The sequence below is a fragment of the Pocillopora verrucosa genome, chromosome 3 (genome assembly GCF_036669915.1).
Source record: "Pocillopora verrucosa isolate sample1 chromosome 3, ASM3666991v2, whole genome shotgun sequence".
NCBI classification, from domain to species: Eukaryota; Metazoa; Cnidaria; class Anthozoa; order Scleractinia; family Pocilloporidae; genus Pocillopora; species Pocillopora verrucosa.
Genome location: NC_089314.1, coordinates 31,001,338 through 31,140,420, shown reverse-complemented (window position 1 = coordinate 31,140,420; position 139,083 = coordinate 31,001,338). Strand labels below are relative to the sequence as shown.

General features: G+C 38.1%; 16 protein-coding genes, 1 long non-coding RNA gene and 2 pseudogenes across 27 annotated transcripts; 6 read left to right on the top strand and 13 right to left on the bottom strand.

Annotated features, from left to right (window-relative positions):
• The first annotated feature begins 1,488 nt into the window (after positions 1-1,488).
• On the top strand, positions 1,489-14,984 carry LOC136279943 (ubiquitin carboxyl-terminal hydrolase 10-like). 3 transcript variants are annotated; one of them, XM_066164443.1, is made up of 11 exons: positions 7,063-7,280; positions 7,892-7,983; positions 8,674-8,777; positions 9,075-9,118; positions 9,544-9,650; positions 10,184-10,283; positions 10,616-10,752; positions 11,080-11,205; positions 11,859-11,945; positions 12,353-12,487; positions 14,304-14,984. In XM_066164443.1, exons 1-10 carry the CDS (start codon positions 7,190-7,192, stop codon positions 12,419-12,421), a joined length of 957 nt encoding a protein of 318 aa, XP_066020540.1. In that variant the 5' UTR covers positions 7,063-7,189; the 3' UTR covers positions 12,422-12,487; positions 14,304-14,984. The 3 variants fall into 3 exon arrangements, with proteins under 3 accessions (XP_066020538.1, XP_066020539.1, XP_066020540.1); XM_066164441.1 differs by lacking the exons at positions 9,544-9,650; positions 10,184-10,283; positions 10,616-10,752; ... (2 more) ...; positions 12,353-12,487; positions 14,304-14,984 and adding exons at positions 1,489-1,625; positions 1,736-1,825; positions 1,996-2,050; positions 5,251-5,545 and having other exon boundaries at positions 6,461-7,165; positions 9,075-9,111; XM_066164442.1 differs by lacking the exons at positions 8,674-8,777; positions 9,075-9,118; positions 9,544-9,650; ... (4 more) ...; positions 12,353-12,487; positions 14,304-14,984 and adding exons at positions 1,489-1,625; positions 1,736-1,825; positions 1,996-2,050; positions 5,251-5,545 and having other exon boundaries at positions 6,461-7,280.
• Positions 14,985-15,328: 344 nt separating this feature from the next.
• LOC131785596 (uncharacterized) lies at positions 15,329-19,429 on the bottom strand (annotated as a pseudogene).
• On the bottom strand, positions 19,402-20,839 carry LOC131785597 (uncharacterized). Its single transcript, XM_066163654.1, has 2 exons — positions 19,487-20,839; positions 19,402-19,437 (listed from the first exon to the last, which is right to left on the bottom strand). The coding sequence occupies exons 1-2, from the start codon at positions 20,837-20,839 to the stop codon at positions 19,402-19,404; spliced, it is 1,389 nt and encodes a 462-aa protein (XP_066019751.1).
• A 1,323-nt stretch (positions 20,840-22,162) lies between these two features.
• On the bottom strand, positions 22,163-26,987 carry LOC136279858 (NACHT, LRR and PYD domains-containing protein 3-like). Its single transcript, XM_066164229.1, has 2 exons — positions 23,972-26,987; positions 22,163-23,542 (listed from the first exon to the last, which is right to left on the bottom strand). Exons 1-2 carry the CDS (start codon positions 26,816-26,818, stop codon positions 22,862-22,864), a joined length of 3,528 nt encoding a protein of 1,175 aa, XP_066020326.1. The 5' UTR covers positions 26,819-26,987; the 3' UTR covers positions 22,163-22,861.
• A 1,887-nt stretch (positions 26,988-28,874) lies between these two features.
• On the top strand, positions 28,875-45,355 carry LOC131798078 (ubiquitin carboxyl-terminal hydrolase 10-like). 5 transcript variants are annotated; one of them, XR_010717072.1, is made up of 11 exons: positions 28,875-29,032; positions 29,143-29,232; positions 29,402-29,456; positions 32,797-33,091; positions 34,006-34,826; positions 35,450-35,541; positions 38,457-38,560; positions 38,861-38,904; positions 44,125-44,231; positions 44,794-44,893; positions 45,226-45,336. XR_010717072.1 is itself a non-coding variant. In XM_066164454.1 (9 exons), exons 1-9 carry the CDS (start codon positions 29,015-29,017, stop codon positions 39,606-39,608), a joined length of 1,662 nt encoding a protein of 553 aa, XP_066020551.1. In that variant the 5' UTR covers positions 28,875-29,014; the 3' UTR covers positions 39,609-39,801. The 5 variants fall into 5 exon arrangements, 1 of the variants encoding a protein (XP_066020551.1); XR_010717074.1 differs by lacking the exon at positions 44,125-44,231 and having other exon boundaries at positions 45,226-45,355; XR_010717073.1 differs by lacking the exons at positions 44,125-44,231; positions 44,794-44,893; positions 45,226-45,336 and adding exons at positions 39,161-39,297; positions 39,466-39,604.
• Positions 45,356-45,483: 128 nt separating this feature from the next.
• Positions 45,484-50,057, top strand: LOC136279945 (uncharacterized). Its single transcript, XR_010717076.1, has 3 exons — positions 45,484-45,864; positions 46,270-46,404; positions 49,355-50,057. It is a non-coding gene; the product is annotated as an uncharacterized lncRNA (long non-coding RNA).
• A 334-nt stretch (positions 50,058-50,391) lies between these two features.
• On the bottom strand, positions 50,392-54,966 carry LOC136279847 (nucleotide-binding oligomerization domain-containing protein 1-like). Its single transcript, XM_066164192.1, has 2 exons — positions 52,161-54,966; positions 50,392-51,815 (listed from the first exon to the last, which is right to left on the bottom strand). The coding sequence occupies exons 1-2, from the start codon at positions 54,957-54,959 to the stop codon at positions 51,219-51,221; spliced, it is 3,396 nt and encodes a 1,131-aa protein (XP_066020289.1). The 5' UTR covers positions 54,960-54,966; the 3' UTR covers positions 50,392-51,218.
• A 2,215-nt stretch (positions 54,967-57,181) lies between these two features.
• Positions 57,182-71,251, top strand: LOC131774518 (ubiquitin carboxyl-terminal hydrolase 10-like). The gene is made up of 16 exons (XM_059090567.2): positions 57,182-57,318; positions 57,429-57,518; positions 57,689-57,743; positions 60,944-61,238; positions 62,158-62,978; positions 63,606-63,697; positions 64,386-64,489; positions 64,791-64,834; positions 65,261-65,367; positions 65,901-66,000; positions 66,333-66,469; positions 66,776-66,901; positions 67,533-67,619; positions 67,792-67,933; positions 69,413-69,478; positions 69,943-71,251. Exons 1-16 carry the CDS (start codon positions 57,301-57,303, stop codon positions 70,128-70,130), a joined length of 2,472 nt encoding a protein of 823 aa, XP_058946550.2. The 5' UTR covers positions 57,182-57,300; the 3' UTR covers positions 70,131-71,251.
• Positions 71,252-72,764: 1,513 nt separating this feature from the next.
• Positions 72,765-89,351, bottom strand: LOC131774552 (mitochondrial inner membrane m-AAA protease component AFG3L2). 3 transcript variants are annotated; one of them, XM_066163261.1, is made up of 19 exons: positions 89,249-89,351; positions 88,668-88,769; positions 81,971-82,070; positions 81,446-81,493; positions 80,640-80,896; positions 80,016-80,081; positions 79,361-79,488; positions 78,548-78,641; positions 78,354-78,424; positions 77,772-77,874; positions 76,785-77,079; positions 76,231-76,360; positions 75,853-75,950; positions 75,626-75,736; positions 75,062-75,177; positions 74,610-74,690; positions 74,254-74,373; positions 73,657-73,851; positions 72,765-73,218 (listed from the first exon to the last, which is right to left on the bottom strand). In XM_066163261.1, exons 2-19 carry the CDS (start codon positions 88,674-88,676, stop codon positions 73,006-73,008), a joined length of 2,235 nt encoding a protein of 744 aa, XP_066019358.1. In that variant the 5' UTR covers positions 88,677-88,769; positions 89,249-89,351; the 3' UTR covers positions 72,765-73,005. The 3 variants fall into 3 exon arrangements, with proteins under 3 accessions (XP_066019358.1, XP_066019359.1, XP_058946585.2); XM_066163262.1 differs by having other exon boundaries at positions 88,668-88,766; positions 89,249-89,345; XM_059090602.2 differs by lacking the exons at positions 88,668-88,769; positions 89,249-89,351 and adding an exon at positions 82,254-82,491.
• On the bottom strand, positions 84,214-88,503 carry LOC136280025 (ATP-dependent DNA helicase PIF1-like). Its single transcript, XM_066164630.1, has 6 exons — positions 88,426-88,503; positions 87,642-87,791; positions 87,139-87,313; positions 85,176-86,978; positions 84,629-84,696; positions 84,214-84,273 (listed from the first exon to the last, which is right to left on the bottom strand). The coding sequence occupies exons 1-6, from the start codon at positions 88,501-88,503 to the stop codon at positions 84,214-84,216; spliced, it is 2,334 nt and encodes a 777-aa protein (XP_066020727.1).
• A 1,195-nt stretch (positions 89,352-90,546) lies between the features above and the next one.
• On the top strand, positions 90,547-97,814 carry LOC131774589 (tachykinin-like peptides receptor 99D). Of its 3 annotated transcripts, none has more exons than XM_059090639.2 (2): positions 90,547-90,716; positions 96,578-97,814. In XM_059090639.2, exon 2 carries the CDS (start codon positions 96,611-96,613, stop codon positions 97,676-97,678), a length of 1,068 nt encoding a protein of 355 aa, XP_058946622.2. In that variant the 5' UTR covers positions 90,547-90,716; positions 96,578-96,610; the 3' UTR covers positions 97,679-97,814. The 3 variants fall into 3 exon arrangements, with proteins under 3 accessions (XP_058946622.2, XP_066020207.1, XP_058946623.2); XM_066164110.1 differs by lacking the exon at positions 90,547-90,716 and adding an exon at positions 91,019-91,103; XM_059090640.2 differs by lacking the exon at positions 90,547-90,716 and adding an exon at positions 95,861-96,052.
• A 2,298-nt stretch (positions 97,815-100,112) lies between these two features.
• LOC131774638 (QRFP-like peptide receptor) lies at positions 100,113-101,493 on the bottom strand. Its single transcript, XM_059090690.2, has one exon. The coding sequence runs from the start codon at positions 101,278-101,280 to the stop codon at positions 100,129-100,131; it is 1,152 nt and encodes a 383-aa protein (XP_058946673.2). The 5' UTR covers positions 101,281-101,493; the 3' UTR covers positions 100,113-100,128.
• A 2,682-nt stretch (positions 101,494-104,175) lies between these two features.
• Positions 104,176-105,836, bottom strand: LOC131774621 (QRFP-like peptide receptor). The gene has a single exon (XM_059090675.2). It carries the CDS (start codon positions 105,567-105,569, stop codon positions 104,418-104,420), a length of 1,152 nt encoding a protein of 383 aa, XP_058946658.2. The 5' UTR covers positions 105,570-105,836; the 3' UTR covers positions 104,176-104,417.
• A 3,067-nt stretch (positions 105,837-108,903) lies between these two features.
• On the bottom strand, positions 108,904-110,400 carry LOC131774617 (QRFP-like peptide receptor). Its single transcript, XM_059090671.2, has one exon. The coding sequence runs from the start codon at positions 110,014-110,016 to the stop codon at positions 108,964-108,966; it is 1,053 nt and encodes a 350-aa protein (XP_058946654.2). The 5' UTR covers positions 110,017-110,400; the 3' UTR covers positions 108,904-108,963.
• Positions 110,401-113,417: 3,017 nt separating this feature from the next.
• LOC131774596 (QRFP-like peptide receptor) lies at positions 113,418-114,895 on the bottom strand. Its single transcript, XM_059090649.2, has one exon. The coding sequence runs from the start codon at positions 114,666-114,668 to the stop codon at positions 113,538-113,540; it is 1,131 nt and encodes a 376-aa protein (XP_058946632.2). The 5' UTR covers positions 114,669-114,895; the 3' UTR covers positions 113,418-113,537.
• Positions 114,896-117,285: 2,390 nt separating this feature from the next.
• On the bottom strand, positions 117,286-119,006 carry LOC131774635 (uncharacterized). Its single transcript, XM_059090688.2, has one exon. It carries the CDS (start codon positions 119,004-119,006, stop codon positions 117,357-117,359), a length of 1,650 nt encoding a protein of 549 aa, XP_058946671.2. The 3' UTR covers positions 117,286-117,356.
• A 55-nt stretch (positions 119,007-119,061) lies between these two features.
• Positions 119,062-122,255, bottom strand: LOC131774636 (uncharacterized protein KIAA1143 homolog). The gene is made up of 2 exons (XM_059090689.2): positions 122,005-122,255; positions 119,062-120,278 (listed from the first exon to the last, which is right to left on the bottom strand). Exons 1-2 carry the CDS (start codon positions 122,252-122,254, stop codon positions 120,067-120,069), a joined length of 462 nt encoding a protein of 153 aa, XP_058946672.1. The 5' UTR covers position 122,255; the 3' UTR covers positions 119,062-120,066.
• A 5,650-nt stretch (positions 122,256-127,905) lies between these two features.
• Positions 127,906-129,596, top strand: LOC131774545 (alpha-1A adrenergic receptor-like). The gene has a single exon (XM_059090594.2). It carries the CDS (start codon positions 128,021-128,023, stop codon positions 129,218-129,220), a length of 1,200 nt encoding a protein of 399 aa, XP_058946577.1. The 5' UTR covers positions 127,906-128,020; the 3' UTR covers positions 129,221-129,596.
• A 5,285-nt stretch (positions 129,597-134,881) lies between these two features.
• On the bottom strand, positions 134,882-136,366 carry LOC131774574 (protein phosphatase 1 regulatory subunit 3B-like; annotated as a pseudogene).
• Between the last annotated feature and the right edge of the window lie 2,717 nt (positions 136,367-139,083).

The window sequence follows — 139,083 nt, the reverse complement described above, 5'->3', positions numbered from 1 at the left end:
AAAGAATACTTGCTCTTCTGAAATAAAATAACTTTCGCCCCCGCATCATGACGGTCTCAATGTGGTAAATCGTCATAAATGTAACATTGTTACCGTTAACCGTGCTGCTGACCAATAGTTATGAAAAAAAAAGATAAAAAAAAGAAAAAAGGTTTTCAAGTTACCTCAAAAGCTTTATCCGGCAAATAGACACTTGAATACAACAAACAACAAATCTGAAGAAATCGAGGTCGGACTCGGATGTTCTTTTGAGCTGTTATCTTGTTATATTTTCTTCTGATTTGTCGGCGGGTAAAGGGTAATACACTTTTCTTCAGGAATTTTGCTGAAAACAAATTTTTGCCGAAAATTGGTTTACTCAAATTTTGTAAAGATATTTTAACGTTTTATGAAGAACGTTTATTCTTAAAAATTAACCGTCAACCGTGAGAGATACCCAAACACTTAACCGTCGATCATCAGAGATACCTACACACCAAAATAAGCTGCGCCGAGGGCTATGATGCGCCAACTGTAAGAAGGAAAAAGATATTTTGACTATTTAAATACATGATTTTTGTAATTTGAACGAAAAAGTGCTATTATTCCGTACCAGATCGGTGTCTTGTTTCTGTTTAGGTGCAAGAAATAAAAATTGTTGATAAATGTTATATTTAACCGCTTCAAGTGAAAGACTGAGTGAACCCTGGGCGCTTTCCTTGTTAACCAAATTGGATGTAGATCAACCATCAGCTAGCAGAAAACATGGAAGAGGAGAATTCTGATCGTCATGTTAATTTCTTTGCGAGTTTGACTAGCTCACAGCAAGCTTAGAACCTGCCAGAAGGCAAAATTAAATGAAGCTTTATTATTTTTGGAGCCCAGAGGATAGGGGAACCGTGAGGCTTTCGAGCTAACCCCTATATTCTTGAATCAATTTTCTCTCGTGGAACAGGGTACTCTTAAATGTGTGGGATGCGGTGGGTTTTCTGTTTTGCGTGTGATTACAAATTTTCTGCAACACTACCTTCTAGCGTCATCATACAACCTTTAGCTTGTTCTTTAAGAATTGTGCTGTACCAGTAGCCACATGTGCTGTCAGATTATTTTTATTTCATTCAATAGAATAGAAGGGCAAGAACGAAAACTACGTAGACTTCAAGGAATCGACCCCAAAAATACACCAATGACAAAGTAACACACTACCCAAGCAGGGAACATACTAAGCTAATTTGGTATTCCAGTCATTTTCTGCTCTGAATGCAACCATTTTTCCTCTGCAAATTCTGTAAATCAGCAGAGCTCTTTTTTTCATATTGACACTGACTTCCTACCAGCATACACCTGTACACGCAAAATTGGTCAGCTGTTTCGATGATAAAAAAAAGAAAAAGCAACGATGTTATGATCGTGCGCCCAATGATATCCCGGTTCATGTTATTTCGTGAGGTTTCGGGATTTCACGGGATAGGGACGATAACTGACGTCACACGTTCTCACAGCTCATGCGCCTGTCTTGCAAAATGGAAGAAGCAAGTTGATGTGTTTAGGTTGAGGGTTTTTAAGGGAAATTTTGTCCAATGGAGAATTTGAGTGCTAGTTAATTGAGCACTCTTGTGGCTCAAGAAATGCGTAATTCGGAAGAGGTAAGAAAAATGGCAGATTTGCCTTATATTCCTCGTTATCACTTGTTGTACAAACGGAATTGAATTCAACCAAGACGTGTCCTAAAATTTCTTGTTCTTGCGTGTCTCAGGGTTTTACGTTTGGCGATTTCACAGCTGAAGAATGGGAAAAATACTTCAGTAATTCATTAGCTCAAATTGGAAACATACCACCGGTTGAGGTAAAAATTAGCTTACTAGATCTTTTTATTATACCTACGTCTGGGAAATTGTTTTTATTTTTAGGTTTATGTTATACTTCACGTCGAGACAATATTTACTCACGCTTTAGTTTTCGATCGTTCCTCGCGTTGGTTTCTATTTTGTTTCACTGAGATTTTCTATTTTGCAGTTTCTCTTCAACTTTAATTACTCAGATGACGAGGAACGAGGCGATAATTTTTTAGGTATGTATCTAATACTTACAAATTTATCTTCTCGCGAGCATCCACACTCGGCAAACAACACTATTTTAAAAATTTACATCGACATTTAATTTATGAGGCGCTCCATGTTGTTCGTAAGAAATAATGAAAGTAGCGAATGGTTATGGTGATGGTTGTTTATTTTCAAATATGAGTAATATTCCGGTTCGTTTTTGTTATGACGGAACTTGAGTTCAAATTTTAAATTTGTGTGATATAGAGCTTGAATGTGTAATGTTCGGATCGAAGAGGAGTCAAGAGGGAGAGGCCGGGGAAAAATGTCGAAATACTATCAATGATTATGGTAGTAAACAATATCTAACACCCAGTCATGTGCAGACAGTGACAATACCCGTTTCCTTATTTTGTTGATGGTCAGCGTAATTTAAATATACATTGCTTTGATTTTTTCTTACTACTGGAAACTGATGAGTGAGACAAAGTGGATTACAACTTTTAAAATTATGCCCTGCAGCAAGTACAAATCCTAAATGTTACAACCTCTGATATTTTAATTGTTATTAGGAAGTTTCCTTGACAAGTTGTTATAGTGTTGTAGTATTGTCACCAGACCCTAACAGTGAATAACTTCAAAAATGCTGTTGTTTAATTTAAGTGAAGGAAGTTGTGCTCTAACAAGGGAATCTTATACAAACCTGTCCTTCCAATAAGCAACAGTTGGGGGATAGGATATATTTGCGCCAGGTTTTCATGGCCCAAAGTAAGGTGCTAGTGTTTCATAAGAATCTTTTTAAGATTCTTGTCAGCAGGGTTAAAAGTTTTAGTGAACAACAAAATCTTTTTTAGATGTTTTTGGTTTGCTTTTTAAAGGCTTGTTGCATGATAAGAATTGTACTTCTGCTAGGGTCTTTTCAACAAGGTCCTGAGCCTTGCCTTGTTCTATAAGAACATTCTATGAAGTTTTCTTCTTTTAGTCATAAGATTCTTTTACTGAGTTTGTTCTCAATAAGTGTAGTGCATATCCTTTACCATAACTCTTCTTAACATTGAAAGGGAGGGATCAAGTATATTGGCATGTTTCTTTCAGCTTGTAATGTGTTTGAACATCAAGAATTTTTCTTTTGGTAAATCTAGGTCCTTTAAAAACTTCAGTATCGAGGAAAACCATTTTTTCTGATGACAATTCATACATGAATTTAATAGTGGCGTGGAATGAGTTAGTGTTATCAATGAAATTGATGATTTCAATTTCAGGAATGGTCCACCTTAAAAAGTGTTATGAATATATCTTTTTAACCCTCTACAGCCAAACATCAGTATGCATATTCTCCCTACTATTCTCTATACATTTCCAAAGATGCTGATACGGAGAATTTGTTAAATGATCAAGAGCTTAATTAGTTGATGGTCAATTACTTTATTCTCCTGACCTTACTGTGTGATTCAGGGCTGATATTGTAGGGAGAAATTAGATGCTAGTCACTCCTAGGGGGTCAAAGGGTTAAAGAAATAGTTTAGGTGGGCTTGTATATACGTAGCTAGTACCTGTTTCTCAGTATGAGCCATGAACATGACCTCTATCTATTATCATTTTTTTGTTCCTAGAGCTATTCCGAGTGTTTCTAGATAGTGTTTGTCTTTGTCATTGAAAAAGTTTTCTTTAAGAAGCAGTCTCTTAAGGTCTCCCAAAATTTTGTTGTGATGAGAGATTTTAACTATAATGCTCTTCATAATATTGGCAGATGATATTAATTCCCTCCTCTTGGGGAATGTTAGTGTGGAGAGAACAAATGTCAAAAGTACCCAAATTGCTTCTTCTGGAAGTAGGATGTTTTTGTTGAAGTTTATAAAGTGAGTGGTGTCTTTGATATAAGACTGTTGTTTCTGCTCAATCGGTTATAAGTGTGAGTCAACAAAGATGGAAATGTGCTCTGTTGGGCCAGTGCTCCAAGATAAGATTGATTGTCAACAGGAATGATTTCATGTACTTTGGTCAGTGTGTGAAATTCTGGTATTCTAGGTGGTTTTGGCCTAAATTGAGCCACTTACAGGCCATGTCATCAATATGCCTTCTAGTGAACAAAGTGTTGACAAATTGTTTTGACTTTTGTGACTGTTTCAGATACTATTGCTTATATTAGGGGGTTATAGAATTTCTCATTAAGGACTTGTTTGTAACCTTCCTGAATTTTATGTTTAGTATCTTTTCTAACAATAGTGATTCCTTTGTCAGTGTTTTTAAGATTTATCTTGTTGTTGGTGCTAAAAGTTTTTTTAAGTGCTTGTGTTTGTTTTGCTGTTAGATTGTCTTTTATGTTGGAAAAGGTTATAAATGAATGCAATCTCTAGCTTTGTACATTCCAATTAATTTTCTAAAGCAACCAACAATTGAGGTGGCGGTTGTCATTTAGATTTTACTCAGAATGGATGAGGATTGCTTTTTGAGTTAACAAAGATATATTGTAAGCGCACAGAGTGAGTAACTGCACACCATTGGTTTCAGGGGATGTTTATCCAAGCTTCAGTTTCTAGTATAGTTAAGATTGTACGTATCCATTTGATACCTTTGAAAGCAAAAGTGATTTGAAATTTTGCATCCTTATTTTTCCATACAAACTATAAATTTATTGGAGCAGATCTCTTAATTTTCCCAAAAGCAACCATACAAGAAGCATCAATGCACAACACAGCATTAATTCTCCTATGAGGAGGGGAACATTGGAGTTTGTGATTTTGGGATTTTGGACAATTTTTCTCCTGGTATTTCAGTCATTTCATTAATCTGGAATTGCATTATTGCGGTATTCTCCTAACGTGCAGGATACAGGTTACACTCTCTTGTCCTCCACTGTTTCTCAAGCCTTTTCCAGACTCTGATTCTTTTGTAAACAGACTTAAATAAAAACTACCTGACTAAATATTCATTAACAAATTCTTAACTGTATTGCAGTGTTCAGAACCCCTGAATATCCCCCTCTATAAGTGACCAAGACAGAATTTTTCCGTATAATACAATATCAAGCAGACAAGTGATGAGATAAAAAGAAAAAGATAAGTTAAGAGTATTCTTACCCAATCCAATACCAAATTCTCCAAACTAATATCATGAGAATTGTAAGGCAGACGGTAAGGAGAATTACAAATCAGATTTGGAAGTGGTAGAGGTAATATTACTCTAATATCCACATTTAAGGTAACATGTTTGTTTCTTTGCCTTGTAGCTGGTGACTCCTCAACACATGTCTCATCAAATGACAGTTCTGTGGCAGCTAAAAATGTTACGGCAGGTCTTGAAGACTCAGGTGTTGAAGTGGGACAAGAAAGTGAACAGGAAACATCTCCAGGAAAATTGGTGAAAACAACAGCTGGTGCAGGTGATTGTTTACCAGAAGTAAAACAGAAACAAGTCAAACAATCATCAGAGAAAACCATACAAAGTAGCTCTGAACATATTGTTTTTGGTGGAAACAGCATCAAAGAGCATGAACAAGATGCGAGGCAAAGCAAACCTGAAAGGTAGAGGAGTAGCTTAAAAATCCTTTTTGACATGAAAATTTTTCATTTCTGGTTTATGGTTCTTTTTATGTAATTAATATCAGAAAAATTTTTACTGAATTCTTAAAATTGTTAGAAAAGTTTGTGCAACACCAACAGCTCAAAAAGCTTTAATTCAATAACAAAATAAAAAGTCGTCCTAAGTCCCTTGGCTGCTTCATAGAAGTTTCACTGGAAAGAGGGTGGTCAATTTTTGTGGCATCTTTCTTCAAGGGATGTTTCTTTACTGCAAAGTACTTTTTAAGTAATGAATTCTATACTTGACAAGTAACAAAGGTATAATAGGAGGTAAGTTTTTAAGAAACTGTGGTGCTGCATCAGAGGAATGGTATAACCAGGTGATTTGGCATCATCATCTGAGCTGATAACATAACTTGAATTGGCGAATGGCTATTTAAAGGGCTCTCACAAAGGGTTAACACTCAGAATGTCAGCTTTGAACTTCTTAACAGTGGCCAATTTACATTATCAATGTAGTTGATATTACAAAAATTACTGCGTTTCAAAAGGTGTTTGATTCTTGATCCTGGCCACCCAAGCATCAGAGGTGAGTTGAGGGTTTCACTGTTTATCCCAATTACATCAAGGACTCATCTTTGTGGTTTTCATCTTTTTACAGGATCCAGCAATGTGAATTCTGAGTTTTTCTCTGCAAACAGAACACATGAAAACTACCTTGTTTATGTTCACTGCTACATATAATATGTTATTTTATTTGATTATTTTGATTATGTTCCATTCTTATACAACATGTGAGGGGGGATTAGTTGTTACATAATTTTTAAGTATAGGGTAACTTTATAGATTACACTTCAAGTTGAGAAAATTCACAAATACATGTATTGTTAAATGAAGAATTGTTGTTTTATTTTGCAGTCCCTCAAGAACTTCAGCAGCTGATGTTGACCACTTCCCTCCCTTGTCATTAACAGTGAACACCCAGAGAGCAGTGGAGAAGACAGAGACTGAAAGATCACGTAAACAGCGCAAGCGAAGGAGGCAGAGAAAGAGGTCTGGATCTGTGTCCAGCTCTTCTAGTGAATGTAGTGAAAAGGAAAGGGCTTCAGTTAATTCCAATGGCTCTGGGCTAAAAGGAAAAGCTGTGGCATCTTTACCTACTACAGATAAAGTTGTTCTCAGTGATGATGTTAAAGACGCTTCAAAAGTACAGGTAAATGTTTTGAGCGTAAGGTTAAAGGAGCAAAAATCTGATGCTCTCTCTAACACAGACAAAAGAACAGCTGTACAGAGAAAAAGCACAAGTTCTTGCGATGGAGACACTGTGGAAGAAAGGAAGAGTTCTTTATCAACAGAAGGCACATCAAACAGCCCTGTTTACAGTGACACAGACATTAAAGTTACAGTTTCCATCAGCACTGCACAAGATCCCTTAAGCTCTAATCAAACCTATAAAAACCTGGAAAAAGAACATGAAGGTCCCATCCCAGTGGATCAGAGTGTAAAAACAAGTGGTGCACTAGAAGAAACACTGGCAGGAAAGATCAGCCTCCAAAGCCTTCATCATGGGCAGACTTGTTCAAAAACTCTGCAAAACCATTACCTGGTATTGTTGTTAAAACAGTAAGTCCTGTTGTGAGAAATGAAATGCAAACAACTTCAAATCCTAAAAAGACAGATGATAAATTACAGATACCAGTTACTGTGGAAGAGGACAAGTTTGCCAAGAAATTTGCAGGTAGATACCTCTAAAGATTCTCCCTCTGTCTCTCTAACTGTCCATCTGTGTGTCTGTCTATCTGTGTGTTTGTTTTTTGTCTATCTGTGTGTCTGTCTTTCTGTCTGTCTGCTTTGTAGTCAGTCATTGTCCAAGTAAACAGTCTTGAACTTGATCTGGTTGCACTAGCAGTCCAGATATTTCCACAAGGGGTCATCAAGTATGGACTATAAGTGTTCCACTCTTATTTTGTGTGTGCATGTGTGTGTGTAAATATTGCTGTTTGGAACAAAACATCAATTTTCTAATTGTTTTTTTTCAATTATTAAAGTTTGAACAGTATTCCAAGTTAAGCTGGAGTGAAATTAAGTAACATTTTCTGGTTTTTAAAAAAGAGAAGGGAAGTGAAGAAAATCATCTTGAGGTGTGGAATGTAACTAAGTTTAAATTACAAATCAGAACTTAAGAAGAAAAATATTTTCCAAAACTGCAATGGCTAAGGTTGTGAAGCACATTATTATTTTATTGGTGTATTGTTACTATAAGAACTGAAAATTCACTGTGATAGAAAAGTACCACTTGTAGACTGAATTCATACATTTCTTTGTGCTTCATTTTTTTATTATTTGCAGAAAGTATTCAAAGACAAGAGTTACAGTACATCCAAAAACCTTACATTCCAAGAGGACTGATCAACAGAGGGAACTGGTGTTACATTAATGCTGTATCCTTTAAGTTACATCAAGAAATGTTGGATCAATATCAGTATCTGGGCAACTGCCCACCTACCCCTCCCCTAACTCAACAACAGTCAATTGATAACAATTTAGGGTTAATGTTGGGTTAAGGGAGGGGTAGGTGGGCAGTTTCCCAGATACTGATATTGATCTGAAATGTTCATGTGAACCCTTCACACCTTGTGATTAGTGTCCATATTCTTCATACTCTTGTCCGTACACTTTCTTGGGTGCTGACAAGGAGAATTTGCTTATTGGTCCATAAAAATTCCAAAAAAGAACTTGGCCAACGTCCAGCCATCTTGACCTCATGTTTGGTCAATAATGCATGTTATATATCAAGCAGACAAGTGATGAGAGTAAAAAAAACATCAATTAGGGGAATATCAGTTGATCCAATACCAAATTCACCAAAGTAACATCATCAGAATTGTATGGCAGGCAGTGAAGAGAATTAGTAACAAGTGTCAATGAATGACTGAGCATTATTACTGTAAGGGGAAATGAAATGCTGATCACCCTTTGGGCTTAAAGGGTTAAGAGATCACCTTTTATCGATTAGGTGAAAGACAGAGTTCATATCTTTCTTGATTGCTTCTGCAATGTCTTTTTAACTCAAGAGTGAATTTCATATGTATTGGGAACAGTAACTGTTTTTTGTCCTTAACTGTGAACAGACTCTTCAAGCTCTGGTGGGGTGCCCACCATTTTTCAACCTACTGAGACAATTGCCTTTACTAAAGGAAAGAGGTCCAACATCAACACCTATTTTGGACAGTCTGTAAGTGAAAAAGTTTCGTCTTGCATGGGAGCACTCTGGTCAAAAGTTGTTAAATTGGCCACCTGTCTCGGTCTAGTTTTTCACCTTTGAAACAATTTTTTTCAATTTTGTAAGACTGGTATTGTGAGGTCTATGTATGAGGCAAAGCATTTCTAACGAACTTCAAGCATGGCGGCCTTGTTTGCAATATGTTCATGCAAGAAGAAAATGTACTTGCTATCAGTAAAACAAAGCAAAAGATAAAACCTTACTCTTTCAAGTTTGTTTTTTAAGATAACGATTTTTTCCCTTTTACAGAATAGTCTTTATGAATGAGTTTAAGGAGACAAAGATAAAACCAGGTATGTGTTTACAACAGTTGTGAGAATTAGAGAAAGATGTTGTTTTTTGTCTTGTCACGAGTTTGGGACAAAGAAAAAAATTCTGAGTCCCCATGAGGAATCAAACCTCAGACCCTCAGAATCCACACTTCACTGCTCTGAGAATTGTTTTTAGAGTAGTGCTATACCTGAATGGTCTGGGTAAACAAGCCCACTTTTCATATTACTTCAGTCACCTCAGATTTTTTATCTTTCAACCTACTGTCATTTTGTATATTATTACTCGAAGTTAGGATAACAATGTTTAGAGTTATTCTCCTCCACCTTATTTGCATGTTCCTGAATCAATCATAGCCATCCTTTAGAATCATACTCTACACAAAGAAAAATTTATTTTTTGAAATATCCTCTTCATTCTAAGTTGGCTATTTATGATTTTTTTATAGGTGGCAGTTCTCCTTCTTCAAAACCTGAGTTTAACACTGGAGAACAATTTGAACCTGTATATGTATACAAGATGTTAGCGATCATTCAGAGCTCACTCTCAGTTAAGGTGAGTTTTTTTCCTCCAGAAACACAGTGATACTTGCTGATTATTCTTATTTTCTGCTTCCTCTCTTACGGTCACATAAAAGTGAGGGGACAGCAAAATTGGATAAGAAATGTGTTAATGGAAGTATCAAAAGGTGGTTGAGACCTTATTGGGCAGGACACACCCTGTCACCTCTCAAATTCTCAATTGTCCAAGGTTCTTCTTGCTGTAAAATCTTGCCTGCTCCACATCAAGGGATAAACATGATCAAGAAGTCTAGTTGACTTGTTTTGTGGGGATTGAGAGCACAAATGTGTCATGAATCATAGTCTCACTCTCCTCAACGCTGGCCACAAATAAAGACAAATAAACAAACAAATAGTCATCACCACCACCCGCGAAAGATTAGCCAAAATCTCCGAGCTACTCAGACCTGTTGGAAAAAGGGTTCCCAAACTTGTTTTCTTCACAAAACTTACTCAGAAGAAACTGATCACAAGCTATCTACGGTTTTTAAATGAAATATTGGGGTAACTTGTTGAACTCTCTTATAGGGCCGACAGGAGGATGCTCAAGAGTTTCTTAGCTGCATTTTAAACGGATTACATGAAGAGATGCTGCAGCTTGCAAAGATAATATCAAAACCGCTGAAAGGTTAAGATTCTCTTAAACTCTCCTAGTACTGATCCTTACATCCTAAGGAATAGCCTTTGTAGTAGGAGCAGGTCTTCAGGGTTAGCACTGCAGCGCCAAAGAGAGTTTGAGGGAGGCGAAAGTTGTGGGAGAGGTCTGGGTCAAACCCGTTTACAGACCTCTGTCTCTTTCAAACTCTCTCGCTGACAAGGAAACGCTCGTGTTGCAGTGCGGATAAGAATGACCTGCTCGATGGTGATGGCCTTTGGTGAGCGAACGACAAAAAGTAGAACTCCGTGATAATGGATCATTTCAAAATGAGGTGTATAACCTTTGTTCATTTATTTTCTTAGCCCCAGAGAGAGATGTTGACTTGCCATTGAAGGATGAAGACTCGGCAGATGATGATGAACCTAAAGCTGAGGAGCAGGAAGATGAAGGGGACTGGGAACAAGTCGGACCCAAAAACAAATCCATGGTGACTAGAATGGTAAGTGCCCCCCATCCCCCTTTCCCCCCCCCCCAAAAAAAAAAAGAAAAGAAAGGAGGCTCTTTTTACTCTTTGTTGTTCCTTATATTTTCCAAAACATTAATTTTTAGTGCTCCTGGAACTCATCAATCCTACCAAAAGAAATTGAAAGATAAAAATTAGCAAAAACAAATCAGTCAACTCCTTTAAATATGTCATATGTCTTTCCTTTAGTAAAATATGTCAATTTTATGCTGTGGTTTTCCCAGTTGGGGGTTGTTGTTCTTGTTGTTATTGTTGTTGTTTCATTTTTATGTAGTATCTTTAACCTCACTATGCAAATTTCAGGCATCGTACCCGCAGTCACTGATATCGGAGATCTTTGGCGGTTTTCTGCGCTCGTCAGTTCACCAAGCTGGATTGAAGGACTCTGCTAATGTAGAACCTTTCTTCGAACTTCAGTTGGACGTGCAGGTTTGCAACTTACAGGTCTTGTCATAGGGTCTCAATGGGGTGCTGGATCTAACGGCTCACGGTTAAAATTTTGACCACTCTACAGCTAATTTTTAATTTCCTTCAGTTGCGATTGAAAGAAAAACTTTTTACGGTTAATTTTTTTTTTACAGTAAACTATTGAAATGTGTCGATTTTTAGGCCTAACAGCGTAATTTTTTGCCGTTTTATGGCAAACGGTTAACACCTCATCAAGACCCTTTTGCAAGAAATTGCGGGAAAAGAGCCGTCCCCGTCAGATTTTTAAGCATTTTAATGTGTTTCCTGCACGAAAAATACTCTCCAATGTACCTTACCAATTTTTATACACCTATTTTCAATTGAATTTCCAGAGCCAACCCATTTTTTTTCTTACTTCACAACGCTCCCTGATTGGTCAAGAAATTTCCCACCACTTCCTCAACCAATAAAACGCAGAGTGGAAAGGAATTGTCACTTGTTCACATGCACTTTCCCGCGCTTGAACATTGTCTGGTTACTTTGAGTTCTCATTGGCTTAGTGAAAAATTTTCTTTTTTTCCATTTAATTGACTGCTCTGTTGAGTTTGGTTTTTGGTGTCAATTTGTGTTTGTAGTGAGACTTCCTGATTTGTGACGATCCATATTTTTGATAGACTGTTACATCCGTTGAAGATGCCTTGAAGAGCCTGGCTTTGAAAGAAGAAGTACAAGGTTACACTTGTACTAAAACTAAAGTACAGGTAAGGGAGAGAAATAATTGAAAAGATCGTACCAGTCTCTCAATCTTTTTGAAGTGATTTAAAGTTTTTAAGAATGATAGACCTGTGTGGTTGTGAGGGTGAAGTGTGAGAGTGAGTGGAATGCCATCGGTATTTTCCCTCTGTGCCATTTGTAGTGCCGGACTGTCGATCAATTTGCCGGGCGCGTTGGTGGCCCGCTTCAAACGCGACAAAAACATAGACAGCTTTTCGGGCTTTTCGGGCTTGCAGATAAAACGTCAGATTTGAAACTCTTAATGGTGGCCAATTTACGTTATCAACGCAGTTGATGATACAAAATTGCCTTGTTATACTCTCCTACCGACTCAGCACGTCAGTTTCTCTGGGAACTTACCCCATTTTTAATTAGCAACCCTTTTCATCGACAGCGTTCTTCCCCCGAAGCCATGCGCGTTGATTATCAAGATGGCGGATTCTTGTGTAGTTCGATCTCGTAGACATCAATATCTATGGAAAAGTTTGGTCGATATTGAAGGACTTGAAGACGAAGTTAAACCGAACAGGTGAGTATACGAGGTCTTAACTCGCATAGAAACCGAAAATTAAGTAAAATGACGGTCTGTCGGTTAGATTTTACGCTAATTATAACTAGGGCCTTCGACAAGTTCTATTGAAAAAGACTCTGACCACTGCATCTCTTGAGTTTAGAAGGAACTGCTATCATTATCAGTGGACAATATTTTTGCGAAGGAATTTGTCCTTTTTCTGGAACGGCAAAAGAGACTTGTGTCGCTTTTTGACTTGATAACAGCGTGATTACAACATTTAAATAACAAAAACAATCTCTCTACCTTTTGCAAAGAACTTAAGTGAGTAATTTGATAACGAATGAACGATCTCATATCTGTACAAAACTGTACAGTGTGTCGTTGTAAATCAATTATGGTTCCGTAATCATGAATTAGGTGACGAGTAGAAGTTGACATGAAGTGTTATCAATCTTGCGTCCGCTGTTCTACTTTGAAAATACTCTTTGCTTTATATCTTGAAATAAAAAAGATACCAAAATAAAATTTCCGAAATTATTAGATCGTTATTGTCTCTACTAAATATGAAATTCCAGGAAATTGAAAAATATGACTTTTTTTCCTTCCATGATACCTTTGCAAACACAAGATAGAATTAACTACATGCAGAAAGTAAACTATTCTCCTGTGCTGGTTTTACTGTATAGATAAATTTGCAATAGAAACAGGATTTTTATAGTATCCCCACTAACTGCAAGGAGGGGGGCACTTATTTTACATTTTGGCCCAGGGTGTGTGTGCTTGGGGGGAGAATGCTTATTCAAGGAAATACATTCCTTTCATATGATTTTATGCTGCAAACTACATTGCAGATGTTAAACAGAGTTATACCATTTCACAAGTCAACTTTGAGCTCAAGTCAAGCTCCAGTCACGAGTCAAGTTCAAATGAACTTAAATTTTTCTCCTCTTTGAAAAATAACATTGTAAGGCAATATGCTATTATTTTTAAGCCATCAAAAAGTTAAAGCAAGAAATGGAAACCTGATCATTTAATGAAGTTTTTTACTTTTCACTTCAATTGACAGAGCTTGTTTCATCTGGTTTGATTTCACTGCATACAAAAATTCTTGCATTCTAGATTGTTGCTGAGGGCTCTTAGACCTTTCTCCACTTTACAGAATATTGTCACAAAGTTTACAAAATGTTTTAAAGGCTGTTATTGTCCATCTTATAGAATTGTTGCAGAGTTTTCAAAATGTTTCAAAAGCTGTTATTGTCCATTAAGACATATTAAAAACCTGGTGGAAACCATAACTAAAGCTCTGACAAGGAAGATATTTAACTTGCTAACTTTCAACTTCTTTTTCATGCATACTACTCAGTCCATATTATACATTTTGTATTCCACACATTATTATGTGGTCATTTTGAAACATGGCTCACTTTACAAGTTTTGAGTAAGTGAAACCCATATACCACAAGAAAATCAAATAAAATTAAACTTGATCATTCTGGTGAATCAAACGTTTTATAGAGGAATACATATGTTCTCCACAATTTTGGCTAATGAGAGAATGGGATCCCTGTGGATGCAACATGGCAGTCAAGTACTAGAAATTGGTTTTACACTGCAAGTCTAGGTGGTTTGCTGTAGCATAAGGACTTCTGCCTCAGTTTTGCGAAATAAAGGGAAAAAAGTTGGAATCTCTGGGGGAAACGGTAGATACTCTGGAATGTTAACTTTTATAAACTGAGCTGCTAAATAGAACTTGGACTAAGTACAAGTTCAAGTTCAAGACTTCTCACCAATCACATAATTGTAACTCGGGCAACTGATTTCTCTTTCACAGCTGATGTCACACTTGTGGATGGCTGTTAATTGTAACTTCTTGAAGACCAATCCCTGCAGAGCCATTCCTTTTATGCTCCATACAATGATCATTACCTCAAGAGGCCGACAATGAAGAACACTCTTCCACATTTAATGACTACAATAGAATAAAGATTGAGTGCATAACTTAACGTTACCCTAACTGTGCCTTGTCTGCTTGTTGTGGAGAGAAAATCAAGCCAATTGATACACAAAGTTATTTTTAACAGAGTGCCTCCGAAAACTGTGAAGTTCAGTTCATCGCAATATCCATGAGTAACTCATTGATTACTTTTTACTTTCCTACTTCTAGAGTGACAAATTGATTTTCTTGATTGGTGGCAGTAAAAAGGTTTTCAGATTGTTTTCAGCTAACTCTTTAACCGTTTTGACATAAACATTAATTATCCTCAGTCTCACATACATTTCTTCTAATTTTAGCTCAGAGAATTTGGCATTTAATCAAACAAGTATACTCAAGGTGTGTTGGATTGTGAGGAGAAATTACTTATTGATCATTTCATGGACTGAAAAGGTTAATATTTGTGGGGGTAAAGTGATGTCCTGAAGCAAAATTTTTAAGTACACAGTCCCACAGTCATTCTGTAACATTTATTTCAATTCAATTGATAGGTTTATTGAATAAAGTTGTTTTTTTGGACTCTGGAATTCTAATTACTTGGTTTTTCCGATGGGTTTCACTTTGTATCTAGAGTTGTGGTTTCTTCCATAATTGTGGAAATTTTCAAAATGATTTTTAAGTATAAAGAAATTGCAAAGGAATCAAAAGTGTTAAAAGAAATGGAAAGAAGTCTCAAGAGGTAAATTTCCCAGGCCACAATGATGACAGAAATGAAACCAAAATTTATTGCCTTGTAAGATTACATTGATTGCAATACAGCTTAAAACTGTGACTCATGCATGAGTCATTTTGTCTGAGACCTTTGGCACAGGTGTCGGAAATGAGACTAAAGAATCTGCTATGTTCCGAAACTTCACGTTTTATTTTATAAAATCAACTTAATCTCCCGCTCTCTCTCACCGTTCTCTGTCCCACGCTCTGGTCTCTCTCATTTTAAATATATAATATGATCCTATTGTTCAATCATCTGTCACTTATCGCAAAAAATCAACCGGAAATCAATTAACGCTGAATAATCTCTCACACACTCCCCTGTTTTTCTCAACGGAGAAAAACACTAGAATGGCGCGCTCGATAAAATTTGAAATTCAATGAACGAGACAGAAAGTTAGTCCAGTATATCAGTTCAGTGTTCCTAAATATCTCTAATCAGCATCAATGTTCGCGTCTTGAATGCGACAACGAGCGGCTACCGCTGCATCCCTCCTGGGCCTGAATGTCGGGGCTAAGGGGTTGAGCTGTAGAGGAGCCTGTACATTCTCCCGATCGCAGGACAGCTCCAGTGGGTAAAGGTGTTGTACCGCCCGTTCAAGTGTTCCTTTCCCCGCTCGAAGTTTGGCAGCTCGAACGATTCCGTCTCGTCCCGAAATCAGATCTTCCACGATTCCAATTTTCCATTTATTGCGATTTCGTTCCTCGTCCTTGATGATGACTACCTCTCCTTTGGCCAAGGGCGTGGTTTGATCCTTGTGTTTCATCCGGTGTCGTTCTCTCAACCCTCGTAAATATTCGGTAGTCCACCTGGTCCACAAAGCCTGCTTGCACCTTCACAAATATTTAGCTCTTCTACGCAGATCAAATTCTCTTAGATGGTGTGGTTCCAGTTCTGGTAGCTGGTTTGATCGAAGAAATAGCAGTGAGTTAGGGGTAAGCACGGGTAACTGTATGTCGTCTTCGACGTAACATAAAGGGCGATTATTCAAAGCAATCTCCACGTCCAGTACCACTTCACACAGCTCTGTCCAGGTCAACATTCCGCATCCGATAGTCTTGTTTAAAGCTGTTTTTACCAGTGCGATGAGGCGCTCGAACTGTCCTCCCCACCAAGCGGCGCGGCTGAGGTTGAATTGCCACTTGATGTTCTCATGTGCTAAGTAATCTTGTGTCTTCTCGTCACGCATAACTTGTTTGAGCCACTTCTCGGCGCCAACAAAGGTTTTGCCATTGTCGGAATATATCTTCTTCGGACGCCCACGGCGCGCGATGAGCCGTTTTAGACTTCTTAGGAATTCACTGGTTTCCAGGCTTGGTAGTACTTCCAGGAATAATCCTCGGGTAAGACTGCACGCGTACAATGCGAGATAGGCCTTTCCTTCTGTTTTGGCTCTGATACGGTACTTGACGGGCCCTGCAAAATCGACTCCGATAACCTCAAATGGGGTGCTCCCCTCTGTGCGGTCAGTGGGTAGGAGTCCGGGAGGCGGCGTTGCCAGTGCCATGGCCTGAAAACGCTTGCAGCCTGAACACGCTCTGAGAACTTGTTTTACGAGTGTCCTTAAACGCGGTACCCAGTATAGCTCTCGTACTTTGGTCATGGTAAGGGCCACTCCTCCGTGCAGTGTGTCGACATGTGATCGGTGAACTAACTTGCGAGTGAAGGGCGAGGAGTCTGGCAGAAAGATGGGGTAATGGCCTTGAATTCTTCCCCTACACTCTAATATTCCCTCTTGGTTTCCTTGCACATTCAACTGTAAACGGTCTTCTTCAAATTTCTGGCTCGACTTTGCTTGTTGTTGAGATCGCTTGATCCAGAACGTTGTCTGTTTCTGTATTTCTTCAGTGGTAAGGGGACCAACGATTCTCTGTTTACGGACGGTTCTTATGTTGTGGAGGAATCTCCAGATCCAAGCACCCACTCGCAACACACGCCACAGCTCGTACTTCTCCAGCAGCGCATCGAAGGCGTCGTTGTTCTCTGTTTTCTCTACTGCTAGAGCAAACAACTCGCGAGTTTGTTTCACTTCTTCCGCTTTTGATTCTTGAGTAGATGTCGTTACAAGGTCTGGCGGCCAGTCCTGCGGTTTTGCTAACCAGCTTGGTCCCTGCCACCAAAGAGCTGTCAATCTACTAACATCTCCTCCCCGACTCCCCACGTCCGCAGGATTCTCCTCTGTTGGTACATGCCTCCAGTTTATTTCTTTTTCCTGGATCTTCCTCACTCGATTTCCCACGAACTGTTTGTATTCGCCATTACCACGGATCCAATGCAGTGCGACTGTGCTATCCAGCCAACCATAGACACTTCTTACGGGAAAACCCTTCAGGACTTCTTTCACATTGTGTACTAGGTTCGCAGCCATATGTCCAGCCACTAGTTCTAATCGGGGAATCGTGAGTCCCTTCTTCGCGAGCCGCGACTTTGCCGTCACGAGGCCTCGATTCGTGCCTGATGGTTGCTCCACCACTGCATAAACCGCGGCTGCAACTCCTTTCCCGCTTGCGTCCCCGAATGTGTGTAAGTCGATTGATAATATCTTCCCTAAATGCTTGACGACATTTCTTGGCGCGTTCACGTGCTCTGGAAGTCCTTGCTCCCATTTCTTCCATTTGGCTTGTAAGTCACTTGGTAAGGGCCTATCCCACGCGATCTTCGTGTCGCAGGCGTCTCTGTAGAGCATTTTTCCGGAGAGGGTCACGGGTGAAGCCAGACCGAGTGGATCGTAGATTTTTGCGACTTTTCCAAGGATACCTCTTTTTGTCGGCTCAGCGGTTGAAATCGGGAAGCTGACTTGAATTTCGTCCTTTTCTTTGTCCCAGGGGACTCCTAGCAGTTTTGATTCGCCCTTTCTGGTTCCCAGTTGTTGTTTGGCGTAACTCTGATTTTCTTCATCTACAGTCGCAGTTTCAACTTCTAGTTCCCGATCGTTGGAATGCCACTTGTGCAGCTTGAAAGTCGCCTCACCAAAGATGGTCGTGGCTGTCATCTTGATTTCTAACGCTTGTTCTGTTGTCTCCCCACCACTGATTAAATCATCCACGTACATACTGCGCTCTATTTCCTCTACTAATTCCGGGTTCACCATTTTGTATCGCTGTAGATGTTCTTTGATAACTGCGGCCAAGAGGAATGGAGACGGTGCCAAACCAAAGAGTACTCGAGTGAATCGCAAGGTTTCTACTTGTTTGCTTGCCAGATCCTTTATCCAATGAAAGCGTAAGGCATCTCGGTCTTCTCTTCGGACGCGAATTTGCAAAAATGCTTGTTTTAAGTCGCCAGCTATTGCCACGGGATAGAACCTATTTCGTACCAGCACGTTCCAAAGCTGGTTCTGTAGTGGAGGGCCGATTTCGAGGCACTCGTTGAGTGAGGGGACACTTGCATTAGCTCTTGCAGAAGCATCATAAACAATGCGTATCTTTGTAGATTCTGCATTCTCGCGCACGACCGCTTTATGAGGAATGTAGAACTCTTTTCCGTCCTTGACCACCTCGTCAGCGTGTTCTACGATCCCTTGGCTCAGTTGAGTCTGGATAATGTCGTTGTACCTCTCCAGCTCGCCTTGTATCTCTAACTTCCGCACGAGATTTTTGAGACGTTTTAAACTTCCAGTGTGATTGTTCGGTAGGGGGGGGTGATTTCCTTTCCAGGGCAAGTTCGTCTCGTACCAGCCTTCTGAACTCCTAGTTAGTTGCTCTTTGAATTCTTCGTAAACGGTTTCCTGGTCTCCACTTGGATTGTCCTTCAACCCCAAGACGTCTAACTTGCACAATTCTTCGTAATCAATTGCGGAGGTTTGCGTTAACAACATGTTGCTGAGATCCAACTCTGTTCCAGGTGACAAGATCGTCCAGCCGAACTTCGTGTATTCTGCTACTGGTTCTCCCGAGCGCCCAACTCTTGGTCTTGCCCCTGTTTTGATCTTAGCGTACTCGTTTGTTCCAAGGATCAGATGAACAGGCAACATCGCTTTCTCGTCGTTATCATTTGTGGTTACGCCCTTCAAATGAGAAAACTGAGCCACGATTTCTGCGCATTTTGGGTTTTCCAATGTCAACAACTCTTTGCGGTCGACTTTGTTTACTTCGGCTTCCAAGGTGAATTTACCATCAACGCTTCGAATTTGTAGGCCATAGATGTCTATCGCTTTGTTTGAAGTACCAAACATCATTTCAATGCGCTTGAATTGTTGACGGATAGGGCGCAAATGTAAACAGTTCAGAAGCGTTGATGAAGCGTAGGAACTTCCGGCTCCTATATCCAACAATGCTCGGCATTTAACACCGTTCACTTCAACTGTTACCATAGGATACACCACTCCTTTCCTTTCTGCGCTCGTTGTGGTCATCAGCTGGTCTCGCGATGTATGTTTGTCACAGATCGATGTATGATGTCTTCGACTGCAGATCTGGCAGCCAGAACGGCTTTTGCACTCAGAAGCACGGTGTCGACTTCCTGTGCAGTTAAAACAAAGCTGTTTCAGTCCTAATTGTTTCCTGCGGTCTCCAACTGTCACAAACTTGTCGCAATTCACAGCTCTGTGGTCAGTTGCGTCACAGTAGACGCACCCTCTTTGTGTTGGCGTAGTTTCGTTTGCGTGAAATGTTTTCTCGCGATCGCGGAATTTAGCACCTTGCTTCCCCGCATTATCCGCGCCGCTCCCAATGGGGTTGATTTCCTTCCAACTTTTCAAAGCTTTTATCAACTGTGAGAAGTCCCAGTCCTGCCAGTCCATTTGTCCTCTCACTAGATCTGCTTTTACACCCTTTAGTTTGTCGAGCACACTCCTTACATTTCCAGTGACGTCTTTCAATTTGCCCAGTGTCTCCAAAGATTGCACATTGTACACGAGCTTCTTGTAAAATTCGTGGATAGGCGCAGGTTGTGTTCCTGTAATGACAGGCAAATTCGCGATGTTCTGGACGTACGCATTCACGATCTCGCTCGTTTTCCCATATTCGCCGATGAGGATATTCTTTGCCCTTTCGTAGCCCTCTGTTGTGAAAGGCAGTCCGTCTATCTCCGCTCGAACCTTTGGATCTACCAGCTCTTTTAGGTATGCAAACTTAGTCACAGATGCAAGGTTTGCTTTATCAATTTCAGCTTGAAATTTGTTCCAGAACGGCAGCCATGCTTCATACGTCCCATTAAACTTTGTGATCTGTAGTTTCGGTAGCTTTGTTGTCCTTTGTTCAGTCTGATTGGCCTTCTCAACAGGTTGCTGTTTTGCCTTGGTCTCTTCCAGTTGGCGTTCGAATTCTAGCTTCATCTCCATTTGCTCTCTTTCGAATTTAAGCTCCTCTTCACGAGCACGGGCTTTCCTTTCCTCTTCGTCCTTGTGCTTTCGATGTTCGATCTCTCCATTCGTCTCCACGAGCCATTTTTCTAGTCGCGAAACTTCTTCGTCAGCTTCGGCGATCGGTTCTTCAATGCTACTGCTCCAACTTCCAACGTCTTCTGCACTTTTCCCGGCCTTGAACATGGTCTGTTCAACCTTTAGTTTAAGCGCGTCTACTTCTTTTACTAATGCTCGTAGGTTGTCGCGATGTCGCGCGACCGCTCCTAGGTTTCCCTTTTCCACAATGCCACGTGTTTTTCCATTAGTGTACAGCAACATCTGCAATTTAGCCTCTGCTTCTTTGGTTAGTTCCTCCATGCTTCGCGCGTCCCGTCGGAGGTGCCACTGTGTCGGAAATGAGACTAAAGAATCTGCTATGTTCCGAAACTTCACGTTTTATTTTATAAAATCAACTTAATCTCCCGCTCTCTCTCACCGTTCTCTGTCCCACGCTCTGGTCTCTCTCATTTTAAATATATAATATGATCCTATTGTTCAATCATCTGTCACTTATCGCAAAAAATCAACCGGAAATCAATTAACGCTGAATAATCTCTCACACAGGTACTTCCTTGAGATTATCCAACATTTCAATACTGTTTGCATTTTCACTCTCGATTAGATAAAAATAGAGCTTTACATCTTAGTTTGTGGAATTCCAGTTACTCAATGTTTCAGACTTTGAATTTATTTGTGGCAAAACTAAAATTTCAACTCTAGGCAAACTTATGGCTGTCCATGTTTGCTTTTTACATGGCATGTACACAGGAAACTGATGTCAGAAACTGAAGCAGAAAAATTAAATGGACAGATGTGTCGTTTGTGTCAAAAAATTGAGATTAGAAGCATTAAAAAATTGGAAAGAAATCTCAAATGTTATGCTTTTTCTAAGCTGCAACAAGTACTTAATTGCAGCTGGAATTCTATGTGGGGTTTCCTTGCCTTCTCTTTTCATTCCTTTTACATGTGGAATTCATCTCTGTTCTCTGATTTGTTTTCTTTTGTCTTAGTCATATTTTATATGGCTTCCAAGTTCCACTGATTTTAAGAACATAGCAAAGCTGAACAGATCTCCTCCTATTTGGCCAAAAGTTTAAATAAATAGCCAGGCTGGAACTTATTCAAGCAAATGTGAGACATTCATTTTATGTCATTCACATTTCAAGCTGTTTTAGGTACTATAGCAGTGGTTTGAGAGGTGAAGAAGAATTTTGTCTTATTATTGGGAGGGAAATCATTTTATCTGGCATATGGTAAGGGTTTTAAGAGGGGTGCTGCATTTACTATGTTGTCATGATTATGTGGCAGTGAAGTGAGGTTTCAGAAGTGATTTTCAGAAGGCTACACCCTCCCCTTACTCCCTCCCCATTGCTTTCAAGTGGTGACTGATATAGAGGATAAATAGATCACAACACAAAGTATAAATCCATTTACAAAATTTATTCTACACAAAAAAAAATTTGGGAGTTCAGGCTCCATTTACAAATACTTGTAAGTAAAAATTTTAACTGTCTATAAGTCTGATCATAGTTAGTAGAGGGGACTACTAACTATGGTCTGATGCTTCATCCTCTGATTTTGCACAGCAACTTATTGACATATTACATTATTTGAGAAACAGGCCTTAAATATATACAAAAATATACTAATATTTACATCAACTGCAGAAACTCCCCAAAAAATTTTTCAAACTAGTCTGACATAAATTTCACATCTCTAACCTACCAAAAGAACTTTTCTTCGAAGCGCCACGAGTTTACGTACAGTTTCGGTAGGATTTCAATGGCAGTAAATTTGAAATTACTTGAATCGGATCGCTTCGATCAGAAGAAAAATCGAGCACTAAAACAAATGTGTTGTATCCTACAATCTGCACTACATTAACTCATCTGATGCGATTGCAATCTTCAAAAGAATTTCAATAAACACTACGGGAAACTATTCCAAGAGAAAGACACACGCGATCAAAACAGACACAAGCATGGAGATAATTTGAGATCGAAAGTAACCAATCATAAAATGACAAAGTTTCCTGAGAGGTCCGAGGTTTGTTTGTTTTCTCTGCAGGAAGCTTTGTGTTTTTACTTCAATATTATTGGTTCGTTTATAAAAAGTTTGACATCCTTTGTTCTCAATAAACATGTTCATTGGTTTGTTTTCTTCATTTCGATCCGGTTTAAATAGTCTCGCTGCTCTGAGCACTTCACAGATTTAATTTGCCTTCATTCACGTTTAGCTTTTTGGGTTGTAATCGTCACTGAGTCGGTCACCTCGCAGTTATTTTGAATAGTAAGTGGTTCAAATAATTTCTTTTTAGTTTTTAATTGGAGTTGCTGAGGCCTAAAGAATAAGCTTACATCGACAATCGCTAAGTAAATTACGTGCCTTTTGCTTACCTGCATTTGTCATGTGTTGATTTGTTGTGAGGTTTAACGTGCGCAGCTGACAGTTGTTGTTGTGGATGGCTTCAGCCAAGTACTGTGCTCCAATGTCTGAGATGTTATTCTCTGAGAGGTATAACACGCGTAGCTGACAGTTGTTGTTGTTGATGGCTTCAGCCAAGTGCTGTGCTCCAATGTCTGAGATGTTATTGTGTGAGAGGTATAACTCACGTAGCTGACAGTTGTTGTTGTTGATGGCTTCAGCCAAGTGCTGTGCTCCAATGTCTGAGATGTAATTTAATGAGAGGTATAACACGCGTAGCTGACAGTTGTTGTTGTTGATGGCTTCAGCCAAGTACTGTGCTCCAATGTCTGAGATGATATTGTCTGAGAGGTATAACACGCGTAGCTGACAGTTGTTGTTGTTGATGGCTTCAGCCAAGTGCTGTGCTCCAATGTCTGAGATGTTATTGTGTGTGAGGTATAACTCACGTAGCTGACAGTTGTTGTTGTTGATGGCTTCAGCCAAGTGCTGTGCTCCAATGTCTAAGATGTTATTGTGTGAGAGGTATAACTCACGTAGCTGACAGTTGTTGTTGTTGATGGCGTCAGCCAAGTGCTGTGCTCCAATGTCTGAGATGTTATTGTCTGAGAGGTGTAACGCGTGTAGCTGAGAGTTGTTGTTGTTGATGGCTTTAGCCAAGTGCTGTGCTCCAATGTCTGAGATGTTATTTTCTGAGAGGTTTAACGAGCGTAGCTGACAGTTTTTGTTGTTGATGGCTTTAGCCAAGTGCTGTACTCCAATCTCAGAGATGTTATTTTCTGAGAGGTTTAACGAGCGTAGCTGACTGTTGTTGTTAATGGCGTCAGCCAAGTACCGTGCTCCAAAGTCTGAGATGTTACTCGCTCTGAGGTATAATGTGCGTAGCTGACAGTTGTTGTTGTTGATAGCTTCAGCCAGGTGCCGTGTTCCAATGTGTGAGATGTTATTGTGTGAGAGGTTTAACGTGCGTAGCTGACAGTTGCTGTTGATAGCTTCAGCCAAGTGCCGTGCTCCGATGCGTGAGATATTATTTTCTGAGAGGTTTAACGTGCGTAGCTGACTGTTGTTGCTGTTGATGGCTTCAGCTAAATACTTCGCTGCTTCATCTGTCAGTTGATTTCTTGTGAGGTTTAGCGAGCGCAGTTGAAATTCCCAATATTTAAACAATTTGCAAATCTCAATACAACCTAATGGACCAATGTTATTGAAACTCAAATCTAAATGTGAAATTTGTGGAACATTCTTAATTACATTTACTAAGGAAGGGCAACCAACAGCTGAGAGGTGACAATCAATAAAATTTACACAATTAAAGTTAATTTGTTGTAGTTTTCTCTGAACTATCGACTCCATCTTATTACTTTCGTAACTACATTTAAGCAATGTCACTGCTAAATCCTTTTCGTCTTTAGTCGGCCAGCAGGTCACCATTTTGTCTTCGCTTTCTTCGGCTTCGTTTTTTTTCTCTTCAGTTTGCACAGGAAGAAGGTCAGTGATGATTTCGCTTGGTAGGTAGTTTTTCTCCTCCATTAGTCCCGCCAGAAACTGAAAAACCAGCTGCCATTTGCCGTTCTTGATGTTTTCTGAAACAAAGTTCCTTAATTCTCTTTCTTTCATGTTGTTTGTCAGGTGCCGCGCTGCTAAAAATTCTTGCATTGTTAGGTGAATGAAACAGAATCGTTTCTCATCTTTTAACGCGGCATTTTCACGGTCGGGTAAGCGGTGAAAAAGGGCGCTGTCTTTCATTTCGCGTACTTCGTTTCCTCCAAGGATCAGTTTTCCTTCTTTGATTCCTTCAAACGCCACTTTTCCTAGTTTCTCGAATTTCTTCTCCACAGCCGAGGGCAAATCGTCTGATAGAAAGTCTTCGCGGGTAAAATGTTTATCGCGGAATTCTTTCGTGTGTTTGAAATAAAATACTTTCACTGCAATCTTGTATATCGTGGTTAATTTGGAAGGGAGGGTAACACTAGCGCAACTTTCGAACTGCAATATTTGTGACAGACTTGAGCATATGATGAAGCTGTTCACAGGGACATAACAGAGCGAAAGTAAGTTCATGTTGCTGCTGATGTGTTGCCATAGTGTTTCGCCTACTTGATTGTCAACTCCGGCGAATTTGTTGATATACTCTTGAATCTGCTCGGTTGAAAACCCTAAGATTTCAAAAGTTTTGTCGAAATTAAGATGTGCGATACCGGTCAAAGCCGTAGGTCTAGTAGTCGTTACAATCGAAGCATCTTCAAGAAGTTTCCCGGTCACAAGCCACTGATAAAGGATTTGTAGCGGCATCTTGTCTTTAATGTTTCCGGGATGAGAAGGCGCCACGGCCATGTTTGCGTTATCTTTGAATTCGTCAAATCCGTCAAAAAGTATGAGGACACCTTCAGGGTGCTGCAGGATGTAATTCCAGACCTCATCATCCAGGTGATCTGAGGTGGAATGTTCTGACTGAGTGAGTAGTTCCCTAAGGCTAAGGTCGTCTGCCGAGTTGAATCTTCTGAACTTTACGAAGAAAGCAGCATCAAATTGGATTTGGGATTTGACTTTCTCAAATGCCCAGTCTCTGAGAAGTTTGATGCAACATAATGTTTTGCCGATTCCGGGGCGACCGACAATCAACACTTTCTTATTTTTATCATTAAGGAGGTCTTCCAGGCTTTTCGGATGTGATTCTTCGTCGCGCGACCTTGGATAAACTTTGAGTTGCTCTTGTCTGTCTGTAGTAAAATTGTACTGAGCCCTGTTGGGAATGATCACAAGGTTTGTATAAATCTGGTCCAAAGTCAAATCTGTGGCTTCTTTTTCTTCGCCTGGAGGACGTCGAAACGGTGATTGGAGTTCGTAGAGGTATTGAGTGTCTTCTCTAATGATTTTCTTCGTTCGTGCTATGAATGGTTGAAGCTGTTCAGGCTTATCATGTCCGCTCGTTCCTTCTGGCTGTTTAAGAACATGATGCGGCACGACTTGGTCTCGTGGCTGTAGTGGGACAACTGCATCTTGTTTTCGAGGTTCTTGAATTGGACTCGGAGGACGTTCATGTTCTCTTGGCTGAAGTAGAACATCATCCTGCTTTTGAGATTCTTGGTGCGACTTGTCATAGTTAGCATTTAGATGGGTTTTTAGGAAGTCTGAGTCTTGCATAAAATTCCTTTCTATCCATGCCTGTGTCAAAATGTAGACGATTTCAATCAGAATGCCAGCGTCAAAAATTCCATTCACTGCAAGGACAGCGTTCATCCAAAAGGTTTTCTTTATCGCTCGTTGATTGTGACATTTGTGTAAAGTACTGTTTGGGGCGGCGTTCGATGAATTCCTCGGCTGATTGGTTCCAGAGTTCAAGTAACATTCAAACGTGGAGGAAAACTTTAAAGGATAAAGCAACTGAGTTTGCAGCAATATGAAGAGAACTCCTAGAACAAGTCTCGTAGATAGTTGACAACAGTAAGCTATGAAAAGCTTGTGTCCGCAATTTGTTGTTTGTCCTGTTGGGTTTTCTTGGTCGCGCGACTGTCCGCTCTCTGGATCACTGTTACGACTGCTCGACGACAAATGATCGACTACGTTTTTCACTATTTGGGAGTAGATAACACATACAATTGCAATAAGGAGGAAATTGATGATCACGAAGCCATAGACAGGAACACCGTACTTGTTGTATTGCTTCTGGTATTTTTCGAAACATTCCCCACGGATAAGGTCGATGTTTTCACTCTTGGTGCCACCGCAACGGAAATCGTACCTGGATTCGGTATTTTCCACTTCGGCAAAAATGCCAAAGAAAATTACACTGATCACGAACCAAATTAAAACTACGGCATAGCTAATTTTGTTGAAGGTTCTTGGTGCAAGTGATTCCTTGAGAAAATCCATCGTTTCAGTATTGTTTGTATTTTCGCTGTTTTCGATGAGATCAAATTTGCTCTACAGCTTTGGTTGTGGACTTCCGGTTAAAGATTGTGTCAGATTTTTAAGTTTGATTATGCCAAAAATACGATTTAACTATTGGCAAACTTACGCCGGCTGTCAATGGTTTATTCACGCACGCCATCATTTTCTTTCTGATATCGGAAACTGACATAGAAAACTGAAATGGACCGATAAATGTGTCGGCTGGTTCAAATTTTCTTTATTTTTAGTGCGTGAGATTCTATGTCGTTGAAAGAGGCGCAAAAGAAACAATTACAAGTATGGAGAGATATTTCGCTTTCTGAAGCAAATAGAAGCGTCACGACAAAAGAAATTGTGAACTGTCGCTGATAACTCTTCAAGTTTACCTTTGCCTTAGTCCGGGGCTTTCTACTGAGTATGAAAGCTCCTTAATAGGAGGCTTGGTCCCTCGACTTTTATTTTTACAAAGAGTCTGCTAAGTTACATGTTTTCTCTTTTCGCTTGTGTTACAGCAGAGTGTGGCTTTTCAGTGAAGAAATGAAAGACATTCCCGTACGAAAGCGAAACCATGTATCAGACTGTCATATCATTTCATATGTCTTCCACTGGAATTTTTTAAGGGATTTGCATCTCCGTAAAGTATCCTTGTATTTTCCAAATAACAATAACCAGTCTTATTACTTAGATGCTCGTTCTCTCTGTGTCAAAAGAATACTTGCTCTTCTGAAATAAAATAACTTTCGCCCCCGCCTCATGACGGTCTCAGTGTGGTAAATCGTCATAAATGTAACATTGTTACCGTTAACTGTGCTGCTGACCAATAGTTCTGAAAAAAAAAAAAAGATAAAAAAAATAGACACTTGAATACAACAAACAACAAATCTGAAGAAATCGAAGTCGGACTCAACTCAAATGTTCTTTTGAGCTGTTATCTTGTTATATTTTCTTCTGATTTGTCGGCGGGTATAGGGTAATACACTTTTCTTCAGGAATTTTGCTGAAAACAAATTTTTGCCGAAAATTGGTTTATTCAAATTTTGTAAAGATATTTTAACGTTTTATGAAGAACGTTTATTCTTAAAAATTAACCGTGAGAGATACCCAAACACTTAACCGTCGATCATCAGAGATACCTACACACCAAAATAAGCTGCACCGAGGGCTATGGTGCACCAACTGTAAGAAGGAAAAAGATATTTTGACTATTTAAATACATGATTTTTGTAAATTGAACGAAAAAGTGCTATTATTCCGTACCAGATCGGTGTCTTGTTTCTGTTTAGGTGCAAGAAATAACCATCAGCGAGCAGAAAACATGGAAGAGGAGAATTCTGATCGTCATGTTAATTTCTTTGCGAGTTTGACTAGCTCACAGCAAGCTTAGAACCTGCCAGAAGGCAAAATTAAATGAAGCATAGCTTTATTATTTTTGGAGCCCAGAGGATAGGGGAACCGTGAGGCTTTCGAGCTAACCCCTATATTCTTGAATCAATTTTCTCTCGTGGAACAGGGTACTCTTAAATATGTGGGATGCGGTGGGTTTTCTGTTTTGCGTGTGATTACAAATTTTCTGCAACACTACCTTCTAGCGTCATCATACAACCTTTAGCTTGTTCTTTAAGAATTGTGCTGTACCAGTAGCCACATGCGCTCTCGGATTATTTTTATTTCATTCAATAGAATAGAAGGGCAAGAACGAAAACTACGTAGACTTCAAGGAATCGACCCCAAAAATACACCAATGACAAAGTAACACACTACCCAAGCTGGGAACATACTAAGCTAATTTGGTATTCCAGTCATTTTCGGCTCTGAATGCAACCATTTTTCCTTTGCAAATTCTGTAAATCAGCAGAGCTCTTTTTTTCATATTGACACTGACTTCCTACCAGCATACACTTGTACACGCAAAATTGGTCAGCTGTTTCGATGATAAAAAAAAAGCAACGATGTTATGATCGTGCGCCCAATCATATCTCGGTTCATGTTATTTCGTGAGGTTTCGGGATTCCACGGGATAGGGACGATAACTGACGTCACAAGTTCTCACAGCTCATGCGCTTGTCTTGCAAAATGGAAGAAGCAAATTGATGTGTTCAGGTTGAGGGTTTTTAAGGGAAATTTTGTCCAATGGAGAATTTGAGTGCTAGTTAATTGAGCACTCTTGTGGCTCAAGAAATGCGTAATTCGGAAGAGGTAAGAAAAATGGCAGATTTGCCTTATATTCCTCGTTATCACTTGTTGTACAAACGGAATTGAATTCAACCAAGACGTGTCCTAAAATTTCTTGTTCTTGCGTGTCTCAGGGTTTTACGTTTGGCGATTTCACAGCTGAAGAATGGGAAAAATACTTCAGTAATTCATTAGCTCAAATTGGAAATATACCACCGGTTGAGGTAAAAATTAGCTTACTAGATCTTTTTATTATACCTACGTCTGGGAAATTGTTTTTATTTTTAGGTTTATGTTATACTTCACGTCGAGACAATATTTACTCACGCGTTAGTTTTCGATCGTTCCTCGCGTTGGTTTTTTTTTGTTTCACTGAGATTTTCTATTTTGCAGTTTCTCTTCAACTTTAATTACTCAGATGACGAGGAACGAGGCGATAATTTTTTAGGTATGTATCTAATACTTTCATATTTATCTTCTCGCGAGCACCACACTCGGTAAACAACACTATTTTAAAAATTTACATCGACATTTAATTTGTGAGGCGCTCCATGTTGTTCATAAGAAATAATGAAATTAGCGAATGGTTATGGTGAGGGTTGTTTATTTTCAAATATGAGTAATATTCCGGTTCGTCTTTGTTATGACGGAACTTGAGTTCAAATTTTAAATTTGTGTGATATAGAGCTAGTGTAATGTTCGGATCGAAGAGGAGTCAAGAGGGAGAGGCCGGGGAAAAATGTCGAAATACTATCAATGATTATGGTAGTAAACAATATTTAACACCCAGTCATGTGCAGACAGTGACAATACCCGTTTCCTTATTTTGTTGATGGTCAGCGTAATTTAAATATATATTGTTTTGATTTTTTCTTACTACTGGAAACTGATGAGTGAGACAAAGTGGATTACAACTTTTAAAATTATGCCCTGCAGCAAGTACAAATCCTAAATGTTACAACCTCTGATATTTTAATTGCTATTAGGAAGTTTTCATCACAAGTAGTTATAGTGTTGTAGTATTGTCACCAGACCCTAACAGTGTATAACTTCAAAAATGCTGTTGTTTAATTTAAGTGAAGGAAGTTGTGCTCTAACAAGGGAATCTTATACAAACCTGTCCTTCCAATAAGCAACAGTTGGGGGATGGATATATTTGTGCCAGGTTTTCATGGCCTGAAGTAAGGTGCCAGTGTTTCATAAGAATCTTTTTAAGATTCTGGTCAGCAGGGTTAAAAGTTGTAATGAACAACAAAATCTTTTTTAGATGTTTTTGGTTTGCTTTTTAAAGCCTTGTTGCATGATAAGAATTGTACTTCTGCTAGGGTCTTTTCAACAAGGTCCTGAGCCTTGCCTTGTTCTATAAGAACATTCTATGAAGTTTTCTTCTTTTAGTCATAAGATTCTTTTACTGAGTTTGTTCTCAGTAAGTGTAGTGCGTATCCTTTACCATAACTCTTCTTAACATTGAAAGGGAGGGATTAAGTATATTGGCATGTTTCTTTCAGCTTGTAATGTGTTTGAACATCAAGAATTTTTCTTTTGGTAAATCTAGGTCCTTTAAAAACTTCAGTATCGAGGAAAACCATTTTTTCTGATGACAATTCATACATGAATTTAATAGTGGCGTGGAATGAGTTAGTGTTATCAATGAAATTGATGATTTCAATTTCAGGAATGGTCCACCTTAAAAAGTGTTATGAATGTATCTTTTTAACCCTCTACAGCCTAACATCAGTATGCATATTCTCCCTACTATTCTCTATACATTTCCAAAGATGCTGATACAGAGAATTTTTTTAATGATCAAGAGCCTAATTAGTTGATGGTCAATTACTTTATTCTCCTGACCTTACTGTGTGATTCAGGGCTGACATTGTAGGGAGAAATTAGATGCTAGTCACTCCTAGGGCTCAAAGGGTTAAAGAAATAGTTTAGGTGGGCTTGTAGTTAGTACCTGTTTTTAAGTATGAGCCATGAACATGACCTCTATCTATTACCATTTTTTTGTTCCTATAGCTATTCCAAGTGTTTCTCGATAGTGTTTGTCTTTGTCATTGAAAAAGTTTTCTTCAAGATGCAGTCTCTTAAGGTCTCCCAAAATTTTGTTGTGATGAGAGATTTTAACTGATTTCAGTGTGTGAAATTCTGGTATTCTAGGTGGTTTGGGCTAAATTGAGCCACTTACAGGTCATGTCATCAATATGCCTTCTAGTAAACAGAGTGTTGACAAATTTTTTTGACTTTTGTGACTGTTTCAGATACTATTGGTTATATTAGGGGGTTATAGAATTTCTCATTAGGGACTTGTTTGTAACCTTCCTGAATTTTATGTTTAGTATCTTTTCTAACAATAGTGATTCCTTTGTCAGTGTTTTTAAGATTTATCTTGTTGTTGGTGCTAAAAGTTTTTTAAGTGCTTGTGTTTGTTTTGCTGTTAGATTGTCTTTTATGTTGGAAAAGGTTATAAATGAATGCAATCTCTAGCTTTGTACATTCCAATTAATTTTCTAAAGCAACCAACAATTGAGGTGGCGGTTGTCATTTAGATTTTACTCAGAATGGATGAGGATTGCTTTTTGAGTTAACAAAGATATATTGTAAGTGCACAGAGTGAGTAACTGCACACCATTGGTTTCAGGGGATGTTTATCCAAGCTTCAGTTTCTAGTATAGTTAAGATTGTACGTATCCATTTGATACCTTTGAAAGCAAAAGTGATTTGAAATTTTGCATCCTTATTTTTCCATACAAACTATAAATTTATTGGAGCAGATCTCTTAATTTTTTAACCGCCGCCTGGTTAGCTCAATTGGGAGAGCGCCGGACTGCTGTGCGGGAGGTCGAGAGTTCAATACCGGCCGGACCAACACTCAGGGTCTTAAAATTAACTGAGAAGAATATGCTTCCTTTCTCAACATCAAGAAATGGTTAGATATTCTAGTCTTCTCGGATAGGGACGAATAAATGGAGGTCCCGTCTCCTGCAGGGTTAGGGGTAGGAGACGTTAATTTCCCACGCACGAGATTACTGTGTGATGGATGTCCTCCCCTGGGGTGGGATGGGGGGGAAAAGGTGAGGTCGTTACATGGACTAAAGCGGCTGCCAGAGGCGCCTGATTATGCTGACGTCCGATCTCAACCTTAGTAAAAATTGTAAGCGCATTGAGATTCTTAAATGCGTATTAAAGAACGTTCATTATTATTATTATTATTATTCCCAATAGCAACCATACAAGAAGCATCAATGCACAACACAGCATTAATTCTCCTATGAGGAGGGGAACATTGGAGTTTGTGATTTTGGGATTTTGGACAATTTTTCTCCTGGTATTTCAGTCATTTCATTAATCTGGAATTGCATTATTGCGGTATTCTCCTAACGTGCAGGATACAGGTTACACTCTCTAGTCCTCCACTGTTTCTCAAGCCTTTTTCAGACTCTGATTCTTTTGTAAACAGACTTAAATAAAACTACCTGACTAAACATTCATTAACATATTCTTAATTGTATTGCAATGTTCAGAACTCCTGAATATCCCCCTCTATAAGTGACCAAGACAGAATTTTTCCGTACAATACAATATCAAGCAGACAAGTGATGAGATAAAAAGAAAAAGATAAGTTAAGAGTATTCTTACCCAATCCAATACCAAATTCTCCAAACTAATATCATGAGAATTGTAAGGCAGACGGTAAGGAGAATTACAAATCAGATTTGGAAGTGGTAGAGGTAATATTGCTCTAATATCCACATTTAAGGTAACATGTTTGGTTCTTTGCCTTGTAGCTGGTGACTCCTCAACACATGTCTCATCAAATGACAGTTCTGCGGCAGCTAAAAATGTTACGGCAGGTCTTGAAGACTCAGGTGTTGAAGTGGGACAAGAAAGTGAACAGGAAACATTTACAGGAAAATTGGCGAAAACAACAGCTGGTACAGGTGATTGTTTACCAGAAGCAAAACAGAAACAAGTCAAACAATCATCAGAGAAAACCATACAAAGTAACTCTGAACATATTGTTTTTGGTGGATACAGCATCAAAGAGCATGAACAAGATGTGAGGCAAAGCAAACCTGAAAGGTAGAGGAGTAGCTTAAAATCCTTTTTGACATGAAAATTTTTCATTTCTGGGTTATGGTTCTTTTTATGTAATTAATATCAGAAAAATTTTTACTGAATTCTTAAAATTGTTAGAAAAGTTCATGCAACACCAACAGCTCAAAAGCTTTAATTCAATAACAAAATAAAAAGTCGTCCTAAGTCCCTTGGCTGCTTCATAGAAGTTTCACTGGAAAGAGGGTGGTCAATTTTTGTGGCATCTTTCTTCAAGTTATGTTTCTTTAGGGCAAAGTAATTTTTAAGTAATGAATTCTATACTTGACAAGTAACAAAGGTATAATAGGGAGTAAGTTTTTGAGAAACTGTGGTGCTGCATCAGAGGAATAGTATAACACTTGGTGATTTGGCATCATCAACTGAGTTGATAACATAACTTGAATTGGCGAATGGCTATTCAAAGGGCTTTCACAAAGGGTCAACACTCAGAATGTCAGCTTTGAACTTCTTAACAGTAGCCAATTTACATTATCAACGTAGTTGATCTTATAAAAATTACTGCATTCAAAAGGTGTTTGATTCTTAATCCTGGCCACCCTAGCATCAGAGGTGAGTTGAGGGTTTCACTGTTTATCCTTATTACATCAAGGATTTGTCTTTGTGGTTTTCATCTTTTTACAGGATCTAGCAATGTGAATTCTGAGTTTTTCTCTGCAAAGAGAACACATGAAAACTACCTTGTTTATGTGCACTGCTACATATAATATGTTATTTTATTCGATCATTTTGATTATGTTCCATTCTTATACAACATGTGATGGGGGATTAGTTGTTACATAATTTTTAAGTATAGGGTAACTTTATAGATTACACTTCAAGTTGAGAAAATTCACAAATACATGTATTGTTAAGTGAAGAATTGTTGTTTTATTTTGCAGTCCCTCAAGAACTTCAGCAACTGATGTTGACCAGTTCCCTCCCTTGTCATTAACAGTGAACACCCAGAGAGCAGTGGAGAAGACAGAGACTGAAAGATCACGTAAATGGCGCAAGCGAAGGAGACAGAGAAAGAGGTCTGGATCTGTGTCCAGCTCTTCTAGTGAATGTAGTGAAAAGGAAAGGGCTTCAGTTAATTCCAATGGCTCTGGGCTAAAAGGAAAAGCTGTGGCATCTTTACCTACTACAGATAAAGTTGTTCTCAGTGATGATGTTAAAGAAGCTTCAAAAGTACAGGTAAATGTTTTGAGCGCAAGGTTAAAGGAGCAAAAATCCGATGCTCTCTCTAACACAGACAAAAGAACAGCTGTACAGAGAAAAAGCACAAGTTCTTGCGATGGAGACACTGTGGAAGAAAGGAAGAGTTCTTTATCAACAGAAGGCACATCAAACAGCCCTGTTTACAGTGACACAGACATTAAAGTTACAGTTTCCATCAGCAATGTACAAGATCCCTTAAGCTCTAATCAAACCTATAAAAACCTGGAAAAAGAACATGAAGGTCCCATCCCAGTGGATCAGAGTGTAAAAACAAGTGGTGCACCAGAAGAAATCACTGGCAGGAAAGATCAGCCTCCAAAGCCTTCATCATGGGCAGACTTGTTCAAAAACTCTGCAAAACCATTACCTGGTATTGTTGTTAAAACAGTAAGTCCTGTTGTGAGAAATGAAATGCAAACAACTTCAAATCCTAAAAAGACAGATGATACATTACAGATACCAGTTACTGTGGAAGAGGACAAGTTTGCCAAGAAATTTGCAGGTAGATACCTCTAAAGATTCTCTCTCTGTTTCCCTAACTGTCCATCTGTGTCTGTCTATCTGTGTGTTTGTTTTTTGTCTATCTGTCTGTCTATCTGTGTGTCTGTATTTCTGTCTGTCTGCTTTGTAGTCAGTCATTGTCCAAGTAAACAGTCTTGAACTTGATGTGGTTGCACTAGCAGTCCAGATATTTTCACAAGGGGACATCAAGTATGGACTATAAGTGTTCCACTCTTATTTTGTGTGTGCATGTGTGTGTGTAAATATTGCTGTTTGGAACAAAAAATCAATTTTCTAATTGGTTTTTTTTTTCAATTATTAAAGTTTGAACAGTATTCCAAGTTAAGCTGGAGTGAAATTAAGTAACATTTTCTGGTTTTTAAAAAAGAGAAGGGATGTGAAGAAAATAATCTTGAGGAGTGGAATGTAACTAAGTTTAAATTACAAATCAGAACTGAAGAAGAAAAATATTTTCCAAAACTGCAATGGCTAAGTTTGTGATGCACATTGTTATTTTATGGGTGTATTGTTACTATAAGAACTGAAAATTCACTATGATAGAAAAGTACCACTTGTAGACTGAATTCATACATTTCTTTGTGGTTCATTTTTTTTTATTTGCAGTAAGTATTCAAAGACAAGAGTTACAGTACATCCAAAAACCTTACATTCCAAGAGGACTGATCAACAGAGGGAACTGGTGTTACATTAATGCTGTATCCTTTAAGTTACATCAAGAAATGTTGGATTAATATCAGTATCTGGGCAACTGCCCACCTACCCCTCCCCTAACTCAACAACAGTCAATTGATAGCAACTTAGGGTTAATGTTGGGTTAAGGGAGGGGTAGGTGGGCAGTTTCCCAGATACTGATATTGATCTGAAATACAATCAAAAACGTTAATTTCCTGCTCCGGAAGCATAATAAAAGTTAAAAATTTTTTTCCAAACTCGGAGCTAAAAGTTAAAACTTATGAAATATTTCGTCCGTATTTCGACCGGACTTCATCAGTCAATGATATGAATGTTAAAAAGATGAATTTTAGAAAAGGTTTTTTTAACGCCTCTTGGGGGTTAGAATTGTGTCATAGATAGCTGCTAATTCGTAACCATTGTCTCTGTTTAACGCCGGTTTCCTAAGTTTAATTTGAATAGCTTCTTTTATCCTGCGTTTGAAGGTGTTAACTTCGGTTGATAGTACTTTTGTCTTATTTGGGTCCACCGAGTGGCCCTCTAGGCGACAATGCTCGTGAACAGCTGATGAACTTCTTGATTGGTGTTCTTTCACTCTGATTTCCAGAGCGCGGGCCGTTTCGCCAACGTACTCCTTGTTACACTTCTCACAATGGATCTGGTACACAGTACCGCATTTCTTGAGATTGACAGTTGTGTCCTTGACACGTACCAATTGTGATCTTAAAGAATTGACGGGTTTATGAATAAGTGTAACATCGTGTGACTTGAACGCTCTTTGCAGGCGTTCCGAGATACCTTTGATGTATGGCATCACCCTGGAATGTGAATTGCGGCTCCTTTCTTTTGTTTATAGAATGTCCCAAAGTTCTACGGGCTACCCAAGATTCACAAGAAAGACGTACCGCTACGGCCAATAGTTTCGAGCATTGGTAGCGTGATGTACGACACTGCCAAGTTCCTTGCTAAGATTATGAAACCTCTTGTTGGCCTCAACAGTCATCACATCGTTAACAGTGAAGACTTTGTCAACAAGATTGCAGAACTTAAAGTACCCCCTGGACAGAAACTCGTTTCATACGATGTTTCCTCACTGTTTACCAGTATTCCGATCAATGAAGCCATTCCAGTTGTCAGAGCCAAACTGGGAAATGACCAGAGCTTACCGGACAGATGCCCGTTAGATATCGCCCAATTATCTGTTCTACTAGAGATGTGCCTCTCGAGCACATACTTCACATTCCAGGGTGAATTCTATAAACAAAAGAAAGGAGCCGCAATGGGGTCTCCAATTTCCCCTGTAGTGGCCAATCTCTACATGGAACAGTTCGAGAGCAGAGCTCTGGACACCGCCCCCACCCCTCCAACTATGTGGTATCGATATGTTGATGACACGATGGCCAAGATTCACGAAAACGCCGTCGATTCCTTCTCAGAACATCTAAACTCCATTGACCAACACATCCAGTTCACTTCGGAACAAGAAAAGGATGGCAGGATTCCTTTCCTTGATACCTGTGTGAGTATTAACCAAGATGGTTCTACCAAGATCTGCGTGTACCGCAAACCTACGCACACGGACCAGTACCTAAACTTCCAGTCAAACCATCATCTACAACACAAAAGAGCTGTGGTTAACACCCTGATGTTGAGAGCTCAGACCTTGGTTACGAAAAACGAGGACAGAACTAGAGAAACACAGCATGTCAAGCAAGCTCTAAAAATGAATAACTATCCAGAATGGATGCTAACAATACCACATCCAAAATCTACAACAGAAGATACCGAAGAGCCTCAAAACAAGAAGAAAATCTATGCATCAACGCCATACATCAAAGGTACCTCGGAACGCCTGCAAAGAGCGTTCAAGTCACACGATGTTACACTTATTCATAAACCCGTCAATTCTTTAAGATCACAATTGGTACGTGTCAAGGACACAACTGTCAATCTCAAGAAATGCGGTACTGTGTACCAGATCCATTGTGAGAAGTGTAACAAGGAGTACGTTGGCGAAACGGCCCGCGCTCTGGAAATCAGAGTGAAAGAACACCAATCAAGAAGTTCATCAGCTGTTCACGAGCATTGTCGCCTAGAGGGCCACTCGGTGGACCCAAATAAGACAAAAGTACTATCAACCGAAGTTAACACCTTCAAACGCAGGATAAAAGAAGCTATTCAAATTAAACTTAGGAAACCGGCGTTAAACAGAGACAATGGTTACGAATTAGCAGCTATCTATGACACAATTCTAACCCCCAAGAGGCGTTAAAAAAACCTTTTCTAAAATTCATCTTTTTAACATTCATATCATTGACTGATGAAGTCCGGTCGAAATACGGACGAAATATTTCATAAGTTTTAACTTTTAGCTCCGAGTTTGGAAAAAAATTTTTAACTTTTATTGATCTGAAATGTTCATGTGAACCCTTCACACCTCATGATTAGTGTCCATATTCTTCATACTCTTGTCCGTACATTTTCTTGGGTGCTGACAAGGAGAATTTGCTTATTGGTCCATAAAAATTCCAAAAAAGAACTTGGCCAACGTCCAGCCATCTTGACCTCATGTTTGGTCAATAATGCATGTTATATATCAAGCAGACAAGTGATGAGAGTAAAAAAAAAAACATCAATCAGGGGAATATCAGTTGATCCAATACCAAATTCACCAAAGTAACATCATCAGAATTGTATGGCAGGCAGTGAAGAGAATTACTAACAAGTGTCAATGAATGATTGAGCATTATTACTGTAAGGAGAAATGAAATGCTGATCACCCTTTGGGTTTAAAGGGTTAAGAGATCACCTTTTATTGATTAGGTGAAAGACAGAGTTCATATCTTTCTTGATTGCTTCTGCAATGTCTTTTTAACTCAAGAGTGAATTTCATATGTATTGGGAACAGTAACTGTTTTTTGTCCTTAACTGTGAACAGACTCTTCAAGCTCTGGTGGGGTGCCCACCATTTTTCAACCTACTGAGACAATTGCCTTTACTAAAGGAAAGAGGTCCAACATCAACACCTATTTTGGACAGTCTGTAAGTGAAAAAGTTTTGTCTTGCATGGGAGCACTCTGGTCAAAAGTTGTTAAATTGGCCATCTGTCTCAGTCTAGTTTTTCACCTTTGAAGCAATTTTTTTCAATTTTGTGAGACTGGTATTGTGATGTCTATGTATGAGGCAAAGCATTTCTAACGAACTTCAAGCATGGTGGCCTTGTTTACAATATGTTCATGCAAAAAGAAAATGTACTTGCTATCAGTAAAACAAAGCAAAAAATAAAACCTTACTCCCTTTTCAAGTTTGTTTTTTAAGATAACGATTTTTTCCCTTTTACAGAATAGTCTTTGTGAATGAGTTTAAGGAGACAAAGATAAAACCAGGTATGTGTTTACAACAGTTGTGAGAATTAGAGAAAGATGTTGTTTTTTGTCTTGTCATGAGTGTGGGACAAAGAAAAAAATGCTGAGTCCCCATGAGGAATGAAACCTCAGACCTTCGGAATCCACACTTCACTGCTCTGAGAATTGTTTTTGTGTGGGATTTCCCACACTTTGTCAATGCCCGCGAAATTTATTTCTTTATTTATTTGTCCACGAGAGAGAAGTGCTTGTCACGTGGTTTTTTATTTGCGTTCAGTGAGCCGTGAAGACTGGATTCCAGTCGGCGTTTTTTCATAGTGTATTGTACGGCGGCCATTTCTCTTCTCAGTCGTTGGGTTTTGAAGAACTTATTTGGAATTTCATGTTTGTTTCTTGGGGATTTTTGTTTCCAAGGTAAAGATAAGTCATTTCATATTTTCACGGGTTCTTTGCGTGCTTTAACTTTTCAATTTTGTTGCGGGAGCTTCATGATTAAGCTCTCACGAAAGGCGATTACGTTTGTACACCTGGTTTGTGTTCTTTCTTTCATAATCTGAGGCGTTTGTTTCGTTATTTCTTCAGGTGTCTATAACAAAAGATTTTTTCACGTAAGTCAACACGCTGAAACGCGGCTTGTGTTCAGTGCAGGTTGCACAGGAGCTTTTACGCTTTCACAAGCCAACATTTATCGGCTTGGACCTTCGGTGCGGGTTGTGTCAGATTGAAAGGAGTCATTGTACTCTCGCAAGCCAACATTTGTCGGCTTGAATGTATTTGTGCGGGTTGCTCTTCAAAGAGTCTCAGGGTGTCTCAAAGTGTCTCACGAGTGTCTCAAAGTGTCACAAACTGAAAGAAACTATTGTTTGCCTTGAACTGTCAAGAGTGTTATCTATTTTAATAAACTGAGTTTCTAGTTAGTTGGATTGTTGTTGTTGCTCGCTCAAGCACACAAGTAAATATGGGGATCTCCATTGACCAATTCCGTTCAAGGATTGGATCTCATGAAGATTTACATCCTGATTTTAGTGAAAACTATGACCTCTTTGATGATCTCAACATTTCATCAACATTGCTGAATAATGAACCACTGATATTGAATGAATTACCTGATTTTGATTTTCGTCAAATGGTCCAGACACCCGATAAAGAGCAAAAAGAATTTTTTTAACACATTTTACATCAGATTAAAACCTTAGAAACCCCTTTCTACTGCTTCCTCAGTGGAGGGGCTGGTGTTGGCAAATCGCATTTAACAAAAGCTTTGTATCAGGCAGTGCTTAAGTATTATAACACTAGAGCTGGTGATGATTTTCATCAGATCATAGTTATACTATTAGCTCCAACTGGTAAAGCTTAAGGGTGACACTCTTCATAGCACTCTGGCCATTCCTGCCAATCAATCACTGAGAAATTACAAACAGCTTGATTCAAGTAGACTAAACACTTTGAGAAGTCAATTGATTTTTGTTGATGAAATCTCAGTGGTAGGAAATGGTATGTTTGCAATACAGCTAAACAATAGGCTTAAAGATATAAAAGGCTGTAGAGAGGATTTTGGAGGTGTGAGCATAATTGCTATTGGTGACTTATTCCAATTAGAATCTGTTATGGATGCTTATATTTTCAAAGACCTCAAAATGTAGATTTATGCTGTTCTTTCTCTCAGTTTATGGCATAAACACTTTAAAATGTTTGAACTTAATGAAATCATGGGTCAAAGAGACAGCAAATTGTTTGTAGAATTACTTAATAGGTTGCGTTAAGGTAAACACACAGTAGCTGACATTGCAAAACTTAAAGAGAGCTATACAAGAAGACATCAACAACCCAATAGATGCAGCTCACCTATTTATACAGAATGCTAAAGTAGATGAATTTAAACAAAGGGCCCATAATGCAGCCACAGGAAACAAATTCACAATAAATGCTCAAGATAGTGTTTTTGGAGCTATCTCTCCAGAGCTAAGAAACAAAATACTAAGACAAATACCCAATGATCCAAGAAAAACAAAACAGTTAGCCTCAACCCTTTGTCTTGCTGAGGGTGAAAGAACACACCTTGTCATGAATGTACGAACAGAAGATGGCATAACAAATGGTGCTGGAAATGTTGTTAAACTAGTTCAGTTACATCAACAAACCAAACCATCTGGTATTGTATGGGTACAATTTGACCACTCAGATGTAGGTCAGAAAACAAGGAATGAAAAAAGACATTTGTATGTACAATGAATTGAACACACATGGACCCCAGTAAACCCTGTGACTACACAGTTTGCGGTAGGTAGAAACAGAACAGCACAAGTTGTTAGAAAACAATTTCCACTGCGTCCCGCAGCAGCAAAAACAATTCACAGGTCACAAGGTGATACTGACAGTAGAATTGTTGTGGATTTTAGTACCAGAAATACTATTCCACACATACATTATATGGGACTCAGTAGAGTGACTGCTATAGAAGGCCTATATATTTCTGATTTGTGTGAAAGCAAGATTGCTGTTAATCCAGATGGAGAGATTAAGAACAACTGCAAAACTTAAGCTTTGCATCTCCCTCTCCATGACATAACATTTTCCCTTCTTAAACTGTGTTATCTTAATGTAAGGTCTCTTCACAAACACATAGAAGATATACGTAAAGACTTAATTTATCTAAGTGCTGATATCAATATTTTCACAGAAACAAGATTTAATTCTCAAGATAATAATGACATGTATGACATTGCTGGTTATGTTCTCTTCCGTAATGATAACCTTAATTCCAGCAATGGATCAAGGTCTTATGGTGGTACAGCTGTGTACAGTAAAATCCCATACTTACCTGGATACCCCTATTGTCACAATATACATGGTGTTGAAATAACAGTAATTAAGTTAGCAAGGTTTGAGGATTGGACAATCATAGGGATATATCACTCCCCAAACGTGCCTGTAAGACAACTTTATGAAGCAATAACTGAGGTATTAAATAACATTTCACCAGACAACAATATCATTACTAGAGACTTTGATATAAATTGGCTTGTTGAAACAGACAGAAGACCTTTGTATAATTTACTAGTGAGGGATAACCACTACAAACAGTTCATATCAACTTATACAACTGACAGCAACACAGTAATTGATCATATATATACAAATATATCTAACATTGATATACAAGCAGATGTTTTAGAAACACATTTCACAGATCATAAAGCTGTTTGGGCCTCATTTCACAGTGTCCTATAACAAATTACTTTATCATGATGTACATTGTTTTTAAGTTAAGAGAGCAACAAAAGAAAGCAGTAAATAGTTATGAAAAGAGTTGTTTCTCTTTTTTCAGAGGAATTTGTAATGAGAAACTTGCAAAACTAATAATAAGGAAATGCTGCTTATTCATTTGGTACCAGAACAGGCCTTTTAAAATTAAGTTTGAAGTCATCTTTCTAAGAGTTGTCCAGTTTAACAACCATTTACAAAAGACAAAAATAAACTACATAACACACAGTCCTGAAATTTCAAGGCAGCTCCTTTAGCATCTTGGCTAATTTCTAACTGCAACCTTTATTGACAACCCTGCATTAAACAATTATTCCACAGTTAAGTCTGCAACCCCTCCTGAAATACTCCAGGATACCAAAAAAAACAACAACAAGCAAACAAACATATTAGTGAAGTGAGCAAACAACCACATGCGTGACTTTCACGTAATATAAAATTCGTGATTGCAGCATTCCCACGTGCGTAAAGTGCTTGTAACTTACGGGAAACACACGCATGTTACACCAAAAAAACCCGCGTGTAGTACAAGAGGCCGATTACTCGCAATTTCTCGTAGTTTTGAATTTCCCTTTTGTTTTTCAGAACACCCATATACCTGTACTTTTTTACACCGATGCGATAGAAATTAATTGGAAAAACATTCCTTGAAATAGGAAGTCGTCCTGTATTTTCAGCGAAAAAGATTGTCAAGTGATCAAAACAACACCGGCCAGATTATAGTCACGTGCTCGGCAACGACTTGTGGAAAGCGATCATCTTTCATTCTTACCATCAAAACAGTCACGCTTGCATAGAAGAATAACAAAACGAAACGATTACAACGGAAAGACCCAAATTGGCGTAGAAAGAAATAATGCTGCAAATTACCATTTTTTTATGTCATGTGTACATGTTTCCGTGGGAATTTCTGTGTCAACAGCTTGCTGTCACTCACAAACTCTTCGTGATTCTCGCTGGTCCTCGTTATGTTCAGCGCATGGACGATTCGAAGACGCTTCAAATTTGGTTTTTAAGTTGATCATAGCACTAATCTGAAACATTTGAAGTCCATTTCAATATAGTAAATGTCGAAACAGGCGTGTAAAGACAATAAATATCGCAACGATCAGTGCAATCATAATAGCGCCACGACTTTGGACTTACTTCTTCGGAAGGATAGATCTCGAGTTCGAAGCCGACTAATTACGACTAATTACGAAGAGTCCACGCTAATTTGCATATCGCAGAGCGCCCACAAGAACTCGTTTCTACGCTATCGTGTATCCACGAGTTAAAAAGTAGTAGCAGAAATTTTTTCAATTTTTTTCAATGACTGTTACGAAAATATTTACTGCTCCAAGTATTTCCAGTATTGCCGTATAAACAAATAAATAGCCTAAGCCACCAAGAGGTAATTTATTTGTTGAAGACGATTACCAAACGTTCAAAAACACGCCAAAAAGCTTCCAGGGAGGGAAGGAAAGGCATATTGCTTGATAAAAGGAAAAGTTAATACCCCAGATCCCTCCTGTGAATCTGTATTTGTTCAAATAATTCCCACACAAAAATTACTATTCAGACTGTTGATTCCAGGCCTAATATCAACCCTGTAGTACAGTTGACTCACAGTGAGCGACAGGTTTGCTTCCGCTCAAAAACCTCTTCCAAACACTTTGTCAATAAAATCCCACACAAGTACGCATTGCGGACCTATTTTTAGAGTAGTGCTATACCTGAATGGTCTGGGTAAACAAGCCCACTTTTCATATTACTTCAGTCATCTCAGATTTTTTATCTTTCAACTTACTGTCATTTTGTATATTATTACTTGAAGTTAGGATAACAATGTTTAGAGTTATACTCCTCCACCTTATTTGCATGTTCTTGAATCAATCATAACCATTATTCTTTAGAATCATACTCTGCACAAAGAAAAATGGTTTTTTTGAAATATCCTCTTCATTCTAAGTTGGCTATTTATGATTTTTTTTATAGGTGGCAGTTCTCCTTCTTCAAAACCTGAGTTTAACACTAGATAACAATTTGAACCTGTATATGTATACAAGATGTTAGCGATCATTCAGAGCTCACTCTCAGTTAAGGTGAGTTTTTTTCCTCCAGAAACACAGTGATACTTGCTGATTATTCTTATTTTCTGCTTCCTCTCTTACGGTCCCATAAAAGTGAAGAGACAGCAAAATTAGATAAGAAATGTGTTAATGGAAGTATCAAAAGGTGGTTGAGACCTTATTGGGCAGGACACACCCTGTCACCTCTCAAATTCTCAATTGTCCAAGGTTCTTCTTGCTGTAAAATCTTGCCTGCTCCACATCAAGGGATAAACATGATCAAGAAGTCTAGTTGACTTGTTTTGTGGGGATTGAGAGCACAAATGTGTCATGAATCATAGTCTTACTCTCCTCAACGCTGGCCACAAATAAAGAAAAATAAGCAAACAAATAGTCCCCACCCCCTTTCCCCCCCCCCCCCCCCCACCACCACCACCCGCGAAAGATTAGCCAAAATCTCCGAGCTACTCAGACCTGTTGGAAAAAGGGTTCCCAAACTTGTTTTCTTCACAAAACTTACTCAGAAGAAACTGATCACAAGCTATCTATGGTTTTTAAATGAAATATTGGGGTAACTTGTTGAACTCTCTTATAGGGCCGACAGGAGGATGCTCAAGAGTTTCTTAGCTGCATTTTAAACGGATTACATGAAGAGATGCTGCAGCTTGCAAAGATAATATCAAAACCGCTGAAAGGTTAAGATTCTCCTAAACTCTCTTAGTACTGATCCTTACATCCTAAGGAATAGCCTTTGTATTAGGAGCAGGTCTTCATGGTTAGCACTGCAGCGCCAAAGAGAGTTTGAGGGAGGCGTAAGTTGTGGGAGAGGTCTGGGTCAAACCCGTTTACAGACCTCTGTCTCTTTCAAACTCTCTCGCTGACAAGGAAACGCTCGTGTTGCAGTGCGGATAAGAATGACCTGCTCGATGGTGATGGCCTTTGGTGAGCGAACGACAAAAAGTAGAACTCCGTGATAATGGATCATTTCAAAATGGGGTGTATAACCTTTGTTCATTTATTTTCTTAGCCCCAGAGAGAGATGTTGACTTGTCATTGAAGGCTGAAGACTCGGCAGATGATGATGAACCTTAAGCTGAGGAGCAGGAAGATGAAGGGGACTGGGAACAAGTCGGACCCAAAAACAAATCCATGGTGACTAGAATGGTAAGTGCCCCCCATCCCCCTTCCCCTCCCCCCCCCCCAGATTTTTAAGCATTTTAATGTGTTTCCTGCACGAAAAATACTTTCCAATGTACCTTACCAATTTTTATACACCTATTTTCAATTGAATTTCCAGAGCCAACCCATTTTTTTTCTTACTTCACAACGCTCCCTGATTGGTCAAGAAATTTCCCACCACTTCCTCAACCAATAAAACGCAGAGTGGAAAGGAATTGTCACTTGATCACATGCGCTTTCCCGCGTTTGAACATTGTCTGGTTACTTTGAGTTCTCATTGGCTTAGTGAAAAATTTTCTTTTTTTCCATTTAATTGACTGCTCTGTTGAGTTTGGTTTTTGGTGTCAATTTGTGTTTGTAGTGAGACTTCCTGATTTGTGATGATCCATATTTTTGATAGACTGTTACATCCGTTGAAGATGCCTTGAAGAGCCTGGCTTTGAAAGAAGAAGTACAAGGTTACACTTGTACTAAAACTAAAGTTCAGGTAAGGGAGAGAAATAATTGAAAAGATCGTACCAGTCTCTCAATCGTTTTGAGGTGATTTAAAGTTTTCAAGAATGATAGACCTGAGTGGTTGTGAGGGTGAAGTGTGAGAGTGAGTGGAATGCCATCGGTATTTTCCCTCTGTGCCATTTGTAGTGCCGGATTGTCGATAAATTTGCCGCGCGCGGTGGTGGCCGGTGGCCCGCTTCAAACGCGACAAAAACATAGACAGCTTTTCGGGCTTGCAGATAAAACGTCAGATTTTAAACTCTTAACGGTGGCCAATTTACGTTATCAACGCAGTTGATGATACAAAATTACCTTGTTATACTCTCCTACCGACTCAGCACGTCAGTTTCTCTGGGAACTTACCCCATTTATAATTAGCAACCCTTTTCATCGACAGCGTTCTTCCCCCGAAGCCATGCGCGTTGATTATCAAGTTGGCTTATTCTTGTGTAGTTCGATCTCGTAGACATCAATATCTATGGAAAAGTTTGGTCGATATTGAAGGACTTGAAGACGAAGCTAAACCGAACAGGTGAGTATACGAGGTCTTAACTCGCATAGAAACCGAAAATTAAGTAAAATGACGGTCTGTCGGTTAGATTTTACGCTAATTATAACTAGGGCCTTCGACAAGTTCTATTGAAAAAGACTCTGACCACTGCATCTCTTGAGTTTAGAAGGAACTGCTATCATTATCAGTGGACAATATTTTTGCGAAGGAATTTGTCCTTTTTCTGGAACGGCAAAAGAGACTTGTGTCGCTTTTTGACTTGATAACAGCGTGATTACAACATTTAAATAACAAAAACAATCTCTCTACCTTTTGCAAAGAACTTAAGTGAGTAATTTGATAACGAATGAACGATCTCATATCTGTACAAAACTGTAGTGTGTCGTTGTAAATCAATTATGGTTCCGTAATCATGAATTAGGTGACGAGTAGAAGTTGACATGAAGTGTTATCAATCTTGCGTCCGCTGTTTTACTTTGAAAATACTCTTTGCTTTATATCTTGAAATAAAAAAGATACCAAAATAAAATTTTCCGAAATTATTAGATCTTTATTTTCTCTACTAAATATGAAATTTCAGGAAATTGAAAAATATGACTTTTTTTCCTTCCATGATACCTTTGCAAACACAAGATAGAATTAACTACATGCAGAAAGTAAACTATTCTCCTGTGCTGATTTTACTGTATAGATAAATTTGCAATAGAAACAGGATTTTTTATAGTATCCCCACTAACTGCGAGGAGGGGGGCACTTATTTTACATTTTGGCTTAGGGTGTGTGTGCTTGGGGGGAGAATGCTTATTCAAGGAAATACAGTCCTTTCATATGATTTTATGCTGCAAACTACATTGCAGATGTTAAACAGAGTTATACCATTTCACAAGTCAACTTTGAGCTCAAGTCAAGCTCCAGTCATGAGTCAAGTTCAAATGAACTTAAATTTTTCTCCTCTTTGAAAAATAACATTGTAAGGCAATATGCTATTATTTTAGCCACCAAAAAGTTAAAGCAAGAAATGGAAACCTGATCATTTAATGAAGTTTTTTACTTTTCACTTCAATTGACAGAGCTTGTTTCATCTGGTTTGATTTCACTGCATACAAAGATTCTTGCATTCTAGATTGTTGCTGAGGGCTCTTAGACCTTTCTCCACCTTACAGAATATTGTCACAAAGTTTACAAAATGTTTTAAAGGCTGTTATTGTCCATCTTATAGAATTGTTGCAGAGTTTTCAAAATGTTTCAAAGGCTGTTATTGTCCATTAAGACATATTAAAAACCTGGTGGAAACCATAACTAAAGCTCTGACAAGGAAGATATTTAACTTGCTAACTTTCAACTTCTTTTTCATGCATACTACTCAGTCCATATTATACATTTTGTATTCCACACATTATTATGTGATCATTTTGAAACATGGCTCACTTTACAAGTTTTGAGCAAGTGAAACCCATATACCACAAGAAAATCAAATAAAGTTAAACTTGATCATTCTGGTGAATCAAACGTTTTATAGAGGAATACATATGTTCTCCACAATTTTGGCTAATGAGAGAATGGGATCCCTGTGGATGCAACACGGCAGTCAAGTACTAGAAATTGGTTTTACACTGCAAGTCTAGGTGGTTTGCTGTAGCATAAGGACTTCTGCCTCAGTTTTGCAAAATAAAGGGAAAAAAGTTGGAATCTCTGGGGGAAACGGTAGATACTCTGGAATGTTAACTTTTATAAACTGAGCTGTGAATCAATGCTGAATTAACCCTTGCAAATGGCCATGAAAAACGTTTTAAGCTTACGATAAAACTAAGTGTTCTTGAATCCCTGGTACATCATTTTGACACATATCAAATAAAAACAAACAAAGAAGAAAAACAATTTGAATTGACTCGAACTTGACTTGTGACACAAACTTGACTTGTGACTCAAACTTTACTTGTGATATGGTATAATTCCTTTAAACAACTAATATGGCTGCCACTATTTGATTCAAAATTCACCTTTTCAGCATTAGATTAATCCAAGCCAAAATGTTTCCTGTTACATTCTTCGCATCCTCTCAATGGGTAGCAAAATAATAATGTGCTTGATATATAATCTTGAAAACATATGATAAAATGAATAAGTCAATTTTGAGCAAAGATTAATACTTAAGGATAGTGTGAAATTATTTATGACAACTTAGTGAAGCCAAAGTTCAGACATGGGTAGTGAGTGGTTGACTCTGTCTGAACTATTGCAGTTTGTTTACATCAAAAGTTGTGACACCCAACTTGTAAAATCTAGTGCCAAAAAGGTGAACTGTGTGAAAAGGATGGAATTTTTCATGTTCCACACAAAATCAATCATTTACATATTAATGTATCTGAGCTGAGATAAACATGTACTTAAAAATCTTGAAGTAAATTCATCCAATGAAAAAAAATTCTTGTATTTTTCATAAACTGCATCAGTAATTAATGATTGCTGCTTTTTATAGAAATTTGAGAGGGAATCTTAATAAAGGTTTCCTTCTAAAAGTTCCCCAAAAGCTTAGTTTTACAAAATAAAAAGTGTACAACTTCTTCCTCTTCTTCAATTTTCCCAAAGTAAGACAATAAAGTTAGTTGAACCCTTTGGCAAGGTAAATCTGTTTCAGTAATTCAGCTAGACCCAGTCCAAGTACTGGAAATAACTGTTAAAGTCAGCCAACTTTGAAAATTTGGCCCTAATTTTTTCTTAATCATAGCAGTTTCAGAAAGCTTTTATGCTTGAATTGCCTGCCACAGTATCTCACTGATATGCACAAATGTCTGGCATATGTCTGCCTTTCTGTCTATAAAATAGATATGACAGGATAGTGCTATCATTAGCAATTGATTCTCCTTCTAAATAGAACTTGGACTAAGTACAAGTTCAAGTTCAAGTTCAAGTTCAAGACTTCTCACCAATCACATAATTATAAATCGGGCAACTGATTTCTCTTTCACAGCTGATGTCACACTTGTGGATGGCTGTTAATTGTAACTTCTTGAAGACCAATCCCTGCAGAGCCATTCCTTTTGTGCTCCATACAATAACCATCACCTCAAGAGGCCGACAATGAAGAACACTCTTCCACATTTAATGACTACAATAGAATAAAGATTGAGTGCATAACTTAATGTTACCCTAACTATGCCTTGTCTGCTTGTTGTGGAGAGAAAATCGAGCCAATTGATACACAAAGTTACTTTTAACAGAGTGCCTCTGAAAACTGTGAAATTCAGTTCCTTGCAATATCCATGAGTAACTCATTGATTACTTTTTACTTTCCTACTTCTAGAGTGACAAATTGTTTTTCTTGATTGGTGGCAGTAAAAAGGTTTTCAGATTGTTTTCAGCTAACTCTTTAACCGTTTTGACATAAACATTAATTATCCTCAGTCTCACATACATTTCTTTTAATTTTAGCTCAGAGAATTTGGCATTTAATCAAACAAGTATACTCAAGGTGTGTTTGATTGTGAGGAGAAATTACTTATTGATCATTTCATGGACTGAAAAGGTTAATATTTGTGGGGGTAAAGTGATGTCCTGAAGCAAAATTTTTAAGTACACAGTCACACAGTCACTCTGTAACATTTATTTCAATTCAATTGAAAGGTTTATTGAATAAAGTTGTTTGTTTGGACTCTGGAATTCTAATTACCTGGTTTTTCAGATGGGTTTCACTTTGTATCTAGAGTTGTGGTTTCTTCCAAAATTGTGGAAATTTTCAAAATGATTTTTAAGTATAAAGAAATTGCAAAGGAATGGAGATTAAAAGTGTTAAAAGAAATGGAAAGAAGTCTCAAGAGGTATATTTCCCGGGCCACTTTTTTTTACTATGTTGTCATGATTATGTGGCAGTGAAGTGAGGTTTTAGAAGTGATTTTCAGAAGGCTACACCCTCCCCTTACTCCCTCCCCATTGCTTTCAATTGGTGACTAATCATAGAGGATAAATAGATCACAACACAAAGTATAAATCCATTTACAACATTTATTCTACACTAATAAATTTGGGAGTTCAGGCTCCATTTACAAATACTTGTAAGTGAAAATTTTAACTGTCTATAAGTCTGATGCTTCATCCTCTGATTTTGCACAGCAACTTATTGACATATTATTACATTATTTGAGAAACAGGCCTTAAATATATACAAAAATATATTAATATTTACATCAACTGCAGAAACTCCCCAAAAAAATTTTCGAACTAGTATGACATAAATCTCACATCACTAACCTACCAAAAGAACTTTTCTACGAAGCGCCACGAGTTTACGTACAGTTCCGGTAGGATTTCAATGGCAGTAAATTTTAAACTACTTGAATCGGATCGCTTCGATCAGAAGAAAAATCGAGCACTAAAACAAATGTGTTGTATCCTACAATCTGCACTACATTAACATCAATAAACACTACAGGAAACTATTCCTAGAGAAAGACACACGCGATCAAAACAGACACAAGCATGGAGATAATTTAGGATCGAGAGTAACCATTCATAAAATGACAAAGTTTCCTGAGAGGTCCGAGGTTTGTTTGTTTTCTCTGCAGGAAGCTTTGTGTTTTTACTTCAATATTATTGGTTCGTTTATAAAAAGTTTGACATCCTTTGTTCTCAATAAACATGTTCATTGGTTTGTTTTCTTCATTTCGATCCGGTTCAAATAGTCTCGCTGCTCTGAGCACTTCACAGATTTAATTTGCCTTCATTCACGTTTAGCTTTTTGGGTTGTAATTGTCACTGAGCCGGTCACCTCGCAGTTATTTTGAATAGTAAGTCGTTCAAATAATTTCTTTTTAGTTTTTAATTGGAATTGCTGAGGCCTAAAGAATAAGCGTACACCGACTATCGCCAAGTAATTTACGTGCCTTTTGCTTACCTGCATTTGTTATGTGTTGATTGTTTGAGAGGTTTATCGTGCGTAGCTGACAGTTGTTGTTGTGGATGGCGTCAGCCAAGTGCTGTGCTCCAATGTTTGAGATGTTATTGTGTGAGAGGTTTAACGTGTGTAGCTGACAGTTGTTGTTGTTGATGGCGTCCGCCAAGTGTTGTGCTCCAATGTTTGAGATGTTATTGTGTGAGAGGTTTAATGTGCGTAGCTGACAGTTGTTGTTGTGGATGGCGTCAGCCAAGTGCTGTGCTCCAATGTTTGAGATGTTATTGTGTGAGAGGTCTAATGTGCGTAGCTGACAGTTGTTGTTGTTGATGGCGTCCGCCAAGTGTTGTGCTCCAATGTTTGAGATGTTATTGTGTGAGAGGTCTAATGTGCGTAGCTGACAGTTGTTGTTGTTGTTGATGGCGTCCGCCAAGTGTTGTGCTCCAATGTCTGAGATGTTATTGTATGTGAGGTCTAACGTGTGTAGCTGACAGTTGTTGTTGTTGATGGCTTCAGCCAAGTGTTGTGCTCCAATGTGTGAGATGTGATTGTCTGAGAGGTCTAACGTGTGTAGCTGACAGTAGTTGTTGTTGATGGCGTCAGCCAAGTGCCGTGCTCCAATGTCTGAGATGTCATTTAACCAGAGACTTAACGTGCATAGCTGACAGTTTTTGTTGTTGATGGCTTTAGCCAAGTGCTGTGCTCCAATCTCAGAGATGTTATTTTCTGAGAGGTTTAACGTGCGTAGCTGACTGTTGTTATTAATGGCGTCAGCCAAGTACCGTGCTCCAAAGTCTGAGATGTTACTTGCGCTGAGGTATAATGTGCGTAGCTGACAGTTGTTGTTGTTGATAGCTTCAGCCAAGTGCCGTGTTCCAATGTGTGAGATGTTATTGTGTGAGAGGTTTAACGTGCGTAGCTGACAGTTGTTGTTGATAGCTTCAGCCAAGTGCCGTGCTCCGATTGTTGAGATATTATTTTTTGAGAGGTTTAACGTGCGTAGCTGACTGTTGTTGCTGTTGATGGCTTCAGCCAAATACTTTGCTGCTTCATCTGTCAGTTGATTTCTTGTGAGGTTTAACGAGCTCAGTTGAAATTCCCTATAGTTTAACAATTTACAAATCTCAAAAGAACCTAATGGACCAATGTTATTGAAACTCAAATCTAAATGTGAAATTTGTTGAACATTCTTAATTATATTTACTACGGAAGGGCAACCAACAGCTGTGAGGTGACAATCAATAAAATTTACACAATTAAAGTTAATTTGTTGTAGTTTTCTCTGAACTATCGACTCCATCGTATTACTTTCGTAACTACATTTAAGCAATGTCACTGCTAAATCCTTTTCGTCTTTAGTCGGCCAGCAGGTCACCATTTTGTCTTCGCTTTCTTCGGCTTCGTTTTTTTTCTCTTCAGTTTGCACAGGAAGAAGGTCAGTGATGATTTCGCTTGGTAGGTGGTTTTTCTCCTCCATTAGTCCCGCCAGAAACTGAAAAACCAGCTGCCATTTGCCGTTCTCGATGTTTTCTGAAACAAAGTTCCTTAATTCTCTTTCTGTCATGTTGTTTGTCAGGTGCCGCGCTGCTAAAAATTCTTGCATTGTTAGGTGAATGAAACAGAATTGTTTCTCATCTTTTAACGCGGCATTTTCACGGTCGGGTAAGCGGTGAAAAAGGGCGCTGTCTTTCATTTCGCGTACTTCGTTTCCTCCAAGGATCAGTTTTCCTTCTTTGATTCCTTCAAACGCCACTTTTCCTAGTTTCTCGAATTCCCCCTCCATAGCCGAGGGCAAATCATCTGATAGAAAGTCTTCGCGGGTAAAATGTTTATCGCGGAATTCTTTCGTGTGTTTGAAATAAAATACTTTCACTGCAATCTTGTATATCGTGGTTAATTTGGAAGGGAGGGTAACACTAGCGGAACTTTCGAACTGCAATATTTGTGACAGACTTGAGCATACGATGAAGCTGTTCACAGGGACATAACAGAGCGAAAGTAAGTTCATGTTGCTGCTGATGTGTCGCCATAGTGTTTCGCCTACTTGATTGTCAACTCCGGCGAATTTGTTGATATACTCTTGAATTTGCTCGGTTGAAAACCCTAAGATTTCAAAAGTTTTGTCGAAATTAAGATGTGCGATACCGGTCAAAGCCGTAGGTCTAGTAGTCGTTACAATTGAAGCATCTTCAAGAAGTTTCCCGGTCACAAGCCACTGATAAAGGATTTGTAGCGGCATCTTGTCTTTAATGTTTCCGGGATGAGAAGGCGCCACGGCCATGTTTGCGTTATCTTTGAATTCGTCAAATCCGTCAAAAAGTATGAGGACACCTTTAGGGTGCTGCAGGATGTAATTCCAGACCTCATCATCCAGGTGATCTGAGGTGGAATGTTCTGACCGAGTGAGTAGTTCCCTAAGGCTAAGGTCGTCTGCCGAGTTGAATCTTCTGAACTTTACGAAGAAAGCAGCATCAAATTGGATTTGGGATTTGACTTTCTCAAATGCCCAGTCTCTGAGAAGTTTGATGCAACATAATGTTTTGCCGATTCCGGGGCGACCGACGATCAATACCTTTTTATTTTTATCATTTAGGAGGTCTTCCAGGCCTTTCGAATGTGATTCTTCGTCGCGCGACCTTGGATAAACTTTGAGTTGTTCTTGTCTGTCTGTAGTAAAGTTGTACGTAACCCTGTTGGGAATGATCACAAGGTTTGTGTAAATCTGATCCAAAGTCAAATCTGTGGCTTCTGTTTCTGCGCCTGGAGGACGTCGAAACGGTGATTGGAGTTCGTAGAGGCATTGGGTGTCTTCTTTGATGATTTTCTTCGTTCGTTCTGTGAATGGTTGAAGCTGTTGAGGCTTATCATGTCCGCTCGTTCCCTCTGGCTGTTTAAGAACATTATGCGACTTGTCATGGTTAGCATTTAGATAGGTTTTTAGAAAGTCTGAGTCTTGCATAAATTTCCTTTTTATCCATGCCTGTGTCAAAATGTAGACGATTTCAATCAGAATGCCAGCGTCAAAAATTCCATTCACTGCAAGGACAGCGTTCATCCAAAAGGTTTTCTTTATCGCTCGTTGATTGTGACATTTGTGTAAAGTACTGTTTGGGGCGGCGTTCGATGAATTCCTCGGCTGATTGGTTCCAGAGTTCAAGTAACATTCAAACGTGGAGGAAAACTTTAAAGGATAAAGCAACTGAGTTTGCAGCAATATGAAGAGAACTCCTAGAACAAGTCTCGTAGATAGTTGACAACAGTAAGCTATGAAAAGCTTGTGTCCGCAATTTGTTGTTTGTCCTGTTGGGTTTTCTTGGTCGCGCGACTGTCCGCTCTCTGGATCACTGTTACGACTGCTCGACGACAAATGATCGACTGCGTTTTTCACTATTTGGGAGTAGATAACACATACAATTGCAATAAGGAGGAAATTGATGATCACGAAGCCATAGACAGGAACACCGTACTTGTTGTATTGCTTCTGGTATTTTTCGAAACATTCCCCACGGATAAGGTCGATGTTTTCACTCTTGGTGCCACCGCAACGGAAATCGTACCTGGATTCGGTATTTTCCACTTCGGCAAAAATGCCAAAGAAAATTACACTGATCACGAACCAAATTAAAACTAAGGCATAGCTAATTTTGCTGAAGGTTCTTGGTGCAAGTGATTCCTTGAGAAAATCCATCGTTTCAGTACTGTTTGTATTTTCGCTGTTTTCGATGAGATCAAATTTGCTCTACAGCTTTGGTTGTGGACTTCCGGTTAAAGATTGTGTCAGATTTTTAAGTTTGATCATGACAAAAATACGATTTTAACTATTGGCAAACTTATGCCGGCTGTCAATGGTTTATTCACGCACGCCATCATTTTCTTTCTGATATCGGAAACTGACATAGAAAACTGAAATGGACAGATAAATGTGTCGGCTGGTTCAAATTTTCTTTATTTTTAGTGCGTGAGATTCTATGTCGTTGAGAGAGGCGCAAAAGAAACAATTACAAGTAGGGAGAGATATTTCGCTTTCTGAAGCAAATAGAAGCGTCACGACAAAAGAAATTGTGAACTGTCGCTGATAACTCTTCAAGTTTACCTTTGCCTTAGTCCGGGGCTTTCTACTGAGTATGAAAGCTCCTTAATAGGAGGCATGGTACCTCGACTTTTATTTTTACAAAGAGTCTGCTAAGTTACATGTTTTCTCTTTTCGCTCGTGTTACAGCAGAGTGTGACTTTTCAGTGAGGAAATGAAAGACATTCCCGTACGAAAGCGAAACCATGTATCTGACTCGACTGTCATATCATTTCATATGTCTTCCACTGGAATTTTTTAAGGGATTTGCATCACCGTAAAGTATCCTTGTATTTTCCAAATAACAATAACGAGTCTTATTACTTAGATGCTCGTTCTCTCTGTGTCAAAAGAATGCTTGCTCTTCTGAAATAAAATAACTTTCGCCCCCGCCTCATGACGGTCTCAATGTGGTAAATCGTCATAAATGTAACATTGTTACCGTTAACCGTGCTGCTGACCAATAGTTATGAAAAAAAAGATAAAAAAAAAGAAAAAAGGTTTTCAAGTTACCTCAAAAGCTTTATCCGGCAAATAGACACTTGAATACAACAAACAACAAATCTGAAGAAATCAAAGTCGGACTCAACTCAAATGTTCTTTGAGCTGTTATCTTGTTATATTTTCTTCTGATTTGTCGGCGGGTAAAGGGTAATACACTTTTCTTCGGGAATTTTGCTGAAAACAAATTTTTGCCGAAAATTGGTTTACTCAAATTTTGTAAAGATATTTTAACGTTTTATGAAGAACGTTTATTCTTAAAAATTAACCGTCAACCGTGAGAGATACCCAAACACTTAACCGTCGATCATCAGAGATACCTACACACCAAAATAAGCTGCGCCGAGGGCTATGGTGCACCAACTGTAAGAAGGAAAAAGATATTTTGACTATTTAAATACATGATTTTTGTAAATTGAACGAAAAAGTGCTATTATTCCGTACCAGATCGGTGTCTTGTTTCTGTTTAGGTGCAAGAAATAAAAATTGTTGATAAATGTTATATTTAACCGCTTCAAGTGAAAGACTGAGTGAACCCTGGGCGCTTTCCTTGTTAACCAAATTGGATGTAGATCAACCATCAGCTAGCAGAAAACATGGAAGAGGAGAATTCTGATCGTCATGTTAATTTCTTTGCGAGTTTGACTAGCTCACAGCAAGCTTAGAACCTGCCAGAAGGCAAAATTAAATGAAGCTTTATTATTTTTGGAGCCCAGAGGATAGGGGAACCGTGAGGCTTTCGAGCTAACCCCTATATTCTTGAATCAATTTTCTCTCGTGGAACAGGGTACTCTTAAATGAGTGGGATGCGGTGGGTTTTCTGTTTTGTGTGTGATTACAAATTTTCTGCAACACTACCTTCTAGCGTCATCATACAACCTTTAGCTTGTTCTTTAAGAATTGTGCTGTACCAGTAGCCACATGTGCTGTCAGATTATTTTTATTTCATTCAATAGAATAGAAGGGCAAGAACGAAAACTACGTAGACTTCAAGGAATCGACCCCAAAAATACACCAATGACAAAGTAACACACTACCCAAGCAGGGAACATACTAAGCTAATTTAGTATTCCAGTCATTTTCGGCTCTGAATGCAACCATTTTTCCTTTGCAAATTCTGTAAATCAGCAGAGCTCTTTTTTTCATATTGACACTGACTTCTTACCAGCATACACCTGTACACGCAAAATTGGTCAGCTGTTTCGATGATAAAAAAAAGAAAAAGCAACGATGTTATGATCGTGCGCCCAATGATATCCCGGTTCATGTTATTTCGTGAGGTTTCGGGATTTCACGGGATAGGGACGATAACTGACGTCACACGTTCTCACAGCTCATGCGCCTGTCTTGCAAAATGGAAGAAGCAAGTTGATGTGTTTAGGTTGAGGGTTTTTAAGGGAAATTTTGTCCAATGGAGAATTTGAGTGCTAGTTAATTGAGCACTCTTGTGGCTCAAGAAATGCGTAATTCGGAAGAGGTAAGAAAAATGGCAGATTTGCCTTATATTCCTCGTTATCACTTGTTGTACAAACGGAATTGAATTCAACCAAGACGTGTCCTAAAATTTCTTGTTCTTGCGTGTCTCAGGGTTTTACGTTTGGCGATTTCACAGCTGAAGAATGGGAAAAATACTTCAGTAATTCATTAGCTCAAATTGGAAACATACCACCGGTTGAGGTAAAAATTAGCTTACTAGATCTTTTTATTATACCTACGTCTGGGAAATTGTTTTTATTTTTAGGTTTATGTTATACTTCACGTCGAGACAATATTTACTCACGCTTTAATTTTCGATCGTTCCTCGCGTTGGTTTCTATTTTGTTTCACTGAGATTTTCTATTTTGCAGTTTCTCTTCAACTTTAATTACTCAGATGACGAGGAACGAGGCGATAATTTTTTAGGTATGTATCTAATACTTACAAATTTATCTTCTCGCGAGCATCCACACTCGGCAAACAACACTATTTTAAAAATTTACATCGACATTTAATTTATGAGGCGCTCCATGTTGTTCGTAAGAAATAATGAAAGTAGCGAATGGTTATGGTGATGGTTGTTTATTTTCAAATATGAGTAATATTCCGGTTCGTCTTTGTTATGACGGAACTTGAGTTCAAATTTTAAATTTGTGTGATATAGAGCTTGAATGTGTAATGTTCGGATCGAAGAGGAGTCAAGAGGGAGAGGCCGGGGAAAAATGTCGAAATACTATCAATGATTATGGTAGTAAACAATATCTAACACCCAGTCATGTGCAGACAGTGACAATACCCGTTTCCTTATTTTGTTGATGGTCAGCGTAATTTAAATATACATTGCTTTGATTTTTTCTTACTACTGGAAACTGATGAGTGAGACAAAGTGGATTACAACTTTTAAAATTATGCCCTGCAGCAAGTACAAATCCTAAATGTTACAACCTCTGATATTTTAATTGTTATTAGGAAGTTTCCTTGACAAGTTGTTATAGTGTTGTAGTATTGTCACCAGACCCTAACAGTGAATAACTTCAAAAATGCTGTTGTTTAATTTAAGTGAAGGAAGTTGTGCTCTAACAAGGGAATCTTATACAAACCTGTCCTTCCAATAAGCAACAGTTGGGGGATAGGATATATTTGCGCCAGGTTTTCATGGCCCAAAGTAAGGTGCTAGTGTTTCATAAGAATCTTTTTAAGATTCTTGTCAGCAGGGTTAAAAGTTTTAGTGAACAACAAAATCTTTTTTAGATGTTTTTGGTTTGCTTTTTAAAGGCTTGTTGCATGATAAGAATTGTACTTCTGCTAGGGTCTTTTCAACAAGGTCCTGAGCCTTGCCTTGTTCTATAAGAACATTCTATGAAGTTTTCTTCTTTTAGTCATAAGATTCTTTTACTGAGTTTGTTCTCAATAAGTGTAGTGCATATCCTTTACCATAACTCTTCTTAACATTGAAAGGGAGGGATCAAGTATATTGGCATGTTTCTTTCAGCTTGTAATGTGTTTGAACATCAAGAATTTTTCTTTTGGTAAATCTAGGTCCTTTAAAAACTTCAGTATCGAGGAAAACCATTTTTTCTGATGACAATTCATACATGAATTTAATAGTGGCGTGGAATGAGTTACTGTTATCAATGAAATTGATGATTTCAATTTCAGGAATGGTCCACCTTAAAAAGTGTTATGAATATATCTTTTTAACCCTCTACAGCCAAACATCAGTATGCATATTCTCCCTACTATTCTCTATACATTTCCAAAGATGCTGATACGGAGAATTTGTTAAATGATCAAGAGCTTAATTAGTTGATGGTCAATTACTTTATTCTCCTGACCTTACTGTGTGATTCAGGGCTGATATTGTAGGGAGAAATTAGATGCTAGTCACTCCTAGGGGGTCAAAGGGTTAAAGAAATAGTTTAGGTGGGCTTGTATATACGTAGCTAGTACCTGTTTCTCAGTATGAGCCATGAACATGACCTCTATCTATTATCATTTTTTTGTTCCTAGAGCTATTCCGAGTGTTTCTAGATAGTGTTTGTCTTTGTCATTGAAAAAGTTTTCTTTAAGAAGCAGTCTCTTAAGGTCTCCCAAAATTTTGTTGTGATGAGAGATTTTAACTATAATGCTCTTCATAATATTGGCAGATGATATTAATTCCCTCCTCTTGGGGAATGTTAGTGTGGAGAGAACAAATGTCAAAAGTACCCAAATTGCTTCTTCTGGAAGTAGGATGTTTTTGTTGAAGTTTATAAAATGAGTGGTGTCTTTGATATAAGACTGTTGTTTCTGCTCAATCGGTTATAAGTGTGAGTCAACAAAGATGGAAATGTGCTCTGTTGGGCCAGTGCTCCAAGATAAGATTGATTGTCAACAGGAATGATTTCATGTACTTTGGTCAGTGTGTGAAATTCTGGTATTCTAGGTGGTTTTGGCCTAAATTGAGCCACTTACAGGCCATGTCATCAATATGCCTTCTAGTGAACAAAGTGTTGACAAATTGTTTTGACTTTTGTGACTGTTTCAGATACTATTGCTTATATTAGGGGGTTATAGAATTTCTCATTAAGGACTTGTTTGTAACCTTCCTGAATTTTATGTTTAGTATCTTTTCTAACAATAGTGATTCCTTTGTCAGTGTTTTTAAGATTTATCTTGTTGTTGGTGCTAAAAGTTTTTTTAAGTGCTTGTGTTTGTTTTGCTGTTAGATTGTCTTTTATGTTGGAAAAGGTTATAAATGAATGCAATCTCTAGCTTTGTACATTCCAATTAATTTTCTAAAGCAACCAACAATTGAGGTGGCGGTTGTCATTTAGATTTTACTCAGAATGGATGAGGATTGCTTTTTGAGTTAACAAAGATATATTGTAAGCGCACAGAGTGAGTAACTGCACACCATTGGTTTCAGGGGATGTTTATCCAAGCTTCAGTTTCTAGTATAGTTAAGATTGTACGTATCCATTTGATACCTTCGAAAGCAAAAGTGATTTGAAATTTTGCATCCTTATTTTTCCATACAAACTATAAATTTATTGGAGCAGATCTCTTAATTTTCCCAATAGCAACCATACAAGAAGCATCAATGCACAACACAGCATTAATTCTCCTATGAGGAGGGGAACATTGGAGTTTGTGATTTTGGGATTTTGGACAATTTTTCTCCTGGTATTTCAGTCATTTCATTAATCTGGAATTGCATTATTGCGGTATTCTCCTAACGTGCAGGATACAGGTTACACTCTCTTGTCCTCCACTGTTTCTCAAGCCTTTTCCAGACTCTGATTCTTTTGTAAACAGACTTAAATAAAAACTACCTGACTAAATATTCATTAACAAATTCTTAACTGTATTGCAGTGTTCAGAACCCCTGAATATCCCCCTCTATAAGTGACCAAGACAGAATTTTTCCGTACAATACAATATCAAGCAGACAAGTGATGAGATAAAAAGAAAAAGATAAGTTAAGAGTATTCTTACCCAATCCAATACCAAATTCTCCAAACTAATATCATGAGAATTGTAAGGCAGACAGTAAGGAGAATTACAAATCAGATTTGGAAGTGGTAGAGGTAATATTACTCTAATATCCACATTTAAGGTAACATGTTTGGTTCTTTGCCTTGTAGCTGGTGACTCCTCAACACATGTCTCATCAAATGACAGTTCTGCGGCAGCTAAAAATGTTACGGCAGGTCTTGAAGACTCAGGTGTTGAAGTGGGACAAGAAAGTGAACAGGAAACATCTCCAGGAAAATTGGTGAAAACAACAGCTGGTGCAGGTGATTGTTTACCAGAAGCAAAACAGAAACAAGTCAAACAATCATCAGAGAAAACCATACAAAGTAGCTCTGAACATATTGTTTTTGGTGGAAACAGTATCAAAGAGCATGAACAAGATGTGAGGCAAAGCAAACCTGAAAGGTAGAGGAGTAGCTTAAAAATCCTTTTTGACATGAAAATTTTTCATTTCTGGTTTATGGTTCTTTTTATGTAATTAATATCAGAAAAATGTTTACTGAATTCTTAAAATTATTAGAAAAGTTCATGCAACACCAACAGCTCAAAAAGCTTTAATTCAATAACAAAATAAAAAGTCTTCCTAAGTCCCTTGGCTGCTTCATAGAAGTTTCACTGGAAAGAGGGTGGTCAATTTTTGTGGCATCTTTCTTCAAGGGATGTTTCTTTAGGGCAAAGTAATTTTTAAGTAATGAATTCTATACTTGACAAGTAACAAAGGTATATTAATAGGGAGTAAGTTTTTAAGAAACTGTGGTGCTGCATCAGAGGAATGGTATAACACTTGGTGATTTGGCATCATCAACTGAGTTGATAACGTAACTTGAATTGGTGAATGGCTATTCAAAGGGCTTTCACAAAGGGTTAACACTCAGAATGTCAGCTTTGAACTTCTTAACAGTAGCCAATTTACATTATCAACGTAGTTGATCTTACAAAAATTACTGCATTCAAAAGGTGTTTGATTCTTGATCCTGGCCACCGTAGCATCAGAGGTGAGTTGAGGGTTTTACTGTTTATCCTTATTACATCGAGGACTCGTCTTTGTGGTTTTCATCTTTTTACAAGATCCAGCAATGTGAATTCTGAGTTTTTCTCTGCAAACAGAACACATGAAAACTACCTTGTTTATGTTCACTGCTACATATAATATGTTATTTTATTCGATCATTTTGATTATGTTCCATTCTTATACAACATGTGAGTGGGGATTAGTTGTTACATAATTTTTGAGTATAGGGTAACTTTATAGATTACACTTCAAGTTGAGAAAATTCACAAATACATGTATTGTTAAATGAAGAATTGTTGTTTTATTTTGCAGTCCCTCAAGAACTTCAGCAGCTGATGTTGACCACTTCCCTCCCTTGTCATTAACAGTGAACACCCAGAGAGCAGTGGAGAAGACAGAGACTGAAAGATCACGTAAACGGCGCAAGCGAAGGAGGCAGAGAAAGAGGTCTGGATCTGTGTCCAGCTCTTCTAGTGAATGTAGTGAAAAGGAAAGGGCTTCAGTTAATTCCAATGGCTCTGGGCTAAAAGGAAAAGCTGTGGCATCTTTACCTACTACAGATAAAGTTGTTCTCAGTGATGATGTTAAAGAAGCTTCAAAAGTACAGGTAAATGTTTTGAGCGCAAGGTTAAAGGAGCAAAAATCCGATGCTCTCTCTAACACAGACAAAAGAACAGCTGTACAGAGAAAAAGCACAAGTTCTTGCGATGGAGACACTGTGGAAGAAAGGAAGAGTTCTTTATCAACAGAAGGCACATCAAACAGCCCTGTTTACAGTGACACAGACATTAAAGTTACAGTTTCCATCAACACTGCACAAGATCCCTTAAGCTCTAATCAAACCTATAAAAACCTGGAAAAAGAACATGAAGGTTCCATCCCAGTGGATCAGAGTGTAAAAACAAGTGGTGCACCAGAAGAAATCACTGGCAGGAAAGATCAGCCTCCAAAGCCTTCATCATGGGCAGACTTGTTCAAAAACTCTGCAAAACCATTACCTGGTATTGTTGTTAAAACAGTAAGTCCTGTTGTGAGAAATGAAATGCAAACAACTTCAAATCCTAAAAAGACAGATGATACATTACAGATACCAGTTACTATGGAAGAGGACAAGTTTGCCAAGAAATTTGCAGGTAGATACCTCTAAAGATTCTCTCTCTGTCTCTCTAACTGTCCATCTGTGTGTCTGTCTATCTGTGTGTTTGTTTTTTGTCTATCTGTCTGTCTATCTGTGTGTCTGTCTTTCTGTCTGTCTGCTTTGTAGTCAGTCATTGTCCAAGTAAACAGTCTTGAACATGATGTGGTTGCACTAGCAGTCCAGATATTTCCACAAGGGGACATCAAGTATGGACTGTAAGTGTTGCACTCTTATTTTGTGTGTGCATGTGTGTGTGTAAATATTGCTGTTTGGAACAAAACATCAATTTTCTTATTGGTTTTTTTTTTCTCAATTATTAAACTTTGAACAGTATTCCAAGTCAAGCTGGAGTGAAATTAAGTAACATTTTCTGGTTTTTAAAAAAGAGAAGGGAAGTGAAGAAAATAATCTTGAGGAGTGGAATATAACTAAGTTTAAATTACAAATCAGAACTGAAGAAGAAAAATATTTTCCAAAACTGCAATGGCTAAGGTTGTTATGCACATTATTATTTTATGGGTGTATTGTTACTATAAGAACTGAAAATTCACTATGATAGAAAAGTACCACTTGTAGACTGAATTCATACATTTCTTTGTGCTTCATTTTTTTTTATTTGCAGAAAGTATTCAAAGACAAGAGTTACAGTACATCCAAAAACCTTACATTCCAAGAGGACTGATCAACAGAGGGAACTGGTGTTACATTAATGCTGTATCCTTTAAGTTACATCAAGAAATGTTGGATCAATATCAGTATCTGGGCAACTGCCCACCTACCCCTCCCCTAACTCAACAACAGTCAATTGATAGCAACTTAGGGTTAATGTTGGGTTAAGGGAAGGGTAGGTGGGCAGTTTCCCAGATACTGATATTGATCTGAAATGTTCATGTGAACCCTTCACACCTTGTGTAGTGTCCATATTCTTCATACTCTTGTCCGTACACTTTCTTGGGTGCTGACAAGGAGAATTTGCTTTTTGGTCCATAAAAATTCCAAAAAAGAACTTGGCCAACGTCCAGCCATCTTGACCTCATGTTTGGTCAATAATGCATGTTATATATCAGGCAGACAAGTGATGAGAGTAAAAAAAACATCAATTAGGGGAATATCAGTTGATCCAATACCAAATTCACCAAAGTAACATCATCAGAATTGTATGGCAGGCAGTGAAGAGAATTACTAACAAGTGTCAATGAATGATTGAGCATTATTACTGTAAGGAGAAATGAAATGCTGATCACCCTTTGGGCTTAAAGGGTTAAGAGATCACCTTTTATTGATTAGGTGAAAGACAGAGTTCATATCTTTCTTGATTGCTTCTGCAATGTCTTTTTAACTCAAGAGTGAATTTCATATGTATTGGGAACAGTAACTGTTTTTTGTCCTTAACTGTGAACAGACTCTTCAAGCTCTGGTGGGGTGCCCACCATTTTTCAACCTACTGAGACAATTGCCTTTACTAAAGGAAAGAGGTCCAACATCAACACCTATTTTGGACAGTCTGTAAGTGAAAAAGTTTTGTCTTGCATGGGAGCACTCTGGTCAAAAGTTGTTAAATTGGCCACCTGTCTCGGTCTAGTTTTTCACCTTTGAAACAATTTTTTTCAATTTTGTAAGACTGGTATTGTGAGGTCTATGTATGAGGCAAAGCATTTCTAACAAAGTTCAAGCATGGCGGCCTTGTTTACAATATGTTCATGCAAAAAGAAAATGTACTTGCTATCAGTAAAACAAAGCAAAAAATAAAACCTTACTCCCTTTTTCAAGTTTGTTTTTTAAGATAACGATTTTTTCCCTTTTACAGAATAGTCTTTATGAATGAGTTTAAGGAGACAAAGATAAAACCAGGTATGTGTTTACAACAGTTGTGAAAATTAGAGAGAGATGTTGTTTTTTGTCTTGTCATGAGTGTGGGACAAAGAAAAAAATTCTGAGTCCCCATGAGGAATCAAACCTCAGACCTTCAGAATCCACACTTCACTGCTCTGAGAATTGTTTTTAGAGTAGTGCTATACCTGAATGGTCTGGGTAAACAAGCCCACTTTTCATATTACTTCAGTCACCTCAGATTTTTTATCTTTCAACTTACTGTCATTTTGTATATTATTACTTGAAGTTAGGATAACAATGTTTAGAGTTATTCTCCTCCACCTTATTTGCATGTTCTTGAATCAATCATAACCATCCTTTAGAATCATACTCTACACAAAGAAAAATTTATTTTTTGAAATATCCTCTTCATTCTAAGTTGGCTATTTATGATTTTTTTTATAGGTGGCAGTTCTCCTTCTTCAAAACCTGAGTTTAACACTGGAGAACAATTTGAACCTGTATATGTATACAAGATGTTAGCGATCATTCAGAGCTCACTCTCAGTTAAGGTGAGTTTTTTTCCTCCAGAAACACAGTGATACTTGCTGATTATTCTTATTTTCTGCTTCCTCTCTTACGGTCACATAAAAGTGAGGGGACAGCAAAATTGGATAAGAAATGTGTTAATGGAAGTATCAAAAGGTGGTTGAGACCTTATTGGGCAGGACACACCCTGTCACCTCTCAAATTCTCAATTGTCCAAGGTTCTTCTTGCTGTAAAATCTTGCCTGCTCCACATCAAGGGATAAACATGATCAAGAAGTCTAGTTGACTTGTTTTGTGGGGATTGAGAGCACAAATGTGTCATGAATCATAGTCTCACTCTCCTCAACGCTGGCCACAAATAAAGACAAATAAACAAACAAATAGTCATCACCACCACCCGCGAAAGATTAGCCAAAATCTCCGAGCTACTCAGACCTGTTGGAAAAAGGGTTCCCAAACTTGTTTTCTTCACAAAACTTACTCAGAAGAAACTGATCACAAGCTATCTACGGTTTTTAAATGAAATATTGGGGTAACTTGTTGAACTCTCTTATAGGGCCGACAGGAGGATGCTCAAGAGTTTCTTAGCTGCATTTTAAACGGATTACATGAAGAGATGCTGCAGCTTGCAAAGATAATATCAAAACCGCTGAAAGGTTAAGATTCTCCTAAACTCTCTTAGTACTGATCCTTACACCCTAACGAATAGCCTTTGTATTAGGAGCAGGTCTTCATGGTTAGCACTGCAGCGCCAAAGAGAGTTTGAGGGAGGCGAAAGTTGTGGGAGAGGTTTGGGTCAAACCCGTTTACAGACCTCTGTCTCTTTCAAACTCTCTCGCTGACAAGGAAACGCTCGTGTTGCAGTGCGGATAAGAATGACCTGCTCGATGGTGATGGCCTTTGGTGAGCGAACGACAAAAAGTAGAACTCCGTGATAATGGATCATTTCAAAATGAGGTGTATAACCTTTGTTCATTTATTTTCTTAGCCCCAGAGAGAGATGTTGACTTGCCATTGAAGGCTGAAGACTCGGCAGATGATGATGAACCTAAAGCTGAGGAGCAGGAAGATGAAGGGGACTGGGAACAAGTCGGACCCAAAAACAAATCCATGGTGACTAGAATGGTAAGTGCCCCCCATCCCCCTTTTCCCCCCCCTCAAAAAAAAGAAAAGAAAGGAGGCTCTTTTTACTCTTTATTGTTCCTAATATTTTCCAAAACATTAATTTTTAGTGCTCCTGGAACTCATCAATCCTTCCAAAAGAAATTGAAAGATCAAAATTAGCAAAAACAAATCAGTCAACTCCTTTAAATATGTCATATGTCTTTCCTTTAGTAAAATATGTCAATTTTATGTTGTGGTTTTCCCAGTTGGGCGTTGTTGTTGTTGTTTTTTTATGTAATATCTTTAACCATACTATGCAAATTTCAGGCATCGTACCCGCAGTCACTGATATCGGAGATGTTTGGCGGTTTTCTGCGCTCGTCAGTTCACCAAGCTGGATTGAAGGACTCTGCTAATGTAGAACCTTTCTTCGAACTTCAGTTGGACGTGCAGGTTTGCAACTTACGGCTCATGTCAGAGGGTCTCAATGGGGTGCTGGATCTAACGGCTCACGGTTCAAATTTTGACCACTCTACAGCTAACGGTTAATTTCCTTCAGTTGCGATTGAAAGAAGAACTTTTTACGGTTAATTTTTTTTTACAATAAACTATTGAAATGTGTCGATTTTTTTCCGTTTTATGGCAAACGGTTAACACCTCATCAAGACCCTTTTGCAAGAAAGTGCGGGAAAAGAGCAGTCCTCGTCAGATTTTGAAGCATTTTAATGTGGTTCCTACACGAAAAATACTCTCCAATGTACCTTACCAATTTTTATACACCTATTTTCAATTGAATTTCCAGAGCCAACCCATTTTTTTTCTTACTTCACAACGCTCCCTGATTGGTCAAGAAATTTCCCATCACTTCCTCAACCAATAAAACGCAGAGTGGAAAGGAATTGTCACTTGATCACATGCGCTTTCCCGCGCTTGAACATTGTCTGGTTACTTTGAGTTCTCATTGGCTTAGTGAAAAATTTTCTTTTTTTCCATTTAATTGACTGCTCTGTTGAGTTTGGTTTTTGGTGTCAATTTGTGTTTGTAGTGAGACTTCCTGATTTGTGATGATCCATATTTTTGATAGACTGTTACATCCGTTGAAGATGCCTTGAAGAGCCTGGCTTTGAAAGAAGAAGTACAAGGTTACACTTGTACTAAAACTAAAGTACAGGTAAGGGAGAGAAATAATTTTTGTGATGACATGAAGGATTGGTAACTATTGAGCTTAGACGTCGTTGAAAAAACAATGCTGTTGTTTCGATGCGAATGTGGTATAACAAAACAAAATCTGAGTCTGTAACGACGATTAATCAAACTAATATGTCCTTTGACGTTTCTTTAAGGTTGACATTTGCCGACGTGTGACCCTCGAAGGGCTCCCTAAAGTCCTCATCTTGCACTTGAAGAGATTTATTTACTCCAAATCTGGCAGCCAAAAGCTAACAAAGGTAGTTGATTACCCCTTGGAGCTCACCATTGGAAAAGGTAAAGTCCATGAACGGATCTTTTCAAAGTAGTTCGAGGCGATGAGAAATGACTAAAAAAAAACCAAAGGATGTATATAGATAGGCATCCAAGGTAATGGAAAATGCTAAAAATATGAGATACGTCTCTGGTTGAAGCTATTTTTCTGAAAAAAAAACGGACAATAGTAAATGTTGTAGAAATCAGTCGATCGATCAGACAGTCACGTTCATTCATTCAGTCAACCAGTCAGTTAGTCAGTCTGTCTGTCTTTCTCTGTTAGTTGGGAAACCAGTTAATCAGTCAGTCAGACAGGTAACCAGTCAGTCAGTTAGTCTGTCCATTAGTAGGTCAGTCAGCTAGTTAGTCAATCAGTTAGTCAGTCGGTCAATCGGTTAGTCAGTCAGTCAGTCGGTCAGTCAGTCTGACGAAGCTCTTTCAGTCAATTAGTCAGTCAGTCAGTCTGACTAAGCTCGTTCAGTCAATCAGTCAGTTAGTCAGTCTGACTAAGCTCGTTCAGTCAATCAATCTGACTAAGCTCGTGCAGTCAATCAGTTAGTCAGTCAGTCAGTCAGTCTGACTAAGCTTATTCAGTCAATCAGTTAGTCAATCAGTAAGTCAATCAGTCTGACTAAGCTCGTTCAGTCAGTCAGTCAGTCTGACTAAGCTTATTCAGTCAATCAGTCAGTCAGTCAGTCTGACTAAGCTCGTTCAGTCAGTCAGTCTGACTAAGCTTATTCAGTCAATCAGTCAGTCAGTCAGTCTGACTAAGCTTATTCAGTCAATCAGTAAGTCAATCAGTCTGACTAAGCTCGTTCAGTCAGTCAGTCAGTCTGACTAAGCTCGTTCATTCAATTAGTCAGTCAGTCAGTCTGACTAAGCTCGTTCATTTAATCAGTCAGTCAGTCAGTTTGACTAAGCTTATTCAGTCAATCAGTAAGTCAATCAGTCTGACTAAGCTCGTTCATTTAATCAGTCAGTCAGTCAGTCTGACTAAGCTTATTCAGTCAATCAGTAAGTCAATCAGTCTGATTAAGCTTATTCAGTCAATCAGTAAGTCAGTCAGTCTGATTAAGCTTATTCAGTCAATCAGTAAGTCAATCAGTCTGACTAAGCTCGTTCATTTAATCAGTCGGTCAGTCAGTCTGAATAAGCTCGTTCATTTAACCAGTCAGTCAGTCAGTCTGACTAAGCTCGTTCATTCAATTAGTCAGTCAGTCAGTCTGACTAAGCTCGTTCATTTAATCAGTCAGTCAGTCAGTTTGACTAAGCTCGTTCATTTAACCAGTCAGTCAGTCAGTCTGACTAAGCTCGTTCAGTAAGTCACTCAGTCTACAAGTTGGTCAGTGAGTCAGTCTGTCAGGTAAACAGTCGCTCAGTAAATCAGTCAGAGTTAGTCATTCCTTCAGAAAGGCAATGTTTTTTCGTTGATAGTGACTCGTTGAATTTCAGCACCTTGTTATTTGATTTAACGATAATTATCGTCTTTGCTTTAAATAGACCTGCTATCTTCGAACGTAAAGAATAAGTACTCTGCTTCTCAAAAGAACTATAAGCTTTTCGCCGGTAAGTAAAGTTTTACTCTGTTGTAGTAACAAAAAAAATTGTCTGGCTTGAACAGCTATCATCTTTTAGAATCTTTAAAATGTTTCTTAGTTGTTCTGACAAGCCCTAAACCTGATACAGCGCTTGTCGATGGATGGCTGTTCTAAAAACGGAAGAAAAAATTCAAGGTGACAAAAAAAGTTTTATCAGGCGCAGGAAAACTCGAGTTACCAAGGCAGAATAGGTTTTAGTTTAAAAATAATTAGTTGACATGGTAGTGGAGTAAAGGAAGAGAATTAAACCAAATACAATCCTGTATTACTTTCGTCACACTTTGAAAAAAATTCTCTGGAAAGTGTCTGGCTGGCTGGCTGGCTGGCTGGCTGGCTGGCTGGCTGGCTGGCTGGCCGGCAGGCTTTTCCAGCTGGTGTCAAAAAGGTTTCCCAATTGTGCTAACGTGTCATTTGTGTGAATTTCTTTTCCAGTTGTGTACCACCATGGAAAAAATGCATGGGGTGGCCATTACACGAGCGATGTCTGTCACCCAACACATGGCTGGATTAGAACAGACGACACTAGGCTTAAAGTCGTGCCAGTAAACTACGTTCTCAAACCCACACAGGGAAAAGATCCATACATGCTTTTCTATCGAAGAACAGACCTCATGCCTTGAAGTAGGCGAGGCAGAGAAGGGAAGGGGGTAGTGTCTTTAGAACAGTAATTCTCGTTTACACTGTTAAGTTTTCCTTGGCATGTTCTCTAAGGTCGATTGGAAGGGAAAACATAACTTTTTGGTTGACAAAATTCATGAGGGAACACTGAACGCTTGCTCGCCAACAATATTCATCACGGGCTGGAAGATTTATCAAGGATGGAATATTCGGAGGGAAATGCCACTCAAAACCATGTTTGCCCGTGAATTAGGGTTGACTGATAAATTTTCTTTGCTCGCGTATGGAGTGACTGTGTGTTCTTGCCAGGCCAAGGGAAAATTACTCGTGTAAATTTGGTTGAACGTTTTAGACATGTTAAGTTATCTTCATATCATGATTTGTCTCGTAATGCCTCTATGGATTGCGTAACGCACCAAAGAACGGCTAACTGGATAGCCTAAGAGTAAGTTCGATGATCTTTTTTAGGAGGCACAAGTAGCCATTTAGGGTTAGAAAACAAAAACTTACACCTAATCAAGAGAATTGAACGTCAATTGCGCAGTGTGTTATGGGAATAACACACTGCGCAATTGACGTTCATAACAGTAACGCCGAGATGAATAGTTGTTTAAGTAAATGCTAAAACAGTGAAGTAATATAGCACAAAGAGATGACTTTAAATTATATATTTTTGCAACGATTACGTTATTTTCGGGCGCAAATTCCTCACGGGTTGATTTGAAGTGAATAGCAATACGGAGTTTGAGTAGCCAATCAGAGCGCACCTTCAACGCTATCCACTGTTTTAGTACATACTAAAGAGGCTTATCACGGTCGCAACCAAACATACAAACGCCCGCTAAGTTCGAACAAATTTCGCTGTGATCTCGTTTCGTATAGAAATAAGGGACTAGCGAAGACTTCTAACGTATACTCCGAAGGTTGTTCCTGGTGAGTTTTGTGATAAATATCTCTACTACTCTTCAAGAAAATATAGAATTTATCCACGGCGCTGTAAACAACCGGGCGTAAATACCTGTATGATTTGGAGCCATATCTTCTTGACAAAAACTTCTCAAAAAAATTTGAAAAAAAAAACGTTAGGTGTGAGGTTTAGACCAATGTTACTAAAAGTCCTTTGTAGATGCTGTAAGAGACAAGTAAAGGAAAAATAGGGCGAAGCGAATGTGAGACATTGGCAAAACTGCGATACGTTGGAATAGAAATAGGAAACGGAAATAGTCAATAATTTTTTTGGTTGATGTGTAATTCCGTAAGTGAATTGAAAAGGATGACTGAAATGAAGATTAAAAAACCACCATGGATGATGAAATGTGGATACGGAGATTTAAAATGAAAGATGGCATTTGTAACTGTGGAAAATACATCTAAATGTTTGCGAACAATCTCGACTAAGTTTTAAGACAACTCTACTGCCTACAGCTAGAGGCTAGAAAAGGATCTGATGGTTGATTGAAGGAAAAAATTATGCCGACACTCGGTAGGAAATGACACACTCTGAAACTGCCTCCCGAGGTTCTGTGAATGCTCGGAAAGCTGCACTAGTGACTGTAATTTTAGTTACTCACTTCGGCATTAAAAAGTCATGAAGCAAAGATGTTTGGCGACAACCTAATGTGGAATGCAGTGATGACTTGCCAGAGACTTTTCTTAAATTAAAAATTTAATGTCGGGAAGGAAAACATGTAAACAACCGGTCGCACACGTTCTTGCTGAGGTGAACCATTTTTGTGTCACTGTGATAAAAGTCTAAACACCTAATTCTTATTTGTGACTAGAATAACGAACGAGCAGTGCATAAAACACGAGAGTCATTCAAAGAAAAATATTTTCAGGTGTAATTAAGTCTCTATTGAGTTTGGTGTTAAAGTATTTGCTGATCTTCGCTATGAAGGTCATTTAGAAAAATGTTTACCATCTAAAATCCGAAGAAGTGGTTATATTTGTTAACATCAAACAGCAGTCACATTTGGACACACAGAGCAAACGCAATGAGCCTACCAGGAACTTGGAAGAATAACATGCTTTTAGTGCAGAGTGTGGGGAGATAATTTAGAAGGGGCTTACCTGGTGTTAATCAAGTTTTTGTACTGGTTTGAGTGGAAAGAAATGCATTTTCTCTGGGATAATACGTCTTTGTGAGGCCTACGTGTCAAAGTGTTACTACGCTTTCAACGTTATCCATGTCACAACTTTCAATGATTTTTGACTGAATAAATGATTCTTTTGAGAGACCATGGCCTGAAAGTGTGTAGACATGTTTCTTTTATCGACCCTTGGCTAGTTCTATTGGGAGGGGGATAGGTGGCTTGGACTCTGCAGAGAGCCTGCCTCCCACCATCATAGCCTGGGGTCGATTTAGAAGCGTCACATCAAGTTTGAATTTTGCTTTGTAGGTCTTTCTCAGAAATATCTAGTTTGCCTCATTCCACAAAAGGCAAGTTGGCCAGAAGTAGGTGGAGAGGGAACAATCCCTTGATGCTTCTCGGATAAATCTCATTTCGTTTTACGTCCCTAGGAGGGAGCACGCCGCGCCCCTCTTCGCTTTTGGCAAAGCCCTTGATTGTCACGGGTATGAAAAACTAAGAACACTAATAGATAGTTTAATCCTAGTTTTCAAAATCGACTAAGTATCAATTCATATCGTTTTATTTTTCAAAAATTTACAAAGTTAACATTTAACCATAGTGATGATGTCCATAGCTTATTTTAGCTGATGTTCAGCTTCACTCCCTGGGAATAGAATTCAAACATTGAGAACAGATGCAAATCCATCCTGGTTTGTACATGATGAAAAGTTGACACAGTAGTTGCTCGAAATATCTAAGCTACTTCAGCCCTTCTTTAAAAGTTCCTCTCCTTTCCTTCGTGCGACTAAGTGGGTATGGTGGTTGAAGGGGCCTCTTCCTCGTCCCCATTCTCCTGCAGTCCTTCTAAGCCTTTGGGGAGACTAGTATCTTCTACTTCGCTACCAGTTCCCTCGACGAATTCTTCATAAGTCGACTTTTCTTTGAAAGGCCTGCGACCTAACAGGTCAATCATGTCTTCTCTGTCAAGAACTTCTTTTTCCAAAAGTCGTAAGGCAATCTGTTATGCAAGGAGATCAGTAGAAGTAAATTAGCGATACGCAACCAAACGATACAACAATCTCTAGTAATAAGCAAAATCTCACGCTGATAGCTTCTCGAACAACCTCTATGGCCTATTACTGATTGCATCTTTTTATGGTATTTGGTGAACTGGCCGGCTAGGGTATTCAAATTGTTAACGAGGAGCAGTGTCTGCCATTTGATGATGTCATTCTACAGGGTAACAAAATTCGCTCGGAGAGAAAGACAAAAGTTGAAAACAGGAGTATCTCAGACAAGCTCGTCGTAAGGTGGGTCTAAATCAACCGAGAACTTGTCAGTTTCATATGATTCCAAAAAAAGATGGCTGTGTCATTCACAGAAACAGAAATCTAACAGACCGTTCCCCTCGAGTCAAGTCAAACCCTATTGAAGATTTTAATCAGCCATCCCATACCTTTTCTACATCTTTTTTGTGTTTGGTGAGAAGATCAAATGTTCTTTTGTACGCGTCGTTGATGACATCTCTGGCCTGTTCGTCAATGAGTTGTGCAGTCGCCTCACTGTAAGGTTTATCAAAAGTAGGTTCTCCCTCGCGGGGCAAATCAAAAGACACGTTTCCAACCTTTTCATTCATTCCAAATGTCACAACCTGAAGTCAAGTAAAACAATGTCTACGTAAATGTTGGAGGGAGGAAAAAGTACTGTTCTCGTATTGGATTACATTAAAGAGAGAAAAGAAATTTTCAGCAATGTAGAAAGGCGTCCCTTTGTGTTTAAAGTTGAAACTTTCCCACAAAAAAGCCAATTTCTGTCTCCACTGGAGAGCCGATGGAAATACACACGAGCCAAAATATCAAAATGTTCTCCGAAACCTACCTAAACGAGCCTAACTCATCTTGAAATGAAGGACATCCATGATGTGACCAAGTTTGGGTAAGACGGCCTCAACCTTCTCATGTTAATTGCGTTCCAATTACCCGCACACAATTCAACAGAAATTAAAAAGCTTTTTGGACGCTTGGCCGAGTTTTTAACGTGTTATTTAATGTACCTGCGCATAAGCACTCTTGGTGACTTTACTGAGATCGTCCTGGGCACCGGTGGTTATTCGTCCAAAGAAGATCTGTTCGGACACCCGTCCTCCCAATGTCATACACATACGGTCTAACAGCTAACACAAACACAAACACAACCATCAATCTGACATCGAACGGTATAAAACAAAGATTTTCTATGATACAATTTTCAAATGATTATTGAAGGAAAACCAGTAGCTAGTGGTTGGCTGAGTCGAAAGGCGCTCTGTTGTGTGATTCACACAATTAAAGGACAAGACCTTTTCACACTTAAGTACGAGCTTCCCAAACACTAGCCAACTACTCGGTATCACTGTGCTGTGGACGTTACCTGTTCAGTCGAGTAAAGGTATTGTTCCTTGGGGAGGTACTGCGCGTAGCCGAGACCCTTGCCTCTTGGAATTATTGAAACCTGAAAAGTAAGATTTCTTTCAATAAAGCAACTTATTAGAGTACAAGAGGTACCAGCGAATCTAAGCCGGGCACCCCTGTATTTCATAATTTATCCTTTTTTCCATCACCTAATTAACCAATTACAAAGCAACCAAAGATTCCCGTAAAAATTTAACAGGACCACGCTGCACCGCACCAGGTAAAACTTGTGTTGGGATTTTATCCGCAGACTTCAAGACTACATTGAACCACTTTGCTCAACAGCTGATAACATTTGCAGTGGTATCAGCAAATTCGGCCCACGCCGTAGAAAGAAAATTTGAGTCTGGTTTAAATTAAAGTTTATCAGCAGGCGAACAGAATGCACGAATGAAGATTTCACAAGTTCACCTTCAGAAGAGGATCGGCATGTTCAAGGAACCATCCGGCCACTGCGTGACCCGCTTCATGGTACGCTACAACTTTCTTTTCCTCCGGCTGTAAAACTTGAGTTTTTTTCTCCAGGCCTACGACAAATGAGAGAAGGGTGTTTAACGTCACCTTCAAAATTGAAAGAATTCTTAGAGAGATCATTCAAGAGGATGATATGCTCCTGTGTACACTAAAAGATAAAATATCTACAGTATGTAATCCTGAAGGTCTACGTTTTCAGACGCGGTTCAGTCGGACCCAGGCCCGTCATTAAAAAGGAACTTGAGAGTGCATGTGGAAAAACAGAGGGGTCTAAATATAGACAAAGTGCTCATCTTTACTCGCTCCCTTTTTCCTTCCCGTGCGCATTAATCAAGGGACTAAAACGGAGTATCCATGCAATCACACCCAAGATGTCGCGCATCACCATGTATTTCAAAATATTTTGTCATGGCCACTGAAGGCTTGAGGCAATTCGACACGACTATCAAAACTTTTGAGTTATGCCCCCATGAACTGTGCAACAGCACTCTCTTCACTCACCTCCAATAACACGCTCAATGGCTTGTTCAAAATGCATCAACTCCACCTTTGGCATAAGATGCCTCGCAGCAATGAGGGCAGCCTCGTTACAAACATTTGCGATGTCAGCTCCTGCAATCATTCACATAGTTATCATTAAAAAAAAAAAAAGAATGTGATTATCAACCAGAAGATAAATCTTCAGTTCTGAGTTAAGCGTATCCAGGAGAACTAGCTCAAAGGCAAACCTGTAAATCCTGGAGTGAGTGCCGCCATTTTTCGCGCAACTTGATCGAGATTCAGTTCTGTCTTCAGAGGCTTCAAGTGTACTTTAAAAATAGAACATCTACAAAGAAAAAGAGGGTCATTAAAAACTTGAGTTTCCTGAAAGTCAATATACGGCCTTAAGCTGGATTCATACACCTTGATCGGTCCAGGCATTTTTACCAGCCGAGAGGAGAAAAACGCTTGGCAACCGCGACGAAACTGCAGAGAAAATGCGCTGCGACTGCTTCTCCGCTCGCGTGTGACTCATCAATCTTCACTTATCCCACGCTTGTATCCACTTTAAGGGTAAACACAATAGAGAGAACTGACATGTACGCCAGCTAAGCTTGGCGACTTACCTTCCCTTGATATCTGGTGGAGGCAGATGGATCTGTCTGTCAAAACGGCCGGGTCTTAGCAGAGCAGGATCGAGGATATCAGGTCTGTTGGTACCAGATAGTACCACTACGTTTGTTGATGAACTGAAACCTTTGGTAGAGAACAACATTTATATTACAAATACAATGTGCAAACTGTGATTACATTCCAAAGAAACATGAAAAAAAGTTACGTTTATCTAAACAGCAAAAGAGAATAAATACTGGCAGTGCAGACAACAGTATAGCTATCTTTTTTTCTTATTAGTCTGACAACCTACAGTACATTAAATCTCTTTCCAACATTTTAACACTTTGGATCAACTTCAAAAGAGTTGAGCTGGGAGCCTAGAATTCCTTTCATTTATTCTAACACGATTAACTCCGAAGTGGACTTACACCCAGACGAATACACCCTTTTTGTGAAACATCAATGATTGTATAATAGTACTGTCTTAAGAAGTACAATTCCATCAAACATGGTGTTCCCCTGAAATAACATACCAAATCAAAATAACCTTCTGCCAGTCACATACCATCCATTTCCACCAGCAGTTGATTGAGGGTGTTCTCCCGTTCGTCATGCCCACCAATATGACCTCCACGGCCGCGTGCACGGCCCACAGCATCAATCTCATCAATAAATATAATGCAGGGTGCATTCTTTCTTGCTTGGGCAAACAGATCTCTGACTCTGGCTGGCCCAACTCCTACGAACATTTCCAAAAACTCTGATCCTGAAATACTTAGAAAAGGTACTCTGGCCTCCCCAGCCACTGCCTTGGCTAACAGAGTTTTGCCTGTACCTGGTGGCCCTGATAATATAGCACCCTAGAAGACAGGAAAACAGATAAGAAATATCAGTTTACATGTAGCTGCATGCAACAGACAATTGTGGGATATACATGTAGTATGGCCTGGACTCCTGATCAAGAGGTCTGGGTTCAAGCCTTGTCATCGGATTGTGTTCTTGTATAAAGAACTTAACTCTTACCAGGCCTCTCTCAACCCAAATCTATGAAAGGAAACTTAAGATAGTGTGTTATACATGATCCCTGTGCAGTGTCCTTGACTTGGCTACACACAAGTTCGTATGTAGCTAAAAGGCTGGAAATGTATTTATTCAGATGACTTCTAACCCTTTACCTCCTAAGATCTGATTCTTAATTCTCCCCTCGAGCTGTTACATATTTTCTTGCAAATTAGCTGTGAGAATTTGGTGTTAGAACAAAAATAACAACCTCTAACCGTTAAGTTTGAGTATTCGCATAACTTGTTTGTTTTATGTGTGGATATTATAAGGAGAAGTTACACGTTAATCACCTCCTTTATCCAAATCCTTCAATGAAATATATAAAGCCAATGCACACATACATATAAATCACAGTTACAGTGAACAAAAGAAAGTCCCCATTGCAAATTGACTTTCATCGGGCTCATCTACAGCTGTATGTGTACTGTAGCAACCAGTAGTACAACTAGAAACAGTAACTGTTGGAATAATAACTTTATAATTCAAGTACCTTGGGTATCCTGGCCCCCAACTCATGATACTGTTGAGGATTTTTAAGGAAATTCACAAATTCCATTATTTCCAGTTTAGCTTCCTCACATCCAGCAACATCCCTACAAACAGCACAACATAATGTTTCATGCATTAGACAAAAACTAAAGTCACAATTCTTCTCCTTGCCCATAAATGCCCAAAGAATACATTTTAGACAGACACCAAATTAATGCATCCTCTTACAGCTGCTGCACCAGAGAGCGGCAGAGCTTCTCTTTAATTGTTCACCAAACAATCAGCTACATATAGGTCGATTGACAGATCAAAAGTCCTTTAATCAACTGGCATCTTCCCTGCTTCAGCCCTTTTAAAGTCAATACCATTGGCCTGCATCAGCTCCAATTTATTGTTAAGCTAAGCTACAAATGTACTGTAAGTGTGCTTGCCCCCTTCAAAGAAGAAGAAACCTAAAATGATGCATGCTTGATAAAATGGTGCATGCTTGATGCATGCTCAAGATATACAGATAGTTTGAGTTAAAAAAAAGTTAAATGATGCATGCTTGATAACTCAGATGGTTTACACTCAAAGTACATACTTGAATCTGACTTTGACACTTGTTTCTTTATTGTAGAATTTGGCTGTTGACTGCCCAACACCAAATATACCCTGTGTTTCACAAAAAGGTGCAAAGGTACAAATAAAATCACTGGCAGATTCATATTACCATGGTATACTGCAAAATCATTATATCTTAATGGCTCAAGGTAACATAAACAAAAACCAGCTCACCCCTTGTCCTCTGCTGCCACTGGAAAGTTTCCTACTGAAGTAAATTATGACACCGATAATCAGCAGTGATGGAGCTGCCTTGATGATCTCCTTCCTGTGAAGGAAAACAAAATTAAGCTACATCATTCAAGGAGTTTTCACTCCCTTTTCGATGGCCAAGAGACAACCACCAGACATGCAAACAGCTACAAACAACAACCAACACATGCATAACACCATCTCATTGAGTTTCTCCCAGTAATATTCTGCTCATGCCCAGTTGGGTTCTGACTCTTTTGTGGAAATTGGCATATCAATTCCCTTAGTCATAGAGTAATTCCCATACAAACAAGCAAACTTAGCAATCAACTGATTAAACAATTCCTTACTCTGAATTTTGTTGAATGTAAATGAAGTTGTTGCATTTATAGCAATGGCTAACTTTGTTGGAATAATCCCAGTAACAAATGCGAAGTCTGTACTGGAGCCTACCTGTAGTGGTCCAACCAACCAGCTTATCATGGTTTCCTTGGCATGAAGGGACTGGGAGTATTACAACTCCCCCCTGGATAGGATTCTAGTCCATCCCAAGGTTAACCCTCAGCATTTCATCAGGCTTCCCTGACAAGTAGCCTGTACCCATCTATACTACTGGTTGGAGCAAGAGAGGTACTGCGAGAGCATAGCATTTTGCCTAAGAGCACAATACATTAACCTGGCCTGGTTAGGAAACACAAGTATATATATCATTGTAATATTTAGAGGTTTTCCATCATCCTGGGACAGTTTACAACTGTCCAGCAAACAGCATTTTAAGTTTCAGTCAGAACTTACAGCCACTCTGACTCCTTCACATATGTCACTGGGATCCAAAATGCAGGATCAATGTTCATCTCTTGTTGAACAGCCTCCAAACTGCGCTCAAAGCTTTCAACACTTCCAATCGTGAAACAAAGCTGACTCTGGTGATAGGATCAATAATTATTAATAAGCTGAGTTATGATAGCGGCAGCATGTGCATTTCACAGTGAATCTGAACTGGAAGAAGTCATAGTTTGGTCAACTCTTGAGATATGATGATACTGTACAACACACCAAAAAAAGAGTTGAAAATTTTGCTAAAAGTAGTTTTTCCTCTCTTTGATACATAAACCTGTGAACTGGCAAAGGTTTCAGTTAGGTTGACTACTACACCGAATTTTGAAATGTTATAAAGTAACATATACAAAACATGTACACTCCCTCACAATCTACCAAGAACCCCACTTCCATCAGACCTGGCATTAGAGTGAAAGCCATGGTGTTTGTACTGTATTTGAGATCACAAAACTCTACAGCCACCACAGAATTCCAATGATAATTTTCCATGTCTTGAGAATTTTTTAATTTTCATTCAGATGGGAATATTCTCCAATTAAATGGCACTTCCCTTCTGCTGCTAAATTTCTTCATGAAAACCCTGTAAAACTACACATAATACAAACTATACCTTGTTGGGGTCATTCTTCAGAAAAACTTTCACAAGACTTTGGTTTGACACAACAAGTTTTTCCACCTACGGGGAGAAAACAAAAATAAACATGGAGTGTTATTCAACAACACTGTGTATTAATTACAAGTAATTAGTAAATTTGAAACACTTGTACTCTTTGTGCCCATGTATAATTGCTACAGTCTACAAGATACTTTTGATTATGCCTCCTTGAACACCAACTGCTAGTAAAATGATGGGGTTCATAGTTTTTAGAAGTTTAATTCTTTTTTTCTTTTCAAATCGATATAGTTCCCCTTTCCCTTTGTTGCAGGTTATGGTAGTTGAATACTAGACCAAGGAAAAGAGAAATCAAAACTGGTTTGAAAACTTTAAAAGCTGGAAACAATTCAACCATGACATGAACGTGTATACAAAGTTTATCATGTCTGTGCATAAACAACTCCAAAGCAGTTCAGTTTTATCGTCTGAGTTGACAACATAAATTGGCCATCAAAAGGATTTTCTAAGGCCCTTCCTCAGGACTCCAGCAGTGGAATAGGGCTTGAAATGTCAGCCGTAGAAAATGAAAAATGTATTCTAGAGGTAATTTTTCAAAGGTGAACAGACATGAAATCTTACCTCTCCCCTTTCAAGATATTTTGTTCTGAACTCTTGCCAGTTTATTTCTCTAGTGTCCCTTTCAGACATCAGAAATAACAAAGCTAAGACTGCAGCTACTGCACCACCAATCAAAGCCTGTGGATTATTTTCGAAGAGGGTCTTCCACCAGTCATCGCCAGGTGGTTTGCCACTGCTCCCTCCCCCTCCTCCACCACCATCATCACCCCCTGATGCTTCCCTCTTGTTCACATCCGAGTTCTCTTTCTTACTAGAGTCTGTTGCAATCAAAGATAAATGTACAGTGTATAGCAAAGTAGCAGGTATTTGAAAATGGCATTACGCATTCTACATTTCACTTACATTTATATTTTCTTTTAAGTCTGCATGTCTGTACCCAAAACTGCATTAACCATCCACAACAAACTGCATTGCCGTTAAAGTGAACATCAATGTGAACAGCCGAGCAGATGTGCACACTGAAGCTTCACTTTAAAGTTTGACTTAATCTTTATATTAACTCAAGTTATATTGATTTTTAATATAGAGAATAATACACAAAATACATGAAGAGTTTCACTTTGAGTGTTGAACTCAACATCTCGTAAGTGAGTGCAGCAAACTGGTAGGATATGAAGTTGAACACGCGTCTAGTTAGAGCTCTTCTCAGGGTTGGAAATCTTTGTAAAACACTGCAGTTTACATGTTAAACTACATTATAAGAAAGTACTGAGAGTAATTTAAAATTCCAAGTCAGAGATTGCCACAAATTAGATACTTCTAGAGCAATTAAGGCTTCCAAATGCAGAAAAATGATCTGATCTTACCTTTATTTGATGTCTTCTTTGATGCATTTGGATAAAATTTTTCAAATCCTTCAAAGAACGGAGAGTAACACAAACAAGATAACTTTATGTTTTATGATTGAGGACCAAAGCATCACACGGACTATTGAAGCTAAATGAAGAAAACTGCTCAACATTGGCATATACATGTTTACAGAAGTAAAGTTGAAATACTGTGATCTAACGATAAAACAGACGGTTATGTAATTCATGTAGATGAATGTAGTCAAGAAGCAAATTCTTGTCAAGTTGAAGTTCGGAACGAGTAAACAATTTAGTGATCTAATTTGCTTTTAGACTTCTCAAATTTTTACTTGAGGACTTATCTACCAAACTGATTTCTGGTTCCTACTAAATTCGCGAGAGATCTTGAGGCACTCACAATTTCATCTCAAACACGTACATTGTGCGTAATAATTTAAAGTCATCACGTCTCACGCCGAAAAAGTTGAAAGCAAATCAGGATTACACAAATTTAAAGCCACCCCTACAACATATCAAATTTACCCTTTGGTGGATCAAAATTCAGAATTCTTCCAAGTAACCAAGAGTTCCTTGCATTGTGACTCAGCAACAATTGCTTTGCTCCAAACGAGTACCGCGCAAACTACAATAAGTAAAAAAAAAAGAAGCAATCGTTCATAAAAAGTAATCAAGGAGAACTATTTGGCGGCACTAGTACAATTAATGTGCTGAAAAATCGATATGTATTTTTCCTTGAGGCCTAACTCAAGGGGAAGAGCTAACATAAATGAAACAAAAACATAGAGTTAACTGTTTACATCCGTACCTGAGGATGTGAGAGTCTCAGAGTTGCCCGATTTAACAAGGAGCTCACTCCTCGCGAACATAACCTGTACGTCATTACTTCAAAAAGCCTAGTATTTGAAACTTTTGGAACTAAATGTTATAAACATACTAGAATAAAACCCAACGTGTTCCGTACATCACTAGGAACGATTTGCTGACATTTTGTCTTATGCAACTCACGATTCAAGATGGCGGATATAAAAACAGGAGGCGCGGTGGCAACTCCGCAATGTCCATTTTACCTTGGGGAGGGGGGGGATAGAGTGTACTTCTGTTTCTAAGAAGGGTGTTCTGTATCAGTGGTGTGGAATCTGTTACGTGTTTCTCAAGGTTCACAGTAGGTTCATATAAAGAACAAAATCAGCAAACTAAAAACAATGAACCTTACAACCCTATAAATTTCTCATCAAAATTATTCGCTATCTGTTATTGGAACCTGCGCTATTTCAGAACTCTGACTGCTTTGCTGCGTCATATCCACAGACAGGAGCCCATTACCCGGAGCCTCCATACCAATTGTACCCTTGAGTCAACCCTGTCCCGTATCTTTTTATTCTTAGAACTGAGATACGTGGGGGTTCTTTAATTTCCCGGGAAAACACGCTGACGTTCGCACAACATCCTAAAAAAAATAGGTATGCAAAGGCATACATGTGTCTAGTGCGAGCTAGTTGCTTACATGTACTTCTTTTTTTTTGTGGCATACAGTTGTTACCTCTTTCGATCTATCCCAATCATAGCAGACGTTTTGGAGCTTAAATGGAAACTACATATTCTTGGAATCATTTAAATTTAAGCGTAAAAGCGACGGAATTAGTTTTGGGGTAACAAAAAATGCAATTCTCAAAAGCGTAGGGAAAGGCCCGAAAATGAAAACAGAACTTCCTAACTTCAAGTGAGACTCTGCGATATTTGACTATTTTTTGGACTGATAATTTTATTTTTTTAAGTGTTCATATGTTTTTAAGGTATTATTAAATCGAAGATTTTGTCTTTAAATTATTCAACTTCCAGAATCTTTAACACAACGCTATGGCCATGAACTTATGTAAACAACGATGGTGCATATATCGCCCAGGTCTTGTAAGTTCAAGAAATTCCTTGGTTTTTTCGTTTTTGAACGGTCTACCCAAGACTTTTTGGAATAAAGATATATTTCTTGCTTATTTTCCTTGAATTTTATCAATAGCTTTTGGTCCAGAGAAAATACTATAGGGTTTGTATTCACGTGAGTGTTAGTTTCGAAGCGCGTAGTTCGTGTACTTTTCTCTTGTCTTTTGTTCTGGCTTCTTTTTAACAATTAATCCCTCATTAGTTAATGATTATTAATTAATAAGTTTGCCATTTCAATCCCTTCCTTTGAGCACATGTATCAGATATTGTATCTCATCTTTTATCGCCATTAGTTGCTGCTGTTACTTTCAATGTTCATCTGCTATCGTTAGGAGCTAGACAAAAGTAAGTCTTTCTTTATTTTACATTTACGATATTTCCCTCTCGGTCTGTATTGACTACATTGGTTTATTTCTCACACTCAGTTCTCTTTATAATCGTCTCATTGTTAGTTAGGTACGTGTTGCATTTCCCAGGGTACTTTCTTAGTTTATGTACTGCTGTACTTTTTTTTTTCAGTTGGGACCACACAAATTCAGCAACAATCTTTAATTATAATCTCGTAACCTTCAATCGCAACTTCCCCCTTTTCATCCGTATAATTCAACATGATTTCACACCGATTACTTGATTCTAATCTGTAATTTTGATTACCTACTGCATTTAATTAATCCTTGTTTCTACTGTGCATTCTAATTGTCTTCTCCCTTCTACAAGTAACTTTTGGAGGAACAGAATGTGTAACAACTTATTAGGGACCTCTGCACGAACCATGAATTGCGAACAAAGAATTTGCATATCAAACCATGTGGTTTTAGAACCTTTCTTTAGAGGAGAAATGTTATGAAGATGGCCAGTAAGTTCATCCTCCATTTTTCAGGAACAGGCTGTAAGGGAAAAATGGGATAATACATGAAATTACTGGTATTGACACAAAGACTTAAAATGAGGAGAAGGTACTTAGATTTAAACAGAGAAATAAGTATATTTAGTTGTTATTATATAAACTGGCTAGGAAATTGTTTGCTACTATTGAGAGAAAGGGGAAACCAAATAAAATTGGAAAAAAATTGCAAGCTTACCTCTATCCCTATGTTTATTCTTTGATGGAAAAAAGTGTAAGAAGGTTGCCAAAAAGCAAAACAACCTTCAGAATTGCATTATAGTTTTAGGTTATCTTATTTAGGAATTTCATTGAGGAAAATTAGTATTTTTAGATCAGTTACTTGACAGTTAACTAACTGACTTCACATGTGTGCCTGTTTTCAAGTTTCTATCCTTCAATTTATGCAAAAACACTGGCTTGTGATCTGAAAAATTGGAGCATCTTATCAATACATGCATAAATTATGATGATGGATGTCAAGTGAATTTCTGAATTAATCTTCCTACATTGAATTCTATTGGTACTTTATGGCATTCTCAAACATCTTACATGTAGTTACATGTGTATTCAATTTTTAACAACATCAAGTTTTAATAAATGCACATATTGCTTTATGATCAGTGAAATATGTTTCCAGAATGTGTACAGTCACTTGTGATTCAGGCAAATTGGTATATATATGGTCAATAGTTGTTCTATTATCAGTAGTATAGGATGATACCAATTGTCTGTAATTTTTCTCTCTTATAAACAAGTTATTGAGGGGAACTTTCTCTTTTTGAATTAAGTAATTGACATTAAAATCCCCAAGAAAAACATTAAAATCAGAACAGCAACTATTGAGAATTTGGGTCAATGCTAGACACATTTGTTGGACTGACACTTTCGGTGACCTGTACACACCTATGATATTAACATGGGGAATGGCAACAACTTTGATAATGGTTATTTCTACTCCATTGGTGTTTTTGGCCAGTGGATATCCAGGCTTAAAGGGGATTTTAGTGTATACAGCTGTTCCACTAAAGGGTCTTGTAGTGAGTATTGCAGATTCACTGTCATTTCGAAATATAGTATACCCACTTATGGCATAGCTGGCATTGCTATCTAAATGGTACAGTCTTGTTTCTGAGAATATATTGATATCCATATTTGAATAGTTTAGGTCACTACGTATGTCTTCAATATGTTTATGCAGAGATCTTGAATTAAGGAAGCAAATTTTAAAAGTATTTGGGTCTAATTCATAGATCGGAGTATTAGAAAGTTTGGTATGGTGACCTGTGCGTAACTGCTGCATGTGAACTTTAACATCATGATTAACAGCTATTTTACTTTCAGAAAGGTCAGTTATGTAAAGTCCATCAACTGTTGTTACTCTGCTGAGTCCTACACAATGCACATGAGGTATTGCTCTTTTGGTGTTAAAGTTAACAGCTATTCTAGTTTCTGTGTCACCCTGTGATCTATGTATGGTTTTGGCTGCTGCAGGTCTTAATGGAAACTGCTTTCTTACAACTTGGGCTGTTCTGTTTCTTCCTACTGCAAATTGTGCAATGATAGGTTTGATAGGAGTCCATGTAGCTTCAATTCCTTGCAAATACAATTGCTTGTTATCATATCTAGTTTTTTCTCCAACATCAACATGGTCAAACTGTACCCAAATTATACCAGATGGTCTACTTTTGTCATATAATGTAATCTTTTTGATAATATTACTTGCCCCTTTTGTGATACCATCATCAGTTCTTACATTTAATGCTATCTCTGTTCTCTCACCCTCAGCAAGTTGAAGGTTTGAGGCTAACTGCTTGGTTTTTCTAGGATCTAGGGGTATTTGGTTTAATATCTTACTTCTGAGTTCTGGAGAGTTTGCACCTATAACACTGTCTAAAGCTCTAATGGTGTATTTATCACCAGTAGCTGCCATATGGACTCTATTGTTCCACTCATCTACTTTAGAATTCTGTATAAAAAAATGGGGAATATCAGTTGGGTAGTCTCTACAATTTTCTGAAATGCATCTCTCTTTAAGTTTGGCAATGTCATCTGTAGTGTGATTACCTTCTCTTAATCTGTTAAGAATTTCAGCGAATTGTTTACTTTCTCTCTGCCTCATGATTTCTTGTAATTCAAACATGGTAAAAAGTTCTTTCCAGAGGTTGGGAGCAAGAGCTCCATACTCTGAGTCCTTCATGTCTTTAAACACATATCTATTCATAACTGGTTCTAGCTGGAATAAATCACCCAGTGCAATAACACTAACACCCCCAAATGCCTCTTTGCTGCCTTTAATATCTTTTAATCTATTATTTATTTGTACATTAAACATGGTATTTCCTACCATAGATATCTCATCTAGAAATATTAGTTTAAGTGCATGAAGTTTGCATCTCAAAGTGTTAAGTCTACTAGAGTCTAGTGGTTTGTCATTCTTAAGTGATTGGCATGCTGGTATTTGCAAGGTACTATGTATTGTGTTACCTCTGATAGAAAAAGCAGCTTTTCCAGTAGGGGCAAGCAACAATATTTTGACTTCTTGGAAATCTTCTCCATGTCTGGAGTTATAATATTTTAATGCTGCCTGATATAATGCTTTGACAAGATGGGAATTACCCACTCCAGCTCCTCCAGAGAGAAAATAGTAAAATGGTTTGTCTGATGTTTTAATAAGATGCAAGACATGATAAAAAAAAACTCTTTTTACTTTTTATTTAGTGTTTGTACTAATTGTCTATAATCATTGTCTAGCAGCTCATTTAATATTAGTGGTTCAGTACTTGTTGTCACAGAAGGAATTCCAACATCTTCTGATAGGTCATAGCTATATAGTTCTCATTGAAGTCAGGATGTAGGTCATGAACACCTTCATACTCATCTTGGTATTCTATATTTTGAGTAAATGGTGCTATTGAATCAAACTGATCATCACTCAGAATATTATCATTTATGTGCTCCTGAATTTTATCAATTTCATCGCTGTAAACAGCATATTGTTTCATTTGGTCATTTATGGCATCTTTCATAAGTAAAAATCGGGCCTTATAAGAAGAACAATTGGATATTAAGTCAGTTTCCTCATTTCTTCATGATGTGAAGAGCATAATTAACGGTAGTATTTCTCTGGGTCTTTTTCTTTGTTAAACCAAACACTTCTAATAATTCTAGCTGATGATCTTTTTCTATTTGTTTCCTTATTGCTCCTACTTTCATCAGGAAGGGTATCATCATTTTCATCAATGCCTGTTTCTAAAGGAAGTTTATCTGTGTCATTTTGAAAAGATTTCTTTACATAAGGCTTTTGAGACAAGTCATACCATGCTACCCAATCTGCTAATGTTAGGTGTTCAAGGCTGAAGGACGTTTTACATATCTCTGCAACAGACCAGTTGTATACACTTCTTCACAATCATCTTCCATTTCTTTCATTTCATTAAGTTGCTTGAGGAGCTGCACTCTTTCATCGGGAGGTGCAGTATTTATGAATACCACTCGTTGTGATGACTTCTTCATAGGGAGCTGGAGAACAATGTAGACAGCTTCTTGTGCACTAATTTCAACATTATTTAAAAATTTGTTTCCAATATCCCTGACTTGTTGCTTGATGTTAGAATTTTCTTTCCTCACTTCTGCACATGCTTGTCACAAAGTTTACTCATTCCTTTTTGTGCTTTAGAAATATATGATACTATATACATAGCACACGCATAGATGTCAAGAACAAATTGAATATCCATGTTTGCTCTCCATGCTTTAAGGCAAGTTGGGTTGTAACTATTAATTCTTAACTCACTTGGTTCTCTTTTCAAAAATATAGTTGGAGAATTCAAAGCTGTCCTGATAGCTAATCGATAGTTATTTTCAGTAATACTTAGTTTAAGAAGCAGCTCCTCAAAAGTAATTGATTCACCATCCTTTAAATCATTTAGTTGCTTTTTAATAGTTTTCCAAGTTTCTTTATGTTTTTAATTTCGTGTTGTGATATATCTGAACCTAAAGGATACATGATTTCAGTTGCTCTCATAGGAGGTTGCGGGTAATTAAATCGACATTCACTCTTTGACTTCTTTCGACATGTGTGAGAATGCCTGTGAATTTGTCTGTTCACTAGTTTCTGCAGTTGTGGGTCATCAATTGGCCATTTACAACTTACAATCTGATCAATGAACGTTGTAACAGTTGCATCATCATCAATTCCAAACACTGGTGCACTTTCTAACCATATAAGCATATGGATATGAGGTGAACCTCGCTGTTGAAATTCTACTCTATAGAACCAGTCAGATATCCTTCCTAGAGGTTGGCACTTATTCAAGAGGAAGTTAGTGAGAAATTGACTGATCTGATAATCAAAATGTCTGGCACATGATACTGGGTCACTTTGAATTAACCTACATTTTTCATCCCAGTTCATATTTTCCAGATGAGTATCAGTGTACTGTTTGTGGTCAACCAACTCTCCAAGTATTCTGAGCAAATGGATCCACTGAGTTTCTGCTGAAGAGAAACTACAAAATAACAAGGCTGGTCCTAATTGTCTTATCATGGCAATCAAGTCTTTCTTTGCTTTTTCAAATTATGGTGGGGAACCTCTTAATGCTCTAAGAAACTGAAATCCATCATCATGATGAATCAATTTCTCTAATGCTCCTTCTTGTTTAAGTTGTGCTGCATTTAAAGTTCTGCTATTCCCTTTGCACTTTCTAAGAGCAACTTGGGAATTTCCTGATAGTATTTTCATTTGCAGTTTCTTTGTTTTAAAGAATATGTTTTCAACACACATAGCTGCTCTTCTATCTGACTGCCTCAATTCAGATTTACAAATGTCACTGTAATGCACGCTAACCAATCTCTCTTTATTTTCTGAAGCCTTTCACTCGTTCACATTGAACCGTGCTTCGAAAACTGTGGCATAATGATAAACAAACTTTGAGGAAATTCATTATAAAGACTCCACAAAAGACCGCTTCACTTACCTACTTCACCATCCACGCGTGGGTTTGACTACGCACAACGTCGAAAGAAAACATTACCTTTTCATCGACTTGTTGTTTTCTTCGCGTTTCCAAATTCCACTGGTCTCGACTATTCCTCGCTCTGTTTTTTTCTTGAATGGGATTCGTCGTAGTTTTTTCGTTTCCGACTCCCCGCGATTATAAATCGATTTGTTTACACATTTTTTGGTTAACATTTTCTTTCCCCTTTCATGTCGACCATCACAAAATGTATACTTTAATGTGGCCTTACTAGTATGACCTCGTAATTTGTGGTATATGAAGTATTTTTCGAAATTTTTTGCACTCTTCCATAGGTGTCTTCGTGCTAAAGCACTAGACACCAAAAAGGTAATTTTTCCGCGCTTTTCGCCATTATTGAAATACTTTCGTGCGGCCTACATGTCACATAAACAATAGAGGACCACGGCTTCCTTATGATTGGCTATTATGTAAACACCCGCGAAAAACCCCGTGGGAGGTGCTTCTTAAAATAAAAAGATACGGGACAAGGTTGACTCAGATGACTCAGAGGGTATAGTATAGAAGATGTCCACAGACAAAAAACTTAATATCGTGTTAAGCGATACACTAACCAATCTCAATATATGTGTACTGTATCCAAGTTCATTAATTATTTTGTCTTTTGTTCATTGGTTTTGTTTTCATAATTATTTTCTGGAATACCTCGGACAGTTTAGGGAATCCCCATGATCACTTTTTTTTGGTCTTGCTTCGCTCGTTTTGCAAGATTATTGTAACAAATGAATAAATACTTCGAAAAATACCTGCAAAGACAAATTCTGCAATAAAGGATACATCAAAGCTAAATTTTTGATTACCAGACAATTCTTTTTTGAGACGTTACAATTCTTTGCGGAAACAATACTTCTGCTGGGTCAAAAATAGATTGTACGTGTTCTTTATCAGATACCAAGATAACAAATGTGGTTGGACTAATGGAACAAGGCGCACGAGAGAGAGAGAGTGATTTAGGCTAACTTGCACGCGCGGGAAGTCAAACACTTGCGCGCGTTATATTTGAGCATGGCGCAACGGCATGGCGCCTGTTCATTCTCGTTTTCAGAGCCACTCCTTTTCATATGTAAGCAAAAACAATGATGACTCTGGGAACGAGAATGGGCGCCTGTTATGCAGACCAGCAATACGACAACAATATGAGCAGAACGCTGGAGAAGCCTTGGGTCAGAGAAAGCTGTGGCCTTTGGACCGGGAACATGTCTACGAAGTATGCAAGAAATTTCGACGTTGCTGAGATTTATTTCACTATCAAAATAAACAGGGAAAAAAGTCATCGTGTGGACAACGCACTATCAGAAGTTGCTATAGCCTGAGTGTCCACAAGGTCTGAGCCAGTCCACAGACGACAAAGGACATCTCCAAGCCACAAAAAAATAGTCCCGTACGCGTAAACAAGAATATTTCTAAGGTAACTTTTAGCATATGTCTTGTTAATTAATGTCAAAACGACTGTTTGTTGAAGCAATACTGCCAATCAGTTGTGCCACAGTTGTCGCGAAATTCTGAAAGGTATTGTTATTAATAGTGACCTGTAAATTTTTCCTTGATTATTATCTTGCGGTGTATACTTAGCTTAAGAGAAATTGTGCTCATGAACATAGGAGGGCAGCAAAGTTACGGGCGGCCAGACTTTTGTATTCGTGCTGGCAACGTTTTCAGCCGTTTTCACCCTGATAAAGGGCTTCGAAAATTGTTCTGAAATCTGTTTATGGAAAAGAATTTACATATGGTTACCTTATGCTCAACTTGTCCTTGTTCTGGCTGTGTGTCTTATGGGTCAGTTTAAACTATCTAGGTAAGTAAAGGTGTTGTGCTTAGTTTTCTCAAAAGCGCCAAACATGGTTCCTTTCTGGTTCTAGAAAAACTCCTGCGGAATGTTAAACTCGCTTCAGTGGTCTCAGACTGATGTAAGGAACACACAGAAAGCAAAACGACGAAACATAAAACATAAGAGAACCATTTTAATTTATTTTCTTTTTTTTTTTTCTTCTTCTTTTTTTTACCGGACGTTGTATCCAAAGCAGTTTCTGAAGCATTCACTCACATAGACAGATGAAAACGCAGCTCATTTTTGTGACTTATCAAAAATTTGATATAAGATACTGAAGGTCAGGTCGTAGTCATATTCTTTTTCAAAACAAGAAACCAGGCGCCTCTGTCTGACTTTTTTCCCCCAAAATCCCTGCGTTTGTATTGCTTCGTCTGCGATGTTTCCGAAACGAAAGAGATACTGCCTTCGTCCATATTACTCGGTCTTTAGTTTTAACCAAACAAGTCGCAAACTGCTCTGTTTGTTACGGTTTCCCTGTGTTCAAGTCACATACAGCTGTCTGTATTGAGCGGAACATAGGACAATCATAAGCTATTGCCTATTTCCAACACGACTGATATCTCAGTTCGCAATATACAAATCGAAGGGAAAGCTTTGTCTTATCTAAAAACCTGTGATACATCCGATGCATATCTCCGGATTCAGAAAAATATTATCGAAATCGCCAATAAATAATAAAATTCAGGAAAATCTCCGTGAATTCGCAAAAAAAATTTGTCACGTGATGCTTTCTTAACGGTCAGATTAAAATTTAGATGATGGACTTCTGACCACGGACTGCGGAATGGGGTAAAACCATGGGATTGCAGAATATTGGTCTGGGGTTTAAAATTCGTTCCGTAGATTACCAGCATGAATTGATGAGTAAATGAATGAATAAATGCCCTAATTAAGAGTCAGCTCTAAAATAAAAGTGAAAGCGATCGCACTAATAAGAGCAGTGACGTGGGGCTAACGCTAAAAACGTCAGCTTTGGCAACTCGCTACGGAGGCCAGATTAAGATAGTCTCACCAGAGTTTTTTTTCGAGCTCCAATATTTCGGTCCGGACTTGAGGCTCGCTCGAACAAAAAAGCTATACCAATCCGGTCAGTACAAAATGCAGACTGCAGACCGGGTACAAAATGCAGACTAGGTACAAAATGCAGACTGCAGATTGGGTGCGAAATGCAGACTGAGAATTTATACTGTTTTTTCGTCTGATACGTGATATCATGTCATCTTGCAACTTTCCGAGCGTCACGCAATCGCTTTTCCGCGATTATCTTTCACGATTATTTGCATTATTGTGGAATATTCCTAGCCCGTTTCTTGATCACAATCGTTCTTAATATAATTTCAAGCCTTCATATAGTTTTCTTTCTTTGTGCGCGAGTTGGTTGGTGTGATGTCGGTTCAGAATTTACCAACTTAATAAAAGTAGATGTAGATGTAAATGAGATGTTACTACTGAATATTTAACACACGCACTATTCGAGAAACAAGTGACAGCTTTGCACGTGGTCAGTACGTTTCATCGTTTTAACCGATATGTGTTCATTTTGTTCACAAAAATGCGGACCGAGGCATTGATATGTTTTCAACGTTCAGGGGTGTACACGCACTAATTTTTCCATATGGGCCTTATATTGTTATTGGCTTAGTAGATGAGGAACCAGCGAATTTTTATAGGGAAAAGCAAAGAGTTGCTTTCGTGACTGGCCATTTGTTTACTTTTCTGGTGATCTTATCTCTAATCTGTTTGGTGACTACGTAAATATTAATATGTGGAAATCAGACCATAGGAAGGCGTGAGATTCTGTTAAGAACGATTGTGGCCGCTTTAATTTGTTAAAAATCAAATACAATGGCCGCTTTGTTAAAAACAAAAGATATCAAGAAACGGGAAAGGAATATTTCACAATAGTGCAAATGATCGTGAAAGATGAGGGTTACGTAATATTTTACGGCTATTCCAATATTTGATTCCTGATTATGCCCACCCAGCCCACCCTCCGCCCCACAATTCTAATTCTCATCAAGACGAACGTACAAGTTTTCTTATCACACAACTGCCCAAAATTAAGAGAGAATTTATTCCATAAGTCTCGAAAGTTCACATAAACCGAATTCAACTGAACCTTTATTCAACAAGTCCAAGAAATCGATACAAACTTAAGCCATAACATGAGTGAGCTGGCTCCAAGAGGCCTTTGATTGAAAACTCGAGTTATTATCTCTTTTGTACGTCAGCCTCGAGGGTTATTAAAATATTTGTTTGTATCTACGATCATTCACGTGAATCCACAAACAAGTTTATAACAGAATACTGTAACGCATCATTGGATTGAATTGGCATGTTTGTCTCCGCACGCTTGACCATCCGGGACTCCAGTTTTAAGCCGGAGGGCATACGGCATTTTTCGACTGGATACGTACAAGAGAATATCAGTTGATATTCCTTTCATTCATATTCATCCAGTCACCTTCCTCGATCCTTCTCATTTTTATTTTTAAAAAGAATTGTGTCAAGATACTTTTTCTTGCCGCTAAGATATGACAAAAGTCTCCTTCCAGCGGCAAAAACCTTCCGCGTAAATGACAGTGTAAGGTCATGTACCTGTTATCCTCCTGTACGTCAAATATTTGTTGTGATGAATAACGTTGAAGTTCAGTTGAAGCCTGAGTGAATTCACTCTTCGACGGGATTCGAACCCTTACCCCCCAGACTAAATAAGCGATACTACCAACGTACTGTGCAGCGAAGTCACATGTTAGCAACGTGGCTAGTTTTAAAAGGCTCCTCCGGGCAACGAGGACAGGCTGCGCACAATCCAGACTTAATTTTTGATCTGCACACGTGGTTCAAGTAGCATTTTATATTACTGGTAATGTTGATGTTCGAGTAAGGCCTTTTGCCATTGTTAGAGGAAGCCTGAAGGCTCAAATCCCGTAGGAGCCTGAATTTTTTCAGGTTTTTATTTAATAGTGGCTTTAGGTCCCATTTGATCTTAAACATTATCATCGAAAAAACTTTGGACAAGAGAAAGATTTGATAGAAAGGATTGCGATGAGAGACTGCAGTTTGGAGATGAGATTTGCACTTCTGTTATATTCGAATCAAATAAGAAAGGTCGAAATATGTAAGTTATTATAAGTGCAGACTAATGTTGGCAAAGTCGTCAATTTCAAGTCTCGTCTGTTCTGTCTTTTTTTCGCAACTGAGAGGACAGTAAGAAGAAGTCCTGAACTCTAACTCTGAACCTAGCTGAAAATTGAGTTTTGTTCGATTGTTTTTGAAATATTTTTTAGCTTCAGAAGATCACCAAAATCTGTTTTGAACATGGTGTTCGGGGGAGTAATGCATAATGTCGCTGCATCTGCACTATCAAACAGTTCGGTGTTTGAAAGAGGGGGTCATTTGGCTCACCCTTTCCGTTGACAATTCACAAATTTCCTGCGGTTTAAACTCCTTTCTATGAGCCAAAAGTTATTTAAAAAAAAGCACAATATGTCTTCTCTTCCTTTCTTTTCATTGCTTTATCCTAACGCACCATTTAACATGTACTTTTAATCACAACAGCGTTGACACAGAGTTAATACTAGTCGGTCAATAAGTTTTTTATTTAATTTTTCTGTTCACAGCAAGAAATTCTTCGTTATATTAAAAGATTGTTAGGACGTTCACTTCGAGCCCTAGTCTCCAACTGAGCCTAAATTTAATTAGCTTCTTAAGTGAAATTAAACCCTTTTATTATCCTTTTAATTAAGTCTTTTGTGCACAAAAAGGACTTCTTTAGTCCCAGCCAGCACGTGGATTGCGCGGTTCGCCGATAAAACGCGCGTCTGTATGGCTTACTACATGTGATGATGACCTCAATGAAACGTTCATTTGAGACTACCCGATACAACGAAAGTAGGCTTATAATACAGAATCATTAGCCTGTGAATGAAAAACAGTAAAAGCTTAATGATGCAGCGCAAAATCAATTTACTCTAAGGGTAGACAAAATGAACCTGAAGCTCTTGGAGGAAAACGTTAAACTTCTTGTATCGATCTCGTTGGTTTCGCATTAGATAAGAACTGATCTGTTCAGCAGCCCCTTGACATCTTGATATTCTGGAGTTCATGTTCGCAGGTTTCACTTTCCTAAAACGTTGTGTCAGTTAGCTCAGAAGCAGTTTTTAGGTTACTTTGTTTGAGATTTGACTCACATGTACTTCAGCAGTCGTTTAAAAAACACATATTAGTCTTTGATGTAAACACCAGAACCAACAATGAAATGAATACAATTTTGATGAAATTACCATGGAATCTGATCTCTGCATGTATTCTTTTAATTTTGTGTGTCGTGATGTTGGCTTACAGCACGTGAGGACATGAACTATTGGCATTCATGACAGCCACCGACATACAAATATGCAACAAGTGTTTTGCTAAGCGTTGAGTAACCATAAGATACTACTCCCAGCCACGATTAAACCTCATACGCTGCTGGCAAATAAGATGTAATTCTGTGGCCGATAAGCGCTTAAAATGTCGACGAAATCCAGAGTGGGAAGAAAACATTTTGCAATGTAAATATCCGCCACTGTTCAGTTCCACGTAGGAGGTCTGTAGTCATGTAAATCTTACACTATGACAGCTGCTCAAAGTTATTGGAGTATACCGGTTTACAGTTTCACTTGATGTTGTGTCTAAAGCAACGACCATGACAATGTTAAAATGACCTAACAGCCAAAGAATCGCAACAATATCAATAGCTGTGAATATTAAAAAGCATCAAGGCGCGTATTTATAAGTGATAATGTATAAAACAGCAATGATCCTTCTTGCTACTGACGTACGTACTTATTGCTGTTACGTGCTAATGTCACGGTGATCCTTAGCAAGCTCTAATCTTCAACAAACCGTAGGCTCAAAAACAGTTACAGGTGAGCTACATTATCGCATCAGTTAACTTCACGACCATGGTCCAGCAGTTTACCAAGAAAATTATATTCTCTTGAGCTCACCTAGATCTGTAGCTCAGTGATCTTTTGCTGCCCTCTCTATAAGACCTTCATCAGCCTTTTCCTCAAAAAAAAATTACGATGGATTCAGAAGATCTTTAATTTTGCGTGATCCGATGGTGGTTATTGAAATATCTGTTATTTCGGTCGAGAAATTATTTAAAAACAGGCTTCTTCAAGTAAACAGCGCACAACGCAACTACTTGGGCGAAACTTGAAAGGTCGCGCTTTGTTCATCGCAGCTAGCTGGGCAACCAAAGTGAAGTATCCCAAATGGATGTTATATCAGGCATGCATCTCAGCTCGGTTACTTGAGTGAAATTTTCCATAAGAAATTAAGACATACTTCTGCCTGTTACTTAGAGTAGTTCGATGGCCTTATATGCTCTTTATTCTATTGAAACCGTTTTACTTGACTAAATTCAATGCATTACTATTAACCTTCAGATAACCAAAGGAAAGAAAGGACTTTAATTAAGCATGGCTAATAACACCGTGAGCTACAATTGCACTGGTCCTATCTCGTCTCCTCTTTACGGAACAAAGAGCGATCCAGCGGAGTCACTACCAGTCGAAGTAGTAAAACTAACTCTCTATGCAACATGTGCTTCGTTTGGTGTTATTGGCAACATTCTGGTCACCATTATTTTGAATAGGATTAAGGTGAAAGAAACACGTGTAATGGATTTCTATATGATCAACTTGGCCATTGCAGATTTAGGAACTTTGCTGTTGGCGTTACCATTTACCGCAACGCGTGAAAGACTTCCTAATGACTGGCCATTTGGAAAGATCGTTTGCCTGTATTTTCTTCCAGTTGTCGAAATATTTCATGGATCATCTGTGTGGTTCATAACAGCGGCTGGCATAGAACGTTATCAGAAAATCGGTAGGCCTTCAAAAGTAAACACCAGACTTCGAGCTTCACTGAAGAAAGCAAAGATGGTTGCTGCGTGTATTTGGATGGCTTCATTTTTCTTGTTTTCATTCCCATTGTATTTCGTTGTTCGCTATAGAGAGAAATCAAACGACGGAACCATTTGGTGCGGTGCAGAATGGCCTTTGTGGGGTAAAGGCTTTGTGTTACCTCAGGTCTACAACATGTTAATTGTTCTGCTTTCTTACATAATTCCACTTGTTGTTATACTAGGAACGTTCCTTGCAGTGTCACGAACGTTAGATGAAAGTAGCAAGTTCATCAAGGTCATGAAACAAGGCAAAGAGAATATTACATTGGTTATGAATCTTTGTGATAAAGACGACTGCTCACCCAGGCATAGTCTCCGCGTCGCCCAAAACAAACGCGCCAAAGCGATTTTAACACCAGTTGTTGTAGTTTTTTCAGTTTTCATGCTGCCTCTGGCAATGTTTCGACTTTGCATTGTATTTTGGCCGCCTATTATTGAGCAAACATTTTATGAAAACTTACTGTTTGTGGTCTCAGTGGGCGTCATTATCAACTCGTCCGCAAATCCATTGATTTATTCGGTTGTTAAGAAGGACTTTCGGCGCGAATTGAAACGGATTTTTCGGTACAGTAGGACTTGAGCAGTTTTCGTCAGTCAGAGAACCATTGGTATCAAACTATTCCTTACTGAGATGGACGTTAAAAAAGCATTTGTAATAAACATTCATATTTTTGGTAGCTACCTCCAGAACTGTGATTGTTTTTCTCTCGCGTACATTTTTGGCATGTCAATGGGTGGGGGTGGGGGTGGGGGTGGGGGTGGGGGAGGTGAAACGCAGTAAATGCTATTATTACACTGGCCTCTGTGGACATGCACAGCTGTTTTATCCCCCTCCCCTCCCAAAATATTTTCATGCATTATAATGCAACGAAATAAAATGTGTTTTATTCTAGATGTTTTAAAAATGATCTTTTACTCTTCGATATCCCCATTAAGTTGTTTCTTTGTGCCAATCTATATTTGACACTCTTCCGAGATTTTTTTCATTTTGACTATTATTAACAAGCAAATATAATACTTAGGTGGCAGTGTCCTTTTTCTAAACTTTCTTCAATCGCTATTCTGTTTATCTATAAGGATCCGTCATTTCGTCATTTCTTATCAACTGCAGGTCAAAATGTGTTTTGCTTTGTTTAATTGTGATCAAATTCCTTAACTGGAACGAAAAACCTACTAGAAGTTTCCTCATTGTCGAGTAAGTAAAAACGCCCAACTAGTGTCAGGGAGACAAAGGTTTGAATCACGTCCAAGCCTGGATTTTTTCATTTTTTTATATTTTTTCAGCAATCTCTTCATTTCATCATTTCCTTTTTGTTCATTTCTTAATTGGTGTTCATGGCCTTCACTATGTAGATAAACCTATTGTCTCGTCAAAGAGCTGAAGCGCAAATCTCAACACCGGCTCACTGTAGCTTTCCTTAGTTTGGTACTGCTGTTTTAACCAATCACATCCCGCTTTGTATCGAAACGTTAGAATTACCCAAAGATATGATAAAATAGAACCTCATAAATAATCAACATTTTTCCATTTTGTGAAACTAGACCTTAGAATGCATGACCAAACTAATTTCTGACCCGTAAAAACAAAAAGACTTCCGGCGCTTGCATCTACTCGGTTCTCATGCAGCTCATGTCAGTCCTGTGGTGCTCGATAATCTTTTGTATTTTTGTTGTTTCTTTATGGTTTTCAGTGCGCCCGCCATGAATAATGTATGTGATCCAGTCCCCTCTCGTGCATATCATATCTCTCATCTCCTCCTCATTTTGAGTCCGTTTTAACCCAGAGATTAAAATCCTTTGATTTCAACTTTATAGTGTATTGCTAATTAAAAAAAAAACAAAACATTGACATAAATCAAATCTACGTGGGAACAGAGAACACAAACCCGCGAACATGAGCAGAAATAAATGACATTTGAAATAAGATTGAAATGGAAGACCGAACAGTATTCAGAATATTAAAGTGGTCCATGATGTAGTTCTTACTTCGAAAGGAAAAATACACTTCTTCACTTTCAAATGACGCATGTGGCAAAATCATTCATTCTATATACTCAGAATTGTTAGTGTTGGAAAACGTCATCTGTAATCGATGTCTTTTCCTTTATTCTCCCCTATTTAAGACTCTTTCAAATCAAAACCTGTTGTAATACAATTGTATTTGTAAATGTGTCGTTTTTCATAGCCATTCATCGCAAGACGGAAGACCGACGACAGGCACCAATTTTGATCTCACCATGTTTAGTTTACTCCAATGATCAAAATTTGCATTTTTTTCCCCGAAGCTTTCAACAATTAACCTTTTACACGGTGGTGTATTAACCCAATGGGAGATCTCTGACCTAACATCGAGCTTTGTGTGTTAGCAGCGCAGTGGAGACACCTGACTAATGCTCCGTAAAACGAACGAAAAAACGAAGTTTCCAATTATGAATCCTTTTAAAGAAAAAGAAAAAAATCAGGCCTAAAAGACACCTGAATCAAGTCACGCATCTTGTTAACAGTAAATAGATATATTTACTCCATTTCTGACTTTTGTCATTTTTCCAATTTGTGAAGTTAGGTCTTACTAAAGAGTTTTGCTCAGGTGGCGCTATACAATCGTTGATTTATTAAAGCTACATGTAAATGGCTTGAGGGCTTTTAGCCATGCCCTCGGGGTTACACTGTCGGAGGGAGAGAGTTACGATTCCGTGCTGAGCTAACAATATCAATCTTCTCCGGCTTTGTGAAGTCATTTGTCACGAAACTATATGCTGAATGCACAACTTTTTCATTCGGATAAACACCTTTATTTCAGATTAAATCCTAGTAGTTTATAAATATAACAGAGTTATGCTGAATTCTCGTTTGTGACATATGATGAATGCTTTAATAAAAACTGTACCCTATAACGTTGGCTATTTTATAAAATACACTCCATAAACAACGTCAATCGAAAACGTGCTTAAGAAAAGAATAAACAAATTAATCCTTAAAGCAGCTGAATGTACCTCTTCGAGTTAAACGCGAATTTGTTTTATCTCTGATTCAAGAACGAGAAATCTGATTGAGACCCGATTTGACAGAAACAATAGCTCGATTATGCTTCTGGCCCCGCGATGATCTTCTCTTCCAGCAAAGTAATCGGACCATTTGGCGCCGGAAGTCTTTCCTAACCACTGAGTATATGGCCGGGTTTACAGACGAGTTGATTATAACACCAACTGAAACCACAAACAGCAAGTCGCTGTAAAATGTTTGTGTGAAAATAGGGGGCCAAAATACAACGCATAGGCGAAGAATTGTCAGCGGAAGCATGAACACAGCAAACACTCCAACAACTGGTGTTAAAATCATTTTAGCGCGTCTGTTTTGAGCGAGCCGATTGGTATGCCTTCTTGTTGGGCTAAACTTTCTACTGTGTAAGTTAAGTAATTCACTGTCTTTCTCATGTTGCGAATTGATAACGTGGATAAACTTGCTGCTTTTATTTAGTTTGTGCGACACTGCGAGGAATGTTCCCGATATTACAAACAGTGGTATTACATAAGATACAAAGATCATGAAAGTAAAGTAAAGTTTGGATAGAGCGAGGCCTGCGCCTAATGAAGGCCACTCTGAACCACACCAAAATCTTCCATTGGTAGAAACCTCTCTGTAGCGAAGAACAAAATATAGCGGTAATGAAAAGACGACGAATGACGCCACCCATGTGCTCACTGCAACGATCTGTGCTCTTTTCAATGCTATTGGCAGTTTGACGTTTACTTTGGAAGGCCTGGCAATTTTCTGATATCTTTCTATGGCTGCTGCTGTAATGAACCAAACAGACGAGCCGTGAAATATGTCGGTAAGTGGAAGGAAATACAAGCAGACAAACTCTCCAAATGGCCAATCATTTGGAAGTCTCTCTCGTATCGCGGTAATTGGAAATGCCAAGAGCAAAGTTCCTAAATCCGCTATGGCTAAGTTAATCATGTAGAAATCCATTACTCTCGTTTCCTTCGCCTTGATCTTCGTCAAAATAATTGTCGTTAGGATGTTACCGACAACACCAAAGACACCACAAGTCGCATAAAGCGTGCTCTTAACTATTTCCATACCCTGCGACTCTATTGCCTCGCCACTGCTTGTGCTTTCAATGTTAGTCGTCGAGAAGTTTTCAGTGGACAAAGTTGAAAAGTTGCTGAAACTTGTCATAGTACGTAAGTTGCTCTTCTTAGTAAATTATCGCCTAAATCAGGTTTTCTGTGTGAAGTCAGGCTCGCGACGAACGATCTGTTTCGAGGCAAATTTCGGTCCTTTACGAGAACTGCAGTTCGGAAATCGATCGCCGTTTCGCAAATAATTAGAGTTTGGTAGTTAAACTCTTTGAAGCTTTATCAGGATTGAACAAATACACGTGAGGACATATCTTGCAGCCTCGTTGGATCCGGTGAAACTGCAGCATTTCTGTGTAGCCCGTGGTTTCTTAAGGATCTTTTAAAATATGCAAGGACAACTCTATTGTTTACGATGATATTCAAACAGCAGTGGGTAATGTCACACGCGTTGTGATTGGTTTTAAACAAAAAGTTACAACAATAAAGTTTCTTTGTTTTAATTGTTACAAAAATGTGCTAAAAGTTCAATTAGAAAAAACTTTAAAGCCATGAAACACGAGGAAACTTTAATTCAACCTCAGATGGCATGTTGTTTTTAAACAAAGTTGACTGAATTGAAATTTAGAATAAAACGAAAATAAGAATTGTTGATCTTTCATAGTATGACATATGGAAATGCAATAACATACACAGCTTGTCATCGAAAAAAGTAGAGGAATAGGAGTGCAACGTTTGTTTTTTATCATCATAATTACTTTATCTGCATTTTAACGACTTAGAGTCACTGGAGTTTTCACTGCCACGTTTTGCTAAACAATTTTTCCTTAGAAGTGTCGCGCGAAAAAACCACGATATAGAGAGACTGTAGGGGGTTTTAGGAAGAAATTCTAGAACATCAAGTTTTCTCTGAGGTCTTTGGCATGTATTCGTGCTATTGATATATATAACCTGCTGAACAAGAGTCAATGTTACTATTATATAAACCTTAGTAAACTATACCATATATTAAAGCGAAGCCACCTGAATGAAACCTAAATTTTGAGCGAAGCCACCTGTTCGTCAGGTTTGTACTGATAAAATCAAGGTCAAAAAACACTGACTGACAGGAACAATGAAGTAGAAAGCTTTGTACTTGGACCTTGTTTAATATGAATTCATTATATTTGATAAAACGTTGCGTTGCAGTATGACTTGCAAACTGAATGTAACAATGACACCACATTTAACACGACTTTTTAATTAGAATTTTTTAAATTTACTTCTGCAAAGAGAGGCTTGTGTTGTCCTCGTTTTACTGCTAACAAAATTCAAAAAGTTTGGTGATGTAAGTTAAAAAAGAGAATCCCAGCATTAAATCTTTACAGGGGATAAAGTCCTGTGGTGGTTCATAGTGTTTACTATTGAACTGAAGGCAAAAAAAAAAATGGTTTACTTCATATACATATATTTCATGTTGCTGTGTTTTGTTAGTCATGGATAACATGTGACGTTAAAATGTGGTAAAAAAAAAAACGTGGCACACGAGGTGCAGCAAAAATTCATTCATTCTGTAGCTTTCCATTGTTTGGAACTGCTGTTCTAACCAATCACATCCCGCTTTTTATCGAAACGTCAACGTTACTCAAAGATATGATAAAATAGCACCTCCTAATTAATTAACATTTTCCCATTTTTTGTTTTACGAAACTAGTCCTTAGTATACGTGACCAAACTCATTTCTGAGCGCATAGGCAGAACAAACAAAATATTCCGGGGCTTGCATCTCCCCAGTTCTTAGGCAGCTAACACCAGTCCTTTGGTGCTCGGTAATCTTTTGTATTTTTGTTGTTTCTTTTTGGTTTTCAGTGCACCCGAATGATGTATGTGATCCAGTCCCCTCTAGAGTATATCATCCCATCTCCCTTCTCCTCCTCACTTTGAGTCCGTTGTAACCCAGAGATTAAAATCCTTTGGTTTCAACTTTATAGTGTATTGCCTTGTAAAAGAAACAAAACATTGACATAAATCAAATCTACGTGGGAACAGAGAACACAAACCCGCGAACATAGGCAGAAATAAATGAGATTTGAAATAAGATTGAAATGGAAGACCGAACAGTATTCAGAATATTAAAGTGGTCCATGATGTAGTTCTTACTTCGAAAGGAAAAATACAATTCTCCCCTTTAAATGACGCATGTGGCAAAATCATTTATTAATACATTCTCATCTACTCAGAAGAGGTTAGTATTGAAAAACTTCATCTGTAATCGATGCCTTTTCCCTTGTTTTTCATAGCCATTCATCACAAGACGGAAGACCGACGACTGGCATCAATTTTGATCTCACCATGTTTAGTTTACTCTAATAATCAATGATTACATAATTTTCCCCGAAGCTTTCAACGATCAATATTTACACAGCGGCGTATAAACCCAATGGGAGATCTCTGACCTAACATCGAGCTGTGTGTGTTAGCATTGCAGCGAAGACACCTGACTAGTGCTCCGTAAAAAGAAAGAAATCCTTTTAAGGAAAAAGAAAAAGAAACAAAAATCTAGCCGAGAAAACACCTGCATCAAGTCACGCATCTTGTTAACAGTAAATAAATATTTACACCATTTCTGACTTTTGCCATTTTCCCTTCTTTGGTGCAAGACGTTGAAGAGGAAATACCCGAAGGGTGACATCAAAATTTATCCAGTTGAAAATATGGATGAGTCAATGATGGGTGTATGCGAGAAAATAGAATTGTTTGAAGTTTACAATTTGTGAAATGCAGTCTAATTAAAGAGTTTTCCTCAGGTGGTGCTATACAATTATTGATGTATTAAAACTACATGTAATTGGCTTGAAGGCTTCTAGTTATCCCGGCCTCTACCCAAGGTTACACTGTCGGGCAGAGAGAGTTACGATTTCGTGCTGAGCTAACAATGTCAATCTCCTCCGGCTTTGTAAGGTAATTTGTCGCGAAACTATATGCTGAATGCACAACTTTGTCATTCGGATAAACACCTTTATTTCAGATCAAATCTTAGTAGTTCATAAATATGAAAGAGTTACGCTGAATTCTTGTTTGTAACATATGACGAGTGCTTTTAAAACGACTATACTATATAACGTTGGCTATTTTATAAAATACACTCCATAAACAACGTCAATCGAAAACGTGCTAAAATAAAAAATAAACAAATTAATTCTTAAAGCAGCCGAATGTACCTCTTCGAGTTAAACGCGAATTTGTTTTATCTCTGATTCAAGAACGAGAAATCCGATTGAGATCCAGTTTGACAGAAACAAGAGCTCGATTACGCTTCTGGCCCCGCGATGATCTTCTCTTCCAGCAAAGTAATCGGACCATTTGGCGGCGGAAGTCTTTCCTAACCACCGAGTATATAGCCGGGTTTACAGACGAGTTGATTATAACGCCAACTGAAACCACAAACAGCCAGTCGCTGTAAAATGTTTGTTTGAAAAAAGGGGGCCAAAATACAACGCATAGGCGAAGAATTGTCAGCGGAAGCATGAACACAGCAAACACTCCAACAACTGGTGTTAAAATCATTTTAGCGCGTCTATTTTGAGCGAGCCGATTGGCATGCCTTCTTGTTTGGCTAAGCTTTCTACCGTGTGAGTTTACTAATTCATTGTCTTTCTCATGTTGCGAATTGATAACGTGGATAAACTTGCTGCTTTTATTTAGTTTGTGCGACACTGCGAGGAATGTTCCCGATATTGCAAGGAGTGGCATTACATAAGACACAAAGATGATGAAAGTAAAGTAAAGTTTGGATAGAGCAAGGCCTGCGCCTAATGAAGGCCACTCTGAACCACACCAAAATCTTCCACTAGTAGAAACCTCTCTGTAGCGTATAAGAAAATATAGCGGTAATGAAAAGACGACGAATGACGCCACCCATGTGCTCACTGCAACGATCTGTGCTCTTTTCAATGCTATTTGCAGTTTGACGTTTACTTTGGAAGGCCTGGCAATTTTCTGATATCTTTCTATGGCAGCTGCTGTAATGAACCAAACAGACGAGCCGTGAAATATGTCAGTAAGTGGAAGGAAATACAAGCAGACAAACTCTCCAAATGGCCAATCATTCGGAAGTCTCTCTCGTATCGCGGTAATTGGAAATGCCAAGAGCAAAGTTCCTAAATCCGCTATGGCTAAGTTAATCATGTAGAAATCCATTACTCTCGTTTCCTTCGCCTTGATCTTCGTCAAAATAATTGTCGTTAGGATGTTACCGACAACACCAAAGACACCACATGTCGCATAAAGCGTGCTCTTAACTATTTCCATACCCTGCGACTCTATTGCCTCGCCACTGCTTGTGCTTTCAATGTTAGTCGTCGAGAAGTTTTCAGTGGACAAAGTTGAAAAGTTGCTGAAACCTGTCATAGTAAGATTCTCCTCTTAGTAAATTATCGCCTTTCCTATCAATTAGGTTTTCTGTTTGAAGTCAGGCTAGCGACGAACGATCCGTTTCGAGGCAAATTTTAGCCCTTTACGAGAACTGCAGTTCGGAAATCGATCGCCGTTTCGCGAATAATTGGAGTTTGGTAGTTAAACTCTTTGAAGCCTTAACAAGATTGAACAAATACACGTAAGGACATATCTTGCAGCCTTGTTGGATCCGGTGAAACTGCAGCATTTCTGTGTAACCCGTGGTTTCTTGAGGGTCTTTTAAAATATGCACACAAAACTCCATTGTTTATGATGATATTCAAATCGTAGGGGATAATGTCACACGCGTTGTAATTGGTTTTAAACAAAAAGTTACAACAATAAAGTTTGCTTTGTTTTAATTGTTACAAAAATGTGTTAAAAGTTCCATTGGAAAAAACTTTAAAGCGATGAAACACGAGGAAACTTTAATTCAACCTCAGATAGCATGTCGTTTTTAAACAAAGTTGACTGAATTGAAATTTAGAATAAAACGAAACCAAGAATTGTCGATCGTTTATAGTATGACATATGGAAATGCAATAACATACACAACTTGTCATCGAAAAAAGTGGAGGAATACAACGTTCTTTTTTTTTATCATCAAAATTATTTTATCTGTTTTTTAACGACTTAGAGTCACTGGAGTTTTCACTGCCAAGGTTTGCTAAACAATTTTTACTTAGAAGTGTCGCGCAAAAAAACCATAATATAGAGAGGCTGTAGGGCTTTTAGGAAGAGAATCTAGAACAGTAAGTTTTCTACGAGAAGGTCTTTGACATGTATTCGTGCTATTAATATATATAACTTGCTGAACAAGAGTGAATGTTACTATTTATATAAACCTTAGTAAACTATACCATCTAAACCATATATTAAAGCGAGGCCACCTGAATGAAACCTAAAGTTTTAGCGAAGCCACCTGTTCCTCAGGTTTGTACTGATAAAATCAAGAACAAAAAACACTGACTGACAGGAACAATGAAGTAGAAAGCTTTGTACTTGGACCTTGTTTAATATGAATTCATTATATTTGATAAAACGTTGCGTTGCAGTATGACTTACAATCTGAATGTAACAAAAAACTTCACTTTTAAAAAGGCTTTTCATAAGAATTTTTTGTCCTCGTTTTACTGATAACAAAATTTTAAGAGTTTGGTAATGTAAGTTAAAAAGAGAACCCCGACATTATATCTTTACAATGGATCAAGTCAGGTGGTGGTTCATAGTGTTTACTATTGAGCTGAAGGCCAAAAAAGATAGTTTACTTAACAAATATATTTCATGTTGCTGTGTTTTTTTTTTCAGTCATAGATCACATGTGACCACCGCTAGATTCGATAAGAGGCAAACTTGTGACACTAATTTATTTCGTCATTGTGCAATGCCCGAGTGTTGGGACTACATGGTAAAGTGAGAGTTGTGCGAGGAAAGGTTACACATGAGCTGCTAGAGATTTAAGACTGCCCCGGAGGGCGAGTGGCTCTGCATTATCTGCAGATTGCCAGACTCTAGACGTCTTCGTAATTGTTAAGGTGTTATTTCGGATCCCTCAACAGTTAATAACCGTTAAAATTGGAATATAAGATTGAGTTCGATGTAATAGTCTCCACTTTTGTTAAGACGTTGACATTAATGTTTATTTGCATCTGAAAATAAGCTGAGAGTTCCAATAGTTCAGAATAGAAACATATTTACTTATCATAGGCTTTATGAATGACTTGTAATTCGAGTAGTTTCTTTGTTCTTGTTCAAAAACTGTTTAATGTTATTGTTTTAGAAAATCAGAATGAGTTATTTTTGTGACTGGACGCAGTAGTCTCTACTATTGTTATGACGTTTTGTACCAATGTTGATTCGCATCAGAAGAAGCAAAGATTTATTGTAACAATTTCAATAGTTCGAATGCAGTGGTTTGTTCACATCTAATTCTTGCGTATACTGTACGAGTCGCTAAAATGAATGCGGTAGAATTGGAACGAAATGGCTGGTTTTTTTCTCTAGTCTACTGTTGATTTTTGGAACACTGGACATGCAGAAAGTAAATGCTTTGCTTCGCAACCTACTCGACAAATTTCATCATCGGGCATTTCACTGTTCGTGGAGTGATTGTCCGACTGACTTCGCTGATTTTGAAATCGGCGATTTCTGTGTCGTTGCAGGCATCCCTTTTGACGCGAGATCGCAAGCTTGCTTCCTTGTTTAACCAATCTATTAGGTTCAGAACGTTCTCTTCATTTTTCACGCGTTGCATTTCTCGGCCAAAGTCAATGTTATCTTTTGGATCTAGCTTTGATAAAAGCTGAGACATCACAAAGGGTGCTTCTAAGGCACTTGTCACTGCGCAGCTGTTTTGATCCATGTTGCTTACGAAACAAAGAATCTAGCCGCGTAGCGAGAAAGCGATTTCGTGTCGCACTTTACTGGCTTAAGATTTATAATTTCGGTTAAGAGCGTATCAATTAATTTCGTTTGATCTCCAAATTCGGTGTCGGGAATTTTTTACGCCTGTTCAATCGTTTTGCACGGCCTTACTTGATCCGACCAAAACGAGTTTTTGCCTGGGTGGGTAATGCTTTCCGAAGCCTTTACGATTGTTCATCTTTGTCTTGTTTATACTTATTCATCCAATACTGAAACTCGTGCCTCCAAGTTGCGCAAGACTTTCTAACACCATATCACGTAGGAACTGACAATTTCTCTAGCCCGTGCGAACTCAAAACATCGGTCATTTTTGTTATTACTGCTGACGTCATTGCTTCAAGTGATTCGTGTTTAAACAGCGGCTTTTCAGTTGCGAATGATTTCTGATAAATGGCAAACTGTTCTGCGCATTTTAAAAAATTAGCTTTGGCTTCGTCACCGATTACTTGATTCTTTGCTTGTAATTCTCCTGTCGCCGATTCAATAAGTCTGTCGGTAAATGTTTCTTGCTGCTTTTTAACCCTTCCATATTTAGATTCGACTTCTCTGTATACGTTTTCAAAAGTACTCAATACCGGTTGAACTTGGTAAAGCACGTCTGGGCTGACAATGTCAATCTCCCCCGGCTTTGTAAGGTAATTTGTCGTGAAACTATATGCTGAATGCACAACTTTGTCATTCGGATAAACACCTTTATTTCAGATCAAATCCTAGTAGTTTATAGATGTGAAAGATTTATGCTGAATTCTTGTTTGTAACATATGACGAATGCTTTTAAAACAACTATACTATATAACGTTGGCTATTTTATAAAATGCACTCGATAAACAACACCAATCGAAAACGTGCTAAATTAAACAAATTAATCCTTAAAGCAGCTGAATGTAACTCTTCGAGTTAAACGCGATTTCACTTTATCTCTGATTCAAGAACGAGAAATCCGATTGACATCCAGTTTGACAGAAACAAGAGCTCGATTACGCTTCTGGCCCCGCGATGATCTTCTCTTCCAGCAAAGTAATCGGACCATTTGGCGGCGGAAGTCTTTCCTAACCACCGAGTATATAGCCGGGTTTACAGACGAGTTGATTATAACACCAACTGAAACCACAAACAGCAAGTCGCTGTAAAATGTTTGTTTGAAAAAAGGGGGCCAAAATACAACGCATAGGCGAAGAATTGTCAGCGGAAGCATGAACACAGCAAACACTCCAACAACTGGTGTTAAAATCATTTTAGCGCGTCTGTTTTGAGCGAGCCGAATAGCATGCCTTCTTGTTGGGCTAAACCTTCTACTGTGTAAGTTTCCTAATTCATTGTCTTTCTTATGTTGCAAATTGATAACGTGGATAAACTTGCTGCTTTTATTTAGTTTGTGCGACACTGCGAGGAATGTTCCCGATATTACAAATAGTGGCATAACATAAGATACAAAGATGATGAAAGTAAAGTAAAGTTTGGATAAAGCGAGGCCTGTGCCTAATGAAGGCCACTCTGAACCACACCAAAATCTTCCACTAGTAGAAACCTCTCTGAAGCGTATAAGAAAATAGAGCGGTAATGAAAAGACGACGAATGACGCCACCCATGTGCTCACTGCAACGATCTGTGCTCTTTTCAATGCTATTGGCAGTTTGACGTTTACTTTGGAAGGCCTGGCAATTTTCTGATATCTTTCTATGGCAGCTGCTGTAATGAACCAAACAGATGAGCCGTGAAATATGTCGGTAAGTGGAAGGAAATACAAGCAGACAAACTCTCCAAATGGCCAATCATTCGGAAGTCTCTCTCGTATCGCGGTAATTGGAAATGCCAAGAGCAAAGTTCCTAAATCCGCTATGGCTAAGTTAATCATGTAGAAATCCATTACTCTCGTTTCCTTCGCCTTGATCTTCGTCAAAATAATTGTCGTTAGGATGTTACCGACAACACCAAAGACACCACAAGTCGCATAAAGCGTGCTCTTAACTATTTCCATACCCTGCGACTCTATTTCCTCGCCACTGCTTGTGCTTCCATTGATAGTCGTCGAGAAGTTTTCAGTGGACAAAGTTTAAAAGTTGCTGAAACCTATCATAGTAAGATTCTCCTCTTAATAAATTATCGCCTTTCCTATCAATTAGGTTTTCTGTTTGAAGTCAGGCTAGCGACGAACGATCCGTTTCGAGGCAAATTTTGGCCCTTTACGAGAACTGCAGTTCGGAAATCGATCGCCGTTTCGCGAATAATTGGAGTTTGGTAGTTAAACTCTTTGAAGCCTTAACAAGATTGAACAAATACACGTAAGGACATATCTTGCAGCCTTGTTGGATCCGGTGAAACTGCAGCATTTCTGTGTAACCCGTGGTTTCTTGAGGGTCTTTTAAAATATGCACACAAAACTCCATTGTTTATGATGATATTCAAATCGTAGGGGATAATGTCACACGCGTTGTAATTGGTTTTAAACAAAAAGTTACAACAATAAAGTTTGCTTTGTTTTAATTGTTACAAAAATGTGTTAAACGTTGGATAAAAAAAACTTTAAAGCGATGAAACACGAGGAAACTTTAATTCAACCTCAGATAGCATGTCGTTTTTAAACAAAGTTGACTGAATTGAAATTTAGAATAAAACGAAACCAAGAATTGTCGATCGTTTATAGTATAACATATGGAAATGCAATAACATACACAACTTGTCATCGAAAAAAGTGGAGGAATAGGAATACAACGTTCTTTTTTTTTTATCATCAAAATTATTTTATCTGTTTTTTAACGACTTAGAGTCACTGGAGTTTTCACTGCCAAGGTTTGCTAAACAATTTTTACTTAGAAGTGTCGCGCAAAAAAACCATAATATAGAGAGGCTGTAGGGCTTTTAGGAAGAGAATCTAGAACAGTAAGTTTTCTACGAGAAGGTCTTTGACATGTATTCGTGCTATTAATATATATAACTTGCTGAACAAGAGTGAATGTTACTATTATATAAACCTTAGTAAACTATACCATCTAAACCATATATTAAAGCGAGGCCACCTGAATGAAACCTAAAGTTTTAGCGAAGCCACCTGTTCCTCAGGTTTGTACTGGTAAAATCAAGCACAAAAAACACTGACTGACAGGAACAATGAAGTAGAAAGCTTTGTACTTGGACCTTGTTTAATATGAATTCATTATATGTGATAAAACGTTGCGTTGCAGTATGACTTGCAATCTGAATGTAACAAAACACTTCACTTTTAAAAAGGCTTTTCATAAGAATTTTTTGTCCTCGTTTTACTGATAACAAAATTTTAAGAGTTTGGTAATGTAAGTTAAAAAGAGAACCCCGACATTATATCTTTACAATGGATCAACTCAGGTGGTGGTTCATTGTGTTTACTATTGAGCTGAAGGCCAAAAAAGATAGTTTACTTAACAAATATATTTCATGTTGCTGTGTTTTTTTTTTTTCAGTCATAGATCACATGTGACCACCGCTAGATTCAATAAGAGGCAAACTTGTGACACTAATTTATTTCGTCATTGTGCAATGCCCGAGTGTTGGGACTACATGGTAAAGTGAGAGTTGTGCGTGGAAAGGTTACACATAGCTGCTAGGGATTTAAGACTGCCCCGGAGGGCGAGTCGCTCTGCATTATCTGCAGATTGCCAGACTCTAGACGTCTTTGTAATTGTTAAGGTGTTATTTCGGATCCCTCAACAGTTAATAACCGTTAAAATAAGAATATAAGATTGAGTTCGATATAATAGTCTCCACTTTTTTTAAGACGTTGACATTAATGTTGATTAATGTTTATTTGCATCTGAAAATAAGCTGAGAGTTCCAATAGTTCAGAATAGAAACATTTTTACTTATCATAGGCTTTACGAACGACTTGTAATTCGAGTAGTTTCTTTGTTCTTGTTCAAAAACTGTTTAATGTTATTGTTTTAGAAAATCAGAATGAGTTATTTTTGTGACTGGACGCAGTAGTCTCTACTATTGTTCCGACGTTTCGTACCAGTGTTGATTCGCATCAGAAGAAGCAAAGATTTATTGTAACAATTTCAATAGTTCGAATGCAGTGGTTTGTTCACATCTAATTCTTGCGTATACTGTACGAGTTACTAAAATGAATGCGGTAGAATTGGAACGAAATGGCTGGTTTTTTCTCTAGTCTACTGTTGATTTTTGGAACACTGGACATGCAGAAAGTAAATGCTTTGCTTCGCAACCTACTAGACGAATTTCATCATCGGGCATTTCACTGTTCGTGGAGTGATTGTCCGACTGACTTCGCTGATTTTGAAATCGGCGACCTTCTGTGTCGTTGCAGATATCCCTTTTGACGCGAGATCGCAAGCTTGCTTCCTTGTTTAACCAATCTATTAGGTTCAGAACGTTCTCTTCATTTTCACGCGTTGCATTTCTCGGCCAAAGTCAATGTCATCTTTTGGATCTAGCTTTGATAAAAGCTGAGACATCACAAAGGGTGCTTCTAAGGCACTTGTCACTGCGCAGCTGTTTTGATCCATGTTGCTTACGAAACAAAGAATCTAGCCGCGTAGCGAGAAAGCGATTTCGGGTCGCACTTTATTGGCTTAAGATTTGTAATTTCGGTTAAGAGCGTATCAATTAATTTCGTTTGATCTCCAAATTCGGTGTCGGGAATTTTTTACGCCTATTCAATCGTTTTGCACGGCCTTACTTGATCCGACCAAAACGAGTTTTTGCCTGGGCGGGTAATGCTTTCCGAAGCCTTTACGATTGTTCATCTTTGCTTGTTTATAATTATTCATCCAATACTGAAACTCGTGCCTCCAAGTTGCGCAAGACTTTCTAACACCATACCACGTAGGAACTGACAATTTCTCTAGCCCGTGGCTTGCGTACTTTTGCGAACTCAAAACATCGGTCATTTTTGTTATTACTGCTGACGTCATTGCTTCAAGTGATTCGTGTTAAACAGCGGCTTTTCAGTTGCGAATGATTTCTGATAAATGGCGAACTGTTCTGCGCATTTTAAAAAATTAGCTTTGGCTTCGTCACCGATTACTTGATTCTTTGCTTGTAATTCTCCTGACGCCGATTCAATAAGTCTGTCGGTAAATGTTTCTTGCTGCTTTTTAACCCTTCTATATTTAGATTCGACTTCTCTGTATACGTTTTCAAAAGTACTCAATACCGGTTGAACTTGGTAAAGCACGTCTGGGCTGACAATTTCAATCTCCTACGGCTTTGTAAGGTAATTTGTCGTGAAACTATATGCTGAATGCACAACTTTGTCATTCGGATAAACACCTTTATTTCAGATCAAATCCTAGTAGTTTATAAATGTGAAAGATTTATGCTGAATTCTTGTTTGTAACATATGACGAATGCTTTTAAAACAACTATACTATATAACGTTGGCTATTTTATAAAATGCACTCGATAAACAACGTCAATCAAAAACGTGCTAAAATAAACAAATTAATCCTTAAAGCAGCTGAATGTAACTCTTCGAGTTTAACGCGATTTCACTTTATCTCTGATTCAAGAACGAGAAATCCGATTGAGATCCAATTTGACAGAAACAAGAGCTCGATTACGCTTCTGGCCCCGCGATGATCTTCTCTTCCAGCAAAGTAATCGGACCATTTGGCGCCGGAAGTCTTTCCTAACCACCGAGTATATAGCCGGGTTTACAGACGAGTTGATTATAACACCAACTGAAACCACAAACAGCAAGTCGCTGTAAAATGTTTGTTTGAAAAAAGGGGGCCAAAATACAACGCATAGTCGAAGAATTGTCAGCGGAAGCATGAACACGGCAAACACTCCAACAACTGGTGTTAAAATCATTTTAGCGCGTCTGTTTTGAGCGAGCCGAATAGCATGCCTTCTTGTTTGGCTAAGCTTTCTACCGTGTAAGTTTCCTAATTCATTGTCTTTCTCATGTTGCGAATTGATAGCGTGGATAAACTTGCTGCTTTTATTTAGTTTGTGCGACACTGCGAGGAATGTTCCCGATATTACAATTAGTGGCATAACATAAGATACAAAGACCATGAAAGTAAAGTAAAGTTTGGATAGAGCGAGGCCTGTGCCTAATGAAGGCCACTCTGAACCACACCGAAATCTTCCATTAGAAACCTCTCTGTAGCGAATAACAAAATATAGCGGCAATGAAAAGACCACGAATGACGCCACCCATGTGCTCACTGCAACGATCTGTGCTCTTTTCAATGCTATTGGCAGTTTGACGTTTACTTTGGAAGGCCTGGCAATTTTCTGATATCTTTCTATGGCAGCTGCTGTAATGAACCAAACAGACGAGCCGTGAAATATGTCGGTAAGTGGAAGGAAATACAAGCAGACAAACTCTCCAAATGGCCAATCATTCGGAAGTCTCTCTCGTATCGCGGTAATTGGAAATGCCAAGAGCAAAGTTCCTAAATCCGCTATGGCTAAGTTAATCATGTAGAAATCCATTACTCTCGTTTCCTTCGCCTTGATCTTCGTCAAAATAATTGTCGTTAGGATGTTACCGACAACACCAAAGACACCACAAGTCGCATAAAGCGTGCTCTTAACTATTTCCACACCCTTCGACTCTACTGTTCCACTGATAGTCGTCGAGAAGTTTTCAGTGGACAAGGTTGAAGAAATGCTGAAACCTGTCATAGTAAGATTCTCTCCTTAAAAAATTATCCCCTATATTAGATTTTCTGTGTGAAGTCAGGTTCGCGACGAACGATCTGTTTCGAGGCAAATTTCAGTCCTTTACGAGAACGGCAGTTCGGAAATTGATCGCCGTTTCGCAAATAATTGGAGTTTGGTAGTTAAACTCTTTGTTGCTTTACCAAGTCTGAAAAAATACACGTTAGGACATATCTTTCAACCTTGCTGGATCCGGTGAAACTGCAGCATTTCTGTGTAACCCGTGGTTTCTTAAGGATCTTTTAAAATATGCAATCACAACTCTATTGTTTAAGATGATATTCTAAAAGTAGTGGGTAATGTCACGCGCCTCGTAATTGGTTTCAAACAAAAAGTTACACGAATAAAGTTTGCTTTGTTTCATTTTTTATCAAAATGTGTTGAAAGTTCGATTGGAAAAAACTTTAAAGGCGATGAAACACGATGAAACTTTAATTCAACCTCAGATAGCATGTTGTTTTAAAACGAAAATAAGAATTGTCGATCTTTCATAGTATGACATATGGAAACGCAAGAACATGCACAGGCTGTCATCGAAAAAAGTGGAGGAATAGGAGTGCAACGTTTGTTTTTTATCATCAAAGTTACTTCATCTTTTTTAACGTCCTAGATTCACTGGAGTTTCCACTGCCAAGTTTTGCTGGACAATTTTCTCTTAGAAGTGTCGCGCGAAAAAACCACAATATAGAGAGACTGTAGGGGGGTTTTAGGAAGAAATTCTAGAACAATAAGTTTTCTCCAAGAAGGTCTTTGACGTGCATTCGTGCTACTGATATATATAACATGCTGAGCAAGAGTGAATGTTACTATTATAATAACCTAAGTAAACCATACCATATATTAAAGCGAGGCCACCTGAATGAAACCTAAATTTTGAGCGAGGTCACCTGTTCCTCAGGTTTGTACTGATAAAATCAAGGTCAAAAAACACTGACTGACAGGAGCAATGAAGTAGAAAGCTTTGTAATTAGACCTTGTTAAATTTGAATTCATTACATTTTATAAAACGTTGCGTTGTAGTATGACCTGCAAACCGAATGTAACAATGACACCACATTTGACACGGCTTTTTATTAGAATTTTTTAAAGTTATTCCTGCAAAGAGGGGCTTGTGTTGTCCTCGTTTTACTGATAACAAAATTCAAAGAGATTGGTGATGTAAGTTAAAAAGGGAATCCCTACATTAAAATTTTACAAGGGATCAAGTCAGGTGATGGTACATAGTGTTTACTATTGAAATGAAAGCCAAACAAACATTTCGTTGTGAAAAAGTAATAGAATATGGCGATATTTTGATCCCAACGCAAACGCATAACGCACGAAATAAGAAAATGACCTTAGGGAAAGTTATGGTCATGGTGAGTTGTCATGGAGAGCTAATTTGTTTATCTCCCATGCAGGAAAATAAATGTGGCCTTCCATCGCGCTTTTGCATTAAACGTAAATGACATGATATTTATTTCTCTGTGAAACGTGACATATCTGCGTTGTTTACCAAATACAAGGTTAAGGTGGCTGGACTCCCTCTGATGGACTGAGTATTTTGGTTTTTTTAAGATATGTGGAAAAGTTGAGTTTCATTTTGATTGAAAAAATTTCAACGAGAAAGGATACATCGGGGCATAAATTCCGTATGTCTGAAGTTCAACTCCTCGTGTTCATCCAACACTCATGACAAAACAAATAGCTTTTTGGTTCACAGGATTGACTGATTGAAAGTAAAAAACCCTAAAGAATAGCAAAATAATCTCACGGACCATGTCATGCGATCGTGAAGACGTGTTTTCTGATGCCATATTTTCTGTGAAACCGGTCAGAAATTATTTTCAGGTTCTACCCGGTTTTTTTATATCTTCATGGCTCTGTTCTTTTGTTTTCGATTCCTGAGTATCATGATCACAAATAACATTTCTTTTCAACAAATAGACTCCATGCATGTTGCCGTACATCTGTTCAGTAACAGATCACAGAGGATGCCAGGTGTGGTAAGAACATCCGTGACACACTCGCATGCGATCTATTGCTTAACAGACACCCACCAAAATGGAATCCATTTGTTTTAAATTATAGGGGCAAAAAATGGTCAATGGTTACGTTATCTGTGCGTCTGTCCACCAATAGATCATGAGTAACAACCAATCAAAATGCATGCTTAATTCAGCTCGTTACATGAAAAATAGTGAAAGATTCCACTTAGGTTGAAAGTAAATTAATCGGTTGCTTTTTAGCTGATGAGAAAATCCTTTCCTTATTGTTTACTTGAATTTGTGTATCAATTTTGTGATATGACTTACTTTTCGTGTATTTCACTTCTTCCTTATCTGAAAATATTTTGCACAACTCAGGTTGATGCCTTTTATGAAAAGCAGTTCTAGGTCGATAAATAAACGTTTCATTGAAAAGATACTCGTTCGCTTAAATGCAAAGCACTGAACATCAATTTTCTTGAGGATTTTTTATAATTAGTGTCCGCTCATACGATTAGGTCTGGGAAGATAAAGGCGATCGCAAAAACCAGTGTGAAACTATAATAGCACACAATATAACACTTTTCAATTTCTAAGGTGACCAAGCCGTTTATTTAAACCTTGCATTTAAAATCTCATCAAAAAAAGGCTCTATTATGCTTACACCTCTCGAAACTGCGCAAATTTACGACGATGTTGATGTAAAGTTTCGTGTAAATGGCACTCTACAAGGCTTGACTCTAATTCGATCAAATCTCTCGTGAACCACTGCTATCTGATTGGTGCTGAGAGTTAATGCAATCGGCACCGTGTTGACAATCGCCACGAGAAAATGCCTCTTCCATCTCTTTCGCCAAACAGCCATAACAGCCATATTCTGATAGCGAGTCTCGATCGCCAGAGACATGCTGTTAAAAAACCATTCAATAAATAGAGGAACGGAAGTGAAAATGGCAAAAGACTGCAACAGTTTTGACCACGAGCTGTCCTCGATGTAGACCCATTGATACAGGTATATGACGCCGTTCACAGAAACTATAGCCGCTGACTCAGACAGCATGCTCATGATGGCGATGTCAGCCATGAGTCTTTCGCGTCGGGGAGTACGAAAACTTCCCAATGGAGCAGAGGTTCTTTTGCATAGCACATGACAAATGTGGTCAATTAAAACCATGGCACTACGTTCTATAACTTCTGCAGCTCCGTGAATTATCCCAAGAAGCGCGATTGACCATAAATTGTCCAAATCCGCTTGTAAAATTCGAAAGACAACCGCTGATCCGTAATACAAAGGCGCTGATAGCACGTAAGAGTAACCCGGATGGGTAATGTTCCATAGCCTCTGGGCGCAGATGCGTGCTATTGGTTTCAATAACACCCCAGTCAACGGTGCGAATACAGCAATGAGTAGCTTACCATTTGTATCCTCTTTGATGTATGCTGGATAAATCAGATACTTGAAGATCATACCGATAATAAACGTGAGGCAAAGAGGTACTGTCATTTGGCAGAACAAAGAGATCTGCCTTTTCACTGACTGGGTGCAAAAATGTTTCGCAAGGAGATAAACTTGGACACCGAAGCTTGTGAGAAAATTAATGTTTGTGGGAATATTTTGAACCAAGGAAAGTTTCGAAAACGACATTCCCAAAGCCTGTAGTGTGATACGATAGGTAGCATCGATACAGAAGGGAATGGAGAAAGCTAGAAACAATTTTCTCTTCAGTCCATGTAGTTGATAAAAGCGAAAAAGTAGCAGCACATTTGAAAAGAACCAATTATAGAGAAAGAAATAAGCCATCGCAATCACAATTGTTCGCATCCACTGAACTCGAAGGGGAATTGATGTCCTTTGCGGTTCGAATTCACAAACATTGATAGTTTCATAACAAAGATAAGAGATCAAAATGTACTCCGCACCTGAGATGATAGCAGCCAGCAATGAAATCAAGGCTCCGATAGACAGCGATTGTAAAATTGTACAGCAAACGGAAGGTCTCAAACGCTTCCAAGCTGTGCCACTGTTGTTGTCGACTTTTATCTCGTTCGCTTCTGTTTCGTTCACCTCTGTAGAACATGCATCAATTACCTTTACATCAAGACTGCTCGCAGCTAGATAGCTCGTGCTCGTGATTAAATCTTTTCCACCGTATTCCTGGTAAACAAGCTCATCCACAGGGTGATAATACCATTCTCGACCTGTGCTTTCGAGAGGATTATACCCAAATAACTCGTTGTTGAACTCCGGTTCCTCTGGGTTATAATGATCGGTCACACTTTTCGTGAAACTAAAAAGTACATGTCCAAAAATTTCCAACAAAGTACTGCTGCTCATTTCTCTAAACGAAATAAAATAATCAGCGACTTTTGAGAGAAGAGTGTGCCGACAATGTTATGAAGAAAAAATATATTACGCAAAGTGAAACTGTACACCCTAGGATATAGCGCTAAGGTCGTCACCACTTGTATGAATGAAAATAATAATATAGTCAAAATTGCCATCTTGTTTGTGTCTTGATCAGGCTTTCGAACCTAAGGCTTTAGGTTCGAAATGGTATTTGACGATCGATTTGCCTTATTGGGGCTCTTACTTGACGTAGAAGACACACTTGACATAAATTACAATAATACAGAACAAAAAGAGAACGAGGAAAACAATCAAAACAGTAGGTTTGGCGGGACACTTGAACTTTTGGCTGATTGTATTCAGTAGACCTAAAAAACCTGCGCTCTTATCTTGATACGAGTACTAAAAAAAATTGTAACAAGAGATGCGCAGTCTCTGCTCTTTTTATTTACAGGAAATTTCGAAAGCACCTGAGCAATTATACTAATTAACTATTATTCGCCGTAGGTTTAACCTCTCTGACAGCCTTTTCGTAACACGGAAAGCTGTTGTAAATAGAATAAGAAAGAGTTTTAAGCGCGGTAAGGAAATAGAGAAAGATGTTTTGCGTCTTGTTACGAGCGTGGAGTAAAGAAAAAATTTTTGAGTCCCCATGAGGAATCTTAGAACCTTAGACCTTCAGATTCTGCTCTTCGATGCTCTACCACTGAGTCTTGAGACTCTGTCTAATTCATTTAGCATGGTGATTGTTTTCATTGCATCAAGTACTCTTTCAAGGATTATTCGTATGGTTTTTCTTCTTTTGATTTCCATTTACATTAGCCATAATGTAAATGAGTCCCCATGAGGTATCGAACCTTAGACCTTCAGATTCTGCTCTACGATGCTCTACCACTGAGTATTGAGACTCTGTCTAATTACTCCCGCTACCACCAAAGCTCCAAACGTATCCAACAAATTTGTCGGCTTTTTTCTTCTTGGAAGTTTCATCCTAAAACGAGATGTTCATAATGGTCTTCCACCACAACAACCCTTATTAAGTAACTTTTCAGTCTTCATCCTCTTCCTCATCAAACGATAGAAGCGTCTTGTTTTTCACACTTTTCATAGTACTGTTAGGTTTTGCTTTCTTTCCATTATCTGCTTTGTATTTCGACTGCCTCTCGCTGTCCTTTGATTTCCTCTTTCCTGGCTTTTTAAAAACGATTTTCCCGCCATCTTTACTGTTATCGTCTCCTTCACAAATATTTATTTTCTTTTCTGTTGACATAAAAAATATGAATGAGTTGCTCCTGCAAGAATTACTTTATATCAAGTAATAAGCAGCCAACTTCTACTCAAAATTTACTTATGACAAGGCCTTTCTCACAAAATATATCATTTCCATTCTTTTGCAAAAGAGTGAGTTGTTCTGTTGAGTAAAAAAAATGAAGAAAAAATTTTCTAATAAATTAATTCTTGATTACATGCATCTAAATCAATAGGAAAATTTTGCTAGCAAGAGGGTGTTTTTGAAACATGTTGGCATTATCATCATTTATTTATATTTCAATCATTATTATAATTTCTTCTGAAAGTCAGTTGGGTGGCGGGAAATGAAACAGTAACATAACCCTTTAACTCTCAGAAGTGATTAACAACTTCTCCCTATAATAAGTATACATTATCCAGCAAACAGGTAATAAGAATACTCAAACTTATCAGGTAACAGTTATCTTGATCTAACACCAAATTTTTGTAACTAATTACAAGGAAAAGTGTAGCAACTGGAGGGGAGAGTCAACAATTAGATCTTGGGAAGTGAAACCCAAATCCAGCTGCTAATGAAATCAAACAGCATTCTCAAATCCTCCACATAGTTGCATTACAGCTGCTAATAAAGGCAAATACAACATAAAAAACATAAATCTACCATGCCCATGGGTTATGCCTGTAGAGGTTGAAAATGTTAAAGAGAATTTAAATAATGGATGGTTGACAGGTCAGTTTTCCATAATGAGTGTTTTATATATTAAATTTCTTTGCTTAAACTCCATTCACACCAAATCTTAAACATGTGCTAAAGCTGCTTTTTCAAACATGGTTTAAAATTGTTTTCTTCATAGAAGCTGCTTAACCAATGTTTGTTGACTTCAAATTTAGCACATTGAAAATATATGTTAATGAGTACTTGAAACCTATTGGAAATTCAGTTTTTCACTTTTCTGTTTCTGATTTTCTTTCAGTTAGACCTGGTTTAACTAAATGCATTTAGCTGGTGTGAATGTGGTAATAGAATAGATTATATAGACCTCACTCACTGTGGAGTCTCTGTGGCTCAGTGGTTAGAGCATCAGAGCACAGAATATGAAAATCTGAGGTTTGATTCCTCATAGGGACTCAGAATTTTTTTCTTTGTCCCACACTGAAAAGACAAAAAAAAAACATCTTTCTCTATTTAAGTCCTGTTTATCATTTAGCAAGGTCATTGTTTTCATCAGCATCAAATATTCTTTCAAGTATTATTCGCATGGTTTTTCTTCTTTTGATTTACATTTATATTAGCCATAAAATTCTGATAAAGGAAAAAGACAAGTGTCTATAGATGTTAACTACAAGTAGGCCTCACAGCTAAGTGGTTTTTAAAATCTAACTGGGTAAGTACATCAACAAAATAAACAGAAATATTGCACTGTAATTAGTGTACTGTCAAATAATTGAGTAGAACAACATTGTGAAGTTGATTGGTCAGAAAAAAACCTTCATATCATATTTAAACAAATGATTGAAATTGATAGGTTAAATAATATCACAAAGATAATATCTTAAGGTAATCCACTTTTCTTCCAGCTATCGAGGAGGAGAACCGATCCAATGATAACGCAGATATTAGCGTTTGCATACTGTTTTCTTTGTTTACCTTATCATGCCAATAGCAATTTCTAAATATACCCTTTTATTGTATCATAACATAAATCTCAGTAGCTGATCGTATGCTTGTTAATACCTGTCTTTTCGGCTTCTTCTTCCGCCTTTAAACGCGAGAGGTAAACATTTGCTTCGGCCTGGGTTACATTGGATCCCAAAACTACAGTTGGATTCTCGTCTTCAAGTTCCCTGTCATCTAACTTGGACGAATTAGGCTTTTCGAATTTTGTTTCAACTGTATCTGGTTCTTTATATCCCACTTTCTCCTTGAACTGCGCTATGAAAGAAGGTGTTTTAGGCTTCAAATACGAGACATTTCTGCCCGCCATGTTGAAATCTAACTAGTTACCAGGCTTTTCACATTTAGAACTATTTCCGCTGGACACGAAGATTGTGGTATAAAAAGGTTTATTTCGTATACAATATAAATTTTTTGTCGGTGCTGCCCTTAAGATATCACTTAAGAATTTCCGCCATTCGCCGATTTTTTCTTTTTGATGAGCCAGCTTCTAGCATTTCCAGCGTTCAGACTTTGAGAGTAGGAAAAGAATATATTCCAAGGTTCCCCGATGGATTTCAAGATATATAATCAAATGCCGCTGTGAACAAATGAAAATCATCTTTGTGAACTGCGGATAAGGACTGAATATGAAAGCGGTCTTCGCAGTAATGAACATTACTTAAGCAGTAGTGAAAATAATTTCCCGGCCTTATTTTCTTCACCGCTTACAAGCAGTATTCATTACTGCGAAGATCGCTTTCGTATTCATTTCTTTATCCGCAGTTCACAAAGATGATTTTCATATATTCACAATCATTTATTCATCGGGTTTATTACGAACAAACATAGTGACCAGCTCCTAGTTGGCTTGTTGACAGAGCACTGCACCGGTATCGTAACGCGGAGTCCATGTGGGGTTCAAATCCCGTACAGGCCTAAATTTTTTCCGGCCTCATTTCTACGACTGCTTAAGTAGTGATAATCACTGGGAAGATCGCTCTCATATCCATATGTGATTAAGTCAGAAATTCAGTGAAAAATTGTTTAAGATATCGTACCGCCTACCGTGTTAAATAAACTCTCAAAACAATGAGATATTCTGCATTATATGTCAAATAACCTACCGATTATCAACAAGGGATCGTTTATTGAAAGGTATAATCAGGTTGATCTGCTACTGTATGCTTTATCATATTGAAAATCTTAAAGCTGTCATTTTGTCAAAGTTTATCGCGTTTGTTTATATGGAGCCTTATCAACCTGCAGCTGACAATCATATGAGCAGTGCATGTCACAACAGTTCATTAAGAAACTTCTAGAACTTTATATAACTTCCGTGCTAATTCATCGACAACAGCTTTTTCTTCATTGTAATTACATTTACGCTTTGTTTTGTCTGGAAACGATCATCTTTAGCCCCCACAACTACGCTGTTCATATAAATATGTGGGCTTAAAAGGAGAAAATAAGGATTCCAGAAAGAGAAAAAAATCAATAAAAGGAATTAATATGATATGCAGTTTGATTGTTTAAAGGAGATCAGCTCAATTTAGTCGATAATCAAGTGAACAGTCTCACTTTCTCGCCGATACAAAGCAATGGTTCCAGAGGAAACTTCGAGAAAAAAATTTACTATATTACTAAGAAAAATAATTGCGTAGCTTCCTGTGTTTTATCATTATAATTGCTTCATCAGAGGCGTGCTTTGTTTTGTCTTCATGGCGATTATTTTTAAGATAGCTTCAGAATTTTCATATGGCTGGTCTGTTGATGGACGAGAATGAGAAACTGATATGTACATCAACAAAGAGAGAAATAACTTAATGCAGTGGATGAAGTTTAACATGATGAGTATTTCTCCCTTACATATTTAATCTTAAATTCTAAGCGTTTTTTCAGAAAAACAAATGCCTAATCATTTAATTTCAATTCGTGACGTCTAAAATAAGCAATTTTAGTGACGTTATGAGATGTATTAGTTCACTTTCACGGTTGTGTTAGCGTGAGTACAAAATATAGAGAGAAACTGGATAATAAAACACTTATTCTTTAATTGAATTTGTCAAACCGATAGGACGCTAAACTCCCATATTCTGTATGTGTAAGTTCATTGAAGTTCCTGTATGTACTTATATGCAACCGGCTTTCTACCGGCGTTGATGTACAACTGTGGCAGTCTGTGGAAATTTGAGTCAATGCTTACCGATGAACCTGTTCTGCTATTTTAAAACGACTTTGTTGACTTAAACGACTTTTGATCAAACCATAATTCAAGAGCCACTTCGGAAATGCACATGAAACGGAGCACTAGATTGCAGAACTTTAATTACAACGTTCGAGTTGATATTGATACCAGAGATCTCTGTCCAATTGATATAATCTGAATACGTAGTTTAATATACATTTCTCAAAGTTCACGTCGGGCTGATTGAAAAAAAAAAGCTTTTCTGAAGGAGTTCGCTTAAGTTAATTGAAGATGAATGAACATGTACCCTTCTCTCAAACAGCAGAAAACCGAGATGAGTTGGGAAATAATATTTAAAATAATATATCATGCTCTTTCCTGTTCGAGGAAAAATGGACATTAATGCTCTAATAATCGAGGAAAGTAATGCTGATTTTAATAAAAAAAGGAAGTGAAACTGAACCGAATTACAACCGTTCAATTTCAAAAGCAACAAACGACTATAAAGCGTAATCTTTTATCTTTAATAGCTCTCTGAATGAGTCTTCCTCAATTTCCAAAAACTTCCTGTGTTGAATTCCATAAAAAAAAAATTATAATGCCATTCACAGGAAGTTTTCGTTTTTATCCATATATGTCTCGAGCGAATCAGTAAGCGTGTATTAAAAGCTTTGATACTTAAATGTGTTATGAAACATGTTAGCCAGACTCATTAGCGCCGTTGAAGATTTTTTCCTTCTGTATTTATTTACTGATTGGCCGATGAATGCAGCTTAAGAATAAACACTTAAATCTATTTGAATTTTTTCTAGAAGAACACTGCCATTATCAGCTCTATTCGAGATATAAGTGCGTTCATTAGCTTACATAGTACTCTTGAATAAACTTATTTTGAGGTAAGTACTAGCATGCAGCTGAACCAGCGTAAATTAACTTAGGCGCAAATGTGTGTTACCGCACTTAAAAAAGAAAAAAAACTAGCATGAATAGTCAAAACTTCGAGGTTTTTAAACATTTTTGAAATGTTAAACCAAAACATAAAGAATAGGGCAATTTTTATCACAGCTGGACTTCGTTGCAGATATTAAGATCGCGGTTTTACTTTTTTTTTTGTCTGTCTTTTCCACCTTAATTATGATGTTCGCGAGCGAACATGATAATTAACGCACCGTTTAACCATATTTGCGAAAAGAAATCTTACTCTGTATCCAAACTTGTACCATTATTTTTTAAAAAGTTTCATCTTAAATCTCAATTAAAAAGTGTTTTCTCCTTCGTTTTTTGGCTCGAACTGGCAGCTACTGAACTTTTTTCCTGATCCGTTTTACTGATCCATTACGCATACTGATAAAGCTGCTTGCAACAAAATTTTGCACCCAAATAAGGAGTAAAATTGAACTCTGAAGCATACTTCATATCTGTATGGGTCTATTTTCTAAAACGCGGTATACTTTCGGAAATAAAAAAGCCCGTAGATTTATCATCGTAATTAAGGGCAGACGTGCGTGTAGGTTTTGGGTATTTTAATTGATAACTCCATAGTCTGCATCAATATAATATAATATCTTATCTCTTGAAGACAAAAAAAAACTTTACTTGAAATGCACCTAGACCAAAAGAAAATACGTATTTCAAAAACGTGAAATCGCTTTCTCGAATTTAAACAGCAAAAGCGCTTAATTATGTCTCCATTCATTCCTACTTGAAGAGTGCCGCGTTACCCGCAGCTCAAATTGGTCTTCAATGTTTAATATCGAATATCGTCGACGCCGCAATGATATCCGAATGGAGCTGCATCCTGCTTGTCAAAAAAAAAAAACCACACAACCTGCTAGTGGTGGAAGTCTGAAGCTACACACCAAGTAGTATCATAAACACTTACCTGGTTTATCTTCTCCTTTTGAAATGTTATTGTTTTTAGCAGCGCAGCCAGTTGTAGCTTTCCTGCTGGGCACCGGCACGATCAATGTATTCTTTTGATTATCGTTTGCCTCAACTCAAACCAAGACAGCTGCTTTTTTCCACTTCGAGGAGCAATTACGCGCCTTAAAACCCAAAGGAACATTGTTAAAAACAATCCAAATTATTGATGCGTATGTTGTTTCTACGTCCGACTGAAACACAGTAGCATTGCTGGAGGCATCTTCTCTAAAATAACTGTAGTGCATTTTGGATCTACAAGTCAGCTATAAGCGAGGCAGTAAATATTTATTCCACGAAATACCCACCATGTTATTGGTGATCAAGAATCTGATTCTTAGTATCTTTATTTTCCGCTCCTTTTTTGTTTTGCTTTCGCTGTTATCTGGCGATTTCTAAACCACAATTTTAAAACAAAACTCATTTTAATTGTCGCCGTGGTGCGGACAAAAATTTACCCCAAGTTCCAAACACAGCACCCAGTCTGGTTTAAACAACAATGAATAATTCCTTCGTCTTTTCAATTTCAATCCGCAGACTTGTTTACTCTGGTCCTATTTTGCGCCAGAATTGGAGCAGACAGATGTACTTGCTTGAACTTACACGAAGGCAACAATCCGTGGTGTTAACATCACCCGGCGTAAGGCCGAGAACTTTCCAAAAGTTTCACGACCCTTCATACAAACTTGAGATTTGCTCTTACATACATATGGCATTATCGGTTTCGTTCCGTAAAATAGAAAAAAATCATCATGAGATCTTGATGAAATTCACAAAGTTTATTCAGAAATATGAGTTTACTCGCTCGTCAATATATGCAAACTGGATTTATGCAGGTACAACCCAAACTAAAACCACATCGATTAAAACAAGATGTAATGTCACTTTACAAACAGACACAAATAATACGAAATTTCCACTTGCTTTCCTTCAAGTATTGACAGGCTTTGTTGGCCTTGGTGGCGAGCAAATAACGAGCCGCCGAAGAAACTAAATATTGACCGCTTCCTCTGAGATATATTTGAATAACATATTTCGTAATGAAATGGAATATTTCTACGAAAGCAAACAGTACATATATTAGGATTACTCAACAACTTCCCTCGTCAGTAAAAGAACTTTATTATTTTACATGTCTGCGTCTGAAAGCGGATTGTTTGTAAATTAGTCGAAGATCAAATGAGGCACTTTTGCATTGAAGTACTGAAACAATCCGTAATGAATGTCACAAAATTTTAGTTCATGAACTTGTCAGAAATTCATTGATGCGTTTTGTTTCTCTTGCAATTTTTTATTTTTAACTCTCACTCTTCCATAAACAAAAATTGCAACTTTTGTAAGTTGCATTTCCCTTCCTGTCTTGAAAGACAGCGGGGAGAAATCTTTGTCAAACGTAAATTATTTTTTCCTTCGCCTCATAGGTCCTCACTCAAGCAGGTATAAACAAATATATTTCATTGTCAACGCTAATTCGAAATTGCGATAGGTAACAAGAACTCAGCGAGGTTAGCCAAGCTTTATCTCAAACAGCAAAATCATTACTAACAAAGAAGTACGAAATTGAGAAAGAAATATACTGCAATCTCCATTGAAAGCTCGTTATGTGAAATTGAAGCAAAGGAGGAACACGTTACTCTCACTAATTGAAGACAGTGTTAGCAAGATCTTTATTCATTAAACAAAAAAAATTCATTCATAAAAGCCTCTTTTTTGATCGAGGAGGTTCCACAACCCAAATAAATTTAAATACAAAAATTAAAAAATGGACTAATTAATAGTCACGTCAGAAGAGAGACAAATCGGAGCATAGATGTCACCGCCCTTACTTGTCTTAAGAGCGCTGCCAATGTGCCCTCACCGTCACTTGGCGACAACAATTGATTCGTACACGCGTTTTATCGCCAACGTCTGTTATTGATAGAAGCCTGATAAATACGCGTAGACAAGCGCGCGCAGCGCATTACTCAACAACCATACCCAGTTGTCAACATGAATGGTACAGATGGAACTAAAGCTTCGATTTCTTGTGATAGTAACAGTGCGCCATATACACTGGCCTCTACGATCTCCCAGGCGAGTTTCGTTATTTTTATTCTAATTCTTGATGTTTGCGGAAATTGCTTAGTGATCGGTGCTATTTTACATTATCGGCGGCTTCGCACGGTTACAAACTATTTCATCATCTCTTTGGCTGTGTCAGATGTTCTCATCGCCGCTCTTTCCATGCCGTTTCGCATTCACCACACACTGAACTATATGTGCTGGGATCTAGGTCAGATTCTTTGTGAAGTTTGGGTGTTCGTGGACCTACTGTGTTCCTGCGCGTCCATAACAAACCTAAGCCTTATCTCGATCGACCGATTCTTAGCGCTAAGTTTCCCACTGAGCTACAGGAGTATTATGACGAAAAGTAGAGGATTTGCCGCCATTACCTTCGTCTGGGGTTACTCTGGCCTCATAGCAGCTTTATCTTTCACGGGTTGGTCCCCCGACGCAGAAACGATTTCTTCGAATGAGTGCAAGAAATCGGATCCTTATTATTATTTGTTCGCCATAACTGCTGGTTTTTTCCTGCCTTTAACCATTCTCGTTATCAACTACTCAATGGTTTTCAAGGTCGCCTTCACACAGGCTAAAAAACTGCAGCTGTTAAAATCAGCGAGTGCGATGGAGCCTGGCGAGATATCTGAGGCGGACATTCGAAAGGACGCGCGCCAAAGCATCGTAAATATTGGACGGACGGAGCGTAAACGTCGAAAATCAATCGTACGCGAACTGAAAGCCACTAAGACTCTCGCTATCGTCATCGGAACTTTCATCGTTTGTTGGTTACCCTTCTTCATTATAATGTTTATAGTACAATTTTGCGAGGACTGCTTGCTTAAGATTCCTGAGAAAGGACAACAATTTGTGGCGATCGTTTTCGTTTACGTATTACCTTTGCTGAACTCGGCCGTAAATCCAATTATTTACTCGAGCTTTAACAGCGATTTTAGAAAATCTTTCAAGGATATTTTCCTTCGCATTTGTGTCATCCGAGGACGGGACAGTTACACGCATAGATCGACTTCAGGCGATGAAGATGTGTCTGTAGTGACATTTTTTACCAGCAGATTTGGTAATGAAACAACCCCACAGATTGTTATTCAGGAGGCAAACTCGGCTTCAGAAGAGGGAGATTCAGTGTAATTAGGATTCGGAAATCTTAAAAGAGAAGTGATACAACATTCAATAAGAAAATTGCATGGAACCCTAAATAAGCTTCTATCATTTAACATCGAGACGCTAATAAATTGTTTTCTGCATGATTTTTCTTTGTTTATGTGGTACACGCGCCAAAAGAATGAAGTTTGCTTTTTCCTTGTCGCTCTCGCAGCGACAAAGCACTATTGTAATGAATTGAGGAAATGCTGCTTTGGTGACACGTCCAAGTGTCATTATAACGAAAGAACTCTCAAGTAAATTGAAATGTTAGCGAATTTAGCTTTGTACCTCTCCTAAGCATTTTTGCTTTTCAAATTCAACGGGTAGGAAACATTTTTTTAATGAAAACGATTTTCAGGAATGTGTACATTTATTTATTTATTTAGATAATCTAAATGTAAGGAATAGGTATTGCTAAAAGAAGCGTTTGCTTAGCGGCGAAACGATAACGAATTCAGTGAAAACAGCGTTATGCTAAGTTCCCTCCGCAAAATTTGCCCTTCGGTGTGCGAATGGTTCTACTAGGAATAAAGAATTGCCACGATAAAGTTTTAAGCAAAATAAAGACGCAGGTTATTTTTTTCGAACCCGCTTAGCATAAATAATAAATAAGGAGGAAAAAAATTACCAGAGCAGAAAAAAAATGAGCATCGCCGCGGTGCGAGTTATGAAAATATTGTAGTTTACATTTATTTTGAACCACCTGTTACTGTGTGAATGAGCGTGCGTGTGAACACAAATTTGACACAGCGGCAGCGAAAACCTCGCGGAAATGTTTGTTCTGTTGTCATGAATTTTCCACATATCGCTGAGTATCGGTGGAAAATTTTTGTGGAAGAAAAAAGCATGGCACTTAGAGCCACGCTTTTTCTCCTTTTAAAGATGAGTGCAGCATTTCGAGGAAGATGTTCCGCTCAAGATCATTAGCGAATTTTGTAATTTTTTGACACCGTGAAAGCTGAAGTAAACAGCCATAAAACTCTAAATTGATCGTTCTTTTTCTCGTTCAATAATCAAGGTGAATTTTTTTGGACCGAGCTAATACTGAAATGCTTTTAAGTTTATTTCTGCTAGAGGTATAAAACGATCGAATCGGGTTGTGGAATTGTATTCAGCTTCAAAAATAGAAACGAGAAATGGTGTAAGCGGAGTTTTTATAACTTAATTTAGAGCGATTTCGTGCGAAATCTGAGTCCACCCCAGCCCCTTGTATACCCAAATTTACGTTTTTGTCGTGTCAGCTTTCGATAGCGGCATCAGAACTCGCAATGCAATCGAATTTAATTATCGTTATTATTGATATTCGGGGAAAACATGCGAAGTTTCTAGAAAAGTATTGGAGTTAAAATTGCTTCGAGTTGGTTTTGCAGCTGCGGAAAATTTAAATGAATTATATACGAACTGAAATTGATATCTGCTCCCTTCGCCTGTACGACTCTTTCTTCCAAATTTGACCTAAAATTTGATATCCGCTCTCTCAGAGTATTTTTTCAGAAAAAAAAATTTGGCTTCCTTAACTTTTTTTCTTGTCATAAATATCGCGCGCGCTTTTAACGATCAAAATTCTCATGAAACAATTGAGGGATTTGGGCACCTACCAATCCAGGGGGTTTGTTATTTCTAATGACAGAGCGGCCTTCACTTATTGTCAGTGTAACATGCAAATAAAATGCAATAAGTATATTCGCTTTTATTTCACGTCGTCGTGGAGTTTGGGAACGGAAGTTAAAAGCGCCAACCAGTGATTGGTTTCAATGCAGGTAGCTGTCTCAATAAAAGCCTTCTCTTCTCCTTGTAGGCGTACAGGAAATTGCTAAATGTACTCCCCTTTCTTGTAATTCTTAGCCGTTTCAAAGTAAAAGATAAGTTTTTACGCTGATTAACAAAGAGATAAATAAGCGAGCTTCGCCTTTCCGCTGGAATTATAAAAATTCAATGTAATAAAGAATTGTATAATCGAGGCATCTGGCAGTATTGATATTGTATGCCGCAAATACAAATTGTGTACGATAGGCTTCATTCATCAGCGCATATCGATCTGTTTGGAGATTATATAAAATGAATGTTATCTCTTAAAAATATATTCCCCCAAAAAAACGTTTGGACTTGAATATCAACATTTTCGTCATGATCCAGTAGAGGAAAATTCGCGTAAAAGAAAAGATTATGTCCATCTAATTTACTGACAAAACTACATGTTATCATTGTTCAATGTATCATTGAAAGCTGTTTTTTCATTTATAAAACGAGAAAAGGGCGAATGTATCCCTTAAGATGTGGCCTGAGCGGCAATCGAAGGGAACCTCTAGTTGAAGATGCAAAACAGTCTATTGTTTTCGTTTGCGTCAACATACGTATGCTTGCTTAAGTTCCTCAGAAGCTCTCCTTTGTTGGGTGAAACAGCTGGCTCAGAAAATGACGCTGTCTTTCTATTTACGCATTAGGTAAACAGGTTAAGTAAATATAATTTGTACTTACGAAATAGCCGCATGCAAAAATTCCAATTTAATTTCCACGCAGAAAATTCGTGACTATTTTGTATCAGCAGAAGTTCGCTGAACTAAAAGATTAATGCTAAAATGTAGTTTTCTGCCGATGTTGCCAGAGTCAACTATCCTCAATTTCGAACATTTCAACAGAAAGCAGAAATATAGCTTTTACTAGTCCTGTGCTTCTGTTCTTATTTCAGTTTAGATCGAAATTTACAAGTTCGGTAGAGTTTTTAAATTTTCTGTTTTTTTCTTCGGTTAAACTTGAGGGTCGGGATATGGCTTGAACAAAACGTTAGATTTTCTCCCAGCCCAGAGAGCTTCTTCCGGCTTTACAGTTTGTCACTACGACCTTAAAGAACTAAATTCGTTTACTTTAACAATTTAGCGAATTTTTCTGGTGAGAGTTTGTTTCACAGCTTTCATGTGATGAGGCCAACACAACAACGGCTGTTCACACTAGTTTGTGTTTTTTTCAACCTGCTTGTTATATACGCCTCAAACTTTTTGATAAATGACGTGGAAGTTGAAAGATATGAGCAATATTCTCCCTATTACCAAATGCGGCAGTTCTTAAAGCTAGAGGGTGGCATCGAATCTCGGTCTCTCTATTTAAAATATACTTGAATAGGAAGCTTAGTTTTCAAAGCAAACCTCTATATAGCAAGCTAGAGGGAAACCCCTTACACTTTACAAGCCCGATAATCAGAGGCTACGCGCTATTGGTATATTTTAAAATTCTTTCCTTCATTTATTCAAGAAAGCACAAGTTGCTTTCTCTTATCGAATCCACAATATTTTCGTTAGGAAAATCTCTTAGCTTATCTTTGACAGAAAACTTTAGAGTAGGTCGGCCTAATGGACTTCATTGAGTCATTAAAATGCCGAATCTTTCACTTTTATTTTCCACAAAATCCACTTGGGTTTATTCAGATGGTGATTTTTGCAGGGCAAAATTCAACAAAAAGAGATTTTGCATTTAAAATTGTTTATTTAACTTGACATACGAAAGTTTACGTGGACGTAAACGCTCATCAAACGGTATGAATTTCATACGAAGGTTTATCTGTTCAACGACAGCACACTATTATATTGGAAGTTTATCGATCCATGCATCTGTACATCATAAAGTATATTGAACTGGAGAAAAGCTCTTTAAATTAAACTTGCATGCGACATAAATCAAGGCCTAATTCTTTAATAAGGCGTGAATAAATTTCTTAAATTTTTTGTGTTAACAATGCTCTGATTAAGCTTTTAAGACATAAGTTATCGCAAAAGTAGAACCCTTTGAGAAGGCTTTCCTTTTAAATGAGGCATTTGTTCGCAATTTTCGAGAGCCATTATGAGTTAACTCATACGACGCGTTTTGACAAGTGCAGGACATTAAAGGTTTTGTCTATGATTTGAAATGTTGACGAAACCCCTGATCAAAACCTGAAATATTAAACATTTCAAAATTTAGGAGCAAAATTTTTAACAGATGGTGAAACTGTTCCCAAAAGAAAAATCAGCAATTGAAGCACAAAATTTTCATAGTTGTTTCAGCTGATGTCCGTAAAGTAAGACATCTCTGCGTTTGATTATCCATGTTGACAAATATAATAACTTCTTTTACCAGGAGAAAATGGACTGCTTTTTTCCGTAAGAGTTTTATTCCAAATATCACTGAAAGACAGCGAAAATTTGTTAGTGCAAAATTGCCCAAATCAGCTAACAATCAGTTAAAATGTTTTTGATTCAGTTCTCAGCACGTTAGCATCAGTAAGCACAATGAACTAGCTGTACATAAGATATATCTCAACTTCTAATAATTTTACTGATGCTAAAAATTCGACTGTAAAACAATGAAATCGCTTTCGCCCAGCAATTTCCTTTTAAACTTAAACATCTCAAACATTAATTGCTTTTCTGAGAATGTATTGGTTTTAAAACCAATCAAGCAAAATCTGTTTTAAGATCAGAGGAGCGGCTTAAAAAAAGGAAATTTTAACACTTAACATTTGTAATTTTAACCTTTTTTTTTTCCAATGAAGTCATAAAAGGCGTAAAATGCTCTTTGTACATAAAAAGCGCGGTAAATTTTTTAGTTGCATCAGATAAGATCCATGGCCATTAGCTGGCGGACTAAAGATGTAAAGTCTACCTTGAAATTACTTTACAACCGATTTCGGAAGCGAGTCATTGCGTCTTCAAACGAGCCCATTAGTTCACCGTATCGTTTCTTTCAAAGGGAATTTGAAAACCTTTTTTTCATTAGTAGTTTTTTTTTCAATATTCAGGATCAATTGTTCTGCTTAATAGCTCAATTTACATAGTCATTACCTTTGGTTGTCACCCTCGTCTGCGAGGCCATTTATGAAACAGCGACTAGTTCACTTTACTTAGAAATTACCAATTTTCAGTTAAGAAGGAATTTACTGTCACAAGCACTCAAAAGAGACGGCCTTTAAATCTTTAAGTTGGGAAAACACACTTCAGTTCCATCATTGTCGTGAGAATATTTCTGATTTTTAATTGTCTTTTGTTGTTTGAAATTCAGCTGACGCTAATTGTCCCTTCACCAAACAATAGATTTCATACTCTGGTTTGAAACTAAGAAAGCACACTCTAAGACTGCCTCTTTCTAATTAAAAAAAAAAACCTTTTTTCCCCGTCCCCATATCCCGTCCCACCTTTCCCCGTTCTTCGTTTTAGTAATTTCCTCTGTATAGTTGAATGTGCTTAGATGTTAGGATACAAAAGGAGAGCCATAAGTTGGAACTTTTTCTGCGACAGTTAAAATGTTTTGACATTTATTGAGTAAAGAAAATCGGGGAATGGGAAGGTTTAGAAGAGTTCTTGTACAGGATATAAGGTATACTAAGCACAAAAAAGATTCAACCCCCTTCGAAATAGGATGGTACGTTCCTAACTAATGCATCTATCATTAGTTGGCTCCAGGATGGAGGGAACGGGGAGGGGGGACGGGCGACCTTAGCGGAATTTTACATTTCCCGATTTTAAAAGTTAATTTCCCCACCCTTACATGGTGACTTTAGGTGACTTCCAAGTTTCACGCGGTCATCCAAGATGGCGGCAAGTCAGATTCCCGACCCTATGGCAGAGCGTGAAAGTCGTCGAAATCCCTATCATTTTCATTTTCCACAGACCCTTCCCTCCCACGGTAAATCATTCTTTTAATACCGGGATATTTTGTGTTAGGAATGATTTTAGAATGAGTTTTATAAGCAAGGCAGGATACGCACTTACACTGTTTTGCAATACTCTGAAATTGGCTAATAAGAGAGAACAGTAAAACCAGTGACACTTCGACGATTTTCCTTTTCGACCCTATTAGCGTAGCGATTAGGTCGGCTTACAGGCTTTGGTCCATAAAGCAGACTGGATGATCACAATATTCAGTGGCTTCAAGACCGTATCTCATTTTTAAAATTTTGTAAAATTGAGCAAACTAAGCCTCAGACCTTGTGCAGATATAACCAAAATTGTGATATTTGTCGCATACAAACCCCCTAGACGCTGTCACGCCATCGAATACAGCACGTCACGCGATGTGAACAATTGTCGAATTATATCACTTCTTGTATATTTCTGTCATTTTTTTTGTTCCTTTCTTTCTTTTTACTGTTTTCTTTCTTTCAGATATAGTTTCCCAATACATTGAAGGTATGAATTCATCAAAACGAAAACCCACACGAATACATCGACACATGCAAATGACTGTGCACTTCTACACTGTCACGCTATTCAGGCGACATGAGGAAATATCGAAATGCGCGTTTTTCTTCTTCTTTTTTTCCTATTAATAAACACATGGTATTAGAATTCAGAAGGTAACCTTTTAACCCTGCTCTTGATTTCATGTAAGGTCACCATGTCCTCATTTGAACCCAAGCCGTATAGAGTAATTTCTCTTATAATTATTGTCCCAGTACTCCTGTCCGCTAACACGGTAGCAAACAGCGAACTCCACTGTGCTTGCATCTTGCCAGTCTGAGGGCAGAGATACGCCAAAAAAGAATGTATCGGTAGTTACGTCTTTTGAGGTCGACAAATAGTAGGCGCTCTGTTCTCTGAAGGTTTTCCATCCGTCCATCGTGTAACGTATAAAAACCTCTTTCGCGTAAGCGACGTTCAACACACGTACAAATCCTCGGATAACATTTTTGTCACAGACTACATTTTCTAGACAAACATGCTCTCGCTTCACTCTTCTTTGGAAGTCCTCAGTGTTCACTGGTTGGTCAAACAAGCATTTCAGTTGGCTTCGTCGATAATTACGGTCACTTTTAGCTTGAGATCTGTGCTTTTCAGATATTCTGTCAGGAAACCAGTTTTCAGGATAAACTTTCGACCACAGACAACCAGTGAGAATCCTAATATATCGGCGAATGTTACTCGTTTCTTGTTCACCATGAAGAAGCCAAAGAAATTTTCAATTAACGCCTCTAGAGTAAAGATGTCGTTAAGCTCAAGCCAAGAACGCTTTGATCGTAAAGAGCTGCCATGCATTTTTATGCGCAGAGAATTAACAGATCACGTGAGCACAAAGATCGACGCACGTGAACTAAAGCATCTGAATGGTGACACATTGGGAAACTGGACCAATTTTCAGCGTGAAACAAGATTTTTTTAAACATCCAACCACAACAAAGATTAAAATGACACAACAGAGAAATTTCTAAGGGAAAGTTGATGTATGCCACGCTTTCATCACGGATCACGTGAGACTAAGTCGTGTGGCGCCTGCATGTGCACAAACCTCTGCATAAATTATGTAATGTATCTAGCATAAATTATATAACTTACTAGCTTGTCAGCCTTGACATCGAAAAAAACCTGGAATGGATGTCGCTGAAACCGTTCTATGCCCTTTCAAAATGAGACATTGGGACATACCTTATTTCTTAAAGCTGAACAGAGTAAAATACTATTATTTTAGGATTGTCGTAAACAGAGGCTTAGAGTTTTCCCGGCGATATGACATAACGACTGTAGCTGTTCAAAGGTCGCCTTACACCAAAACAATCCGTCAGATTTGAATATCTCTTAAAGCGTCCATGACACGAAATTATTTTTTGCGTAAATATTTAGCTTATTATATTATTCAAACCAATTCCAATTGGAGAAAATTTTCAAAAAATCTAAAATTCGGTTTTTTTCGGGCCCTAAAAGTGCTCGTCTTAAAAGTGTCCCGTGGACTGGTAACGGATTGGCGGATGATGACGCAGAAAACTGTGAAAACTCTCAGTTGACACCTAAAAATATCTCATATCTCTTGTAATTTTTATCTGTCAGCGTTGAAATACTCTTGAAATTATGTCCGATAACGATGTATCACCTACCTTCACCAAGCTCTGCCGAGAATTGTGATGCATCGTACTCTAGTAGTAAAGAAGAAATGTCCGTTGCGAGTACGGTTCAGCCCTAAGAAGGAGAACCGCGTGCATCAAACGAAGATTTCGACGAAGACTGACAAAGACGGTTTCTTGCCTGCGGTGTTTATGTCAAGATTAGAACAAAAATTCCCGTTACTGAATGTTTAGTTTGCAGCATTTTTATGTTAAGAATGGGTAACTGTGTTTCTTTTCTGTTGCCATAACATTTTAGTTACTTGAGAACTAACTGAGAAGCAACTAAAAATAGTTCATTCTTAGGATCATTTGAGCCTTGAAGGTGACCAGGGAGGTTACAGAAGAAAATTTCAGCTGGGTCAACGAGCTGAGCTTTTTTCCTTGATTACGATCCTAAAGGGTCCTTTTCCTACTCTGAAGGGGGTGAAAAAGGCACGATCTTTGTAGTTTCATCGCAGTAACAGGCCTAAGGTGTTTCTGTGTTTGTTTTGGGAAAATCATGGTCAGATCACTGAGCCAAGAGCGACGAATCGAAAAGAGAGCACACATTCTCTGTTATGATCGAACTGTTTTATAGCTGATTTCAGGATACAGTTCATTACAGGCACGTGTAAGGTTGTACCTTTGACCCCTTTTCACCTTACCAGGGAAAGGCGGGGAGAGGCTAAAAAGCACTCCCCCACCACTACCCCTCTCCTTAATTTTGACCGTCGCCCACCCCCCTTGGTAAAATTTCTTTCTCTCCCTAGCCTTCGCTGCCATAAGAATCATACATAGCGTACATGGTTTTTGCTTAAAAAAATTGTGAGTGCTCGCTCGTTAAAATTACGCCTGCACTGCAGATTAGTTGATGAGTGCAGAGAGTTATTTTCATATTGAATAGAGATTGCATCAGACTCATCTCCGCTACAAGATAGAAGTCGTTTCTACATTTGAATCACGGCTTCACACAGCTATAGAAACTAACTAATGGGTAATGACGACAGAGTTGTGGACCCGTCCAGAGGAAAAAAAAACCTTGATATAAAGGTGTCAGAGCGTAAAAAGAACTCATGCGATGGGTTTGTGCGCACAGCAATTGACACGCATTTTTTCTTTGCACATGCACTTTTTCTAGTCTTCCTCAAAAGAGCACAATTCACTCACACCAAGGGTATTTCTAGTTCAGATTTTAGGACTATCACCAATTTCGAATGCTGTTGATCTGAAATAAATATGCGAGCCCTATTGTTTTAAAGTTTAGAACTAAAGTGGGAAAAGGTATCACTAAAAACATTATCATTACTACATGAACAATAAACTTATATATAACTATAATTCCAATGTGAGCAAACGAGCCAATGTGCTCCCAAGTCATAGATTAGTGTAAAAGTGGTGGCACGAAACAAAAAAGCAAACACTTTTAAGTGTGCCTCCCGTTTCTTTAAATTTACTTTCCATATTGATCTTTCTGCTCTTGAAAGCGAAGTCACTAGATGAATCCATGAGTCTATCTTCAGGCTGGACTTAAAGCGTAACTGATTTACATATCCGTGTTTTTCAAGCAAATATTTGCATAAAAGACAACCTTTCTATTTTTTCTCTATTGCTTGTCCTGTCTCTAAAGAAATTATTGGCCTTCGCTGGCGCTTAGCATGCAATGATGTTCTTTAATATATTAAACACGTTACGGGGAAAATATCCTGATATTTCAAAATTTTAAACGGTGTTTCAATCCATTTCGATGTCATTGTTTTTTCTTTCAAGGGTGATGGTCCCAACCCTGCTTCTCAGGCCAGCATAATAGCGAAAGGTAGGTCTTATTCATAACTGTCATGGGGCAGGCTAATGGCTTTTGAGACAACACCGTTAACAGTTCAAAGTTTTGGACTGCAAGCGTGCCGAAAGTACGAGCTTGTTTTTGTGGCTTATGACACTAGTCGCCAAGCTCCTGGTAGATGCCAGTGTCACACACATTGTCTCATCAGTTTTCTCCTCTATTAGGCAGTAAAAACTGGGTAGC

Excerpts from the sequence above, each read along its gene's own strand:
- LOC136279943 (XM_066164441.1), top strand. Across the intron at positions 1,826-1,995 it reads GAAACATACCACCGGTTGAG|TTTCTCTTCAACTTTAATTA; the intron begins GTAAAAATTAGC and ends TCTATTTTGCAG. Across the intron at positions 2,051-5,250 it reads ACGAGGCGATAATTTTTTAG|CTGGTGACTCCTCAACACAT; the intron begins GTATGTATCTAA and ends TTTGCCTTGTAG.
- LOC131785597 (XM_066163654.1), bottom strand. The coding sequence starts at position 20,839 with ATGGAGGAACTAACCAAAGAAGCAGAGGCTAAATTGCAGATGTTGCTG. Across the intron at positions 19,438-19,486 it reads AAGGAGTGGTGTATCCTATG|GAGCCGGAAGTTCCTACGCT; the intron begins GTAACAGTTGAA and ends TGTTGGATATAG.
- LOC136279858 (XM_066164229.1), bottom strand. The coding sequence starts at position 26,818 with ATGGATTTTCTCAAGGAATCACTTGCACCAAGAACCTTCAACAAAATT. Across the intron at positions 23,543-23,971 it reads TAAACCTCTCAGAAAATAAT|ATCTCAGACATTGGAGCACA; the intron begins ATCTCACGCATC and ends TCAGACAATAAC.
- LOC131798078 (XM_066164454.1), top strand. Across the intron at positions 34,827-35,449 it reads GTTTGCCAAGAAATTTGCAG|TAAGTATTCAAAGACAAGAG; the intron begins GTAGATACCTCT and ends TTTTATTTGCAG. Across the intron at positions 35,542-38,456 it reads ACTGGTGTTACATTAATGCT|ACTCTTCAAGCTCTGGTGGG; the intron begins GTATCCTTTAAG and ends AACTGTGAACAG.
- LOC136279847 (XM_066164192.1), bottom strand. The coding sequence starts at position 54,959 with ATGGATTTTCTCAAGGAATCACTTGCACCAAGAACCTTCAGCAAAATT. Across the intron at positions 51,816-52,160 it reads TAAACCTCTCACACAATAAC|ATCTCACACATTGGAGCACA; the intron begins ATCTCACACATT and ends TCAGACAATCAC.
- LOC131774518 (XM_059090567.2), top strand. Across the intron at positions 61,239-62,157 it reads AGGCAAAGCAAACCTGAAAG|TCCCTCAAGAACTTCAGCAG; the intron begins GTAGAGGAGTAG and ends TTTATTTTGCAG. Across the intron at positions 69,479-69,942 it reads GAACTATAAGCTTTTCGCCG|TTGTGTACCACCATGGAAAA; the intron begins GTAAGTAAAGTT and ends TTTCTTTTCCAG.
- LOC131774552 (XM_059090602.2), bottom strand. The coding sequence starts at position 82,328 with ATGACGTACAGGTTATGTTCGCGAGGAGTGAGCTCCTTGTTAAATCGG. Across the intron at positions 77,080-77,771 it reads TGGGGGCCAGGATACCCAAG|GGTGCTATATTATCAGGGCC; the intron begins GTACTTGAATTA and ends CCTGTCTTCTAG. Across the intron at positions 76,361-76,784 it reads ACTGCTGGTGGAAATGGATG|GTTTCAGTTCATCAACAAAC; the intron begins GTATGTGACTGG and ends TCTCTACCAAAG.
- LOC136280025 (XM_066164630.1), bottom strand. The coding sequence starts at position 88,503 with ATGCTTATATGGTTAGAAAGTGCACCAGTGTTTGGAATTGATGATGAT. Across the intron at positions 87,314-87,641 it reads CTGGTCTGTTGCAGAGATAT|GCCCGATTTTTACTTATGAA; the intron begins GTAAAACGTCCT and ends TCTTCTTATAAG. Across the intron at positions 84,697-85,175 it reads TCCCCATGTTAATATCATAG|ATCACAAGCCAGTGTTTTTG; the intron begins GTGTGTACAGGT and ends CCAATTTTTCAG.
- LOC131774589 (XM_059090639.2), top strand. The coding sequence starts at position 96,611 with ATGGCTAATAACACCGTGAGCTACAATTGCACTGGTCCTATCTCGTCT.
- LOC131774638 (XM_059090690.2), bottom strand. The coding sequence starts at position 101,280 with ATGACAAGTTTCAGCAACTTTTCAACTTTGTCCACTGAAAACTTCTCG.
- LOC131774621 (XM_059090675.2), bottom strand. The coding sequence starts at position 105,569 with ATGACAGGTTTCAGCAACTTTTCAACTTTGTCCACTGAAAACTTCTCG.
- LOC131774617 (XM_059090671.2), bottom strand. The coding sequence starts at position 110,016 with ATGGAAATAGTTAAGAGCACGCTTTATGCGACTTGTGGTGTCTTTGGT.
- LOC131774596 (XM_059090649.2), bottom strand. The coding sequence starts at position 114,668 with ATGACAGGTTTCAGCATTTCTTCAACCTTGTCCACTGAAAACTTCTCG.
- LOC131774635 (XM_059090688.2), bottom strand. The coding sequence starts at position 119,006 with ATGAGCAGCAGTACTTTGTTGGAAATTTTTGGACATGTACTTTTTAGT.
- LOC131774636 (XM_059090689.2), bottom strand. The coding sequence starts at position 122,254 with ATGGCGGGCAGAAATGTCTCGTATTTGAAGCCTAAAACACCTTCTTTC. Across the intron at positions 120,279-122,004 it reads AGAAGAAGCCGAAAAGACAG|AAAAGAAAATAAATATTTGT; the intron begins GTATTAACAAGC and ends TTATGTCAACAG.
- LOC131774545 (XM_059090594.2), top strand. The coding sequence starts at position 128,021 with ATGAATGGTACAGATGGAACTAAAGCTTCGATTTCTTGTGATAGTAAC.